The following is a 144,179-nucleotide window of genomic DNA, read 5'->3' on the forward strand; positions in this document are numbered from 1 at the left end:
GAGAGAGACCAGGAGGGAAGAGAGAATCTGAAGAAGACTCTGAGCTGAGTGAGGAGCCTGACATGGGGCTTGATCCTGAGACCATGAGATCATGACCTGAACCAAAACCAAGAGTCAGAAGCTTAACCAACTGAGCCACCCAGGCGCCCCAATGAGTGATATTTTTAAAGATAGCTAGACACTGGTTTTTTAAAATCAGTTAAGGTTCACTTATTTCATTTCTTAAAACTCTGATTTCCATGTTATTCGCAATGTTTTATGTATAACAGGGCGCTCATCTATTCATGCTGATAGTAGAATCATGGCTGCTCTCCACCTGTGTTAACCCAGGGTCTAGTGGGTAACCTGAGGGCCAGTTTTACTTGGCTCTGAAATGCTCTCATTCATTTGTCCATTTAATGATTCCATGATATGATGGAGCCCGCATAATATATCAGGCACCATGCTGGGATTTGAGATTATAAAAGTAAATAAGAGCACTTCTCCTCAAGGAGCTTATAGTCTGGTTAGGGAGAACCAAAAAACCAAGCAAACAAAGAAATCTAAACAAGTAAACAAACATGTCTAGAAAATAATAGGTAGTAATGATAAAGTAGATTATACTATATTCCATATCAAATCTTATAGCATAATTTCTGATATACAAGAAGTGCTTATAATAAGATGTGATGGAAGCAAATGAAAGGGTGTATCATACAGACCCAAGAAGTCAGGGAAAGCCTTCTGCAGAAAGGCTGTCTTAGCTAAGACCTGGAGAAAAACCAGATGTCAGCTATGGCTAGGCATGGTGGGAATGGGAGACTAGAGTGTACAGAAACCAAGAGGTGAGTGAAAACATGGCATGTTTTGTGGGTTCTCGTGCTAGTGTTTCCATGACAAGGAGGTTAAAAGATAAAGGGCTGGAGAAGTGAGTAGACATCAAAAGATGAAGCTGTCATGAACTGTGTTAAGGAGTTGAGGCTTTATCCACTAAACAGTAAGTGTAAAAAGCCTCTGTTTACTTTGTCAGATTTACATCTTAGGATGATCACTCTGCTTGTTGTATAGACTGAAGGGGAGGGGACGAGGTTGAAAGCACACAGAAGAGTTGTGAAACCATTCAGTAGAAAGATGGTGGAGAACTGAACACAGTAGTGGTGGTGACAAGAAGTGGGCAGTTTGAGAAATATCAGAAGGCAACATATGCACTTCCTAGTGATGGATGACTAGTGTGGACTGAGAAGACAAAGACTCTAGATGACTCATGTGGTTGAGGCAACTACTCATGTGGTTGAGGCTGCTTTATTTATTTGCATTTGGTTTAGGGTTTTTTTCTAACCATCTGACAGCAAAGGATAAAAAACGACTTTCCTGAGATCTGAACTGATACAGAGTCATAGGGATGCAGAAAAATATTTGTTTTTTTTTCCTCCCTAAAAGCTAAATATAAAAGTAAAGAATTTTTCTCATTATAAAAATAGAAATATTTGTATCTTACTAACTTTTTAACTATTAAGGAAGCACTTTAATTTAGGAAGTGTACATAATCTACAAAAGTAGAAGAAAATAATCTGTTATCTCTCACTCAAATTGTTACTATTTAACAACCAGTTATTTCTAACTGTCTGAATGCTTACTATCTGAATTCAGGAACTGAGTTTTGATAGCATGAAATATTTGTATTTCCTTCTAATCTCTTTACATATACATTTCACAAAATTGACTCTGTATTGTATTTGTAGTTGTGTCCTGATTTTCTTTTCTTTTTTTTTTGATTTAACATTCCATTGCATACGTTTGCCCTATGTTATATGATCTTTAAAATAGGCTTACACTGACAGGACAATAATCCACTATAGTATAATTTATGGAACCATTTCCCTATTGAAAAACATTAAGGTTATTTTTGTTTTTTTCACCAGAAGACTACGGTAATGAACATTTTTAAATATAAGATTAGCCTTTGATTGTTTCCTCAGGATAAATTTCTAGAAGTGGAAGTACTAAATCAGGAGTTATTCACATCTTGAAATCTCTTTAATAAATAATGCCAGATTGACCTGATACTTTATATCAATATTTTGAGTGTCCCTGTGTTCCTGGAAAACTGTGTTTGAATGTTTCCAGAAAGCAGAAACATTTAAAACATGTCTTTAAATCAGGAATATATAACAGATATTTGAGTTAAAGGAAAATATCACCATTTGCTTTGTTACTTAGTTGGAAGGGGATACCTTTCCAAAGGTAGATACATCTGCCATAATAAACAAGTGCTTAGTGTCTCTCACACCAAGAACATACAGCATTTATCATGGCCCACAAAGGTGGGGATGGCAAAAGCGATCTGGTATGAAATGAGCTTTTTTGTTATATGATCAGTGGAGAATAAATTGGACAATACATGATCAAATGTTGAACTTACAAACTTCCACCAAGAAAAAAAGAAAGTTCTCTGTCTTTCTTTCCCTTCCCAGAGATGTTTTATCCAGATCTACTCGTTAAATGATTCCTTTTCCAAAATCTTGTGCAGATGGCTCTTTTCTGTTCTTCCTTCAATAGCACCCTTCCACTGCTAAATTATAATTCTCAAAGTGTTAAAAATATGAGGTTCATGCTCTCCTACAAATGACTCTCAAACAAATATAAAGTGAACACATGGCAAAAATTTTATTCAGCTCAGGAGAGCCGGGTGGCTCTGTTAGTTTGCATTGCCTTCGGCTCAGGTCACAATCTCAGCGTCCAGGGATCCAGTCTTGCATTGGGCTCCCTGGTCAGTGGGGAGCCTGCTTCTCCTTCTTCCTGCTATTCCCTTTGCCTGTGCTCTCTTTCTCTCTGTCAAATAAGTAAATAAAATCTTTAAAAATTTTTTTTATTCAGCTCATTAATCAGGGAAGGACTGTCATTGAAATAATTATGATTGTATTGAAGTATTTGAAAAGCAGAGAATATATCTCTCAAGTAGTTAGGAATGCAGAAATGAATATACCAGTAGATGGAAATTGGTTAATATTCTTTAGGGGAAAAATAGGTAAGTTTGAAGTTATCTTTTCTACAGGGCATAGTCAACTATCTCGCTACTGGACAAAATTTATTTGTATTGCTATTAGCAAGAATAATTTGCATTACTATTCTTTTTTTTTAACAAGTTAACTTCCACCACTACAGAGTTTTGAAATAGTTTAGTTAATAGAAAGTCAATTGGAGGTACTATACATTGCTACAAAATCAGAAAAATCCTGGAAGGTCCTAGGAGGACATTCAGTAATTGCGTATGCCCATTTCCAAGGCTTGGATATTTTTCTCAACACAATCATGACCTCACTTTTGATTATATACATTTAAAATTTTTTTCTCTATTGTTAAGAAAACCCTATCCTTCTACTTGTCTCATTTTCAAGTTATCTCCATGTTTATTTCCCTTTATCAGTCAACTTCTTACAAAAGTTGCCTAGATTTCTGCCTTCATATCCCCTCCATCTCATTTACACAACAATCACTGTAATCTCCTTTGAAACTCAACATTTCACTAAAATTGCTATTATAAAGATCATCCAAAGTCTTATCTGCCCAGTCTCATGCCATAGTTTTCTAGAGCGTTTGGCACTGTTCACCATTCCATATTTTCTGAAATACTTTTCTCCCTTCTTTCTATGTCCCTGTTCTCTCCTGATTATTCTCTTACTTCTTTGACTTCTTATCTACTGATGCATAAATTCAGCACACATTTCCTGAGTGCCTGTCAGATGTCAGATACTTTGTCAGAAAACAGAGATACAGAGATGAGTAAGACACAGGAGAGGTCCGGTAAGTGAAAATAAATTTACAAACAAATAATATCTACTGTTAGTCTAGTGTTTCCTATGTGCTAGTCACTGTACCAAAAAGCTTTATACACATACCCTGTATTCTCAAAATAACCTTGTAAGGAAGGTATTTCCCCCCTCTTCGCCCCCTTTTTATTTTAATAGGAGAAAATCATGACTCAAAAGAAGTTAGATAATTTGCTGAAGGCCACACAACTAGTGGATCATAGAGTGGAAATTCAACTCAGGTCTTTCTAAATCTGTAGTCTGGGTTCTTGCCTTTAGTGCTACAGAATAAAGGTATTATAAGAATTATAGTAAGAATATTATTGTACAAAGTCCCAGGGGCTTGGCACAAAGGTTGAAGCATTCAGTTCTATTAGAGGATGAAGAATGGAAGATCCAACAAAACCTTGAAGCAATATTATGATTGTGTCATGTCATTACAGATGAATATACATTCATAAGGTAGACAAAGGGAAAAGAGCTCTCCAGAGGGAGGGAGCATGAACAAAGGCCCACTCTTTAAATGCTGATGTTTTCACATCTAGCAGGTTCACCTTCTGTCATCTTTTATTTTTCACTTTATGGGCTGTCTATGAACAATTTCATCCACTTCAGAGGCTGTAAACACTGGTATGGATATATTAGTCTCAAGCCTATATATCTATTGTGATCTTCTTATGGATCACCAGAACTATATTGTTAACTTACTGGATGACACTATTTGGATGTTCAATAAGCACTTTAAAATAAACATGATTTGTTCCCTTCCAGCCAGGTTTTCCTCCTACATATACTTAGATTAACCTGATTTCATAAACTTCTTAGATTTCTTATGTTTCTTCAACATTTAAAATTCTTTGAAAAAAGATCACTAAGAACTATTATTTCTCTTTCTTAAATGTCTCTTGGTTATGTCTTTTCCTCCTATCCTGGCTGCTATAGCCTTAGTTCAGACTTTTATTATTTCATTGAGAATATAGCTTTCTAATGGAACAGAAATAATGTAGCATAGATATAGTAAAGTGCAAAGGATACAGGCTTTGGAGTTGAACAAATCTTTAGAATATAATTTCCAACTGTTAATAAAGGTATGGAATTTACTTAACTTATTTGAGTCATGATTTTCTCCCTCTATAAAATGGGGAATCATAATGTCTACTTTTCAGGGTTATTGTGAAGATTTCATATGATAATGCCTGTAAAGTACCCAGTACTGTGCCTGGTATGTAATAGGTGTTTAATAAATGGCAGGTATCTTTTGTATTCTGCTGTTGAATGAAATAAATGCAATTAAAAGACAAGGGAAGAATAGTATTGACACATGTAAATAGGATTTTCAAGACACTGTCATTCCAGGGCTGATGCAAGATCAGTACAGTTCTCTTTTGTCTTTTACCTGTATTTTTCTGGGGGATCCCTGGGTGGCGCAGTGGTTTGGCGCCTGCCTTTGGCCCAGGGCGCGATCCTGGAGACCCGGGATCGAATCCCAAATCAGGCTCCCGGTGCATGGAGCCTGCTTCTCCCTCTGCCTATGTCTCTGCCTCTCTCTCTCTCTCTCTCTCTCTCTCTCTCTCTCTGTGACTATCATAAATAAATAAATAAATTAATTAAAAAAAATACCTGTATTTTCCCAATGTATTGATATCTAGTTTACACAGACTCATTGTAATGGCTAGATGGCTGCTGAGAACTTTAAGCCTATATTCTTAGACTATATTGACTGAAAGGATCCATGGGTAAACCTCAATAAAGAACCCAGATTGGGGCAGCCCCAGTGGCCCAGCAGTTTAGCACCCCTTTCTGCCTGGGGTGTGGTCCTGGAGACCGGGATCGAGTCTCACGTTGGGCTCCCTGCATGGAGCCTGCTTCTCCCTCTGTCTGTGTCTCTGCCTCTCTCTCTCTCTGTGTCTATCATAAATAAATAAAAAATCTTAAAGAAAAAAATCTCAAGAACCCAGATTGGCTCTAAGTAACATGCTTACCCACAAACCAATAATATATCTCAAATATAGCACTGACATTGACCCAATCTTATGGCTCTGTGAGACATGGTGATTGACAGTCCCACAAAGGCAAGTGGAGAGGAAGTTGTCACCAGGAAATGAATGCTTTCAGGCAAAACGTGTCCACCATACCTCTCCTACCCAATCTCCTTGTCTCCAGCATTTCTCTCCAGTATATCCTCCATGATATAAGCAAATTATTTTTCATTTTTCTAAAATGTAGAATGTATTATGTGACTCTCAAAACCTTAAAAACTTGTACCTTCTTAGTTGAACATAGCAACAACTTCTTTATAGGGCTTCAAATATGCACACCATCTGACTCCAACCAACCTTCCATTCTTTCCTACTGTGCACCAACAGTACCATCCATTTCCTTAGCACACACTGAATTTTCCCTCTTCTCTGCCTCTTTGCGTTTTGGGCTTTTGCTCAAACTGTTCTGCTTAAAATGACCCTTTTCTTCATGTTAGCTTGGATGTGGCCAGTCTATGTTAAAAGATTGCAATGGAATTCATTCTTTTGGTATACCCAGAACTTCTCTTCCTAAAAGAATCTCCTTCTCTGCCATTGCAATGATGTTTCTGAAAGCCATGCCAAACAGAGTAGCACCCCAATTTTGGCTACATGACCCGGGCCACACAAATCATGCTCATGATTGATCCAATGATGAGTAAGTAACTGAAGTTGGGCCATTTGGATTCCTTCTTAGAATGAAGGTTGGCAAGACAGATACACTTTTCTTGTGAGTCATTAATTTGGAATAATGTTCAGCCCAACGCTGCCAGTGACTATGTCCCCTAATACAAAAAGAAACCACACATGCAGGAGGTGACTGTGAGGCCAATGTGTAAAGAAAAGCAGGTAAGAGGTGGACTAAAAGTCCCAGTGTTCCAGTCCTTGCTTTAGTAGTGCCAACCCATAATTGCTATTTTTCCCCCTTTAAACTACTTTGAATTGAGTGTTCATTATTCATTACTTGAAAGAAGTAGTTTTCTAGGTCCAGTTTAAAAATTTCTTCCTCTAGTAAGTCTGTCTAGGCCATACCATGTTCTATTATACAATTACTGTCTGATTTTTAGGAGGTATAGTTAAGTATTTACCTATTCCATTATGGTCACTCAGTAACATTGGCCAAGTGCTACCATGTTTCTGACTGTGCTAGATTGAGAGCCTAACTCCTACCCCACTTAGCACAGGGCCTGGTACATGGCAGAATTAAAAAATGTTTATTAAATTGAATTGCCAAAGGTCATTGAGAAAGGGTTTTCTTCCCATTGTTCCTGATAACATGTAGTTCTGTCTCCATTCCAAACTCTGCACGGGTAATAGAATCACAATCTAAAATATTTCACTAAAAATGTAATTTTTGAAAAAATATGTGAACTGGAGAACATGAGCTACATTAGAAGCAGAAAAAGGTTAAGTCTTCAAATAATGAACTCAAGCCATTTCAATGTCTTACCTCCAAATAGCAGGTACAAATTGGTTTATTTGCATTTTCTTGGTTAATTACACATTTTGGAATGATCTTTCCATGTGGAAGTCATTGATAACAGGATCTAATTCCAGAGACCAAAGTGCCATTAGTTTCATTGAATTGAAACATTTTCAGAGGTTGGAGTCAAAGCCTGGGAATTAGAAATCGTGGGTTTTAATTACATCTTGGTCACAGATTGGTTGTTTTCTTGGAAGCACAGAACCTCAAAGAATTCGAGTGCATGTAAAATGAAGATGAGAATCTTTGGCTCCTTCAACATCAGACTTTTATGTGGTATAATGAAATATTACCTAAAAACACCTTTGAATTCCTAGGATGGTGTGCATTACTTGAATAGAATGCCTGATTAACATCATGAAGAATAGGAAAATTAAGGCCTTTAGTCAATGGAAAGAAAGCAAAGTCTAGTTGTTGGTAAAGGAGGCACAGATATAGAGAAGGGAAAAATGTCAGCCTGGATTCAGTGCCTACTATACAGGATTATATACTAACTGGTATGGGGAGGGCTTTTTACTTATCTTTAACCTTTAGAAAATTTTTAGGAGGTAAGGAGAGAATACATTTTACCCATAATGAAATGGAACCTCAAATACCTTAAGTAATTTTCTTTAGGGTCACACAAACAATAAAACTATAAATAAACTATGAATAAAACAATAAAAACTATCCACTTTGGGTGTTTTTTCAAAAGTAGTATTATACATTTTTTTCTAATTGTCATCAATAAAAAGAACTTTTAAAAAAAGATTTTATTTGTTTATTCATGAGAGACACAGAGAGAGAGAGAGAGAGAGAGGCAGAGACATAGGCCGAGGGAGAAGCAGGCTCCACGCAGGGAACCTGATGCGGGACTCCAATGGCAGGTGCTAAACCGCTGAGCCACCCAGGGATCCCCAGTAAAGAGAACTTTGAACTTTATAGTGTTTTTCTTCTATCAGAGTCACTCATAAATTTAAAAAGTTAGCCCTTGAGTTTATTTCTAGATGGAGCTATGGCAATGCTGTGGGCAGTTGTTCTCAAACTCTAGATTAGATATTAGATTCACATGTGGAACATGTTGAAAAAACTAACACTGGATCCTTTTCCTGTGGACTCTGAAGAGAGAGAGAGAGAGAGAGAGAGAGAGAGAGAGAGAGAGAGAGAGTATGTGCGCACATGTTTATACTCTCCTCTCTGAAATAGGAATACAGTGATCCAAGAACGACAGGTGTCCTTTGAGAAGACTAAAGCCAGTCCTGGGGAGATGCACGAGAGTGGGAAACACTATGAAATCTAGGTTCTCTTTAATATAACCTGGAGTCCCTAAATTCATTCTACAGTTTTCAGACATTTCTAACTTGCCTTCAGAATTGACCTGCACTTCATATACCCATTTGGTAGAGACATTACTTTGTTCTGACAGGTTCTCTTCTCTCATCCCAGAGCAGTTTGAGTCAAAACAGCTAATGGAGGTGAAGAGATAGCATTCTGGGTGAATATGTGAAGCAGCTAAAGTGAGAATCCTTTGGCAACAAGCCAAAAACCATACCATTAAGGAGGCTGCACCCCTTTCAACCACCAGATAAGACAGGATAATACCTTCATGTTTCACTTGGCCAGTTCATAATGTGGCACTCGAAAAGAAGCAAGTCTGTCAGGCTTGTGTCTGCATTATCTGATTTTCCCCACACTGCCCCTGCCATCCCCCATTGTGTCAGAAGTGCATTACTTGTTGGAGCAGTGAGGCTCAACCAACGTGGAGAGTGGGGCTGGGAGGATTATGGTGAAGAGCAGTGAGGCTCAACTAATGTGGGGAGTGGAGAGAGGCAGGGAGACAGACAACACAAGCTCTGCTTTGACTCACGCGACCAAATCCGGTTGAAAAGCCAGTTCAGATTTTGGTGTAACAACTCTATTGGCAAAAGACAGCAAGAATTTTCCCAAAGCTGTTTCTTTTGAATGCAGATAAAACAATGTTAGAAGAATGGAAATGCCACCCCCTTATTTTGTTTTATTGAAAAGAGGTTTAAGTGTGTGTGTATGTGTGTGTGTCTGTGCTATGTATATGCACATGTGTGTGCACTCATTCATTACTCTTTATTTGGATACGTGGAAGAAGTCTTTTTCGGAAATGGCCCCAGTGTGCTATGGGATAAAGGTATTTCACTGATATTTTTCTTTTCCATAAGACACAGAATTTAACCTAATATTCCTTTTCCATGGAAACCGGCAGTAGTCAAACAATATAGAATTGGTGTCAGATGAGGATTAGGGCACATGAGGGTCCACATTTTGATTCAAGCCTGTATCTATATGCAAAAGCAAACAGTCTGTGGCATAGTCCAAACAATCAGTATAGGCTGACTGTGGATTCTAAATAGTTAATAAAAATGGTTTGTTACTAACCAATATAGGTATAGTAATCACATTGATTATTAAAACTGGTCTTAGAAAACCACACAGGGTCATTTAAAATATGACAGTTTAATAAGTTTAAATATGTTTGATCATACATGTTTTTCTGCTGTTTTTCGTCTCCCTCTAAAGAAAAATTTAAATTCTTCAGGTGGGAATAACACTTAGTATATGATAAATTTTAGTAGAGAACCTTAAATGTACTTTTAAAATGAACATTAAATAATACTAAACAATAATGATAAAAACTGTTATAATTTATTGTATAACTAATATGTACCTGATAGAGTGGTGTTTGACACATATTATCTCAATTAATTTTCCCAAAAGCCCTGTATTCTCAATACTATAGTATACCCATTTTGCTGCTGAGGAAAATAAAGCCTGGAGAGTGCAAAGTCACATAGTTAAAATAAGGGGTGGATTTAGGGGTGGAACCTGTAGAGGCCTGTTCCCTGGAACCTCTTAACCATTAATCAGTCCTAGAATCACAAACGCCTTCAGCATAATTGGGAAATGAAGCAAGAGGAGTTAAATGGCTGTCATGTTGAACAGGCTTTTCCAAATTAATAAATTAGGAGTTGTTCACTAAAACACATAAAAGCTTCATTAAAGCAAATCAAGTAATCCTCCTTGCTTACTAGCCTGATACCAATAAAGAATGGACTAGGGAGACTGGATTTGCAGTTAAAATTTGCTCCAAGGATGGTTGTTCACGTAAACTTATATAATGTAAGCACCATCCTGCTGTCAACAAGATTCCAGAAATATTCTTTTAGATTATTGTTAGGTTGCATTCATTCGTTTGTTTGTTTGTTTGTTTATTGAGAGAGTGAGAGACAGCAAGCATGCAAATGCAAGCAGGGTTGGGGGTGGAAGAAGGACAGAGGGAGAAGGAGAGGGAATCTTAAGCAGGCCCCATGTCCAGCGGGGCTTGGAGCTTAGTGCAAGGCTTGATCGCATGACCCTGAGATCATGACCTGAAATCAAGGTCCGGTTGATTTAACTACCCAGGTGCCCCCAGGCTGCTTTTAAATTAAGAATTGCTATTTAGAAAAGAAATGTACTTTCATTGTAAAAAAAGAAAAAAAGAAAGAAAAATACAAATATTCAAGAGAAGAAAATCACCCATTCATAACAGAGACCACTGCTTTCATTTTTTGTTATTATATTCTTCTATTTTTGGTGATGTATAAATTTTTATTTTTTTAAATAAAAATAGATCTACCATAATATGATCTTATTTACTGTCTTCTCTTATCAATATATTAATATATGATTCTGCAGCCACAGTCCAGCTTTATATCTTATAAATTGTGAAACTGTGGGAAAATTGCTTATTTTCTAAGTGCTCCAATTTGCTTTTCTGTAAAATAGATATTAGTATTTTATAGTGTTGGAATAGAGGTTCATTTTCAATATATGAAAGATGCTTAGAGTAGTGCCTGGCACAGAGTAGGTACCACATAAATGTTTGATAAATGAAAAAATAAATACTGGAGCAAAGGATACGCATTTTTCTTCAAGGATTCTGATACATATTACCAAATCACCTCCTAGAAATAGTCTACCAATGTATAGTCCTTACATCAGGATATAAGTGGTGTTCCCCTTTTCCTGCCACCATGGCAAAGTGGTTAAAAGTATGGTAAGTCAGGCCACCTTATTTCAATTTCTGGTTTATCACCCAGTAGCCATGATATCTTGGGATATCTTGACTGTGCTAAGCTTCATTTTCCTTTTCTGTAAAATAGGAATGACTATAAATATCTACGTCACCGCAGTGTTGTGAGGCTACATGAGATGATATAAATGAAGTGCTTAGTGTAGTGTCTAGCATAGAGAAAGGCATCCATAACTGTGAACTAGTAATCCATGTTTGCAGTTTCTCCATTTTTAAAGATGAGAAAAATTAGGACCAGAAAGTATATCATCCATTCCTGAGGCACTAATAGGTCAAAATGACTCAGGAAATCCAGTGAGAAAGGAAATACCTGGTTCTAGGTGATACATTTTTTTTTTGTGTAAGGCTGACCAATATAGATATCTTCTAAGACATATTTTCAAGATGCCTTCCTGTGGCTAGTGCTCAGCATATATTAATGACATGGACAGTGAGAGCAGAAATAATGCTCATAAAGCCTACCAGTGTCAGGGAGGGAGTGAACTTTATCCTGTAAAAGTAAGAACCAAGGAAAACCAAGAAGACATGATTCTATAAGGAAAAGTGGTAGATGGCTGTTTGAAAAGCAAAATCAGTTGCCCAAGTACCAAACGAGGAATGAGTGATTATGCTCAAACCAGGCTGCAGAAGTTGTATTAGCCAGTCTGTGCAAAAACACTTATGATGAATATAATTCTACACCCTAAATTAACCTGGGAGACTTGAGTAGATAAACTGAGAACGGACTGGTAGCCTGCTCTTTTTGGGCACCACTGGTCAGCTTTCTATAAGTAACAAGGTGGACTGGGTTCCCTAAATACAGATCGACTTAGTATAGAGTGTTATCAGAGGAGACCTATAGTACAAATGGCTGGAAAAATAAAAGTACCTAACATTATTCACCCTGAGGAATTTAAATCAGACAATTTTGTTATTCTTTCAAGCACAGGCAAGACTCTCTTAGCGAGGAAAGTGTAGTTAGTTGTTTATTGCCACTGAGAATAGAACTATAGGAAGTAGATTTCAAACTGCAGCATGAACGATTTAAGTTAGAATGATTGAAAAAAATTTATTAGAAGTGTGAATTATAAAACATTGCAAGTCATTACCAACGAAAGCTGTGTAATCTCTTCAGAATTATTCAAAAGAGGACTTTTTTTGTATTGGTTTTAAATTATTTTAGTGGGTATTAACTAAAGGCAGGAGAATAGGCTGGGTAGACAGACTCTCAAGGTTCCTTTCTATGATTTGATGATAAAAAAGACTTGATCCTATAAAGATTGCTCTGGCTTCTTTTCTATTGCAGCTACCCAAGGAACAGCTGTTGCCTTGACAACAAGGGACATTCTTAGGTTCCTCATATGCTAATAGGAAAACGGCCAATTTTCTTGTTCATAAAAGAAAACTGTTGGTTAATGTGTGCATCTCTCTCTCTCTCTCTTACTCCTACCATTACTAGCCACCCTTATTTGAACCTCAGTGAGAGGTAGAGTTAAAAGAAAAAGGGTAAAATAGTTTGTGTTTTCAGAAATACTCACTGAAACTTGAGAAACTCACTCAAGGAGTTTGGAGTAAGACAATGACATGGGAATAACAAGAAATCAGCATCCAATATGCAGAGAAGAAAAACAACGGATAGCATAAAATTCTGAATCCACAGTAGAGTACAGGTGGACACTCGGAACTTCCAAGAGGAAAGACTCACTGTATCTTCACAGATGTCTCAACACTGATGACATCTGTCAGACAGTTTCAAACAACCACATCCAACATTCTAAGTACATGTATACACAGACATCATCAACTTTGGACTAAACTGAGTAGGTTGCATGTGAATAATAATATAGAACATAGTAGAAGAATAGCAATTACTTTCATGCACAATTCACTAAAGTAATAGGCAACAATTAGTTCTCCCAGGGCAAAAACCATGGAATAATCCCTGCTTTCTCCTTTGCTGCCTGGAACATAGCCAAATGCAGGCTGAGAAACAAATTGACAGCTGATAAAAAGTGCTTTGAGTAAACTTATATATTATGTGGAGAGCTATAGCTCATTGAATAAAAGAAGGCCACCTCTCAGCAGTGTCTCTTAAAGCCTTAACTATAATAAAGCCAAGTTTCTTAGCCTAGTAGGGTAGTACTTTTTCCAAGTAGCAGCATGGAAGGTGCAAGCTGCAGCCCCATACCAGCCTTATTTTTACGCTGTGCTCACACAGATGGTGTGTATGACATCATGACAAACACACATTTCTTTGTATCTTACTCTACATTTTTTTATATAGTAGCTATATAGTGGGTATATTTTTTTGTTTACTGTTTCTACTACTCCCCTGTACCTCCAAGGATCTTGGGGGGGGTACCATTGTTCAAAATTATTTTTCCCGCTCATTGTAAAGATATTAAAAAGTTTAGTAAAGAACGAAGAAGTAAAAGAATCTTTGTATTATTTTGAAGAGTAATATAGAATGCAAAGAAACACATTACCAGTATTTCTTTTACTAACTGCTAGGACAGCATAAGACATGGGGTATATATGTCCTCTCTCTGTCTTTCTGTGTCCATCATGGATCTTGGAGAATAAGAACACCCCCAATGATGTACACAAACATGCAAGTACCTGTAGCTGTTACTGTACTCTCTAATGACTTAAAAGAGTGGGGTTGTCAAACACTTGGGAGAATATATAAGGCTTGGAAAGCTAGGCTAAAACACATTTACACTTTGACAGGATAATTTTAAGGAGGTTTTGAAAACTTTGCTATTTGTGGCACAGTACTGCTGGCAGATGTTGGAGCTAGTTTTTCTCATCCCCAGTCCGCTGGTCCCTGATACTTCCCATTGGATGAGAAGAACATTTTCATGCTTAGTCTACCTCCAAATAGTCACAAAGCCTTACTGTCTGCTTCTTTTCTCTTCTCCTATTTCAGATCCTCATTACTGATCTCTTTTCCATTTATCTCTCCCAATCAAAATTATTTGATACATCCCTATTCACAAGAAAATATTTTTGTGGCCTTGCTCCTTTCAACTTTCCCTCCCTCATCTCATGTTACTGTCCTAGTCAAATGCTATGCTACAAAAAGTCACTCCATTCCCCATTCAGCAGTGTTGAACTACTTGTAACTCTTCACTTCCTTTCACTTCCCAGGTTCAAGATTTTCCACTTTTTTTCTCAACTTTTCACCAGGAACCTTTGTATCCCTATGTTTGAAGTTACAGGTAAGACTCTATTCCAATGGGGTGACTCATCTGTCCCAATCCCCTCCTGCATGGAGATGGATATGCTTTCCCTGAAGAGTCCTGATAGCTTTGCCAAACTGTGTATACTTGGTCTGCTTTAGTTAATTTAATAAATCTTCTGGAAGGCAGCATCCTACTCTGTTCTGTTCACTGATACATGTTCCTATCACTTACTAAAGGGAGCATGTCACACATTAGGTGCTCAAAGACTATACAATGAGTTAATGAATGAATGAGTGAGTGAGTGAATGGGTGTCTACTGTGTACCTAATGCTTGGAAGCCAGGGTTAAATAAGCTAGACACTCTCTGACTTATTTTGCTTACGGTATAATAGGGGACATGGAGAAACGTTTAAGTGTCATGATAGTGAAAACATGATGCCAGGGAAGCACAGATAGGTCAGGGAAGGTTGACATTAGCTGGATAAATTTGGGAAGAGTGCCTGGGCAGAAGTAATGAATGTGCCAAGGCTTAAAGTGGGAGAGACCTTAAGGAAAAGTAAACAGATTCATTTGAGCTGGAATTCCTTGTGTAAGGTAAGGGAGAGGGAGAGATGAGACTGGACAGGAAGCAGGACCAGTTCACGAGGACCTTAGAAACCATGCTAGGGAGACCACTGAGAGTCAAGGAGAGGTTTTTATTGGGAGAGATGATGTACTGAGATTTGATGTTTAGAAAAATCATTTTGGCTGAGGTGTGAAGATGATTTTAGATCAATTATGAAGGCAGTCACCAGTTAGAAGGCAGCTTCTCTACTTAATGGTTGGTTTCTCTACTTTATGGTAAACTCTTTGAGGGGAAGATAACTACTTTTTCAGTTGGTTATTGTGATGTGTCTTTTATGAGTGAAGAACTCTATGTTCGTTATCATATCTCAGAAAGACAAAAGCAAGCCACTTCCTTTAAGAAGTTGTATCCCCTGTGGCTCATATAGTAATTGGTTCAATGTTACTGCCTCCAGGTAAACTAGTTATGAAGGAGATTTAGTGGCACCCCATTGACCTTATTCTCAGTAGGTATATAAGTTGATTTATATTACCTTACCTTATCTCTATTATAACTGACCATTTGAATTGTTTTTCCCCCCATCTTTTTCATTAAGATGTCATTTATGGATAAAGACCATGGCTTTTTCATGTTGTGTAGCCTACCTAGGAATAACCAAATCAATTTTCCCTCCATGAATTTTTTTCAAGAATTGGTCAAAGAGTTAATGAAAACATGAAGAAAAGCATAAATGACAAAATAGTTATCTAAAAGGTTACTTCTGATTTCCCTGCATTTGTGTTAAAATCTAGTCCTTAAAGTGATATAATTCACTGAATAAAACCATTTTATTAAGTCTTTGGTCAGCAGATTATTAATACTTATATTATGTATAGAACTCCTCTAAAATTAGTGACTACAGCTCTCATTTTTCTTTTGATACAATGAAAAGAGTAAAAAAATTTAAAGAATGTAAAAGGACATTATGAAATCACATCACAGTTAACTAAATCACAATTTAATACAATAAACTAATACAGTACTGAAAATGTTCTAATTTTTATATTAGGAGCTGATGTCCCTTATCCTTGATTTATAATACAATGATTTCAAAGCATTTTGAATTTGTGAGCTAATGGCATTACAATCTGCGTGATTAAAGGAGACAAAAAATACATACCTTCTGATTCAGATTATATGTCAAGTTTAGTTCTTGTGTTTATAATACATAGGTAACATAAGTTAACTGTTCGTAGGTTGCTGGGTAATATGGATTATTTGTACTGACACCTAAATAGTCTCTATTTTTAAAAAGGGTTTTATTATTTGAGAGAGAGAGTGAGCTAGTGAGTGAGAGAGAGCTGCACAAGCTGGGGGGAGAAGCAGAGGGAGAGGGAGGAGCAGACTCCCCGCTGGGCAGGGACAATCCCTCCATCCCTCCCCCACCCCTTGCTCCCAGGCTGGTCTCCATCTCAGGACCCGGGGATCATGACCTGAGCTGAAGTCAGACACTTAACGGACTGAGCCACCCAGGTGTTCCTACAGTCTACTTTTATAAAGCTTTCAGTTTTTGATGATGCACAAAGAAACAATTTGTATCATTAAGCTTAATTGCTGATTTAACAACAAACTTCATCTTTACAAAAATTTAGATACCTAAGTTTTTTGCCATATGTTATCTTCTTAAATGGTAGATTTACATGTTGATCTACCCATTACAGTCCTAAATTGAAACTTTCATTATTAATTATTATCACTGTTATGGTTGCTTCATAATAATAACAACTAGCAATATTTAGAAGAATAAGAGGGGTTCTGATTTTACATCTGGATGTTTTTAATGGACTGACATAGAGTTCTGTGTGATACTGAAGATTTTTGTCATTTTAGAGAACGAGCTGAGGGAAAAAAAATCTGTTAATAGATTGTTAGGTTGGTATTTGGTCCACAATTATTTCGGGGGTGGGGGTTCTCCTTTAGTACATCTTTAATGCTACACCCAGAGATTTGGCTCAGATGTCAGGAATAATGAGCTTCATTATAAGAGTAAATCTTGATGAGAGTTCTGGCTGAAAAAGAAAGAAAAGATTAAAAAAGAAAAGAAAAGAAAAGAAAAAAGGCATTTGTGGTACTTTACATATACAGACATGTAGCACCATCTACTGGATTAGAGTAAATGAATAAAATCTGTAAAATAATGTATTTCCACTAGCAAAGTATGAACCCATGAATATCAGAGCTTCTTATAATATTGGTTTAGTCAGTTCTTTGGTTTTGAGGTTTATTTTTCTGATGGATGAGAATACTTTGATATAAAGGACCTTCTTTTTCACCTTGTCCTTGCAGTTAAGAAACGGTCACAATCAGTCACAGCTAATTGTTAGCTGTTATTTAAAGTTACCCATCTATAGCAATTGATTTTACACCTGTACACACACAGACACAGACACACAGACACACAAACACACAGACACCTTCTGTGCCCAACTCAATTATGTAATTTTTTTTTGCAAGGCAGTGGTTTCCATGGGCAAAATAAATTTTGTGAACATGTATTTCCTAGAAAAAGATATTAGAAAATCTGTAATTAGAGAGGTTTTTCCTCTACTGTTTCTCTGTAGTAGAAAACGTTTTATTTTGTAGTTATCGCCCCCTGTTACCAGGAGAAATAAGTCCTTAGGAATCATGTATTTGTTAATTTAGTAAGTATTAAGTGATTACTATGTTTCAGAAACAATGATAAAAGTATTGGAAAGAGGAACAGTAATTTCAAAAATTTTGCATAATATTGGGCTATGATGTAAATGTTCCTTCGTGAAGACTTACATCCATCTTTTTCACTAACAGGGTCCAAAAGAGCAGCCAAATATCTGATACAACTTTGGGAAATGCACAAGTTTGCCAGATGCTATAGACACTGGTCAGTATATTCACCATCAAAGACAAATTTTGTATAGGTAAGAAAATTGAGGAAAAGGACACATATGAGACTCCTCTGACAATTTCCCAGTAAGACTGTTATGTCATTATACAAGTCATTATCTGTTTCATAATAAATGCATTTCCTAGGAGGGTGTGAGTACCTAAGCAGTAGTAGCATAAAAGCATCGCATGTTGCTGAAGTGCGTATAGTAGCCATGGGCAATCATGGAAGTTTGTTCTGGGTTTATATAAGTGCTCTGAATCTGAATCACATGCAATGATTTAAAGATGAATTGCATAGAAGAAAATCTGAGAAAATGGAGACATTTACCATTTTTCTGGGTAGGAAGACAAGGAAGTAAAAGTTGTACCTTTCCTGAAATTATTACATATATTCAAAGAAATTTCAATGAAATTCCTGGGCTTCTGAGTCCTTCTCTTTTTTTTGGAGGGAGACAGGGAAGTGTTTGAGTTTGTGATGGTGGTGATAGATGGTCTGTTTGGCCTAACCACATTAAGAAGCTGTGCTACCAAAAATATGGTACTTTTATAGAAGTAGATAAATACATCAGTGAAATACTACATATCCAGAAACATATCTTTGTATATATGAAAATTTAGTATGTAAGAAGGACATATTTCAAACCCAAAAGCAAGATGGACTATTTAATAAACAGTGCTGGGAAAATTACTGCTTGTTCTGAAAAAGAACTATGACTTCAATTCCTCTCATACACAATCATAAATTTTAATATATAATTCTTTTTAAAAATATTTTATTTATTTATTTGTTCATTCATTTGGTTAGTTAAAGAGTGTGAGCATTGGGGAAGGGCAGAGGGAGAGAGAGAGAGAAAGAATCCCAGACAAACTCCAAGCTGAGTGTGGAGCCAGATGCAGGGCTCAATCCCAGGACCGTGAGATCATGACCTGAGCTGAAATCAAGAGTCTGACACTCACCTGACTACGCTACCCACATGCCCCTTAATGTATAATCCTGAAAGTACTAGAAAAACTTTTGGAGGTTCATTTTTATAGTCTTCTGGAAAAGGATTTCCTTAGGGTGATGTAAAAAAAGTTATCGAGGAAGACTGACAGATTTAATTACATAAAAATTTAAAACTCCTCTTTTAATTCATGTATTTATTCTTTCAGCAGATTTTTATTGAGCACTACCATGTACAGATATAATTTCTGAATATAGGGTGAACAAAATGCATATGGTTCCTATTGTCATGCATATTATAGTCTAATGGCAAAGATAAAAATATATAAGTAAACAAGCAAATAAAAACTTGTGGTGAGTTTTCTGAATGAAGTTACTAAATGAGAAAAATTTGCTTTAAGAAAGAATAACAAAGGCAGGTCTTTCTGCCCACAGATCCTGTCCCTGAGCTTTAATAAAATCACCCTTAAAAAAAAAGAAAGAAAGATTAACAGGAAAAAGCTACATTGGATTAAATGGGCAAGAAAGATCTCTATAAAGAGGTTATATATAAACTGAAGACTATGGAGCCCTGAAGAATACTATAGAACCTAGTCATGGGAGGAAAATGTTCAAAATGTTCAGAAGGATCAACATAAATGAAGACCCCAAGTCTGGAAGACACTTTAGTTTTTTGAGCTCTAATAAAACAATTTTTTTTTGTATAATAAAACAATTTTAAAAGCCAGAGTAAAAAAAAAAGCCAGGGTAGCTGAAACATAGTGAATGAGAGGAAAGATGGTAAGAGATGAGGTTGGAAAAAATAGGGGATCAGATCACATAGAACTTTGTAGACAGGTAAGGAGTTTGGATTTAATTCTAATTAAAATGAGAAGGTTGGGCATGTTTTTATAAAACTAAACATATACACCTTATTCCATAGTCAGCAATTATATCCCTTGGCATTTTTCTAGGAGAAATAAAACATATCTCCTTAAAAAGCCTTGCAATGGGAGCATATGTTAATAATTATGGAACTAGTTTAAATGTTAAACTAGTGGGAGCAAGGTTTCTCCCTGTCAGAAGGGAAGTTTCAAATAAAAAGGGCAGGTTAGAATGAACTCTGTGGCACTAGATCGGAGTCAGAGACATCAGTAGGTACTAATGTTTAGCTTATACAGGTAGATAGATACAAAGACAATTATAGATATGTATGAATTCTTGGGCTAATATACCTATGTATATTATCTAATTCTGTCTACTCAGAGGACCAGATGCAATGACAATCTTGTAGCTGTAAACCTACCCAGAGCCTAGCTCTTGTTTCTAAATACCAGTTTCCACTAAAAGGAACCAGGGCTTCTTCATGAACAGACATTTCTCCAAAGAAGACATAAAAATGGCCAACGGACGTATGAAAAAATGTTCAACATCATTTGGCATCAGGGAAATTCAAATCAAAACCACAATGAGATACACCAGTCAAATGGCTAAAATTAACAAGTCAGGAAATGACAGATGTTAGGATGCAGAAGAAGGGGAACCCTTTTACACTGTTGGTGGGAATGCAAGTGGGTGCAGCCACTCTGGAAAACAGTATAGAGGTTTCTCAAAAAGTTCAAAATAGAGCTACCCTATGACCCAGCAATTGCACTACTGGGTATTTACCCCAAAGATTCAAATGTAGTGATTTGAAGGGGAATCTTCACCCCAATATTTATAGCAGCAATGTCTACAATATATATTTTATATATATACACACATATATAATGGAATATTACTCAGCCATCAAAAGGAATGAAATCTTGCCCTTTGCAATGATGTGGATAGAACTAGGGGGTATTATGCTAAGTGAAATAAGTCAATAAGAGAAAGACAATTATCATATGATTTCACTCATATGTGGAATTTAAGAAACAAACAGAGGAGCATAGGGGAAGGGGGAGAATAAAATAAGACAAAATCAGAGAGGGATTCACAAACCATAAGAGGCTCTTAGTCATAGGAAACAAACTGAGGGTTGCTGGAGGGAAGAGGGTTGGGGGGGACAGGGTAACTGGGTGATGGACATTAAAGAGGGCACATTACATCATGAGCACTGAGTATAAATCAATGACTGATTAGTAGACTGATAAACAATGACCTCTCCCTCTGAAACTGATAATACAACTATATGTTAATTACTTGAATTTAAATAAAAAATAAAAATGAATGAGGGATCCCTGGAGAAATGGCTAATTCTTAGGCTGTGTAATGAAAAATACAGGATGATCCTGGGGCATTTTGCAGTGCCAGAAAGTAAGGAGGTGCTCAAAAGGATGAAGGCATGTCAAAGAGATACAGGTGCCAATGGCTAAAGCTTGAACAAAGTGAGCAACAGAATGGTGTAGTTTGGAATCCAAAATCCATAGTGCTATGAATTAATAATTGAATAAATAAGTGGAGAAGAGATAATCTTACCTATGGAAAAATTTCAAGTAATTTATGCAGGTTCTCTCCTTTTAGGAGGTAAGGTGTAATCTTCCTCCTTGAGGGCAGGCTGAATATTGAATCAAAGTTTGGAAAGGAAAATTGTAGCTTTAAAATGGGGGTGAAATAGATAAAGGGGATCAAGAGTACACTTACCTTGATGAGCACTGAGTAGTATATAGAATTGTTGAATCATTATATACCTGAAACTAATATAACACTGTATGCTAATTATACTTCAATTAAAAAGAAAAGAATGGAGAAACCTGGCAAATGCTCCTTTAACAAAATGATCAAGATTAAAATCACCAGTGGTGTTGTGAGAAATCCATGTGCTCCCTGATATGAAGTGATGAGGAGTGCACTGCACCTCTGTGAGTTTCTTTCCTAAAACACATAACTCTGGCCTAATCATGAGAAAACCATCAAATAAATCAAATCAATACCATTCTGCAAAACACTTGACCAGTACTTCTAGTTCTGTCCAGGTCATGAAAAACAAGAAAAAACTGAGATCTTGTCATGGACGGGGGGAGCCTAAGGAAACATGATAACAAAATGCAGTGTGGTCTGCTGGACTGGATACTGGAACGGCGAAAGAACGTTAAAGAAAGGACTGGATATGTTAACTACCTAAAATTTAAATAAAAATTATAAACTATAAAAAAAGAACTGGAAAACCTGGACTTTAGTTCACTGTAATATATCAATATTGGCTTCTTTGTTTTGTGAAATGTACTATAGTAATGTGTAGTAACATTGGAGAAAACAAACTGGATGAGGAATATACAGGAACTTGGCAACTTTTCTGTAAATCAAAAATTATTCCAAAATAAAAAGAGTATTCATAAAAGGTTTGTGCAAGTATATTTATAATAGCCTTACTCATAATTACCCCCAACTGAAAAAAATCTAGGCGTTCATCATTAGGAGAATGGCTGAACAAAGTGTGTTACTTCTTAGCAGTGTAAAGAAATACGCCATTGATACTACAACATGGATCAAAAATATTATGCTGAGTGAATGTTCTACATCTTGAGAGTTTAAGTTAACCAGATGTGTGTGTATATAAAAACACAAGTTTTATTTATTTCCTTGTATATAAATTTTAGCTATGTAGAAAATAATGTAAAGAAAAGTAAACATATGTGTGGTGAAGTATTTAGGGGGAGAGTGTATTGATTCTTTCAATTTATTTTGAAATGCATCGACATAGATTGATGAATGAATAGACAAGTGATAACATAAGAACAGTAGAAACTTAATGGTACGGTCTAGGAAACATGTAGATGAAGGGGATATTGGTGCTCACTGTAAAATTACTTTAGTTTTTCTGCATGTGGGAAACATTTCAAGATGAGTTGTTGGAAATAAAAGATTACCTTAACCATTGAGAGACAATGGATTTTGGGAGAACAAGAGTGGAAGTGGGGAGATTGTTGAGGAAACAGCTGTGTTAGTGCAGTGAGAAATGATGACAGTCTGAATTGGAGTGGTGGCAGTGGGGATGGAGAGAAGTAGAATCAATATAGACTTGGGGATAGAAGTGAGAGACCGTAGTGATATACTGGAGGTGGAAAGTAAGGAAGAGGAAGGAATCAATAGAAGTGGAATTTGATTTCGTACAGCTGGATATATGGTGTGGTTCTACTGTGCTAGGGAAGACTGAGAAAGAGGTTTGGAATATGGGTGGGATGAAATTGAGAACTCTGCCCTGTACCTTGTATTAGATTTGAGGCATCTCATTTAAGAGACATCTCAGTGGGACTGCCAGGTAGGCAGTAGGGTATATGTTTGGAGTGTAGAAGAGAGATCTGGGATAGAGAAATACCAATGGGGATCCTTAAAGAGATCCTTGGTATTTAAAGCCATGAAAATGGATATGATCACCTGGGAAGCAAGTGTAAGAAGAGAAGAGAGGCAAGCTTTGGGTCTTGAGGAATACTAGCATTAAGCCAAACAGGACAAGATAAAGCAACAAATGAGATTGAGAAGGTTAATGGGAAAGTGACAGTCATAAAAGCCATGAGAAGAAATAGGGAAGGAAGAGCTTACCTGAATGCAGCCTATAGATCTGGTGAGTTGATGCTAAATGTACCTGTTGGACTATGAAGCATACTAATGACAACAAGAGCAGTTTCTCAGGTATGTATGGCAAAACATACCAAAAACAAAGTTTTAAAACCCTCAAAAAACAGATTGGGAGAAAAATACTGTTCATACATATATGTCACACACAAACATACACAAAAAACACTGTCCATAAAATAGAAAGCATTGCTATAATTAAAAAAGAAGAGACAACCTAATAGGATGGATGGGCAAAGGATATGATACATTTTATTTATTTATTATTTTAAAAATTCTGGTATAATTAACGTGCAGTGTTATATCAGTTTCAGGTGTACAATATAGTAATTCACCAATTCTGAACATTACTCCGTGTTCGTCATGGTAAGCACATTCTTCATTCTCTTGACCTGATTCATCCATTCTCCCACCCACTTCTCCTCTGGTTACCATCTGTTAGTTCTCTATAGTTAAGAGTCTTTTTTTATTTGTCTCTTTTTTCTTTGTTCATTTGTTTCTTAAATTCCACATATGAATGAAATCATATGGTATTTGTCTTAGGATATGATAAATTGTTAGCAGAAGAAATGTGATGCTCAGTCTCATAATTATAAAATTGTCAATAAAGCAAGATACCATATATTTCTCTTCAGGTTGTAAAATATTACTTTATAATATACAGGGTATGCAAGGATACTTCCATATTCTGTTAGTTTTGAAAGAATTTAGTAGCATCTATCAAAATAAAATTGCTTAAATATGTTTTCCACTAATTTTACTTCTAAGAATAGGTCATGCAGAAACATATGTGGACAGGGTTACATTTTATTCACCAAAATGAAAATACCACTGATTGAAGAAGTACATATCCCAAGCTTAGAGATATTCAGATGTGAAAATAAGTATATCCCAGACTTGATGAAATATTGCATTATAAAGATGTTCATTGTAGAATTGTTTAAAAAGTTAAAATTGATGTATAATGCTGAATTCTCAGCAGCCATTAAAAGACTAAAGATCTAATGTACTGATACGGAAACATGGCCACTGTTGTTAAGTGATAAAAATAAATCTGCAAAAGAATAGTTATAATGTGATTCTATTTCTCTAAGAAAAATTAATCTATCTCTCTAGCTAGCTTTAGTTAAAAAAATGCTGGTAGGGCACATGCCAAGCAGTGATAACCTCTTGGGAATGAGGCTGGTATGGAGGCAAAGGATATCTTTTTCTTTTCCTTTATACATATATGTATTTTTTCTTTTTTTATTTAAATAAAGGTCACATTATTTTTGCAAAACCATAAATCTCTGCATATTTTAGCCTGAACAACCTGATTTGGATGAAGTTATCTACTTGGGAATGAGGTAGTAAAAGGGTAGCATCTACCTTAGCATTTTATGATTAAATTTAGTGTTTCATGGTCAGCAACAAAGCTTGTAGAACTTTGGGTTCTGCTTCCAAGTATAGATCTGAATAAATTCAAGTAGAGTTATAATCTAGAAGTGGAATTATAAAAATGGGAACTGGATGATACAGAAGGCTGTGGTGATGAGGTGGAGAAGCAGGAATATTGATTCAAGGCAGACATGTAGAATTAGGAGAATGCACAGACATTTTGTACAAAATTCAACATTGTATAATTGTCATCCTGAAATTCAGGATATAGAGTCCGTGAGATATGAGGAATGGGACTCTGCACGGATTTGGCTGCCAGACCTCTCATGTGCTTGGGGCCTAGAGGAGTGCAGAGCAAATACAGCTGCAGTCATACATTTGGTAGCGCCTGCTAACACTGACACAGCTGGATCAACAGGTTGGCACAGGCTGAGGCAGCTGCCTCAGTTTTCACATTAGTAATGGGGATGACAAATTAGAAAGGAATGTTTAAGACACATGGACAGAACAACACTCATAATTTTAGGAAGCAGCATTGCCATAACAGATCTCCAGTATAAATAACTACATGCCATCTTAATATATACTGGATACTATCATTTTCATTAGTAGGATGACTAAACTATTATAAAAGATAGTCTTTTATAAGGTTATTTAAGGTTATCTAAATTTCCATTATTCTATATTAGTTGAAATTCTCTCTACAAGCTTTCTTTCTCCTCCACCACCTTGGGAATTTAGGCTCACAGAAGTGAGGAGTAAAATGCTATGCTAATTCTACCAAGATAGAAGATAGTTCTAAGAATGCTGTATATGTGAATAAGTACAATGTTATTTACAGTGAATGAAAATAAGTATATCCCATTCACTGCACTGTGCTGCATTTAATGTATTCCATAAAGGCACACACATAAAAATCCTTTCTAAAAATGGTAGTTATATATAGAGAGAGAAATTCAGTATTTCAGTGAAGGAATGTGTTTATTATACTTTGATGCATGGAATACACTATATATAGTCAAACGTATAAAAGTTATTTCTGAGAATAAAATTTTATTGCATCTGAGTAATGTCATTCAGCACACTAATATATGCCACATGTTGTCTTTACACATCTGTAAAATATACCATGTATATGTTTCTATAGTGATAGAAGATAAAAGATAAAATGTTTTTAAGAATACAAAAAGCTGAGGTTCCCTGGGTGGCTCAGTGTTTGGGAGTCTGACTTCAGCCCAGGGCCTGATCCTAGAGTCCCAGGATCGAGTCCCATGTCGGACTCCCTGCATGGAGCCTGCTTTTCCCTCTGCCTGTGTCTCTGCCTCTCTCCCTGTGTCTCTCATGAATAAATAAATAAAATCTTTAAAGAAAAAAAAAAAGAATACAAAAAGCTAGTCTTTGAGACTAGAGAAATAGTCCGTAAGATTAACTATATGGAAAATCACATAAGCACAAAGAGACAAAGCTTGAAATTACAAGATTTCAAAAGTAACAAAACAATGATAAAAAGACATTTTCAGGACAATTGAAGAAATATAAATACAAAATGGTTATTAAACGATATTCAAGAATTTTGATAGATGTGATAATTATATTGTATTTATGTTATAGGATATTGAACGTTAAACATTAGTGATGCATGCTCAGGTAGTTGAGGTGAAATGTCATGATGTCTGCGATTTACTAATAAAATGCTTAAGCAAAAAATATAGATGAAGTGAAGGTGGCAAAATATAAATGTTAAATCAGGATAATGAGGACGTGGGTGCTCATCATATCCTGTTCTGTATTCTTTTTTCCCACCTCTTGCCCCCCTCTATTCTTATAAATTTTTTTATAATAAAAATGTAACAAAATAATGGTAAAGTAAAATTCGAATAATGGTAAAGTAAAATTCGAAAGCAAACAAGGCTACAGGCTTATTGGATAAGCAAAATTTATACTCATGTTGCTGTAATAGAGGGTATTTCAGCCAAGAACACCTCTCATTGCAGACAGCAGAGTTTGTAGTAGGAGATCTGTATCCTGGTATAGGTCCTGGTGTCTTTATTTTTTAATTTATTTTTAAAGATTATTTATTTATTTCAGAGAGACAGAGACAGAGAGAGAGAGAGCTCAGAGGCAGGGGGAGGGGCAAAGGGAGAGGGTGAAGCCCACTCCTCGCTCCGCAGGGAGCCCAGGAACGTGACCTGAGCTGAAGGCAGGTGCTTAACCCCCTGAACCACCCAGGCTCCCTAGGTCCTGTTGACTTTCATCGCTTCACCCCAGGAAGCCTCAAGTTTTTTTTTTTTTTAATCTGGAATATGAAAGTATTAGATTGTTTTATTTTTTTAACCTGGAATATGAAAGCACTAGATTGTTTTATTTTATTTTTTTTAATCTGGAATATGAAAGTATTAGATTGTTTTATTTTTTTTTTAAACCCGGAATATGAAAGTATTAGATTGTTTTTTTTTTAACCTGGAATATGAAAGCACTAGATTGTTTTATTTTATTTTTTTTAATCTGGAAAATGAAAGTATTAGATTGTTTTATTCTTTCCAGTTCTCAGATGCTACAGAACAGAGGCTGTGAACTCCGGTGCCTGTCACCTGCCAAGCAGGTGAATCGCATTACCGGCTCGGTGAGGTGCTTGCCGGGCTAAAGGGGGCGCCTCTGCAGCCCGGTTCTGCCTTGGTGATAATGTGGGCTCGGCTCTTCCTTCCTCCGAGATTAGGAAGAAATACAGATTTTAATGTGAAAAAGGATTTGTGAACGTCAACAGATGGAAAGGTAACGAGAGGTAAAGGTGCGGGCGCGGCGCGGGCCCGGCGGGCCTGAGCAGTGGGAGGAAGGCCAGGAGGGGAAAAGGAAGATCAAAACGCACAGGGACCCGAAGGGATGGACTCCGCTTCCAAATGCCGTCTCCGTCGGCCTCTGAGATTTCATCCACGGATGAAACTCAGCCAACACCACTTGACAACAAAGTCGGGTTCGCCGTGTTCGTTCGCGCCCGCGTCTGCGTGCAGGCGGCGCCTGCCTCGCCCCGCGGTCCCCTTGCCCCGCGGTCCCGGAGGCGGCAGGCGCCAGCGACTCTACACCCTCCGCAGCGCCCGCGGGTACCCGCCCGGGCCGGAAGTTAAGGGGGACTTCTGCGGGCGCCCGGCGACCCCAGCGCGCCTCTGGAGTCGAGCGCTCCTCCAAGTTCTCAACCGGAAGTTTTGCCTCTCGGCCGGAGCACTTCCTGTTTGGTAACTAAGGGCGCGGGGCGGTTGCTAGGGCTGCGGTGGTCGGTCCTGCGGAGCTCTGCGGGCGCCGGGGGTCCCCTCGCGTGCAGCTCCCGGGCTCCCCGGACGCGCGGATCTTTCCTCCGCAGCCTGTCAGAGGTCCCCGATCCGTTTGCCGACATGAGTAGCGAGTTCTTGGAGGAGCTGCACTGGGACGATGGGTTTGCTATCCCGGTGGCAAATGAGGAGAACAAGATGCTGGAAGATCAGGTAAGGGTCAGGTGAAGAAGGCGAGGCATAGGGGGGAGCTTTCTGCTTGGCGGGAATACCCTGACGCTTTTATCCCTCCCCTTTCCTTCCCCAGTTTCATCCCTTCGCCCTCACCCGCCTGCCCTTTTCGGTACCTGCTAAGCATCACAAAATATAAATTGAACCGATAATTAATATTCAGGACTAGAAAGCCCGAGGCGTTGCTCTCTCCGCCCCTCCGGCTCCGTGTTGCCTATTTCCAGCCTCCTGGGCGGGAGAGGAGGGGCTGCTTCCCGCGTCTGGTTTTTTTCCTTCTTCAGAATTCCGCGCGGCTTGCAAAGTACATCTGAAAATGTACTTTATTTAATCTCAGTTTATTCTTTTTCGTAGCAACAGTTGTTTGCGGTTTGTTCATAAACCAACACGTTCTGGTTGACATTTCTTTTTTGAGTTTCTGCCTGGGACATTTAAAGTTGAAAGGGACCCGAAGAAATATATATGTTCCAGAGGAACGTTCTAGTAAGGATGTAAAATGTGCAGCGTGCAGCTTCGCAAAGTGAGAATGTTGTCGCAGAGTGATAGAAAATATTTTTCGGAGTAAGGCATACTTCACATCAGCTTGCAACCAGTGCATAATGGTTGTTAAAAATAAAATTGCAACCGGCTCAGAAAACTCTTAAAAACCTTGAAGAGTCAGTGTAAAGTTCCATCACGTGGCAATGCGTTGTGTTAGAAGCAGGTGCAAGGGGGACCGATGTTTACATTACTTTACGGAATGGAAGAGAAGGTTTTCTTTCCTCTGAAAAATGAAAATGAAAATCCTTCACTGTTTTTTGAAGATTTTTTCCCCCAAAATACACGGATGCATTTACTCATGTCTAAATTAGAGGGCTGCAGTTTTTTGTTTGTTTTATGAAGGGCAACATTAGGGAATATAAGAGATTTAGCACTGAGTACTGAGGAATAATAATATTAAGAAGTATCCAGCCCTGGGTTCAGAGCCTAATTACCAGCAGTGATCATGTTTCTTCTTCTATAAACTGGAAGTAAATAAAATAACTATTTCACGGGATTGTTATATAGCTCTAAGGACATTAATGCAGGTTAAACTTCCATTAAGATGTTAGTTTTTGGTATTCTTGCCATAACATTTGTATACTTTTCTATGCATATAAATTATACTAGCTATTTAAAAAATTACGGAGCAATAAAAATAAGAGTGAGGGTCATAATCACTTCACTTGAAGAAAAAAAATGGCGTTAAAAAAGCAATTCTGGTACGTTTAAGCAATTCAAACAGAACAGAAGGATATAAAATAAAAAATAGAGTGTTCCCTCTTCAAAATACCTACTCTTGACTATAGGCGTGTGACTATCATGGCATTAAATAAATATTCCAGACATCATGGTCAACAGATACAGAGATAGAAAAGACAAACAAGTATTATAAGAATGGAATCCTACTATCCGTGCTGTTTTTAACATAAAAATTTTTAATTAATAAAAATAATTTTACTTAAAAAGAAAGGGATTGTTGAATTTCAGGTACATATTACTCAATTACAACAGATAGTGATTGTTGCTAAAATTATCTTAACATTAGGAAAAACTAAGAAAAAATGAAATGGTTAAATTATTGTTTAAAAAAATGCCTTGTTGGGATCCCTGGGGTGGCGCAGCGGTTTAGCGCCTGCCTTTGGCCCAGGGCGCGATCCTGGAGACCCGGGATCGAATCCCACGTCGGGCTCCCGGTGCATGAGTCTTACCAGCAGTGATCATGTTTCTTCTTCTATAAACTGGAAGTAAATAAAATAACTATTTCACGGGATTGTTATATAGCTCTAAGGACATTAATGCAGGTTAAACTTCCATTAAGATGTTAGTTTTTGGTATTCTTGCCATAACATTTGTATACTTTTCTATGCATATAAATTATACTAGCTATTTAAAAATTACGGAGCAATAAAAATAAGAGTGAGGGTCATAATCACTTCACTTGAAGAAAAAAATGGCGTTTAAAAAAGCAATTCTGGTACGTTTAAGCAATTTCAAACAGAACAGAAGGATATAAAATAAAAAAATAGAGTGTTCCCTCTTCAAAATACCTACTCTTGACTATAGGCGTGTGACTATCATGGCATTAATAAATATTCCAGACATCCTTTGGCCCAGGGGCGCGATCCTGGAGACCCGGGATCGAATCCCACGTCGGGCTCCCGGTGCATGGAGTCTGCTTCTCCCTCTGCCTGTGTGTCTGCCTCTCTCTCACTTTGTGACTATCATAAATAAATAAAAATTAAAAAAAAATGCCTTGTTTCATTTGTTGACGGTATGGATTGACTCCCTACTCTTTCGTTTTTCATTTTTAAGACAAACAAATTAGTTGTCACACTTCTTTCCACCATCTTTTACCCCATTAAAAATAGTGGTTTTATTATTTTTATATTATCAAGGTTTATTTTGTTTTCATTCTATTCAATGTCCTTAATTTACTACAAGTGTTTAGTCTTAGTTTTTTATTTAAATTGATTTAATGGGGATGCCTGGGTGGTGCAGCAGTTGAGCATCTGCCTTTGGCTCAGGGAGTGATCTCAGGGTTCAGGGATCAAGTCGCATGTCAGGCTCCCTGCATGGAGCCTGCTTCTCCCTCTGCCTGTATCTCTGCCTCTCTCTCTCTGCGTCTCTCTCTTAAATTCGGCCTCTCGAATTTTTAAAAAAAGTGATTTATTCTTAAAAAAAATAAATTGATTTAATGGTCCTTAATGCAGCCACTTTTACTCAGTATACCTTTTCTTGGAGTTTTCACTTTAATGGGTTCTATCCTTAAATATTGTTTCAGGAAAGATATATAGTGCTGTGATTTTAATTCCTTGCATCCTTGGTTGCCAATTGATTTCTTGTATTGCCTGCTTTAAGTTTATATTCTTCAAATCATAGTTTCAGATCTTCAAGATCCTTTCTTTCTTCCTCTACTCCTTCCTTTTAGGGTCCTGTGTTTTTTAATAGGGACTAGTTTTTCAACAGGCCCATTTTCCAACTGTTAACTTGAAAATTCCTTTTATTCCTTTACCGGATTGATGCTCTGTTTCCTAGATCACATATCTTCTTTCTTGGGTTATTTCCTTATTTTGATGGGATACTTTTTTGTGTGTCCCTAAGAGGAGTGTGATAGGAAGTAAACTCCAAATCTGAAAATGTACTTTATTTAATTTCACATTTGATGGTTTTGAATGGGTAGAATATTCTGGGTTAAAAATGTTTTTTTCCTACAGAATTTGGAAAGTACTATCTTCTAGTAGTGATGTTGGTGAGTAATCTGATATTAGAATGTTTTCCATTTCTTTGTAGGTTATAATTTTAATCTCTGGAAGCTTTTAGGATTTTGTGTCATTTTTATATTGTGGTTTTTATTTGGGCAACTCTACAATCATATTTTAAAATTTTCAGATTATTTGCTTGTTTTTTTTTTGTAGCACATGGTCTTGTTTTAGGAGTACAGTATTGTTCACAGTCTTGCTGAGTGTATATGCGTGTGTGTGTGTGTGTGTGTGTGTGTGTGTGTGTGTATTAGGTCTTCTTTGTGTCTTGAATTATGTTCCCTTTGGGATCTTTTTGTTTGTTTATCTTGATATCCTTCACATGATGTAAGTTTTCAATAAATATTCTAGTGGTCTTTGCATGACCTTTTTTATATTTAAAAGAGGCAAACAGTATTGTCTGGGAATTCTGTAGTGAAGGAATCATCAACTTGTGGAGGGTTAATCATTATGCTTTCATTGAAAAAAGCAGATGCTTTTGTTCTGGGTTCATTATGCAATCATAAAAGTTATAACTGACGAGGAAAATAAAAGTTATAAAACTGTATGCTCCAAACAACACAATAACTAAATACATAAAAGTAAAAACTACTATAAATACAAGTAGACTTTGACAAAAAAATACAGTTGTAATAGGATACTACCATATTGACCTCCTCAGAATTGGACAGTCCTAATAGACAAAAGTAAGGATATTGAACTATGAATAATGCAATAAAAATAAACACAGAGAGCATATATATCCCTTAAATAAACACTTTAAAGAATATGTCCATAAAACATTACAAAAGTGGATCATTTACTATACCAGAACAAAATCTGTAATACATTAAAAGTAAATGATAAACCTTAAAGTCATATGAAGTGAAATAAGGTAGACATAAAATACTGTATGGTTCCACTTATCTGATGTACCTGGAGTAGTCAGATTCATAGAGATACAAGTAGAATGGTGATTTCCAGGGGCTACGGGGAAGAGGAATGGGGAATTAGGGTTTAATGGGCACAGAGTTTCAGTTTGGAAAGATGAAAATTTTCAGGTGGATGGTGGCAATGGTTGCACAACACATGAATATACTATACTAAATGACACTCTTTAATATACACTGAATATACAACTTTAATATATACTGAAAAACGTTATTTGGTAAAAAGTAGGTTATGAATATTTTACTGCAATTAAAGAAATGAGTGGGAGGAATTTTATAGGCCACATTCTCTAATCATAAGCCAGTAGCATTTGTAATAAATAACTTAAAAGTTATCCTCCATTGTTATGGACTGATGTCCCCTCCCCATTCGTATATTGAATCCCTAATCTCCATTGTGATGGTATTTGGCAGTGGGCGTTTGGGGAGTACTTAGGTTTAGATGAGATCATGAGACTGTGGCTCCATGATGGGATTAGTATCTTTATATGAAGTGGAAGAGCGATCAGAACTGTCTCTCCACCATTTGAATATGCAGCTAGAAGGCACTATCTGTAAGTCAGGAGGAGAGATTTCACCAGAACCAAATTGGCTAGCACCTCAGTCCTGGACTTCCCAACTCCCAGAACTCTGAGAAATAAATTCCTGGTCTTTAAGTCCCCCAGTCTATGATATTTTGTTATGGCAAACTGAGCTAAGACATCCATTTTAAATACTTAGGCCAATTTCTCAGATATATATTCCTGATAGCTCTTCTATCATGGAGAAATTGAAAGGGAAAAAAGTCAGCTTCTAGAAAACAATAAAAGAAGAGTGCTTCACACCTACATTAATTGGAAATATAAAAAATCTTACTTAGACAAAACTTATAGCCTTAAATGCCTTCATTTTTAGATCAGTGTCTTAGTTGGCTTGGGTTGCTGTAACAAAAGCCATAGACTGAGTGAATTAAAAAACAGACATTTATTTTTCAAGGTTCTGAAGGCTAGAAGTTGAGATCAGGGTGACAGCATGGTTGGGTTCTAGTGAGAGCCTTCTTCCTGGCCTGCCCATGGCTGCCTTCTCACTTTGTTTTCATGTGGTAGAGAGAAAGGAAGCTCTGGTCTCTCTTCTTATAAGGACACTAATTCCATCATGAGGGTCCTACCTTCAGGTCCTAATTTAAACCTACTTAGCTCCCAAAGACTTACCTTCCAGATACCCTCACACTGTGAGTAAAGGCCTCAACATATGAATTTGAGGGTGACACAGACATTTAGCCCATAGCAATCAATGTGATAAAAGTAAAGAAATTAAGAACTGCTCTTTTTTTTTTTTAAATTTTTATTTATTTACGATAGTCACACAGAGAGAGAAGGAGAGGCAGAGACATAGGCAGAGTGAGAAGCTGGCTCCATGCACGGGGAGCCCGATGTGGGATTCCATCCCGGGTCTCCAGGATCGCGCCCTGGGCCAAAGGCAGGCGCTAAACCGCTGCGCCACCCAGGGATCCCCAAGAACTGCTCTTAATAAATTTTAAAAGAACAGCAAAATAAACAAAAGAGAATATTAAAAGTAAAACTGAAATTAATGAAATAAAAAGCAAAAATACATATTTAATATTACTTTGTTTAATAAAATATAGGACATAACTTATATTATTTATTTTCTTTCTTCCTTATTTAAAAATTCAAATGCTGGGATCCCTGGGTGGCGCAGCGGTTTGGCGCCGGCCTTTGGCCCAGGGCGCGATCCTGGAGACCCGGGATCGAATCCCACGTCGGGCTCCCGGCGCATGGAGCCTGCTTCTCCCTCTGCCTGTGTCTCTGCCTCTCTCTCTTTCTCTCTGTATGACTATCATAAATAAATAAAATTTAAAAAAAAAAAAATTCAAATGCTGTCTTTTGTACTTCATTGGATTTTGTTGTATACCTCCTGGGTTGTAGCCTCAACTTTCAGAACCACAGATCAAGAGCGTAAGAAAAGATATTTTTGTTTTTTTGAGCTTTCATATTACTTTGAGGGGTGACATATCTTAATTGTCCTGAGACTCCATCTTGTAATTTCCTAAACTTTTTTTTGTTAGTTTGTTTTTTAATTGCATTGTTTTGTTTCTACTCAGGGTTCTAATTCAGTAACACACGAAATACATTAAGAAATAGGGTCTAAGGGATCCCTGGGTGGCGCAGCGGTTTGGCGCCTGCCTTTGGCCCAGGGCGCGATCCTGGAGACCCGGGATCGAATCCCACGTTGGGCTCCCGGTGCATGGAGCCTGCTTCTCCCTCTGCCTGTGTCTCTGCCTCTCTCCATCTCTCTGTGACTATCATAAATAAATAAAAATTTAAAAAAAAAAATTAAAAAAAAGAAAAAAAAAGAAATAGGGTCTAAGCATGTGAGAGTTAGTTGTACTGTTCAGCTTGCCCTAAATCTGTTGGTTTTTTTTTTTTTTTTTTTTTTTTAATTTTTATTTATTTATGATAGTCACAGAGAGAGAGAGAGAGAGGCAGAGACACAGGCGGAGGGAGAAGCAGGCTCCATGCACCGGGAGCCTGATATGGGATTCGATCCGGGGTCTCCAGGATCGCGCCCTGGGCCAAAGGCAGGCGCCAAACCGCTGCGCCACCCAGGGATCCCAAATCTGTTGGTTTTGCATAGGAGTTCAGGGAGGAGCTATTATACCTGGTGTGCCACTACTTTTCAGATTTATGGTTTGTTTTCTGTGTTTTTGTTATATCTGTTACTATGGTTTTGTTTGCTCTAGAGATCTTGTGGTTTAATCATGCAATAAAATCTCATCTTTTCCCTTTAAGTACTACTGTATGAAAATTGCATTTTAGCAGTGGTCCCTGAGCGATTTCTGAGAAATCTGAGAGATTTCTATTGTCTTAATATAGTGCTAATTTTCCCACAGTAATCTCTAAATTATCATATATATTAATTACAGTTGTCAAAGCTGCAGGAGGAAAGAGCAAGTTTGCAAGATCAGCTTCGTGACTATGAAGATCGAATTAATGCTATGACTTCTCACTTTAAAAATGTTAAGCAAGAATTTTCATTTACACAGGTACAGTAATGTTGATATTCATGTTGATTATGCCATATGTAGTCATGGAACATTTCATACTGCATTTATATCTGTGATTTTATTTTATTTTATTTATTTATTTTTTGTGATTTTGTTTTAGAGATACAACAGGAAACTTCATAGCTAAACTATTATTAACATAACCTTGAACCTGAAAGTAGGTAAAAAAAAAAAAAAAAGGCTTTGAGGAACTCACTACTGCCACCAAGTTCAGGAAAAACTAATTCATTTGAAAGAAGAAATCATTCAAACAGTCTAGTAATATTAGGCATCAGATTATATGAGAAGGGTTTAATGATGGCAGTGAGAAATGATTTTAAGCCAAAATAGACCTAATATAACATATGATAGAATTTCTGCCTCTTTTTTACTTTTTCATTGCAACCCACTGGGCCTTTTTGAGTGGAGGCAAATAGTTTATACACTTCAGAAGCCCTACGGGCTCCATGTTATTTTAGGATCCTGAGATAATGAAAAAGTTAGAGTATACTTAGGATATTATTTAAGATAATCGGGGAAAGGGCAGCCCGGTGGCCCAGTGGTTTAGCGCTGCCTTCAGCCCAGGGTGTAATCCTGGAGACCTGGGATCGAGTCCCACGTTGGGCTCCCTGCGTGGAGCCTGCTTCTCCCTCTGCCTCTCTCTATATATATATCTCATGAATAAATAAATAAAATCTTTGAAAAAAAAGATAACTGGGGAAAGTATAATCCGTTTTAGACATAAGCTTCTGTTTTATGGACAGTCTATGTATGTGCAGAACATCATTCCCTAATGATGCCCAGCAAATCAGCTCAGCAAATCAGCACTGGAGAGATTACTAACTTCCATTTCGGACTATTTTTTAAAAAATGCGGGGATCCCTGGGTGGTGCAGCGGTTTGGCACCTGCCTTTGACCCAGGGCGCGATCCTGGAGACCCAGGATCGAATCCCACGTCGGGCTCCCGGAGCATGGGGCCTGCTTCTCTCTCTGCCTCTCTCTCTCTCTCTCACTGTGTGCCTATCATAAAAAAAATAAAATAATAAAATAAATAAAAAATAAAAAAAAATAAAAAATGCATCTACCTTTCTTTGAAAGGTATGTAATTCTTAAAAGTGAACCAAGCATGTTTTTAATACCGATTAATAATTAATACAGATAAGTAGCTATTTTATTGTGTACAAGTCTTATTAGGAAGCTACAAATTTAATGAACTTTTAAAAGTAATACTTGAGATTTTTGAATCCTGATATGATTGAAACATCCTTTTTTGAAGTTATTAAATCACTGAATTGGGGATTTGAAAGTCAGACAATCTCTATATGTATATTTCATTATAGTCAAACCTCAATTAAATCAGATAATAGAGGGATGCTTGGGTGGCTCAATAGTTGAGCCTCTGCCTTTGATTCAGGTTGTGATCCTGGGGTCCTGGGATTGAGTCCTGCATCAGGCTCCCTGTGGGGAGCCTGCTTCTCCCTCTGCTTCTCTATCTGTGTCTCTAATAATAAATAAATAAAGTCTTAAAAAAATAAATCAGATAATAGATACAAAAGACAATAAACTTCCTATAGCACTAAGAGCTCTAATAATTAGAAATAATACTGATGATGATAACTTTGAATCACTACAAACTCAACAGTCAACAAATACTATTTTATTAAGTAAAACTTAACACAAAGGCATGATGGTTTATTTTTTTATTTTTATTTTTAAAAATAATTTATTTTTTCGGGATCCCTGGGTGGCGCAGCGGTTTGGCGCCTGCCTTTGGCCCAGGGCGCGATCCTGGAGACCCGGGATCGAATCCCACGTCAGGCTCCCAGTGCATGGAGCCTGCTTTTCCCTCTACCTATGTCTCTGCCTCTCTCTCTCTCTGTATGACTCTCATAAAAAAAAAAAAAAAAAAAAATTATTTTTTCATGAGAAACACAGAGAGAGGAAGCAGAGACATAGGCAGAGGGAGAAGCAGGCTCCATGCAGGCCTAATGTGGGACTCAATCTCAGGACCCTGGGACCATGCCCCCAGCCAAAGGCAGATGCTCGACTGCTGAGCCACCCAGGCATGATGGTTTATTAATATATTCTGGGAAATATGTATAACTATCACTGTTTATATAATTTATAAATTATCTCTTAATTAGAATATGTAATCAGTTTATAGAAACATCTCATTTCCTCAAATATTTTTATTTTAATTAATTAATTAATTTATTTATTTATTAGATTTTTTAATTTATTCATGAGAGACACAGAGAAGCAGGCTCCATGCAGGGAGCCCAATGGGGGACTCGATCCCGGTCTCCAGGATCACACCCTGGGCCAAAGGCAGTGCTAAACCGCTGAGCCACCCAGGCTGCCCTTCCCCAAGTATTTTTATATAAATTTTATTTCTTATTTTTTATATAGGTAAGGGGTTATATCTTTTTAAGTCTTACCATTTTAAACTTTAGTTTTCTGCAGTTTCCCTGGACCAACATGATATCTGAAAACTGCTAACAACAATATTTTCTCCTAGGTCATTCCATAAACTGACTTTCTTAAAACTATTGAGCAAAACGAACTACACTGAATCACAAAGTCTAACATGGCTTAGGTTTCAGAGAAAAGGAATTAATCTAAGTATTTTGTGGGAATTTTTGGGGGCTAATGGATTATTATAAATCTTTTATAATATTAAAAATTAAAAAGTCTATCTTGTAAATTATTCTGTAGTCTCTTTGTAAAGCTAGGGAGCATGAGATTGAAAGTGAAGAGCATTTTAAGATCATTGCTGAGAGAGAACTGGGACGAATAAAGGATGAAATCCAACGACTGGAAAATGAAATGACTTCAATACGGGAAAAGAAAAGTGATAAGGAAGTATGTATTGAAATGTTACTTAAAATTTTGTGCTATTGTTCTTTTTTCCCTCACCCCCAAATACCCACTAATTTTTTTTTCTATATGAGAAAGGCATTCATTAGTTTCCTGACATATACTTACATTGTTTTTTGGACAATGAAGTGCACACAGAATTGTTGTTTGAATGAAGTAATAGAATATTACATTTTTTTCCCCATTATTCATTTACCAAATAGTAATTGAGCCATACCATGTGCAGAGTACCATACTGGCTGTCTATTATGTGATATTAAGCATAATTTATTCATTAGTATCATAAGATAGTAGGCATAATTTATTCATATCTTTTTAAAAGGCCACATTTAAAAAATTACTTTTAATATTGATTTTCATTTTTCATTCAAAATTTTTACCTTTCATATTAATATATCAGACTGTGACTCTAATATTAAGCTCCTGTAACCTCTTTTTCTCCTTTCCTTAGTTGCCTGATTTGGGAGCTCTTTCCAAATTTGATTCATCTCTTTACATATGCATATACATGTAGAAATGCATATATGTATATGTATACACACATACATATTTTATTGTATTTGTATTTGCATATTGATCTGTTTTCTTATAGGACTCTAGATTTGTTAAATGAATATATTTACAGAATTTTTTTTATTAGTTTCAGAAGTAGAATTTAATGATTCATCAGTGGCATGTAACACCCAGTGCTCATTACAGCACATGCCCTCCTTAATGCCCATCAACCAATTATCCCTCCCCACCACCCACCTCCCTTCCAGCAACTCTGTTTCCTAGAGCTTAGTGTCTCTTGTGGTTTGCCTCCATCTGAATTTTCATCTTATTTTGTTTTTCCTTCCCTTCCCCTTTGTTCATCTGTTTTATTTTCTTAAATTCCACATATGAGGGAAATCATATGGTATTTGTCTTTCTCTGAGTGGCTTATTCATTTACAGAAATATTTTTATCTCCTTAACAACTATATTTATTTCGATTAGAAGTACTTCCAAAATTTTCGTCTAAGAGGTCTGCTAGAGGCAAGAATCTGATTGGAAATGGAGCTGAAGGAGACATGGCTTGGGCTTGGGTTAGCATATCAAGCACATTATTTTCACTAAGGTTGTATATCCACTTGGGATGAATTTGGTGGAGTGTATTAGATATTGCTCTGAAGGACTTTCCCTAAAGCCTTTTTAAGCAACCTTTGACTCAACTACTATTCTCAACTTTATATAATTGTCTCCACTCTATTTTACAATTAAAGAATATAAGAATATTATAATTATAGTATAGATACAAGAATATAAGAATGTTAGTTAAATAATTAAATATGGTATATTATAGATATCTGGAAGTTGGGACAGGGACAGGATTTCTTCTTTCGTTTTTAATATGTCCTATAGTATGTTTATATTTTATTTTAGTTTGTGTAGTAAATAATATTTTGTAATCTCTCCCTGCTCCCTTTCTTTGGAAATTAGAATAACATATTTAAAACTACTCAAAAATTGGATGGTTTGAAATGTCAAATAAACTGGGACCAGCAAGCACTAGAAGCCTGGCTAGAAGAATCAGCTCATAAAGATAGTGATGCCCTCACTCTTCAGAAGTATGCACAGCAAGATGATAATAAAATTAGGGTGAGAAATTATAAATTGTAATCTTAGGTTCTCTTTGAATGTGTGGTATGTGAACCTTTTTACTTAAATTATTAGGTTTGTAATTTGAAAGCCATAGTTCTTACAGTCTTTTGGATCAAAGACTCCTTTGACAATCTAATAAAGCTAAGGATTCTCTCTTTAGAAAAATGACTATACTCAAATACAAAATTTTGCTGAAAGTTTTATAGATCCTCTGAAACCCTCTGACCATTTAGGGATTCGCAGACTCCAGGTTAAAAATCCTGAATGAAAAGAGTTTTCAGAAGCATTTCAGAGAGAAAGTTTTATACAGAATATAAGTATTTTAACTTCTTTTGTCTAAATGATAGTTTGAATGCAACATACAGTGTTTGTTGATTTGAGACTACGGTGCTGTTATTTTAACATATTGTTATAACCATTACTTAAAATCTACTTGAAATAAATGTGTTAATACTTTAGTATTATGAAACATGCTATTTTCTAATAGATTTAATACCAAATGAATTATTTTAAATAATTTTAAATGGTGAAGTATTGTATAATTTTTTTGAACTTACTTTAAAATGTAAATAAGTAAAAATTCTTTTTAGAAGCAATTGAGTTTTCATTGCAGCCCTTTGGGGTTAAAAGATAATGTACATATTATTTGGTAGTTCTTTTAGATAGCAAATAAGTATGTATCTATAATATAATACTTATTGTGAGATATGCTAATAGTTTTTAAGTTAAATGATAACGATGCATATTTTTACATGCAACTTCATCATAGGCACTGACCCTGCAATTAGAAAGACTGACTTTGGAATGTAATCAGAGAAGAAAGGTACTTGACAATGAACTTACAGAGACTCTAAGTGCACAGGTTAGTTTAGTGAAGATTTTTATTTCTTAATTGTCAAAGGGATGTATGCAAAAGCACTTAAATTCACAAAAACATTATTTGTTCTCTATCTGACAGTTAGAATTGGATAAGGCGGCACAGGATTTTCGTAAGATTCATAATGAAAGACAAGAACTCATTAAACAGTGGGAGAACACAATAGAGCAGATGCGGAAGAGAGATCGAGACATCGATAACGGTGCCTTGGTAAAGTAGTTGTTTGGTCCTTGCAGTGTTCAACTGTGTTATTCTCTTTTGTTTTTAATTCATTCATTTCAAGTGTAACTCACATTGTTATTTGAAAATCATTTTTGTATAGTTTTGGTAAATGTTTTTCAAAGCTGACTCTTTCCATTTAGATATGTGATTTTCTGAATATTATTTGCTTGTGGTATTATAATGCTGAAGACTAGATCCTGCCATCTCCAAATGGTAGAATAAGAGAAAGTCAGTAGATAATATCAGTGCGGTAAAACCAATGCTCTGACTTACACCTGGTTGTCCAAGGTGCTTTGGATTTAACAGATCTGCTATTCAATAGTAATTACTGGCGTAGGGAAATGAACCTCAAGGATAGCCAAAACACAAAAAGGGAGAATCAGGAAAGAAACCTAGACTATGATAAAGTTTCACTTTTGTAACCAAGGCACCCATAATAGGGTAGAAGCTTGGAAGGGAAGGATACCACACTGATTAAACATGGACCTTGTGTTATCTTTTGCTACTTTCAGAGGTAATTTAGGAGAAGTTTTTTTGAAAATCATTAAGGGGCAAAATGGTGGCGAGCAAAAATGGGAAGTTTAGGGAAAGTTGAGAAGGAAAAGGAATTGAGAAGGAAAGAAGGCAGGTGAGAAGATGTGTTAACTTCCATTCTGGGACTATTCCCTGGAAAGGCAAGCAGTGTAGGTCATTGGGAGTTTGGAATTCTCATATCTGTATGAGGTTTACTTGCTATATGTTACTTATATGTAAGTTTATTATTCTTTTATTTTAAATTTCTGTAAGCAACCAACATTTTATCAGCAAAACTGCCTGTGCCTTCCTTGGAGGGACAAGGGAGAACTAGTCTTAAGTATGAGTTCCTCTTAATTATTGATGCTGATCTCGGTTTCAGACATCAAGTCCTGGCTGCTTCCTCTGTCAATCAAATGTGACAGATCCAAGATTGTGGATCCACAAGTGTATTCTCATACAACTCCACAGCTAAATGGACTCAGCCTGCTGACTTAGAAGAAAGTACAACTTGTAGCTCTCTGATCATATTCGCGATGGTTCCTTATTGACATCTCCTGGTTTTTATTGCAAGAGAATAGGGAGGGTGCTAAGAACTGGCTCCAGAGGTAGTGGTATGCTTCTACCTGTTTAGCAACTAGCTCCCGATTTGTAGCATTCTGATTTCTGTGATGAAACTACTTCTATACCAACATGACTACCGTCAACACAGAGTTGAGAGACATTACAGGCAGTTCTGGTGAGCCAGTTAGATCCAGTTCACGCCACTAGAGGATTTAATCTTTTGTTCCTTTTCCTCTAAAACAGTTCCTGCCTTCTTAATGTCTTCTTGGCAGGAGTCTGAGCATATGAACCTGAAATTGTCTTCCTAAAAGACACTTTTACATTATATAAAAAAGGAAAAAATATTTTTCTATTATGCTTTTTTTCCAGTGTAGAAATTTTGGGATCTTACTGTACTTATCAGCATCACCTACAAAACCTAACTGTGAATAGATAACACTGTTAAAAAATATGAATCTTGAAGTAGGTATTCAGGTATTTGAGTAAGTGGTAGAAAAATTGATATAAGGCAGAAAATTCTAGAATGATCATTTGCATATATGTTTTGACTTGTCTTTGATTGAATTAACATAGTAGATATACAACATTATAAAATGTTAATGTTATAGAGAACATATGGGAATACTACATTAAGTAAATTTAAAATGCTTTTTTAAATGTAGTGCATTTCAGGGACACCTGGGTGGCCCAGTCAGTTAAGTGTCTGCCTTCAACCTGGATCATGATCCCAGGGTCCTAGGCTTGAGCCCCATGTCAGGCTCTCTGCTCAGTGGGTAGGCTGCTTGGCCTTCTCCCTCTGCCTCACTACCCTTGGCACCCCCATTCTGCTCATGCTTTCTCTCTCTCAAATAAATAAATAAAATCTTAAAAAAATAAATGTAGTACGTTTCAGATATATATCCATTTAATATGCTAGTATGTATAAAAGTACATGCAGCATTTCTAAAACTTACTCATTTCAGAACACATACCTTCCCCTAACCCTATTTTCTAGGATTAGTTGTTTGGCAGACCCCATTTTGGAAATACATTTTAAGAGTAAATTTTCCTTTTCCCTCCAATTCCTCTAACATGTTGCTATCAACATCACTTGTAAAAACCACATTGACCTTTTATTCCTCATCTCTAAAATCTTCTTTGTTCCCCATTGCTTAAAAATTGAACCTCTTTAACATGGCAGTTGAAAAATTGAATTTCTTTACAATTGGGCCCTAATTTCTACCTTTCCACCCTCATTCCTTTCATTCGTACCCACCCTTTCTTAATATGTCGTCATTCCATCCCTACCCTCCTACCCTATACTTTAACCACATTGGAATATTTATACATTTCCATTTATCCTTTTAGGCCTAATTTAAAAAGCCTCTTAAGTAATGCCTTTTAATAATTCCTCTTGGGTAGACTTCATCATCTCTTTGTTCCCATGGTGCTTTGTCCATATCTCAGTTACTACTTTATATATTCTATTTATTTTTTGTCCCCAAGACTGGAAAAAGGTGTGAGTGAAGGCATTCCTATTGAAACCAATAGCTAAAATATTATTCTACAAAGATGAAAAAACCTGGTACTGTGAAATATTTGGAAAAAAATCAGTCATTGATTTTCACCAGGCATAGTCTCTCTTTAGCATGCAGCTCCCCGTTAAAGTTAATAAGCAACTGTAAACTGAAAGGAATAGATCAAAGACAGACCAGTAATTAAATTGATCCCAAACTATTTGTGCTCCTGGCGAAGCAGGCATTTTCTGCCTCTTAGAGAGACACTAGATTTGTGGAGTAGTAAAGCCATCTTTATGGCAAGATCTTCTCTGGGTTGCAAAACATCTTTTTTTTTTTTTTTACTACTTAAAAAGGTACCAATTTTGCTTATATCTTTTAATTCATTCCTGCATGTCTGTGACCTACAAAAGATAATATGATCATTAGAACAGTATCTTCAAACCTTTTTAATCATGCAGTCCATTTATAAAAAATTTTGAGCACTTATCCACCGGTGTACACCTTTATCGGTTAATTACATACATGTTTTATTATAACTAATATAGTATGTTCAAAAGCATATATAGCACATTAAAAAACTTTAAGGCTAAAAAAAGTAAATAAAAAAATAAAAAACTTTAAGGCTGATACATAAATATCAAAAAAATCCAACTTTCTATGTAAAAATATTCAACAATTATATTTTTTAAGATATCACCTTTTGTATATAAAAGCTTGACATTTTCCTCATTTCTTTAGCAAAGTACATAAGAAAGAAAATGAGATCTTTAAAAATGTGAGCTTATAGATACTAATGTATAGCATATTAATATTTTGTTTTTATTCATATAAAAGTAGACTGTTTTTTTCTTAAAGTAGGCTCTATGCCCAGTGTAGAACAGAGTGCAGGGCTTTGAACTCATTACCCTGAGATCAAGATCTGAGCTGAGATCAAGAGTCAGAAGCTGAAATGACTGAGCCACCCATGTGCCCCCAAAGTAGACTCTCTTTAAAAAAATTGTGTTAATAAGTTTTGATAAAATACTGAATATAATAATAGAAAAATAAAAGCTAAATTTCTTTTAGTTTGTTTTGTTCATCGTATTAAACATGCTTAACATATTTTTTAATCTCAGGCATTAGCAAGGATAAAGCAGGAATTAAGAGAAAAAGAAAATTTGGTTAAAGAAAAGATCAAGTTTTTGGAGAGTGAGATTGGGAATAATACAGAATATGAGAAAAGAATTTCTGTTGCTGATCGTAAACTTTTAAAATGTAGAACGGAGTATCAGCGTCATGAAACAAATAGGAATCAGCTGAAGGATGAGGTATGTCAACTCAAAAGACTAGTTTGTGCATTTATGATAAATTACTATAAAAATAAGCATAACAGTTCTCCATTGATTAAGGAACTACTTCTAGTTCTTTTTCTTATGCCCCTCCAGTTGTGTAACTTTTAAGGTATTGCACTTGAGCCCTGCTTGGTGAGAGCAACAGGGGTGCCAGTCATATCACAGGTAGTGTAAAGGGCTCCCCCTGGAGTTGTGCAGCACACACCTTGCCTGTTGTGTACAATGTTTTGCAAGTGACTTGAGGCAAAAGCCTCCTGAAAGTGTCTAGACTGAAAATCATGATTATAACTGGCAAATGGGCAGATATGAAGGTGAATATTGACATTAGTGATAACCTGAAGTGTCTTTCCAGTGCACAGGTATATGGTGGTTTTGACTCAAATTCTAGCTGGAGCTGTTTACTTAGTTTAGTTTTGTACCTCAGGAACGGATAATCTTTCAGTCTAGTAGAGGGACAGTGTTGTAGTGGTAAAATACCTTGAAACAGACAGAGAATAAAAAGTCTCCTGCTTTGCTCTTTTCTTCTTTTGCAGGCACACATGCCCAACTAGATTGTTCAATAGGGAGTGTTAGTGATCCCTTTAGTTAGCAATAAAGGGATCTTTATGTAATTTGTGCCTTGAGGCCGCATCATCTGAAGTTAGCTGTTTATGCGGGAAATTGGAATACTGTAGAGCATTTCATTCTATTAGTTGTTACACTTTTTATTTCTGATAAAGAAGGAAAGTTTTTTTTCTGTCCAAAAAAATTACTTATGACCCTAAAAAAGTAAAAATAAGCAGATTTCCTGTCTAAATTAAATGTCATTGATAATAGTTCATTCTTAAAAATCTTAAAGTTTAGGGCAGCCCAGGAGGCTCAGCGGTTTAGCGCTGCCTTTGGCCCAGGGCCTGATCCTGGAGACCCGGGATCGAGTCCTACGTCAGGTTCCCTGTGTGCAGCCTGCTTCTCCCTTTGCCTGTATCTCTGCCTCTCTCCCTCTCCCTCTCTCTCTCCCTCCCTCTCTGTGTCTCTCATGAATAAATAAATAAAATCTTAAAAAAAAATCTTAAAGTTAAAATCAGTTGCAGAAAAGAAGATGGATTCATACATTCATTTATAATTTGTTTATTGAGATATAATTCACACAGTAACTCAGCCTTTTAAAGTATATATCAGTAGTTTTTAAATATATCACAGAATATGCAACCATCACTGCTATCTAATTTTAGATTATCCTTGTCTTTCAAAAAGAAACCCCTTAGTAGCAATCACTCTGCTTCCCTCCTCCTATCTAGTCCTGGCAACTGCTAATCTACTTTCTGTTTCTGTCGATTTGCTATTTGGTACATTTCATATCAATGAAATCATATAATATGGAGTACTTTATGTCTGGATTCTTTTACTTACATAATGTTTTCAAGGTTCATCCATGTTGTAGCATGCATCACTCCTTCATTCATTTTCTTCCTCCAAATTTTAAAATTGAGGCAAAGTACACATAACATGGTTTGCCATCTTACTCATTTTTAAGTATACAGTTCAGCGATATTAAACACATTCCTAATGTTATGCAACCATCACCACCATCCATCTCCATAACTCTTTTCTTCTTATAAAACTGAAACCACATGCTAACGAAACAATAACTCATTTGCCCCTCCTCCTAGCTTCTAGCAACTACCACTCTACTTCCTGTCTCTGTGAGACCACTGAAAGTACTTCATATGCATGAAAGTATTTAGCTTTTTGTGACTGACTTATTTCATCTATTTCACTAAGCATAATGTCCTCACGGTTCATCTATGTTGTAGCATATGTCAAAATTTCATTACTTTTTAAGGCTGAATACTATTCCATTGTCTGTACATATCACATTTTGCTTATCTATTTATCTGTCCATGGACACTTGGGTTGCTGTCATGGTTTAGCTGTTGTGAATAATGCTGCTGTGAGCATGGGTGTACAGTTACCTCAGAATTGCTGGGTGGTAATTATGTTTTTAATTTTTTGAGGGACCACCATACTGTTTTCTGTAATGGCTGGACAATTTTATATTCCCACTAATAGGTTCCAGCTTTAGTTTCTCCACATTCTCATCCACACTTGTTCTTTTCCTTTTTTCTCCTTTTTTCTTGTTTTAATAATAGCCATCCTCATGGAATGGTATGAGGTGGTATTTCATTGTTGCTCTGATTTGCATTCCCTAATGATTGATGCTGTGAACATTTTTTTTTTTTTAATGAGTTTACTGGCCATTAGTATATCTTCTTTGGAGGAATGTCAAGTCCTTTGCTCATTTTTGGATCAGACTGGCTTTTTTTTGGTGGTAGTGAATTTTGGAAGTTCTCTGTATTCTGGTTATTAATCCCTTATCAGGTACATGATTTGCAGATATTTTCTCCATCTTGTGGACTGCTCTTTAACTCTGTTGATACTGTCTTGATGCACAAGTTTTTAATTTTGATGAAGTCCAGTTTGTCTGTTTTTTCTTTTGTTGCCTGTCATATCCAAGAAACCATTGCCACATCCAATACTGTGAAGCTTTTGCTGTATATACCTTTAATGCATATATGTAGGACTCTATAATTTGCCAATATCATGCAATAGGTCATTTAAAATGTAATATCAGATCAAAAAGGAAAACTGGTTAATATGTATTACATGCGCAGAATAGAACTTTTCAAAAGTGAAATTAATTTATAAGATGTAGAGTAAATATATAATTTCTGTCTGTTAACTAATGAATAGCTGGATTCTTTAAAAGCCACTGTGAATAGAAGTTCCAGTGATTTAGAAGCTCTAAGGAAAAATATTTCCAAAATAAAGAAGGACATTCAGGAAGAAACAGCAAGGTAAGAAAAAAAGATGTTTAAAGATGTTTATTGTTTTTGGCCACTTCTATTTTTTAAAAATATTTTAATATTTATTTATTAGAGAGATTAGAGAGAAAACAAGATGTGGGGCTTGATCTCATGACCCTGAAATCATGCTCTGAGCTAAAATCAAGAGTTGGAACTTAACTGTCTGATGCACCCAGGCACCCCAGTAATTGACTACTTGTAGAAAAATTATTAGATATTTAAGTTTTTGCTAGATAACTGTAAATGTATAGCTACTAAATTATTACACTTGAAAAAAGTTTTTCCTCAGTTTTTCATTGTAAAGGCTTAAGAACAATATTTTTATGGCTTATTAAATATATATTTAATACGTATATAAGGTTTACAGAAAGGTAACAAAAAGGTAATAAAAAAGTTGATGGCAAAAGAAACCTTCAGGTTATATGAAGAAATCTTAGGATAAACTATTCCTTGTTTGTTTGTATTACTTTTTAGACATGTTTTCTATTTTTTCCTCATAAACTCTCTCTAGGTTACAGAAAATTAAAAATCATAATCAGAGTGTAAAAAAGAAATTAAAGCAGATAACTGAGAAAACGATGTCTGTAGAAGAGAAAGCTACTAATTTGGAAGATATGCTGAGGGAGGAGGAAAAAAGTGTAAAGGTAAAGTTTTGTTTTAGCTTGTAAACAGTCACAGCAAATTTACCAATAGTGAATTAGACTCTTGCAGTCAGGGAGACTGACTCAACAGACCTCCAAAAGGTCTGTTGAGAGGCTCTGCTTTCTGGTATGATCATATTTGTGATCAGAATTTTGAGTTGTTAGACTCCCTATTTGTGTGTGGTCTTCTCTCTTAAAACTTCTACTTCCCCCTTTGCTTCACTTTCAGCATTTGACTTTGATGTCTTCTTTCACAGGTAGCTCTCTACCTAGGATCTCGTGCCTTCCCAATGCCTGGCATGTCTCTGCTTGTCATTCATATATATGCTGTTTTATGATAGACACATCTGGAAAAATGCCCATGTTTTATGTTTTACAATTGATTTCCACCCTTATAATTGATTATTTTTTTGGGGGTGGTGATAGTTTGTGATCAAATCCCCACCCCCCCAGTGGTCTACATTCCTTCCTGTATTTCTTTATCATTTATTATCTCTGACAGCCTGGTACCATTTATAAGTAAATGGACTCTTAGGTGTTCTACTTTACAATTCTATTGGAATGTCTTTGGAATCTTGGTAGCATTTAGGCCAATTTTTGAGGAACTGAAAAAGGTTGATTCACCATCTCCTCTTTGAAAACTTCAAAGTGACTTCTGTGACCTGACACTATTTGCACTACTATTTGCTTTTACTCTTTTTCTGAGGGGCAGCTGAAGATCATGGCAAAATCCCCTATTTGCTAAATATCAAATATGGATGGTTTCACTTATTTTTGGATAGAATCCAGCTTCTTCAGTATGCTGTTGTTTGTTCAAAATTCCTGAATAATGAAGTCATGCAGCAATCTTGACTTGAGCGGTATTTAAGTCTAAATCACACATTATTAAAAAAAAAGTTGTGTTTTTTTTTCTCCTAAGAGCGTTATTTCCTCTAGCATGTAAAATGGGACAGTATTGGAACTTAATAGAGATCTATAAAGACTGAAATCCATATGAAGTAGAACTTTTGATGATGACATAAAAAACTGGTGACATTTTTGAAGAAATTAGCTTAATTAGAAAAAATAGGATTGGCAGCATGTGTGCTACTTGTGCTGTAGCAGTGTTTTATTCATAATCTTGGTTTTTGTAGCTGTTGGTTTTTGTTTGGAAAAATCCTAACCCTATATGTTTTGGAGCTGTACCGTTATTCACCACCAAGCACTGACTTTAAAACTGCCAGGTAATCTTTGAGAAGGTCTTAGAACTAATAAAAATTGGCTATTATATAACAAAGAATTTTTTTTAAGATTTATTCATTTATTTATGATAGACATAGAGAGAGAGAGGCAGAGACAAGCAGGCTCCTTGCTGGGAGCCTGATGTGGGACTCGGTCCCGGGACTCCAGGATCACGCCCTGGGCCAAAGGCAGGCGCTAAACCGCTGATCCACCCAGGGATCCCGAATTTTTAAGATTATATTAGATTATATTTCTTAATTTGTCAAAATTTAAATGTGCCAGTCATGGATTTTTTTTCCATATTGAGCTTCATTGGTTGGCAAAAGGAAATCTGGGTTTAAGAGCACAGAGGGAAATTATTTCAACATTTAAAATGATAACTTTCAACCGATCTTGTTTGGCATGGGAGATCTATTTGAAGCCTAGAACACTTGGTCATAAAGCATTCAGGTCAAGAGAGATCTGCCCCTTAAGAAATGAGCAGTGGGAATGGGGGCCTGGTTTCTCTTTACTAGAAGGCTGCACAGGTAGGGAAGCCATCTGGAGGCAAGGTGTGAATAAAGGGTAGTGCTAGTAGTGTGTTGGGGTCAGCCCTATCAGCCCATAAGAGTTGATAGTTAAATTTTCTGGAATTTTGCAAGTCAGCTGCTAAACATAGATACTATTAAAAATTATATTGACTTACAGTTAAATACATAATATTAAAAACAAAGTAAATAAGTACTCAGCATTCATCACTTCCAAATTATTTTACTATATTTTACTATTATCTATTTATGCTCTTAAGATTACTTCAGATTACTTACATTTATTATATCTATATAGTGGAAATGCTGTGTAATGGTCTGCTACTCCTTATCTCTTCCCAACTCTGCCTTTATTGGAAGCATGATAGTAGCTTGAAATTGGCCATAATGGGAATATTTATACAATTAAAATCAGCTTTTTCCTTCTAACGTCCCATCCACTGGAAAGCTGGTAGTTAAACATTTACCTGCTCACAACTGGATAGTGCCCACAAGAAGGTGGGAGATTGAGCAATGTGACTTCTTCCCTGTAACACCTTCAAGACTTCAGAAAATTCTGCAAACCTATAAGTTGTGTGTCTCTGGTATATTTTATTTCCTAGGGAAACCAGGGGAATGGCCAAATTCTAAGGTTAGGGTGACGTGGTGTAGAGTTAAGATGACAGATCAAGGTACTGGAATAGAGTAGACTATAAGAAATGTTGGAGATTTGTTGAAATTGTGGGAAGGGCATTCTTATATTCTCAAGGGTTAAAATGTTGGAGGTTTAATTTATAACCCCCAAAATTATAGTGTTCATGTAACAAAATACTACAAGGTATTAAAATGTCATTGATCACTATTATTCTTATCATCAGGAAGTGGAAGTTCAATTAAACATAGTGAAAGATGTGCTATTTAAGAAAGTTCAGGAATTACAGACTGAGACAATGAAAGAAAAAGCTGTTGTATCAGAAATTGAAGGAACCCGTTCCTCTCTAAAGCACCTCAACCATCAGTTACATAAACTGGATTTTGAAACCTTGAAGCAGCAAGAAATTATGTACAGTCAGGTAGATATTAATCTTATGAATGTCTTCCGTATTGATTTGTTATAGTTGTGATGGTCAAGATACCACAATCTCCTGAAAAAACAAAGATTTTTTTTTTAAGTCCTCTTGGAGGGATAGACAGATGCTGAAATGGGATATCATGTTTGGTCAGTAGTAGGGTAAGAAAAAATGTACCTTTAAAAGTCCATGTCCATGTAAATCCAGTGTGTTTACTGAGGTTCCATCCTAGTAGTATGGTAAATACCCTCCTAGCTGACTTCTTATATTTCCAGTAGATTACTTATTTTCATATCACTGTCATGTGCCTTGATTGTTAAAGAATGGTTTGCTGTTTCTCAGTTAAGAAGGATTTTATACTATAAATTACTGAAGAATTAAAGTGACTTTAGTAAATGATGACACTTAAGACTAAATTTATAAGAAAGTGTTTATTGTATTTTTATATTTATAGAAATGGTTTTAACTATTTGTTTCTCCTTACTATCTATTTAAAAAAATGTAACAGGATTTTTACATTCAGCAAGTGGAACGCCGAATGTCACGGTTAAAAGGAGAAATTAATTCAGAAGAAAAACAAGCCCTTGAAACAAAAATTGTTGAACTTAAAAAGATATTGGAGGAGAAAAAATCTACGTTTGACCTTTTGGAATCACAGATCAAGAAGCTTCATGTAACTTAGCCAAAAATACTTTTGATGCTTCAAATATCCTAGTCATTAGTCATTCTGTTTAAAGTCAACATGTTCCTAAGACTTTACTTTGGATAGGATGATTGCCAAGCTACCTGCATATATAACAAATGTATGAACTATAATGTTCACGTTTCTATACTGACTATGAGAATATAACATTACTATTGATTATGCACTTACTATATACTAAGTATATTAAATGTCTTTAGTATTTTATTTCATTTAATCTTTATCAGTGTCTTGTGAGGGAGATATTATGACTTGTGTCACAGATCAAGTAACTTGTCCTTGGTTACACAGCTAGTACAGAGAGCTAGGATTTGATCCCTGGTCCATAGGACTTCAAAATACTCTTAAATACTACATGATTTAAAACATTGATAAATTCCATTTTTCTATTATGTTTTTGCCAGAATAACTTGATTGCCCTTTATCTTTGAAATGACCTTTATGGGCCATCTATTACTGTTATTCATATATTTACTTGGTTACAGTATTTTGAATAGCTTAATTTTGTTAATATGGTAAAAATGTTCTCATCTTTCAGTGTTTTAATGCTTATAGTCATATAAAACCTATGTTAGGGGTACCTATGTAGTATAAAACCTGTGTTAAAGTTTAGCTGGAGAGTAAGAGTGAGGAACTGAGATCATGGACCTGAAAGGCATGAGAATCCCAAAGGATTTAAGTGTCATTTACAGTTTGAAAGGCTTGTGATGAGTGTCCTCTAGTGGTTATAAGGATAATTGCCCTGAATTCCTTTAGGACTATAAAGGTGAAAGGGAGCTCTTTTTAAAATTATTATTTTTTTAATTTAAAGATGATGAAATTTGGGTTTGGAGTAGTCTGTAGCCTGATGAAATTTTTAAAAACTGTTTCCTTAGCTTTGTGGAAAAGAACACATGTTTTGGAATCAGAAACAACTGGTTTTAAATATCAAGGTTGTATCAGTACTATTACTTTAACTTTTCTGAGCCCTAGTTAACTCCTCTGTTAAAGGAAAGAAAAGATTTGATATTATTTCAGGATGTTTGAAAGAATTAGAAGCAATGTATATTTTAATGCAGTGCTTTTAGGAGGTATTCAATAAATAGTATTATTTTAATTACATTGACTATGAGGAGAGTATTAATGCTACAGAATGATACAAGGATGACGTTTGTATCCAAGTGTGTTTCTTGACCCCGGCATGAATTGTGTGTCTGTTTTGCTTTGTGGGAATGGTTCTAGTGTTCTGCCTTCTAACTACTCTGGGGCTCTGTCCATTGTACAGTTGATTAGTACTAATGCCTATCCCAACTCTGGATTTAACAGAGAGATAAATGAATTAAAAGAAATGCATGTGAAGTTTTAAAGATGTAAAAGCTACTTAATCTTCTGATGAAGGTTTTCTTTTCTCAATAGTAGCATGAGATTGTGAAGTCATTCTGAATTACTTCTCTCATACCATTTCATCTTCTATTTTGCATAATAGAAGCTAATTCCTTCTGGTTGAAAATCACCTGAAATTAAAATTTTTTCATTCTAAAAGATAATTTTGTGAAATCACATCTTCATACAAAAAAAATTCCTCTTCTTACTGTCTTGCTACTATCTTAGGTCTTGATACCTTAGAGAAATACAGGCAATGAGAGAGACATAGGAGGGAGGGAGAGAGAAAAAGAGGGTAAAAGACAGCGAGAAAGGGACAGAACTAGGTCTTGGAACTAGAAAGTTTTTGCTTTTGGTACCCAGAGGGGACTATAAGCATAAACCTTGTCCTGGACTCTGGGTGAGCAGAAAGATAACACACCGTTATAAAGCTAGGAGACTGATATCTGGGTATGTGTAACACAAAAGCATTTGATGGAATTAGATCTTTTCTAGCATTTTTCTCTCTAGCAATATGTGATTATACATGTAATTAATAGTAAGAATACATGACACTTCTATGTGTCAAACACTGTTGTACGTACTCTTTGACAGTAACATCTTTAATCCTCACAGCAGTCCAGGGAGGTAGGTATGTTATCTCCATTTTAGAAAAGAGGAAACTGAGGAATGGTAGGCTGCCCAGCAGGGTCAGATGACTGATGTGTAATGAAGGCCATCTGATTCTAGAGTTTGTACTGTTAACCAAGTCCCTACACTTTTTTAGAATGTGAGGGTTTTTTCTTTCTGTGTCTTGGGTTGAATCAAATCATGAACTTCAGAAGGTGAACTGTGCCCTGAACCAATGCTTAGCTTCTTCCTCATATTTCTCCCCATAAATGGCAATCACCCAATAATTCAGATCAAGCCATACATAATATTTCCTGGAATTATTGAACTCAAACCAAATCCAAAAAATCAGTAGGTGATAAAAATGAAAATGTTTCTATGTGATTATCCACATGTATTATATTAGAAACATTAGAGCATGAAGAGTGAGATTTAAAAACCAATTATTATAAATATTCAATGGAGCATATAATTTAATGTAAGATGTATTTAATGTTCCTTTAAAATGTGTATTTATGTACCTCTCTTCCCCTTTTATAGAATGATCTTTATTTTATTAAGAAGTCAAATAGTAAAAATTGTGACGAAAAACAGTTCCTCATGACCAAAGTAAACGAACTAAACCTTTTCAATGACAGATCAGAGAAAGAACTTAATAAAACCAAAGCTTTGAAACAGGTACAGTAAAATCATATGTGCATATGATATTAAAAATCACATAATTTAATGCTAATTATAGAAAATTATAAAAACATACTAAATTATAAAGAAAATAAAGTTACTAGAATCACTGTATAGAAGATAATGTGTTAAAGTTATATTATTGCCTTCTAGTCTTTTGAAGAAAATTGGCTTTATATATATTATTTTTAAAAATTTAAAATCTATATCTATCTCCATGTATATCTCTAAACATTAAATATTCTTTATAAATTATTTTTAAAGGCTTCTTATAATTTATTACATGAAGTTACCATAATTTATTTAACCATCTCCTGTTTTTTGGATATGTATTTATTTTCAATGTTTGATTATTCTAAATAGTACTATCAGGGACACCTGGCTGGCTTAGTCGGTGGAGCTTGTGACTCTTTTTCTCAGGGTTATGAGTTTGAGCCCCACATTGGGTGTGGAGACCACTTAAAAAAAGTAATACCACCATATACCATGCATATATATCATTGTATAGTTATTTAATGAGTTAGGAAAAATTTCTAACTGTATAATTATGGCCCAAAAAGAATGAATATTTTCAGGTCTTGAAACTATTTTCCCTTTTTTTTTTTTTTAAATTTTACTTATTTGAGAGAGAGGGAGGAGCTGCTTGAGGGGAAAGCAGCTCTGTGCTAAGCAGGGAGTCCCATATCGGGCTTGATCTCATGACCCTGAAATCATGACCTGAGCCAAAATCAGGAGTCCAGGGCTAAGCTGACTGACCCACCCAGGTGACCCTATACTATTTTTAAGCCAAATTGTCTTCTGGAGGGCTCATTTGATACTCCCACCAGCAATGTGTGAGCATTCTATTTTACCACCTGGAAGGTTGGATATTGTAATTTATAAAATTGTTGTCAATTTGATGGAATAGTTTTTAAGTTGGTGACACGTGAAAACATTTTACATTTGAACATAAAATGTCAAATATTTATGTTTAAATAAAAATGTTTATGGGTGCCTGGGTGGCTCTGTGGGTTAAGCGTCCAGCGTTTGGTTTTGGCTTAGGGTTGTGGGATCAAGCCCCACATGAGATTCTCTAACTCCCTCTCCCTCTGCTCTCCCCTCCCTACTGCCACTCATGCGTGCTCTCTCCCTCAAACCAGTGTTTAAAACATTTTTTTCTATTATGTTATATTCTGTAATCTTTCTCTTTTGGATTTCTGGTTTATTATCTTAGCGCATATTTCCAACAGGAGGTTTATGTTTTTTAATTGCAAAAGACCTTCATACCTAAAAATAACAAGTGTCATAAATATTGTCAATATTTTTTCCATTTAAAATTTTTGTTCATTTTTTTGACATGAAAAAAAAATTTTAACATCAAATATTTTTTCCCTGCGTAATTTTTATGCTTAGAAACTCCTGTGTCATAGTAAAAATTAAACAAATGTTTACTATTTCGGTAACTGCATTGGTTTTATCTTACATTAAGTTTTTCATTCATCTGGAATTTATTTTTAGTACATTTGAGATGTAGGGATCTAATCTTTTCTCCAATTGAAAAGCTACATTTTGAAATAATAAAGTCTTATGTTCTGGAGTATTTGTTTCTGGGCTTTCTATTCTGAAAATTGATCTATTTGTGTACTCTTGTATCAATACACTATCCATGACTTAGAAAAAAAATTATTTATATGTTATTTTGTGAGATTTAGTTTAGAATATAAAAAATGTTCATCCATAGAACTTTATACATTTCCTGACTTTTAAGTTTCAATTTGGGGAATAAATTCTTCCTTTTTTTCCTTCTTTTTAGTAAAACTTAAATTTCAAATTGAATTATAATAAAACTTGGAATAAAATCTTTTCTTAAAAAGTAAAGGAACCGAAAGTCCTCATTCAGAGCAATCTAAATTTAATCCTACTTATCTTGGTCAGTGGTCAAATTAAGGATAGTTATATTTTCAAGTTTGACTTTTGTGGTAATAAAAATATTTTGGTTTGGGTGTAACAGTAATTATTTTAGCATCTGACAATTTTGTTACCTTGATAGGATTTGATGATAGAAGACAATCTTTTAAAACTTGAAGTTAAACGTACTCGAGAAATGCTTCACAGTAAGGCAGAAGAAGTACTTTCTCTGGAAAAAAGAAAACAGCAATTACACACAGCTATGGAAGAACGAATGGAAGAAATTAAGGTTCATAAAACAATGCTTGCATCACAAATAAGATATGTTGATCAAGAACGACAGAACTTAAGGTAATAATTTGAGTTTTAAAATACTGCTAAAATTTTTTGAAAATATAAGGGTGACGTCAGAAGAATTGACTGGAGGTTCATCTTTTTCTTAGTTGTTTGAAAAGGCTTCTAATATATAATATACATTTTAGTCATGAACCTATGCTTTTCCCTCCCTCTTTCCTTTGGCTAACTCTTAATCCTTTAGATTATCCCTTTAATAATGAGATCAGTAATTCCCTTGGAACTGATTTTTGTGTATGTTTTGTGGTAAGAGTTCAATAACATAGATACTTAATAGCTACATTTATTAACACAATTTTTCCCTAGAAGTTTTGCATATCTTTTATAAAAAAGATTTATTCCTAGGTACATGCTACTTTTTATTTAATTAAGTTAATTAATTACTTGAGAGAGAGAGAAAGTGTGATGGCGGGGAGGGGGAGAGAGGGCGAGGGAGAATCTCAAGCAGGCTCCAAGCTCAGTGCAGAGCCTGATGCCGAGCTTGATCCCAGGACCCTGAGATTGTGACTTGAGCTGAAATCAAGAGTCAGATGCTCAACTGACTAAGCCACGCAGGCGCTCCTACATGCTACTTTTAAAAATGTTTTTGTCAATGTTATCTCCTTTTATTTTTATTTATTTACTTTTTAAATTTATTTATTTATGATAGACGTACAGAGAGAGAGGCAGAGACACAGGAGGAGAGAGAACCAGGCTCCATGCCAAGAGCCGATGTGGGACTTGGTCCCGGGACTCCAGGATCACGCCCTGGGCCAAAGGCAGGCGCTAAACCGCTGAGCTACCCAGGGATCCCTGTTATCTCCTTTTAAATCATTCTATCTTGGGGATGCCCAGGTGGCTCAGTGGTTTAGTGCCTGCCTTTGGCCCTGGGCGTGATCCTGGAGACCTGGGATCGAGTCCTATGTCGGGCTCCCTGCATGGAGCCTGCTTCTCCCTCTCCTTTTGTCTCTGCCTCTCTCTCTCTCTCTCTCTCTCTCTCTCTGTGTCTCATGAATAAATAAATAAAATCTTTAAAAAAAACATAAATAATTCCATCTTTGGTTTGTTGCTGGCATTATAGAAATACAGTTGATTTCTATATATTAAGAATCCAACAACTTTGCTTCAACTCTTATTAATCCTGACAGTTATCTATAGATTCTAATTTCTAGGTATTTCATTCACATCATTTACAAATAACAGTTTTGTGCCTCCTTTTTTTTCAGCCTTTATAACTTTTCTTTCTATTGCTTCACTGTCCTTGTTATCTGACCTCCAGGTCAGTGCTGACTAGCAGTGATGATTGCAGGTCCCCTTGTCCTGTGCCTGATATTGAAGGAATCGTTTTATCGTTAAATATGAGTTGCAGATTTCTTTGAAATACCCTTTATAATATCAAAGGAGTGCCCATCTATTTTCATTCTTTCTAAGAGGTCATTTTAATTTGTCTCATCAGGAATGGACTTCTGTTGGATGCTTTTTCTGTGTTTGTTGATATGATGTAGATCCTTCTAGTCTGTTAATATAGCTAAATATATAGATTGATTTTTCAAAGTTAAAATAACATTACATTCCTAGAATAATCAAAACTTGTCTGTCACATATTACATTTTGTATATATCTACATTTTGTTTGATGATATTTGTATACAATTGTCCCATCTATAAATTTCCTTTCTGTGTTACCCTTGTCAAATTATAGTTTACTAAGGTTATGTCAGCTTTCATAGAATGATTTTGTGTATTTTTAAATTTTTCTATAGTCTGGATAAGTTTGCAAAAGAGTAGAACTGGATTTTTTTAAAAAGATTTTTATTTATTTAGTCATGAGAGACACACAGAGAGAGGCAGAGAGAGAGGTAGGAGACAGGAGAAGCAGGCTCCCTGCAGGAGCCCGATGTGGGACTCGGTCAGGGACTCCAGGATCACACCCTAGTCAAAGGCAGATGCTCAACTGCTGAGCCATCCAGACATCCCTAGAATTACATCTTTCTTGAATTTTCAAAGATTTCACTCATAAAGCCCTTGAAGGCCTGGACTTTTTTTTGAAGATTTTCAACTGTTGGTTCAATTTACTTATTAGTGATAGGACAATACAGAAATACAATTGTATTTCTTCTTTAATCAGTTTTAGTAAATTATATTTTTCCTAGGAAAAAATTTCCATTTCTGCTAAATTTTCAAAGTTATTGCCATAAAGTTGTTCACAGTATCATTTGGTTATTTGTTTAATAGCTGTAGTATTTGTAGCTTTTCATTCTTGATATTGGTTATTTGTGACTTCTCTTTTTTTAGGTGGGTTAAATCTCACCAGTAGTTAATGAATTTTATTACTCTTTGAAAAGAAGCAATGCTTGTTGATTTTTTTCCTATTGTGAATCCACTTTTCTATTTTATTATTTATTATTATTTTTAAAGATTTTATTTATTTATTTGGGAGAGAATGCATGAGCTAGGGGAGAAGCAGAGGGAGAAGGAGAGGAAGGGGGAAGAATCTCAAGCAGATTCCCTGCCAAGCCCAGAGCCTGATGTGGGGCTTCACTCACAACCCTGAGATCATGACCTGAGTTGAAACCAAGAGTCTGATGCCTAACTGACTGAGCCACTCAGGTGCCTCAATTTTCTATTTTATTATTCCTGCTCTCACATTTACTATTTTTTCCTTCTATTTTTGTGAGTTTATTTAGATGTTAGCTTCTTCTTTTTTTTTTTAAGATTTTATTTATTTATTCATGAGAGACACACACAGAGAGAGACACACACACACACACACACACACACACACACACACACACAGAGGTAGAGGGAGAAGCAGGCTCCTAATGGAGCCACCTGAGCCAGCCAGGTGCTCTGAATTTCATAGCATTTTCATTTTTCATGAAATGTAATGTTCCTCTTGACTTTTTAAAAATTGATTTTACATTTAAGAATGTAAATGGTGAAAAAAAATGTAAATGGTGGACATGTGGGTGGCTCAGTTAAGTGTCTGCCTTCAGCTCAGGTCATGATCCCAGGGTCCTAGGATTGAGTCCCACATCGGGCCCCCTGCTTGGCAGGGAGTCTGTCTCTCTACCTCTACCCCCTGCTTTTGCTCTCTCTCTTTCTCATGCTCTCTATCTCTCAAATAAATAAATAAAATCTTTAAAATAAGGTAAGCGGCGTTCTTTGCTCATGGGACGTACCAAAACAGGTAGCAGGCAGGATGGTTTGTTGACCCCAGGTTTTCATCACTGAGTAATAATATTCCATTGCATATATCTATCCCAATTTATGCATACATTTACCTGTTGATGAACATATTGTTTTTGGGTTTTGGCTATACAGATAAAGCTGTTATGAACATATGTGTTCTTGGTATGAACATATGCTTTCTTTTTTCTTGGATAAATACCTAGAAATGAATCATATTCTTTCTGTCTTTCCTGGCTTTCATTGGTTTTATTGAATTTGCTTTTCCCTTCTTTCCTCTTTTATTATTTGGAATATAAACATTCTAATTTTAATTATTTGTTGGTTATTCTTAAATTCAAAAGAAATTTTAATTTTCCTATTTTTCTGAGAATACTGATTAATTAGCTCCTATGATTTTTTCCTTATCTTATTAAAAGATAAGACTTTTAGCATCTTTTCCTGCTACATTTTCTCTCTCCATCTTTCAAGTATTATTGAAACCACTAATTATAGTTTCAGGTTGTTATTTACTGTTTTTAATATTAGGTCTCTATTTTTTTTTTAAGATTTTTTTTAAAATTTATTTATTCATAGAGGCAGAGACACAGGCAGAGGGAGAAGCAGGCCCCATGCAGCGAGCCCGAGGGACTCGGGACTCGATCCTGGGTCTCCCGGATCACGCCCTGGGCTGCAGGTGGTGCTAAACCGCTGTGCCACCAGGGCTGCCCTATTAGGTCTCTATTTTTAAAGAACTCCTTTCTCATAGCTTACATCAAACTATATAGTCAATTGCCAACAATAATTCAACCTAGCTGTATGTTTCCTTTGTTTTTGGTTTAATATTGTTTCATTTATACGGTGTCATCTTTTTTTCTTGGATTCCCATTTCATTTCTCTGGAGTAGGATCTGAATTTTTTTTCCCCAGAATTGATGGTTTCTGAAATTTTTGAGTCCTTGCATGTTTATTTTATTATTATTTTAAAAAATATTTTATTTATTTATTCATAGAGACAGAGAGAGAGAGAGGCAGAGACACAGGCAGAGGGAGAAGCAGGCTCCATGCAGAGAGCCCGACGTGGGACTCGATCCAGGGTCTCCAGGATCACGCCCTGGGCTGCAGGTGGCACCAAACCACTGCGCCACCGGGGCTGCCCTTATTTTATTATTTTTATTTTTTAAAAAAAGATTTTATTTATTTGAGAGAGTATGTGCATGAGTGGTGGGGAGGGGCAGTGAGAGAGGGAGAAGCAGGCTCTCTACTGAGCAGGGATCCTAACTCAGGCTCCATCCCAGGAGCTAGGATCACAACCTGAGCCAAAGGCTGATGCTCACTGACTGAGCTAACCAGGTACCCTGAGTTTTTACATGTTTAACACATACTTACTCTGTTCATATTTGAATTAGAGTTGAACTTTGAAAGCATTGTTTCGTTGTTGTTTTTTTTTTTTAAGATTTTATTTATGTATTCATGAGAGACACAGAGAGGCAGAAGGAGCCCCATGTGGGCCTCGATCCTGAGACCTCAGGATTACAACTGGAGCCAAAGGCAGACTCTCAACTGCTGAGCCACCCAGGCGTTGCTCCTTGTTTCATATTCTTATACATGACAGAGTTATTTATGAAAGGTCTGATTCAGACTAATTCATTTTATTTTGTAGGGAACCTGGTTTTTGTTTTCTGTTTGAAAAGCTTTGGGACATTCTTTATCCTTAGGTTTTCAGAATTTCTCTTTGTTCTGGGTGGTTTTTTTGGATTTTTGGTTTTTGGTTTTCATTTTTCTTGTTTGAAAGAAACAAGAGCTCTTGGTGAGCTCTGTTAATTATTTCAGTCAAGTTTTTCTTTAGGTTAGGGAAATTTTTTTCCTATTAGTTCTTTAATTTCTCACACCACCCTCTATTTTCTGCATTTTTTGCTCATTTTAGTGGATGTTGGTTTGTCTTCTGGATTTCTTCACTTCACTTTCATTTTAAAGTTTCTGTTCTATTTCACTTTTTAAGATATTCTCATTCTTTCTTTCCCTGTTCTCTTCCTTTCTGCTTCCTTTCCATTCTCTGCCCCCCTTTCTTTCTCTAGATCACTGATTCTTTCTTATTTACTACTATTAAATTAAAAAGGGGGAAACTGTTTGTAATGACTCTTGTTCCTTCATTGGCCTTTTCATAGCAGCCCATTCTTGTTTATGGATAGTTTGGGATCAATATCCTCTCATCTTTTAGAGATACTAAAATACTTTGGAAGTTCTCTTCTGTCCCTTGCATTATTTGTCTTAGTATGTCATGTGGTTGCTCACTTTGTTCTTTTCATTCATGCTGTTAACTTTCCAGTATGTTTGATAGTCCTTGGATTTCTGTTATTTAATAACAAATGTTTAAATAATAATAGTGGTGATTGATATAGCAGCTGGTATGGTTTCTTCTGCAATTAGGTAGATCGTTTTCTCCAGCTGGTCTCTCCTCTAATTGGGAGGGCTGCTTGTTGGCACCGGGCTAATTTGTCCCTTAATGAGCATAAGGAGTTTATTTTGGATGATAAAGACTTTACTTTCTTCATGGATGGAACTTTGTTTTTTATTAACCCCACTTTTGGGGGGGCCTGGAATCACCATGCTCTTTTTTACTTTTCTCTCTAGCTCCAACATAATACTAGGAACTCTGATAATGGGTGGGTGGGTGGGGGGTAATCACTGAAGCATAAATAATTCCTGCCAACATTTCCCTAAACTTTGAGGGATTGAGGAGAGTGGCCCAGATATTTAGACAGTCCATTAATTACTCACCTTAATAATGGTCTCAGATATCCCTTTTGGTTTTTTTATTTATTATTTCTGTATTTGAATTTTCTCTAGACTTTTTTTGTGAAACATGGCTCTTATTTCTGCATTAATAATCTTCTGTCTGTATCTCCCTCCACTCCCCCATCAATCATATCCCATTTGTTTCCCATTTTTTCATGAATTCATGACAAAATTGTGTCTTTCGTTTTCCCAGAGCTGTGTTTTTTTTTTTTTTTTTATTCTTTTCTATTTTAGGAAGGAGGAGAGATATACTTGTAGTCAATCCACATTAAGATGGAAGACCAACAGGCCTTGTCTTTTACAGTCATATAAAGGTTGACTAAATATTTTTTGATTATACAACATAATACTTAAAAATAAACAAAACCATAACTTCTGTTAATATATTTTACCACCAATTTTCTTTAGGAGTGGGAATGCTGGTAGGTTGAAGATTTCTTTTCACCATGGTTGGACAGTATGCTTTCATAAGGTGGTAGTAGGCAAATGAGTCACTCTTCATGTTGCCATACATATTTAGCATAATTAGCATTATTATAAAATAAATTTTAAAAGGTTCATAAAATATGAATTTACCAAAATAAAAGGAAAAAATAATCAGCAGATTCGAAATTGTGGGACACAGTTCTTCATGTGTTTCTCATATTTCTGTATGTCTTGCAAGGAAAGGCACTAACTTTCCCATCCTGGAGTCTTGTTAAAAATTTTTGGTAAAAAACACATAATATAAAATTTACCATATTAATCATTTTTAAGCGTACAGTTCAGTAATGTTAAGTGTATTCACATTGTTGTGCAATAGGTCTCCAAAACTTTTTCATTTTCTGAAATTGAAACTCTATACCCTCTAAACACTAACCTTCCATTTTTTCCTTCCTCCAGCCCTTGGTAACACCATTTTTTCTGTATGAATTTGACTGCTTTAGATACTTGATGTAGGTGGAATCATGTAGTATTTGTCTTTTGTGACTGGCTTATTCCACTTAGCACAGTGTCCTCAGGTTCACCTATGTAGTATGTGATTCAATTTCCTTTTAAAGCTGAATAATTTTCCATTGCATGTATATACCACATGTAGTGTATCCATTCATCTGTCCATGGATGTTGGGATTGCTTTATCTCTTGGCTATTATGAATAATGGTGCTATGAACATTGAGGTGCAGAGATTTCTTGAAGTACCTGCTTTCAGTTTTTTTTGGCTAACTGGGATTGCTTGATCATATGGTACTTTTATTTGTAATTTTTTGAGGAACTACCATACTGTTTTCCTTAGTGGTTGCATCATGTTACATTTCCACAAACAGTGCACAAGTGTTCTAGTTTCTCCACATTGTTGATAAGTTTTTTTTAAAGATTTTTTATTATTTTTATTTTTTCATTTTTAAAAAAGATTTTATTTATTCATGACAGACACAGAGAGAGAGAGAGAGAGAGAGAGAGAGAGAGAGGCAGAGACAAAAGCAGAGGGAGAAGCAGGATCCATGCAGGGAGCCCGACATGGGACTTGATCCTGGGTCTCCAGGATCACACCTTGGGCCAAAGGCAGCGCTAAACTGCTGGGCCACTGGGGCTGCCCAAGACTTATTTTAGAGAGAAAGAGTGAACTGGTGGGGGGAGGGACAGAGGGAAAAAGAATCTTGAGCAGACTCCCTTGCTGAACATGGAGCAGATCATGACTTGAATCAAGAACCAGCAGCCTTGCACCCCATTGTTTATAGCAGCAAGGTCCACAATAGCCAAACTGTGGAAGGAGCCTCGATGTCCATCAACAGATAAATGGATAAAGATGTGATCTATATATACAATGGAATATTACTCAGCCATTAGAAATGACAAATACCCACCATTTGCTTCAACGTGGATGGAACTCGAGGGTATTATGCTGAGTGAAGTAAGTCAATCGGAGAAGGACAATCATTATATGGTTTCAGTCATACTGGGAATATAAAAAAAAAGTGAAAGCGATTATAGGGCAAAGGAGAGAAAATGAGTGGGAAATATCAGAGAGGGAGCCAGAACATGAGAGACTCCTAACTCTGGGAAACGAGCAAGGGGTAGTGGAAGGGGAGGTGGGTGGGAGGTTGGGGTGACTGTGTGATGGGCACTGAGGGGGGCACTTGACAGGATGAGCACTGGGTATTATACTATATGGTGGCAAATCAAACTCCAATAAAAAAATATACCAAAAAAAATGTACAATGAAAAAAAGACCAGCAGCTTAACCGAGCCACCCAGGCACCCTGCCACTACTTTGTTTTTCTTTTTCAGTAGTTACCTTAAGGCTGTGAGGTAATATATTGTGGTTTTAATTTCCATTAAACTATCTTTTAAAAGATGTTCGGATAGTGTATAGCCTCAGAAGCTAGAGGTGGTATCCTCTAAGTATTGGATATATTTGCTTAGTTCCCAAATATTCTATAAATATTTGAATTACCTAAACTTGAGGCTCCTCAGCTGTGATGTAAACCTAGGGTGTGTGTAACATCCATTTGAGCCCTTCTTCACTTGCATGGGACTTTGAGAGTTCTGCAAGCAGGAGGCTTATGCTACTTGGTGTGCCATGAATGGCAAAGTCCTTTTTCTCTGACCTAGGAATCATGTCTTCTGCCAATATCCATGAAACTATGGCAGCCTAACTTCTTAGTTTTCAAATAGGGAGAAACCTGAGACCCTTCCCACTAATTGTGAAATTTAAAAGTGTACATATTTAACCTGTTTGAATGCAGTAGTCATAAAAATGTCTTATATAAGAAAAGTATAGTTTAAAAAAAGCATGTTGTTTTTCAGTATTTTTTTTCTCTGTATTAGTGCTGAGTTTCATGAGAGGCTAAGTAAAATTGATAAGCTGAAGAATAGATATGAAATTATTACTGTTGTTATGCTGCCTCCTGAAGGAGAAGAGGAGAAAACACAGGCCTATTATGTGATAAAGGTAATCTTAATTGATTCATAGTTGTGATAAAGTATCTTTTTGGTCTGCTCTTTAACAACCAAATGGCTTTTTTTCCCCCCATGCAATCTTAAATTTCATAGCACTCTTGTAGCTACCATACTAGATTAGGTCCATAAAATATTAGTTGTCAGGTGGAGGTACTGAAGCTATTATTACTATTTTTAGAAGATTTATTTATTAGAGAGAATGAATGGGCGCAACAGGACATGAGTGGGGCGAGGGGCAAAGAGTAAGGGAGAAAATCTCAGGGTGACTCCAGGCTGATCATGGAGCTGAATCTGGGCTCAATCTCACAACCCTGAGGTCATGACCTGAGCTGAAATTTAGGCACCTAACCGGTGGAATTACCCACCGGCTGAAGTACCCAGGTGCCCCCTGAAACTATTATTTTTATACATCTCAAGTCTGTGAGGTCAAAGAGAAGTCTGGATTGCTCTTTGATACTTTTTTTTTTTTTTGCTATCATTTGTATCATATCACTTTCCCTCTTTATTCAAGGTTCATAATAGATTTTACCCTAAGACCTGCTGTCACAATGTGTGCATTTAGTGTCATGTGACAGCCTGTTCAACATGTAAAGCTCAAGTCTTTACTTCACTATAGCCATCCACCCATATGGCTACACCCTAGACCATACTAACCTACAGGAGAAATGAGTCCCAGTTCTCAGACTGCTCTTGTAACTCATCAGTCTATACTACCTCAGGCTTCTGCCTATTATTGATGAGACTTTTCTCCTCTCAGGTTTTGAAGGTCCCTGAGAGGTGATAGGCTCTAGGCTGATCAGTGTTGGGAAGGTAGATGTTGCAATTCCAGTTTCTCTTTGTTCGTATCTTGGTTCTATCCCTGACCAAGTAGGTGACCTTGAATGTTATTTAATCCTTTGGAGGGCTTAGTTTTACTTGCAAAATGAAGATATTATTACTTTTGTTGTGAGAAGTGAAGAAATATATGTAAAATCCTTAAACACTGTCTAGAACAAAATAAGCCCTCAGTAAATATCTTGGTACTATCCCTGACCAAGTAGGTGACCATGAATGTTATTTAATCCTTTGGAGGGCTTAGTTTTACTTGCAAAATGAAGATATTATTACTTTTGTTGTGAGAAGTGAAGAAATATATGTAAAATCCTTAAACACTGTCTAGAACAAAATAAGCCCTCAAAAAAAGCCCTTGTTATTGTTAATGCTGTGATGAAGATGATGCATCCACTTCTCAGGAGTACAGGCAAATTTTATAAGAAAGAGTATGCCTTCTGTTAATAGTGAAGTTGCTGGATAAATGTCAGCATAAGGGGGATGTAAGATGAATAGAGGTGATCAGTTACCTTCCCAATTTCCTAATGCTACTCTTCATTTTCTATCCTCTTCAGGGTCCTCAGCTTGCCACGTTATTCCATTTTTCATTATATGGCATATTTAAATGTTTTACTCTCAATACTCCATTCACATGTGCCAGATGTGTAAAAATTAAACTTTGTAACTAGACTGTCTTATGTGGTCTTTATAAGGAAACAGTCCAGTTCTGACCACAATTTAATGAAAGTATTAGAAAATGAGATTACTAGATAATGCTTTAAAATGCTGACAGAAAGGTATAAATGAAAATTTGTTCCTTTCTAATCTAGGAGAGAAGGTATACATTCTATAATATCTGATTTGGAACCAAATAGGATCATAGCACTTTTAGAAGTTTACCATATACATAGAATTAGATCAGGAAATATATGGGATTCGATCCTGGGTCTCCAGGATCGCGCCCTGGGCCAAAGGCAGGCGCTAAACCGCTGTGCCACCCAGGGATCCCTCCACTACAATATTTTTCAAATGAAAATGTTGCCATTCTAACCTCAACTTACAGGAATTACGTTATAATTTAAGAACTTTTTTTTTTTTTTTGCTATTTTTTATTACATACAATTTATTACAAAAAATGTGTACCATATTTTGAAGCATAATAAATACCAGTGAAAATGCTGAGATTAACAGTTACCAATAAAACATTTCAAATGGCCACATTTCTGGTTTAAATACACATACCTAGGGATTGAATAAATTACCAAATGAAATTATTAGTTGATTTTGATAAAAAATGGGTTTTGACACTTTTAAATATATATCCATACTATCCCTGTCAACATTTAATTGGAGTTCTTTTGAACTTTTTGTACTCCCAGGGATGGAGTTAAACTGTAAAAAATCAAAATATACCCACTACTGAGAATTTTTGGGTTTCAGAAGTTTATAGATTGCATTTTTTTCCAGCCACATTTAACAATTCTAATTAAAAAATATTTTTAAATGTGGCACAATATACATAAAATTGGCCATTATAACAATTTTTTTTCATTATAATAATTTTTAATTGTGCAGTTCTGTGATATTAAGTACATTCCCACTGTTGTGCAACCAACACCAACATCCATCTCCACAACTTTTTCATCTTCCAAAACTGAAACTGTCTACACATAAAACACTGAATCTTCATTTTTCCCTCTCCTCAACCCTGGGCAACCATCATGCTACTTTCCGTCTGAGAATTTCATTGTTATAGGCATCTCCAGTAAGTGAAATCATGCAGTGTTTCTCCTTTTAAAAATATGGAGTGTTTCACAAATTGGCATGTTATTCTTGTGCAGGTACCACACTAATTTTTTCTATTTGTTCCAATTTTAGTATGTGCTATTGAAGTGAGTACCCTAGTTTTAATATTACTTAACTGTTCAAAGATATTGAAATCCTCGTTCTAATAATATAAGTGGGTCGGAAATAATATGCATTTACTTTCCTAGGTGTACCTTGCTCACCTCTTTCATTCCTTAAAGACTTAAAATGGGAAAGTGTTCCTAAGCTTCTTTCAGGCCAGAAACCTGCATTCTCCTTATTGAACAGATCTAATTTGAAACCACCTCCTCGTTAATCCTAACTTTTCCCATCAAGGTTTAGACCTGGTTAGCTTTCTGGTAAATTTTTGTTGGAAAGTTAAAATAAGCTTTGGTTAGTTATTATACTTCCATCAGTTTGTATCCTACATACTAGATTTTGAAGGTCTCGGGGAGTAAGTCTTCTACTCTAAATCAAGTGCGAGAAATAAATGCCTAATGCTGCATGTGGGCCCCAAGGTAAATTGTGAATAAACTATTACTGTACTATATATATATATTCAAACTATAAATAGTGTGAATAAACTATTTCCTGCCCTAGAAACAGACATTTTATTTTCTCCCATGATATTTCTGTGCAATCAGTTATATTCTGTTTCATAGGCTGCTCAAGAAAAAGAAGAACTTCAAAGGGAAGGTGACAGTTTGGATGCTAAGATCAACAAAGCTGAAAAAGAAATCTATGCTCTAGAAAATACATTGCAAGTGTTGAGAAGCTGCAACAACAATTACAAACAATCTTTTCAAAAAATCACTCCATCTAGTATGTAGGAGTTAAAATTTTTTAATGAATATATGCAATTAAAGTTGTACTTATTTTTAAGGAGGAACATTGTGAGACATGAAAACAAAAATATACCATGTTTAAGTCAGAAAATCACCTCCCTCCCCTTTTTTTTTATCGTTTTTATTTTTTAAGTATCTCTGTGCCCCACGTGGGGCTCAAACTCACAACCCCAAGATCAAGAGACCAGGGCTCTACTGACTGAGCCAGCCAGGGGCCCCCTAACCTCCCTCCCTTTAAAATAAGGGCTAAGTTGTTTCCATTATTAGTTCTAGCAATATTGCATATCACTTCTCTGGGAATTAATTTCAAATGTAAAGAAAATTGCAGCACATTGGCTGCTCTATGTTGACAAAACAAGAATGGCTACTACATGCTCATACTGTTTTTCAACAAATAGATATAAGGAATTTAACTTTCTTCTATAACACAATATGTTAGAAGTTTCGTATTTGTAAGGCTTTAAACCTGCTTTCTACATAACATGTTAAAAATTTAAACTAAGAATTCTCTAATTCTAGGTGATGAGTATGAACTAAAAATCCAACTAGAAGAACAAAAAAGAGCTATTGATGAAAAATACAGATACAAACAAAGACAAATCAGGGAACTACAGGAAGATATCCAGGTATATTCTATAGGCTTTAGTAATAAGCCCTTAGTAAAAGTTAACTGTTGTCATTATCATGTCTACTGTCTTGTTACCTTGTTGAGAGAAGATAATTTTTTAAAGTAGTAAAAGTCTCATTTAATTAAAATAAGGGAAAAAATGACCAAAATATTAAATAAATTAGTTAAAATCACAGTACTAAGCACAGAATGGACTACTGATAATGACTTATTAATTAGTTGATGAATCATAGCTAATTGTGGTCTACCCAGTAACTTTTAATGAACTTTTATTTAATTCCTTAAAGATTGCTCCTTAAATAAAATTTGAAAGATAAAAATAACTTAGTAGAAAGTAGTTACTAAACCACATCATTGAAAGAGAAAACCATGTACTTGGTTAGGAAGCTCTATGTAAACATTTAGATCTTTTTTTTTTTTGGCTGTTTGAAGGAACCAATGGTATAAAATTTGAATCTTTGAAAATTACATGCTTTTAACAGCTATTGTTTGATTTATATCCCCCTGCCCCATAAAAATATTTTCCAGTGGAATTATATACAAAACTTAACCACTTGGATGGCTCAGTGGTTGAATGCCTGCCTTTGGCCCAGGGCGTGATCCTGGGGTCCCAGGATTGAGTCCCTCCCACATGCTCCCTGCAGGGAGCTGCTTCTCCCTCTGCCTATGTCTCTACCTCTCTGTCTCTCATGAATGAATACAATCTTTAAAAAAGATTAAAACCATTGTACTTATTATCTACCAACATATACAAAAATAAATGAATTAAAATTAAATGAACACTTAAAAAAATGGCAAGCTGTAAGTTACTGATTCTAACCAATAAGTATTTTAACACTTTTTCTGCAGAGCATGGAAAATACTTTAGAAGTTATAGAACATTTAACAAATAACGTCAAAGAAAAATTATCAGAGAAGCAGGCTTATTCATCTCAACTAAATAGAGAAACTGAAGAGCAAAGGCCAAAGTTAGAGAGAGTAACTAAACAGGTATTGCTGTCTATTTAAAAACTGACCTGTCATATTTATGTATTTTGGAGTTCTAGATGGTAACTCCAAATCCTCCTTCATTCATTAAAAAATACTAAGTTCTGGTAAATAGGTATAAATAATGATTAACTACTGTTGACCAACAACAGTGTGCAAAACTCACCAAGGAGATCCGACTTTTGAAAGACACAAAAGATGAAACACTAGAAGAACAAGACATCAAACTTCGTGAAGTGAAACATTTCCACAAGATCATTGATGAGATGCTAGCTGAGGTCACAGAAGAAAATGCTGAGATCCGTATTATCCTTCAAACATACTTTCAACAGGTACCTTCTAGCTAAAATATTTTAAAAACTTAATAAAGTTTATGGCATTTATCATAGAGTGAAGTCTAACTAAAAATATTCTAAAATGCAGTGGTACTAATAATTGCTATTGAATATTCCTCCAGAATGGCTTAGAACTACCTACAGCTGGTACTAAAGGCAGTCGCCAGAGTTCTAGGTCTCCTTCACAGACTTCACTGTTATCAGCAAGGTTAGTGGAAGGTTAAAAATCATCTCGTTAACTCTCTATCCTATGCAAATACCTCCACAGTGCTCTCCTTACCTTTACCCACCTTTCTATGTTAGTGTCATGTATACAGCAAACAGCCAGCAGAGCAAGACTCTTTCTGATTTGTCTGAGGTCAGTTTCTATTAGTGCATGGAGTATTTTGTGACTTCCAGCTATTTCAGTAGGATAAAGTAGGGTGAAGTTTTGGAGGTTACATCCTGCATGATTAACCCTCAGTACGGGGTAAATTTAAACCATAAAAAGGCAACTTAAGTGTACAGACATATGGAGTATGGTTTTTATGATTAAAACCACATTATGAAGTTTTAAGTAGTCACAATTTTATTTCATTTTTGCTGCTTTATTTTGCTAACAAGAAAATCATTTACTCCTGCAGTTTAGTTTTATATGCAGAATTCTATCAGGTAGATGTTTAATCACTCTTGTGCTTTGCTGACAAAAATTATTGATGATGATCCTAATTTTAAAATTCCCAATCTCCTACATCCAGTAGCCATCCATTCCATTCACTCATTCAGAAATAAAGGGACATCCTAAAATGTTTAAGTAAAACAAAACTGTTTCTACATAAACATGGTAAACAGTCAGTCACCTGAACGCTTGCTGTACTTTCATATTTTTAAACCTTAGTATTTCAGAATTGTATAGCTAGTTACATGCTTTTCAAATAACCTCATCACTTTATCCTGTCAATAGGCCTCATTTTCTTTTCCTGAGCTTACATTACATAACCTGTTATTGTAGCCATTCTTGCCAGCACCCAGATTCCCATGGTCCCCTTTTAAAAAATCTTTTATGCTTAACTTTTTGCAAAACCTTTTAAGTGCTTAAGGATTCCACTTCTAAATTATAGTTGAAAATATTTTTCTCATAAATATATTTGCTGAACTAGTTTGAAACTCTGTATTACCTTTTTTCTCTGAACTAATTTTTTGACTTAATGGTTATGCTTTACAAATTTAGTACTATTAATATACTTTTTGATTTCTTTAATTGCCTGTGGGTTTTGTTTGTTTTTGTTTTTTTTCGTTTGTTTGTTTTTGCCATTAGCGAGGGGGTCTCTACTAATATAAATTTTGAGTTAAATTTAAAATAGTGTTTTTCTTTTCCTGCAGGTCATCCAGAAGTACCACAAGTGTTGCCTCTCAGACTTCAATTAAAGTATTAGAGCTGAACTTTCCAGCCTCCTCTTCAGTGACTGGTAACATTTCCAGGCCAGCAAGTGCTACCACTATCCCCAGTAATGGTAAAAACAAAAAGGGCAGCAAATAAACATTTTAATCCCTTTTGTAGAAGTTGTAAATACAATAACAAAAATCTTACTTTTAAAATAGTGAATTCCACCCTATACTTGTGGGTGCTGTGTAGTGACATTAAAGAGAGGCCCCCTGAAATTGTGTCAGAAATATGCAATAACTAGACAAAAGTTTTAACCTAGTGGAAAATGTGAAAACGGAGTTTAAAAAAGTCAAGCAATTTAGGTCCAAATAAGCCAAAGAAATGTTTAATTTTCTTAGCTTTTGCCATACTGTTTTCTTCAGAGAAGAAAAGCAATAATAGATTCTTCAGATTCTATGTTCTACAAGCATAGAGAAAATGATGTTTTTCACTGTTATTTTGATGTTTGTTAGATTAGAAAATAGTTTGCTACAGCATCTCATGCTAGCCATGAAACCACACTCAATTCTAAGGTAACACAATCTTTCAGGAAATTTTGTCCTGTGAATAGTTTACAACACTAAAATTCTCATTTACCCTAGAAAATCCTAAAATTAGGTTTGCTTTAGTCAAAGAAACATGTCTCTTGGACTTCTTGGGGAGAAGTCTATTATTCTTTTGGTATGATTCTAAAACTAACCCAAAAAATATTTAACCAAAAAATAGCATTTATTCTCCCCCACCCAAGAAAATAGGAAAGAGCACTGCAATCAATAAAATTACAGCTTAAATTTCTAGGAATTACTCAATTCTAATCTTGAAAGAAGTCAAACACACTAAATATTTTGTTTTCAAGATACAACCAAGCATAAAGAATGTATTTTTAAGACTTCCCCCGCCCAAGATTTTCTGATTTAGTAAACAGCTAGGTGTGATTTGATTTGCAATAGGAATTCCATAAATTTATAGTGGAGGAAGACCACCAGATTTAAAATGTTACTATCTTAAATACTATTATTATAGAACATATGCCCAACATTTTCAACTCTTGGAATACAGTGTGGAATATGATTATGTTATAAAACTTTTAAATAAATGTATCACAATCTATGTACTTAACTGTATATCTCCTTCAAACCTTGAAAGTAATTGTATCAACAGTTGTCATTGTGTAGAAGTGTCATTTACAGTTCCTTCTGAAATGTAGTAGTGGAGTAAACTGGTTTTTCCTGATCATAAATATTTATTGTTTTTTTAATATAGCCAAGTTCAGTAAGATACTTTTTTTGTAAAGTATAGCGTTAAATGCATGATAGAAGATCTAAAAAATGATTAATTTTATGGTCACTTTGTATGTTCACTAAGGTTCTTATTCTCTGCCCTTTATTTGTAAATTACTTGGAACTTGCAATTCAATATTACAACTGTTGTATGGAGACAGGGATTGTCTGACTAGCTCTATGACCTTGGGAAAGTTGCTTCTCTGCTTTTCTCCTAATTTTATACTGAGACAGTACCTATACCAATAACCAAATATATACAAGGTATACAGAGCCTGACATAGGAACTGCACAATAACGTCTACCTATTATTGAGTCACTACTCAAAGGCTAGCACAATATTTGTGGAATGGTTAGGTTCTAGGCCAGCATACAAGTCTGTATTTAACTCTATTAAATAAATAAACTGTTCCAATCTCAGATGTATAATAATGCTAAATGGAGACATAGGGCTCAACCCCATTATCTCCAAATGTGGAGAGTTATCTTAACATCCACATATTATCTTAGAAAGTTACTTACAAAAGTCAAGACACAGTCTGGGTGTGTAAAAACTATAGACATAATAAGGAAAAAAGCCTGCTAAAGATAATTACAAACAATTCTTAGTAAGTAAATCCCCAATATTTTTTGACTGTGATGGGTTTCCTGAATACCTCCTTAGAAACTGGTTTGTATACTCTGCTTAATATGTCCCAGGCAAGAAACTTAGGGAAGACGGAATTCCTAAATTCAGGCCGAGCTGTATAAAGTACTATCCTAACTTTTTGGTACCTGAATGTAACATTAAGCCACAAAGAGGGAAAAAAAAAAACAAAAACAAAAACAAAAAACCACAAAGACACCTTGGAAAATGATAGTGCTGGTTGATAATGATACTCAGAGATTTTTTTTTTTTTTTGTGCTCAGAGATTTTAGTACATAAATTGGTATATGTAAAATACTGAAGATACACCGGCAATTCCTAAAGGTCAAAGACTATGTCAAGGGCACTTTTCACTGTTTACAAAAACCATGCTCTAGGACTATGTACGGATGATATAGGAACTACTAATACACAAAAAGAACCAAGGACTCTTTTTAAGAGGAGTTTCTTGGTACAAAGATGAACGACTAAGTGACCTTTCTACTGCTATTACCCATGGTTTTTGACCAGTTTCTTTCTGTTCCATTGCAAAACAATCTTTAGTTTTTTCACTAGGCTCCCAACACTGAAGCCTGAAGGCCTTAAGCACAAACAGGACATACCCAGATAGAAGGATTTAGAGAGGCAGCATTAAAAGCCTGTTGTCATTTACAGTAAATGGAAAGATTCTAAAGACCATTATAAATCAACAACTTCTGTTTTTAAATTTGGGAGGATTTTTATGATCTAAGTCACTGCTTCAGCTCTAGTTGCAGGAATTTATTGAGTAAAACCAGGCTTTGTTGGCCTTGTCATTTATTCAGGACCTAAGAAAAGAGGCATCAAGGGAAGCATCAGGAGAGAATATTAAGAAAAGAAATGCAGGCCAGCTCTAGGTAGTTAAAAACATGCAAGCACCTCCCAACTAGACATAGGTAATACTAGGACAGTTACCCAATTTTTTTCCCTTTAGGGGAAAACCAGATTTACAGTGATCCTCCTGCCACTGATGTTTTTGCTAAGAGGATTCTTTTTTATTCTGATCTTTTCTTGTCTTGCCAATATTTAAAGTTAAGAAATTTCTTAGGGCTATACTGCTAACAATAGGTCTAAAAAGGGGGGCGGGGAGAGAGAAATAAGCAAAATGGGCCCCTATTCAACTTTCATGGCTTTATTCCTAAGGTACTTGTTAAGCTGGAGCACAAACCATTTTTAATTAAATCAGGTTTTAGAGGTCAATTAGGAAAGACCGGTAACTCTGTATAAATCTTAAAAGTAACAAAAAAATTTGGTATTTAAATGAATAATCAATATAAAACAGTATGCAAGGAACAATCAACTACTGTATATCCCTTTCAAAAGCTGAGGAGAAAGACAATTTAACAGAAAAGACAATGAAATAATTTTTAAAGAAAACAACCCAAGTGTTCAATGAACAAATTTAATTTTCTCTCAAGCAGCACGATAAACTGGACCCAAGGGATTCTCATACACTATAATACAGTGAGGAAGCAATACTTTGAGAATTATTTTTAGGTGAGGTTTAGATCATCACAGTAAGAAATACTATACAGAAACATACACATGAAAAGCTTAAAAAAAAAAAAAAATCAAGCTGTTAGGAGACCCATGATTGAAACAAATATACTTTGAGAATAGCTAAAAAACATCTGCTTTCTGCAATCTCTACAGATAATATAGCTTTAGGAGCAGAGATTCTGCACTGGACTAGAAGACCCAACTTTCAGTTAATGGCCTTTTTTGTAATGGTGCGGATTCTCCAACGTATTAATTTTTTGGCTTATTTCCTTTTTCTTTCTCAAATGCAGCTATCTGATTAAATATATTGAGTAAATTTTGAGGTAAATTTTTTTTAACTCCACTTGCTGACTGCTCTTTGCTATTTAGTCCATCTGTTTCTGGAACCTCTGTTTTAATGTCCTCTTCATAATTAACCTCTGTTTCATATTCTCCTTGATTTTTATTTAACTGATATCTTTGCTCATGTCTACTGAAATCACGTGATCCAGAATAAGTGTATTTTTTAGATTTTTCAACTGACTTACAAGAGTAGTCTGAGCTTGCTGGTGAAGTGGAACGCCTCGCAGAACCTGGCTCCCACCTCCTATGATGCTCTTTTTTTCCCTCTGTATTTTTTTCAAATCTTCTATAACCATAAATTTTTACTTTGTCCTCTGAATTCCTATAAAAGGAATCCGAGGAATCTCTTCTACTGGAGAAATGTTTTTCTGATTTATATGGTTTTTCTGTTTTGCTACTACTTGCCTGAGCGTAAAAATCTCTTGGATCTTCAGACCTACCTCCAAAATCATCCGGAATTTCAACTGAAGATGAAGAGAGAGAGCATCTATCTTTCTCTTTTACCTGTTTTTTTTGATATGGGAACCTGTCCTGCTTTTCCAATAGTTTTTCCACTTCTTGTTTTTGGTTAAGAAAAGACGCTAAAGTATTGGATGGAACTAGGAAGGACTCATCTTTCCTACTCTGATCTATCTGACTTGAGGAGGCCTTAGTTAAATGCCTTTTGGAACTTCGAGAAGACTCTGAACGGTTCTTCTTATGTTTCTTATGCTTTTTGTGACCAGAAGAGGAAGAAGTTGATGAAGAAGAATCAGATTCATCAGCAGAAGAAACACTTGAAGAGGAAGAAGTTGATTTTCTTCTTTTCTTCTTTAGCCTAAAAAAATAGTTATTCCATCAAATATGTTAAGTACAAAAGCATTTCTTTTTTTTTTTTTTTAAGCATTTCTTGATTATAAAGTTCTTAGTTCTATTTTGTTCTCTTGAAAGGTTTCATAAGAGCTGTTTTTAGTTAAGCAATTACTATAATAATCTTAGTTAGCTACAATATTCAATTCTACCACCAGGCATGACTTTTGGGAAAAAATACTGTGTAGACAGTTGTCATTGAAAGCAAGTCCATCATTTCTGGAGACACAGTCACATTTCCAACACTAAAAAACTTAAGCCCATCTAAACACATAAAGGAGAAAAATGAAGTTTTATATCTGGCTACTTCTAATATATAGTTTCTCCTCATCAGCACTACTGACATTTTCACCTGAATAATTCTTTACAATAGGGGAGTATGACAATAGGGGAGTATCCTACAATATCACTGTAGGATATTTTGCAGCATCTCTGACCTCTACCCACTAGATGTTAGTACTACTCCATCAGTTATGATGACCAAAAATGTCCTTGGGGGAACAAAGCCACCCCCCAGTTGAGAACCACTGCTCCAATTCTAAAACATTTCTAAAATATAGATAATTAAAACAATTATATATTTTAATTCTAAGATCTTTGTTTTTGAATTCTATCTTTAGATTCCACTTAATTTCTTTAAATTTGTAGTACACATACTTACAAAGTACCACTGATTGTGATTCTATATATATATATATATATATTTTTTTTTTTTTTTCTACTTACTTTACCTCCACATGGCACTTTGGTTCAACTCAGTAGTTGCTTAAGTTAAAATATACTGAATATTATAGTTTACCTTTTCTCCTCTTTTAAGAGCTTACGCAACTTTTCTGCACTTGTTTCTATTTTCTTTGTTTTCTGCTTTTCTTCCTTTTCAGCTTGTTTTTCTCTTAATTCCAAAGATTTCTTTTAGAACCCAGATATCGGAAAAAACCACACGTTAAAAATAGCAGAATATATAAAACCCAGTTTTCAAAAGACCACCCCCCGCCAACCAGAAACCAAACGGGGTATACCCAAATCACCACATATCCAGCATTAAGTATTTTTAACATGTAAAAATTAATCATACAAGTGTTTGGCATTAATCATTGGAATAGCCAGAAGAGCATTGAGGACCATATTGCAGTTGGTATTCCATGAAAAAAGGGGAAGCCATTGCATTGGCACCCATGACCCAGAGTGCAGGAGAGGGGAAAAAATAAAATACATAACAAAATACATGAAAAATTATTTTTTAAAAAATTGAAAAATTTAGACAGGACACAAATTTTATAAATAAAATTCAAATAAATTCCATTAAGGTGAGTTGAGGAAGGAATCACCATGTTCAAATACAAACCATTTAAAAAATAGCACAGCCCAGTTGGATGCATGATTACGTAAGAAATCATTTTCCAGTTTGAGGATGGGGATGAGCAGCACCAGATGTCACAGACACAGCAGCAATGGTCCAATTCAGAAGAAAATGCATGAGAAAACATCATCATCAGTATTACAGGAAAAGGCAGTTTAAAATATTTCTCAAAGAGGTTTTTATAATTAGCTCAATTATACCAACACTGAATTTGTAACCACCAGGAAAGCTCACTATAAGGACATTTCTCAAAATCACATACCACATGTAGGCAGTAGGAATTTTCTCATAGAACTATTTTTACTTCTGAGTACCAACAAAAAAGAAAAGGCACTATGACGTGATGTCAAACCCAATTAGGAAAAGCTGTATCTAAAAACTGTCTAAAGATAGTTTTCATAATGCCTTGACTAAGTAATCTAGAATAGTATTCCCTATAAGAAAGTAAGTTTTAGCCTCAGTTTCAAACATCACTAAATTTCTAAGAGGAAATAAAGAATCACCTGCATATATTTATGAAGCTTCTGCAAAGCATCCTCTGCCTCTTTAAAAGTCTCATCCAAAGCCAAAGCTTTCTTGTAGTAACTTTCAGCATTTAAAAACTTTTCTTCTTCTTCCAACCTAAATTTGAAACATTTTTTGTTTTCATAAAAACAAAAAAAAAAATCCTCAAATATGCATATGGTTCAGATGCTTATGAGAACTTAGAGAAAAACCATGTTTGGCAACATTTTCCAAATTGAGCAGTACCTAAATCATGTGCTTATTAATGCTATTTCTCTGGTAAAAAGACAACACAAAACAAAAACTATAAAGTCACGTGTACAGAGAACAGATTGGTAGTTGTGTGGGGTTGGGAGGGTGCTGGCAAAATGGGAGAAGGTGGTCAAAATGTACAATCTTCCAGTTAAAAGGTCTAAGTCCTAGACATGTATCGTACAGCATGGTGATTATAGTAATACTGTACTGCATATTTGAATATGGCTAAGAGAAAAGATCTTAAAATTTTGCACAAGGGATCCCTGGGTGGCGCAGCGGTTTGGCGCCTGCCTTTGGCCCAGGGCGCGATCCTGGAGACCCGGGATCGAATCCCACGTCAGGCTCCCGGTGCATGGAGCCTGCTTCTCCCTCTGCCTGTGTCTCTGCCTCTCTCTCTCTCTCTCTCTCTCTATCATGAATAAATAAATAAATAAAAAAATCTTTAAAATTTTGCACAAGAAAAACTGTAACTGATGATGGACATTAGCCAAATGTTGTGGAAATCATTTTGCAATATAAACATACACCAAATCATTATGTTGTACATCTCCATCTGTTTTATGTCAATTATGTCTCAATTAAATACAAAAACAACAAAAAAGTATGAATTCATTTTTGGCAACTATAGCCATATTGTATGTCCAGTATTGAGATTTTAGTATGATACATGAAAACATGGCTAGCCAATATCTTCTCTAAATTTAGTATAATCTTGAGCTTTAGCACAGAATTACAGATTGGCTTCTCCTATATATATGTTTTTTTTTTTTTTTAAGATTTTATTTATTTATTCATGAGAGACACACAGAGAGAGGCAGAGACACAGGCAGAGGGAGAAGCAGGTTCCTTGCAAGGAGCCCGATGCAGGACTTGATCCTAGATCCCGGGATCACGCCCTGAGCAGAAAAGGCAGATGCTCAACTGCTGCGCCATCCAGGCATCCCAAGTTTCTCCTACAGTTTATGAATAATTATCCTTTCTACAGAAAATTTTCCCAGAAAATTTATGGACAAGGTTGGAAATACCAACAGATACAGGTATATCACAACTGGCTGGAATTATTAGATGAAACTCATTAATGTCTATGCTATGAAAAATCAGAATGAGAGAGTCTGGATACAGAGCAGGAAAGGATTTGTAAAATATTTTGTTTTTTGAAAGTAGAAAAAAAAAAAGGTCAAACATGAAAAAAAGTCACAACCCCACAAAAACCCAATGGCTTCAATGGGATCACTTTCTGTCAGACTGGATATAGGAAGTAAGGGATACACTGAAGGCTATCAACATTTCTAGCTTGGGGGGCCTGGGTGGCAGGTTGGTTGCCAGTCTGCGTTCTGCTCAGGTTGTGATCCCAGAGTCCTGGGACAGAACCCCACATCCGGCTCCCTGCTCAGTGGGGAGCCTGCTTCTCCCTCTTCCACTTCCCCTGCTTGTGCACACGTGCACTGTCAAATAAATAAATCTTAAAAACAAACAAAAAAAACAAAAAACATTTCTAGCTTGGATAACATATAGATGATGTTGCCATCCACTCAGCCAGAAGACACCAGTATGTGGGTAGTAAGAGTCATATCTTAGTATCTATCTACTTAGTGAGAAAGTAAAAAGTTGCACCAGTTACTTGGGTCTAAACAGAAATTCTTGAGTTAAAAACAAATTTTGCAAAACTCCTTAATTTGGAATTCCGGAATGATCATACAAACTGGAATAATTAAGCAGATTTATGAAAAAAATGATAATTCTATTTAAAAAATTAGTTGCATAAAGATGCTATTGTTATAAATTGGTTTTAATTATTAGAGCACACTATTACTAAAAATCATTTATAGAGGAATACTGTTTTTTCACAATACTTTATAAATTAGACTAGCCTGTTAATCATTAAGTATTTATGATACAACTAGTATGACAGGTATTATGCCAGCATCTCAGGATAGTAACATAAGTTGCAGGGTTTGTTCTTAATGATTTACTCTTCCATTTAATCTGCATTTGTGGATTTTACTGCACAGAGCAGAGCAATAAGCTTAATATGTAACAGCAAAATACTCACAACTATAGAACTCCCAATTCATACTTCTGGCATTAGGCTACTAGAATGAAGAATTAGACATCAAATTCCTCTTTATCAAAACAAATACTTCTTGTGTACATCCAGGAAAAAAATACTTAATTTCTTGGACCCTTACATTTATATTTCTATGTAACGAGAATAGATGTTCAGAACAATGAACTCAAGACACTAAAATATCTTCAACTTCCAATCATAAAGAACCTCAGTACTAAGGGAAAAAAAAAAAGAAAAACAAACCTAAAAGCTTAAAGAGGACTATATTTAAAAAACAATTTCAACCAAAATTGAAACTAAGAGTGTTTTGAATTGAGTTAAAGATGCTATTTCCTTAAGTTCAAGATTTTATTTATAGTAGGTGGTTGAATATTAGATCTCTAATTTTAAACAAAATCTGATACTTACTGCCCTCCTCTTTCTACAAGTGTCTGGCAGAGGTATTTTCTTGCATTCCTATGAGTTGGACAGTTTTCCAATGCAAGCTCAAAATCTTCTATTGCTTTGTTCAGACTTCCTTTTGTTGCGTATCTAGAGATATGAAATAAATTAGAAGAATTTATCTTGTGAACAATTCATAAATCTTGTACACATTTACCTTATCAATATTCTTTAAAAGCAAGATTCACTTACAATGCTCCACGAGCTACCAAAGCTTCCACATTTTGTTTGTCTATTTCCAGAGCCTTATTGTATTCATTCATAGCATCTACATGACGTCCAACCTTAAAATAATCAACTCCAATCTTCACACTAAAAAGACATTTGGAAAGCATCATGCACTTCTCAGAATATCCAGATAGAATGTTAGCATGGACAAATTTTTTGTTATTGTTACAGATTTTATTTATTCATTCATGAGAGACAGAGAGAGAGGCAGGGACATAGGCAGAGACACAGGCAGTAGAAGCAGGCTCCCTGTGGGGAGTCTGATGCGGAACTTGATCCTAGGAACCCAGGATCATGACCTGAGCCAAAGGCAAATGCTCAACCACTGAACCACCCAGGCTCCCCTAGCATGGATAAATTTTTAAAACATATCTAATGTGACTAATATTTAGTCTTCAATAATCTCAATATACCTAGGAAGTAATACTGCCTTTGGATAATTCTGTAACAAATATTTATGAATCCATATATCAATATACCAATTCCTTTTGAAAAACATGGAAAATGTTGGTTAAAACAAGTCTGTTAAGTTTACAACATAACATCATTTACACCTATAAAAACGCTACAAAATGCATCATTTTAATTTATTTACAAACAAATTTGGTCTTAAGAATGACGAAAGACCAAAGAATGACTTAAGAATGCTTGCCTTATCCTAATCTTTAGACTAGATAATGCAATTGTTGAAAGACAAATTTTCATACCATTTTAAAGCCCAAGATGCAGACTGTTTCTTTCTTAACGCAGAAGCAAAATCATCTTCAGAGAAGTTTTTGCTATTCAAAGAAAATAAAAGTCAAACTATATACTTTTTTTGGGGGGGGGTAATCATACTTCACTCTGACAGATAAAAATTCAACACTGAAAAAGTAAATCCCAGGTAAGAAATTTATATTCCATCTACAAAAGAATATTTTTTTTCAAGTTTTTATTTAAGATATAGTTAGGTAACATATAGTGGAATATCAGTTTCAGGAGTAGAATTTAGTGATTCATTCAATTTCAGGAGTATAATAGGCAGTACTCAACACAAGTGTCCTAACACAAGTGCCCTCTTTAATACCTATCACCCATTTAGCCCATCCTCCACCAACCTTCCCTCCATCAACCCACAGTTCTTTTCTGTTAATGTTTATATCCCTCTCTTACAAAAAAAAAAAAAAAAAAAATCTTAAAATGCCAAGAATTATTATAGTTAAACAGTATTTTTAACATAAAATTCTTAAAAGCTTTCTGTGTCTTTCTCTACACATATAATCACAACAGACTCCATTACAGAAGGAAATGGGATCACCTAGTTCATTCACTTTGGCATACTGCTACCACCAGGCTTAGAACAGTCAAATATGTCCCTCGGTTACGTAGCTTTTAAGCTCAGCACCATTTACCTCACCACTTAATAACAGTAAATTTACTATACCTTTGTAGGCCTCTCATTAAAGATGGTGGATTAGATTCATCTATTCCTAGTTTTCCTAGAAGGAGTTCAACTACTCCGGGATTAACAAATCCCAAGGAACTCTGCATGATATTTTCATAGGATTCCAAAGAATTGCTATTTAGTTCAACACTTCTCCTTAGAAAAACAAACAAAAAAAACAAAAAACCAACAAAAATATAAAAATGACTTAATGTGATTAGCATATCCCATTTCTATTACAGAAATACTCATCATTTTTATACATGAAGGTGTGGTAATATTATTTTGGTTTTTTACTTAAGGGCTATAAAAATAAAACGAGCATATTTTGAAATAAGAGAAATTAACTTTCTACCTCATCATAATTTGGACACAATTCGCTATTTTTTAAATCAAGAAACTGTTTACAATTAACTTCTTTAAATAATGTAGATAGATTACCTGTAGTATAAAGGAAGCTCTTCAGAACTAATTACACCCAATTTAATACCAGATAGATGTGGTGGAAGAGATGAGCTATATAGAGACACTGCAAGCTTTTCATGGTATCTGTCAATATCTTTGATTCCAGCTTAAAAAAATAAGGAAACTAAGCTGATTAACAAGAAAACACAAACTAACATGAAAATACATAAATCCAAACACTATTCTCATTAGCTAATTTCCAAAATTAATATAAACAAAAATCTGACAACTGTTACTTTTTTTTTATCAGTATGATGAAACTGATCACCTCGAATAATGTCACCAGTTTGGTAATATGATAAAGGATCCCCGTGGTTACTGTGAGAAGGTACATCTCTTAACGGACAAAGAGCCTGCAATGAGAAGTATTTTAAGACACCACACATTCCATTCTTTCGTGAGAAGTAACATTTTTTTACCTTACTTGTTCAGTATAATCAGCTAATAGTTGACATGAATGTTAAAAACGAGCCCTTTAAAATCTAAATTTAAACAAGGATTTTAATTATAAGCAACTCAAATACCAAACCTTTTAAATTAACACACTATTTCAAATTCAAGACAATTCATCTTGGGCAAAGTATCTTTTTATATAATGTACATGAAGAAATCATTTACATTTAACTGTTGTAAATATAAAAATAAGGAATTTGTTTCTAAATTATCCACATGCAGGTATCTAACTCCAAACACTAAATAAGAACACGTGCAGCTAGAAGAAATAAGTCTGCATTACCAAACTCACCATATCCACTGGTATCTCTGAGCATTTAAAATAGGACTCTATCCCCACCAACCAAAGGGACCAAGCAAACCCCACAAAACCAGAAATGAAGGAGGAAACTATGTAAGTTTATCACCACTAATAATTTTTTAAAAAGTCCTTTATTTTTCTGCAGTTAGTATTTATTTCTCAAAACTATGTCAGCAGGGTACACCTAGGCCCAAGTGGATGCAAAGACCTAATTCTTGCATTGAGAGGACTCCTACCAAAAACAGAAGCAAACAAACAACCGAAAAGTAACTTACTGTGATTTCTAAGTGGGATATATCTCTTATGATGCCACTGCCTAAACAGATCAACACCATGAAAAACCCAAACTCCCGGATGGAACTAATCCTTCCAATCACTATATCACCACGCTCAATATCTCGGAAAAACAGCTCTCTCCGGTCCATACTAGGTATTTCCATGAACTGCTCTAACGGCGGCATGACCGCATAACCATCTGAAACAAAAACAAAATTGCGCCTTGCTTCATCTCAGGTGCACTGAAATAACGCAAAGCGCAATCAAAATATTTTAATAAAACTCACCTTCGTTGTCTTCATTGACTTCAGAAGTTACAGGCGCATCCGATTTCCAGGAAAGTGCAAAAAGCAAATCTGCTTTTTTGGAAATGAATTTCTGTATTTCAATGTTGTCAACTCTCTTCTCTTTTCTTAAAAGGAAACAAAATTTATGAAAACTGGTTTATGGGCAAAACCTTTCCAGGTAGGTCCAAGCTTAAGCTCACGGCTCTCGGGGCCCAATCGCGTCCATCCCTAAGCTCCGGGCCGTACATCCTCTGAGAAAAAGTTTTAATCAGGGAATCCGTCATTCGCCATCATGGAGGTGGAGGGCAAGGAAAGTTAAAAATGACAGTCCCGCAGCTCCCGATGACGAAGCCCAAGGGATGTTGGCTAAAGACTCAGCGCCTCAGGCAGTACCACAGAAAAGGTTCGGCCCTCATCCTCCCTTGCCCTCGCACCTGGGCGAAGACCCTCCGCGGCTCGCGGCCGCGGCCCTGCGCCTTCTCCACTCGCCACCCGGCGGCGCCAGCGGGGCCCCCAACCTGCGTCCCCTCCCCCGTCTCGCAGCGGCGCCGCCGTCCCCTTACCTGCCCTGTAACTGCTGCTGAGGCGGCGGACCCCGGCCCGGCTCGGCCGCCGACCCCAGGAGGCTCCGGAAGTGTGGGTTGTCCTGCTGCTCGCTCCGCAGCAGGGAGAGCAGTGACGGCCCGTGGTAGTTCAGGGACTGCCGCAGAAGGTCCCGGTCCATGGCTAGAGATTGCCGGACCCCGCGACGCGTGGGCTGCTGGGCCCACCGCCCCGCCTCCCCGCGCACCCACTACTTCAGCTCGGCGGTCCCGGGGGCTGAGAAAGCCGCCCGGAAGCCACCGGAAGCACACATCGCAGACCCTTAACACAACCGGCTCCCGGAAGTGCTCCAGGATCGCCCTAGGCGGCAGAGCGCGGGAGCGGCGCGGAGGAGCGGCGCCTCGATCTCGCGAGATGGGGCGAGACTACGGAAACCGGAAGCACTGGGCTAAAGCATTTCCTGAGCTAGAGGGCTGCCTACCGGCTCCGAGGTAGTGATGTACGAGAAGTGTTTTTTAAAAATTTCTCTGGCGTTATTATTACGTTGAAATGATGTAATAATAATGTAGGCTAAATAATAATTTATCCGTCTATTTAATGAGGAGCTTCTAAGCACCAGAGCCAGGGTGAGAACCAGAAAGAAAGGGGACTGACACTTATTAAACACTGGAGTTGTGTTCTCCATCCATACTCCATTCACTGTAGTGATTTTTAGGGTTCGCTTAAAATCAGGATGGCTTTAATGTCTGGACATATGCCTGTATGCATTGTTTTTTTTTTTTTTAATTTCTTTATTTAAAGTGGCTTCTAAACACTTAGTGCCCATAAGATTGACTGTGTAGTGTTGTGTACATTAAAGTCTGTATAATGTAGTTCTGGATAATTCACTTGAATTGCAAAGGTAATTGTGATTTGGGCTTCTCTCCCCCCTTAGTTTTTTTTTTTTTTTTAAAGATTTAATTTATTTATTCATGACAGATACAGAGAGAGAGAGAGAGGCAGAGACACAGGCAGAGGGAGAAGCATGCCCCCTGCAGGGAGCGCGACCTGGGACTCTATCCCAGGTCCCCAAGGTCACAACCCCAGGCCGAAGGTGGCGCTAAACCGCTGGGCCACCCAGGCTGCCCTTAGTTATTGATTTGAGAACCTAACTGTTTTAACTCGTAAAACTCTCACTTTAGAGATTGAGGAAACAGGCCCAAGGGTCTCAATAAATTGCTCAATGTCACCCACCAGGTAAAAGGTTAAAGTTAAGATTGCAACCTCAGTCTTAATAGATCTTTGCAGACACAATTGCTGGAAAAGTATATTTAACAAAGAGCGCTAACTTCCTCTGATTTTGAGATAATATGGCTTGGTTTTATTTCACTATGCTTAAATATGTATAGTTTAGTATAGCCCTCTAGAGCAAAAATAAGTGGTAGCAATTATTCCTCCTCTCCAGCTATGTGTTTTCACTGTCTGGCCACCTGCATAGAAGGCCCAGTCCAGGATATAGTGTATCCCTCAGCTCTATTTTGTGAAAAAAGTCCTGGCAAATAGTTTACTGAGACCTGAGAAGATGCAACAAAGAAGAATGCAAGTTTAAAAGATAATACATTTCCAGCTTCTGTGAGCACATCAGGAAAGTGTACTCAGTTTTACAGACTGATTTGTGTTAAGCTAATAACAGCTCTAGAGAATGGCTGTTATTAGGAAAGAGGGTGCTGTCACTGAAAGCCAACTCCCAAAAACGAACTATATAGACATTCTGGTAAATTACGTGATTTTTAGGTAGAGTTGATCTGTTATTAAGGGTCTAATTATCTCTGGAGGGACTTAGAAGCCTTGTGTCTGAGACCCAGATGCCAGACAGTGGTCTTTAGTCTAAGAAGGCCAACTTGTGAAGCCATTCTTGAGTAGCACAGCCTTCGTCACTATGGGATGTGTCTATGGTTTTTCCTAATTTTAACACCAGAGTAAACTCCAACCACCCTGTGTCTTCAGTATCCAAAATTGCTATAGTATGGCCATGAAAACAGGAGAAAGTAGCTGCTTTTAGAGGATAAGCAGTGTTCATCAAGAGGGAAATTTATCGAATGCTTGCTATATACATGGTAGTGGTGGGGAGGACAAAACTCCACAAAACTTTAAGCAGGTGTAATCAAAACTCAGGCTGGGTCCTATCTTTGATTGGTGCTGGGCAGTCATAGTAGTTAAATGCCAAAGGCAACCTTATTCTTCAATTTCCAAGTACTCCCACAGCATGGGATTAGCCTTTTATAGTCACAGACGGTTTTGACTTCGTTTTCTGCTGGGATAGATAACCTTTGACTTTGGAGGGGACTGAGCACAGGATGGTTGACATGGGACTGGAGGGAGTGAGGAGAGGAAGTGAGGGGATTAGTTTTGCATTTCATTTTGGAGAAACTAGTCTCACATACAGGATTTCTCGAGGTGGATGTAGACAGAAAACACTTTTCTTTCACTTTTTGTTTTAATTATTTTGTTGACTGGTTTGACCTTTAAAAGAATCTTTTAAAAATCTTTTTTGATAAGTTTTCCCAATTAAGCAGTATGAATAATCAAGTGACTATATGGGAAGGAAGAGAGGATAAAGAATTCAAGACAGATCTTTGGTGTCTGGATTCTGGGCCTATTTTTATTGTGATATCCAATTCCATGATTAAGTAAACACGTATGTATGTCTTTTAATAAATACTCTCTAGGCGCTGGAGATACAAAGATGAAAAAAACTTCTGATTCTTCAGCAGTGCATAGTCCAATAGAGGATTAGACATAAGATGAAATGTGGCACATAGTAAGTACTATTGTTATGGACACCTATTAAGTGTCTGCTTAGATCCCTTATTTTTCTTGGGGGATGAGGTAGTGGGAGTTGATGGGGATAAGAGAGGAGAGGGGGAGGCAAGTATGTGCCTTCCAGGAGGAGGAAGCAATATAATTAAAGAAGTAGAGATGTGCAAAAGCAAAACGTGTTCTGGAGACAGCAAGTGTGAAATTGAAGTAGGTAGAGATATTTTAGTTATGGACACTTTTTTATTTTATTTTTTTATTTATGATAGTCATACAGAGAGAGAGAGAGAGGCAGAGACACAGGCAGAGGGAGAAGCAGGCTCCATGCACCGGGAGCCCGACGTGGGATTCGATCCCGGGTCTCCAGGATCGCGCCCTGGGCCAAAGGCAGGCGCCAAACCGCTGTGCCACCCAGGGATCCCATGGACACTTTAATTATGTGTATCATTTCAGGTAGGATATATATTGGTGAGTAGTGACCCCTGTATCCTCTATGTGAAAATACACACACACACGCACATGCACACAGATAAATTCTGATTTATTTAGCAAAGAACATAAACACTTAGCTAGAGCAAAGTAGACACAAAAAGCAAGGGCAAAGCAGTTTCAAGGTCACTTTTCTTGGATCCCCCCATTTTCTCAAAATAACATGCAGAGCTGCTAGTGGCACAATATGTAAGAGATGAAGTCTATCTGGATCTCAGAATCCTATATTGCCGTGTGGGAAGGACTTACACAAAATATGTGTGACTATATACAAAACCTGTAGACAGGTTTTTTTCTAGTTCTTGATTCTGATGTAAATGATTTCAGAAAACTTTATCCTCATCTGGAGTTAAGGATCAGGAAAGAGTGGGTAGAACCAGATAAGATCATAAGAGTATATAAATACTCCTCCCATTAATTTTTCAGCAATTTTTTCCTAATTTTTTTTTCTTAAAAGATCCTTTTTTGTTGTTGCTAAAGCCAACTTGAGTAAATTTATGATTTGGTACAAAAGGAATCTTGACTACTGGGAAGCTACCTACCCACAAGTATCTTCTGCTGTTTCTACTCTGCCATTTAAAAAATTAAACAAATATATGGAAAGATTAAGATTTGTTCAAAAACTAACTTTAGAATCCACATTATCTTACTATATATCTAGTACTCTTTCTACCATGCCACGCATCTAGAAGGTCAGCTGAAACCATGCTCTTTAAGGATATAGTTTGTAAATATACATGTATGGACTTATTTTATTTTTAAAATATCTGTGGTTATGTTAACTTTTAAAGATAGCCCTGAACTTTCTTTCCTATAATGGGGACACTTGGTTTCATTCATAGGCATATGGTACAAGAGGCAGCTTTGCTTCCATAGAAGGTAATAGCTTTGTTCTATCAGAGTTATATTTGGAGTCACCCTGGGTTAACTCAGGGAAGAAGGAGGAATACTAAATGGCAAGTATGGCTAGACAGCCAAAAATTCATTCTTATTATTAGAGAAATAATTCAGACCTATTCTGATAAGGGTTCACTCATCCAGTAGTCTTTGTTTGAAAGGATTATAGCACCTTCTCTTTTTATTTTTCATATCACAGATTAACACATCTCTTTAAGAAAAACATTGTCAAATATTTATCCACATGAGGGTGCTGTAAGATCATTGTGGGTATTGCTTTCAATCCTTTACCAGAAAACCTACTGCCAATTAAACAAGGATTCAGAGGTGGGAAATTGTGACCTACTGCGTAGAGTCATTTTAAGATAGTTGTGTTTCTAACACCCTCTCCATATTTTAGTATTGGTAAATATTTTGATGAGGATATTATTTTAATGTACATTAGTTTATATTTCAATTGTCTAGGATTGATTTCATTCTCTAGGATCAGTTAGCTCAGTAATTTTGCATTTTTCTGAGAGGAAAGATCACTAATTTTAGTTACAATTTAGTTCTGAACAGACCCAGTGGTGTGGTGAACATTGCACAACTCCAGGTCGGGTTGGGGGTTCTGGGGTTGTTGCATTTACATCATAATCCATGTATGATGTATGTAGTACTCCTGGAGATGTGTAATGCTGGACCATACACAGTGGCCATCTGCAGTGCTATTCTCAGCCAGCCATTTTTTCCCATGTTTGTCTTTGTTTACAAAAAAGACTTGAAATAGGATGAGGATATTTCAGAACAAATCCATCATGATTGTTGGGGGAAAAACAGTTAAAAAGAGGAGTGCGGGGCAGCCCTGGTGGCACAGCGGTTTGGCGCCACCTGCAGCCCAGGGCATGATCCTGGAGACCCTGGATCGAGTCCCGCGTCGGGCTCTCTGCATGGAGCATGCTTCTCCCTCTGTCTGTGTCTCTAACTCTCTCTCTGTGTCTCTATGAATAAATAAATAAAATATTTTTAAAAAATAAAATAAAAAAAATAAAAAAAGATGAGTGCGATACACAGAATAGATCAGTGTGTTTATCCTCAGGTACCTTGTCAGGACTGCTTATAAAGATACAAACACACACATTTCTTAGATTCTCATTTTATGGCAGTTTCTCAGAATACTATGCCATCAGAGAACATGTCAGGATTATAACCAAGAAAAATTGATAGTTGATGCTAAATAAACAGTATTCTTTGTCAATACATTTTTTTTTTGTCAATACATTTTGAGTTGGTTTGATACTCATTTTTAATCCAATTTGGACATTTCTTTGAAAAAGAGTAATTAAAAAAAAGTAATTGATTGCCTTTTAATTATTAAATAGTAACTTCTTTTATTTTATTGATAGCAGCACCAAGGAGAATTTCAGAGACTGGAAATATATTATTGGTTTAGTATATTGCCCCCTCCTTAATGGAATCCATTGAGAGATCCAGCATGTCTGGGTAAAGATTAAACATTGATCCTACCCACTTTAGATATGATATTTGATTATTGGTAGATATAAAAGGTCTGATTTCCAAAGGCAAGTAATTGAATGAATGAATGAACAAGTGAATGAATTCATAGCATGAATGGTTATTGCTGATAATCCTAATTCTGCATCTGTGGACTTAGAAGTGGAAGAAAAGCAGATTATTTTTATAGCTTTTATCAGTTTCACAGTATAAAAGAACTAATATCTTTGTTATAATGTGAAGATTTAGAGGAGAATAAAATTTACCATAGTATAGTATAATTTCATAGTAACAAACACCATTGCATTGATTATCTCTGTATAATTAAAATATTTCCAAGGCTTTGCCATTGTCTGTTACTTCTGGCCAAATTAAGGATAACTCATTTCCTGAACTATATAACAAAAGAGTCTCTGTAAGACCCTTAGAATTAATGGCATAAGAACTGAGTTAGTGAAAATTTTTTTTACCACTTACTGCAAATTTATTTTATGGAATATTCTGAATTAACATAATTCCCTTTCCCAGTATTCATGGAGAGAGAGTAGAATTGTGCACAAGAATTCTTATGATAGATTGCATTAAAAATGATTTTAAAAATATACTTTATACAAGAAATACTGAATGGATTGATACCATTTTGCTGCTAAAATTCTCTGGGCAGTCTCAGTATTTTTAAACCTATTTACCTATTTGTCTTTTTCAATCACTGACACCTTAATTCTTCTCAGACCTCATATGTGAGACTTTTTGGCATGCTTCTGTATTTAGGTTGAATACCCTCTCTCAGTTTTCCTAAAGCTAGAATAAGTATTTATTTCAGTTTCTCCTAAGATTCATGCTAGATGCATGTTCACCTAGGGCATGTGACATGCTTCTTCTCTAGGGCTAACCTTACCACATTATGTCTCAAGTCTTAGAAGGAACCATGAAAATCCTCTTAGATCTTCCTCACTTGAGCCTCTATTTGCTGTCTTCAAGTGCATTATATTTTATTTTCCCCAAGTCATGCAGTAAGGAAATGCCAGATCCCTAATCTGTCATTGACTGCAGGCTCTTATGTTATTAAGATCTGAGACTCTTTAGTTCTATTAAAAAGTGGAGAACCTAATCCCTCCTTTGTTCTTCAGGAAGTTGCTTTTTCTTTATTCTCTAGGAAGTCAGTTTTAGTTCTCACCTTCTTTCTCTCTTTCAGTAAGTTGTCTTTTGTTTTGTGAATGAGTCTTCTGGTCCTATTTTCTGCATCACAAATCTGTATTATAGTCATTACAATAGTAATAATATTAACTGTACAATATAGTTTATAAATTTATGGAAATTGGATATAAAGTATGACAGTATGATTTATGAATTATTAGTTGATTTTTTTGTAGTCCAAATGATTAAATGGTGATCCTGTCCTCTGCTGAGCACCTACATAGGATAACCATTATTTAGGGATTGTCAATAATATTACAAATGGAGAACATCAAAAGCCTTAATTTTTTACTTTCAGTTATGACTGGTTGGTGCCAGACTAGCCTATTTATTATAAACAACTGAAAAAAAACCCTGGACATAATATATGAAATAACTATTTTTAGACTATACAAATGACAATGCAAGACTGCAGTGTCTGAGAGAGGGTGTCAAGCTGGGTAAGTCCTACAATTGCCCAGTTTTCTGGCTGGAGGCATTTACTGGACAGTAGTACAGAGAGTGGTACTGGACAGTGGAGGAGACAGATATCAGAGTTCATAGAGTCTTAAGCAGTTGGAATTTATGGGGTAGAGGCCCAAAGAGGAGGGAGCTAAGCAAAGAAAGAACTCTGGAGATTTGCTTCGATGTCCCTTTGAGTATTTGAATGCTAAACTGTATGTATATTGGGTGAAACCCCACAGGGCCAGAGAAACAACTACAGGGAAGCTGTAAGTGGGGCAACTATCAGAATTTCTCAGGGTTGAGAGATGTTTGAATTATGATCAACTAGAGTGGACAGGCTTGTTGGCACTCAGAATTAAATAGAGATCCTAAAAAGGCTCTACTTTTAGTTCTAGTCCTAAAGGCCTAAAATTAGTAATAAAAGTCTGTTTTAAACTCACCTTAACAAAGTTGAAAAAGATGGTTCAACATGATCATATTAATTTCCAAGTAAATTAATTGCCTGCCAGAGTAAAACTCAACTCCCTCTAATGAAACACATAGAAATCACTCAACAATAAAATTCACCGTGTCCAACATCCATCAAAAATTACTAGACATGCAAAGAAGCATGAAAATGTGACCCATAGCAAGATTAAAAAATCTATCAATAGAAACAGAAATGACAGCAATGATATAATTAACAGACAAGGACTTTTAAAGCCGCTATTCTAAATATGTACAAAGATTTAGAGTGGGAATTGGAGGGAGAGGCAAGGAACAAGCTTCAGCATCTTTTATGTACATTTCTGCCTTGGAATGAATTTTGGAGCAGACATTGGAAGAAGAGAGAGTGGTGGTAAATCTCTTCTTCCTGTCTTTGTTGGGTTTATTCTCTGTGAATCACCCTTTCTCTCTGGGACTCTGGTAGACTTGCTGAGGTTCAGTATACCATAGCAACTGGAAAGCAATAGTATAAAGAATGCCTGCTGACAATCCTAGGTCTAAGAGGTATATGAAAAACAGTGAGCAGTTCTCTGTGTCGACAAAAGAGAAAGGTGAGAAAGGACTCAGGAGACTTTCAAAGGTTTACCAATCTCTCAGCCAGAGTGAAAAGACCCGTGGGGAAGAATAGAGAGAGAACAAAAGAGGATACTGGGACATCTCAGTAGATTAACAATATATTGGGGAAACATGATATCCAAATTTACCAGCTTCAAAAATGAGACCCGTTAAAATCCAAAGTGGACAGCCCTTCTACCTGGATAGTGGCATTATTTAAGTCCCCTGCTCAATACTAACCAGGGAGGAGAAGGGACAAAAAGAAAGTGATCTTAAATAGTAAGTACATTAGTTCCCTCCCTTATCCATGGTTTCACTTTCTTTAGTTTCAGTTACTCATGGTCAACTGCAGTCAGGAATCAGATGATCCTTCTCCTGATGTATGACCAGAAGGTTAATAGTAGCTTAATGCTAAGTTACAATATCTATATCATTCATCTTATCATGTAGGCATTTTAAATCTCGTAACATCTCAAGAAGGACAAGTATAGTATGATAAGATATTTTGAGAGGGACAGATCATATTGACATAGCTTTTATAACAATATATTATTATAATTGTTCTATTTTTATTATTAGTTATTGTTGTTAACCTCTTACTGTGCTAATTTATACATTAAACTTAATCATAGTTATGTATGTATAGGAAGAAACATAGTACATATAGTGTTCAGTATTCTCTACAGTTTTAGGCATCCATTATGGGTCTTGAACATGTCCCTGCAGATAAGAGGGGACTACTGTATTGAGGTTTTCATTTTGGTCTCAGTTTGTTTCTTGTTAAACAGACTAAAAAAATGATTTCCTGCTCCCCAGTTGCTTTCCTAAGCATCTAGCTTTAGATTCATTTGGGGATAATTTTAGAGATGTGCGCATTCTGTAGAGGAATAAACATGAAGCCAGCCTACAAGCCTATGAGAAGCTAATGAACCTTGTGTAGATAAGCAAGTTAAAAACTAATACGTAGGTACATTATTGAGAGGAAAGGTAAAAAACACAGTAGACATCTAAAAATAGTCTTCTATATCATTTTAGAGATGTGGTGATTAAGTACTTGCTTTCTTCACTTTGTCTTATCAGCAAATACACAGCTGTAATAAAAAACTCTACTTACTCTGTCAGAGTGATTTGAGAGCACTGACTCCTGTATATACCTGGCTCATACTTTTCTTCCCTAAACAGGATGATGTAAAGCAGATACACATCTAGGCACAGCCTTTTTTTTTTTTTTTTAAGATTTTATTTATTTATTCATGAGAGAGACAGAGAGAGGTAGAGACACAGGCAGAGGGAGAAGCAGGCTCAATGTAGGGAGCCTGATGTGGGACTCGATCGCGGGACTCCAGGATCACACCCTGGGCTGAAGGCAGGCGCTAAACCGCTGAGCCACCCAGGGAATCCCCTAGGCTCAGCCTTGATATAATAAAATTCACTATGTTCTGCAAGTTTGTTTAGTGTCTCTGGTTAAAATATAACAGCTCTACTCATTACCTTATTTCTCTGGGACATAGATTTTAAAATGTTGTCTAGTTGGTATGCCTGGGTGGCTTAGCGGTTGTGCGTCTGCCTTTGGCTCAGGGCGTCATCCTGGGTCCAGGGATCGAGTCCCGCATCCTCCCTGAGCGGACCCTGCTTCTCTCTCTGCCTATGTCTCTGCCTCTCTCTCTGTCTCATGAATAAATAAATAAATCTTTAAGAAAGAAAAAAAAACTGCTGTCTAGATTTAGATCCCTTGAACTTTGTTGATTCTCAGTTCCTAAATAATCTAGGTCTTTCCAGCTTAAAATTTCTGTGACAGTGTGATAATTTGGGTTTTAAAACCATTTAAGGGGCAGCCCTGGTGGCTCAGTGGTTTAGTGCCACCTTCAGCCCAGGGTGTGATCCTGGAGACCCGGGATTGAATCCCACGGCAGGCTCCCTGTATGGAGCCTGCTTCTCCCTCTGGCTGTGTCTCTGCCCCTCTCTCTCTCTCTCTGTGTCTCTCATGAATAAACAAATAAAATCTTAAAAAAAGAAAAATTTAAGTTGGAAAAAAAACTTGATACTTCTTCAGAGAAAAATACCCCAAAGTGTAATGTTATCATTATTAACATCAAATTGACTTATTAATTCATCCTTCTATGTCAGTTGTTTGGGAAGAAAATTGAATTAACAACTGAAACAGGGATCCCTGGGTGGCACAGCGGTTTAGCGCCTGCCTTTGGCCCAGGGCGCGATCCTGGAGACCCGGGATCGAATCCCACGCCGGGCTCCCGGTGCATGGAGCCTGCTTCTCCCTCTGCCTATGTCTCTGCCTCTCTCTCTCTCTCTCTCTCTCTCTCTCTGTGTGTGTGACTATCATAAATAAATAAAAAAAATTAAAAAAACAAAACAACAGAAACAGAAATGGCTCCTCCTTTTCAGGAATTAGCAACCTAAGGAGAATATACTTATAGAAAGTTAATATAACTGTTCAGTTGTACAACAAATTAAATTATTGCATGATGGGGAGTTTTATATGCATACTTATATAGGTATTAAAATATATAAAGCATATGCATATAAATAAATGTGTCATGGCATCATTGGCATAATAATGTGGAAATTAGAAAAAAGGTGGAAGTTGTTACCACATTTTTCTGATGCTACTTTATCAGCCCAAACTGTTCATATATTCCTGAACATCATGATAATTGAGAGCTGAAAAGAAAATTGGGTTACTACATAAGCCTTTGTGGTCATTTGTTATCTTTTAGCTGCCTAGCATCCATTTTTCCTAATTTTGATAACAGTACCCACCTTTCTCCCACTTTCTGTCCTTGAGTTTTGGCTGTTTTATTCTCTTGTGTCTAAGGATAATCATATGACTTAGTATAGGCCAGTCATCATGTTTCATTCTGTAAATGTGATTGGCTTAGGAATGGGCAGTGACTTGGCCCATGAGAGTCAAGCCAAGGAACTCTGATTAAATTGTTAAAAGAACCTCGTAGTTTTTACTTTATTATTATTCTTTCACTATTTTTTTCTTGACTTGAATCTTAAAATACTATCAGATATATCTTCCCACCCGATGGAAACTTTGAATAGGATCTACATGGAAGAGAGCAGAGCTGAGAGATGGGAAGATACTGAGCCCCAGTGGCATCTTTTGAGATGTTGGGTGAAGCTGCCTAAAGATAGGGCTACACCTATAGTTTTCAGATACATAAATAAATCAACAAATTACCTTGTTTGCTGACACCGGCTTGAATTAGATTTTCTGTTTCCTGAAGCAAAAGAGTACTACTTAGGGTATTGTCCATTTGCCCTTCAGATTCACTATGTACTCTGCTCTCTGTGCCCCTAGGTACTGACCTAGCTGAACTACATCAAAGAGTTCTTTTGCCCTCTGGCTTCTGGTTATGTTCAGCCAATGGAAATATCCCTGCAGAATAAATCCAGGGCATTTCTTCCCTGGGGGCTCTGTTAGATCATAATTAGTTGGCTAGTCTGGTCCCTCTTACAATGGCTGTAGATCCTTTCTAGTGCTCTTCTCTTTCCAGATTTGAGTAGCCATTCTCTCCCTTCACACCATCAGATGTAGGATAGTAATACTTCCTCATAATTGCTAGCCTTGTGGTAATGCATTGTTCCTAATTGATTTTCCTACAACACTTCCCATCCTTTTGTAGTCTATTAAAATTTTCTCAATTATCCAGTTTGAGTGAGCCATCTCTTCCTAGTAGGACCTGAGTGATACTATGTACCCTATTTATCTTGGTACTTAAAATAATGGAAAATGTAGTATTTTTAAAAGACATAATTATCTTTGCCATTTTAATATTTATTTCTTCATAGTGGCTGCCCAATTGAATATCAAGATAAGAGTTCAAATTTTTTCAGTACATGGAATTCTAGTAAGTCTTTGGTGAAGAGAAGTTATGGTTGTTGGTATTTGTATTAGTTGGGACTTAGTTTTAGATTTTGGATTCTTTTCCAGCCTGTTACTTCCAGAAACAACCTTTTAATGCAACCATGGTGGAATCCTTCTTCCTTATTATCCATGGTAGCTGTATGGAAGCATCACAGTGCTCTCACAAATGTACATGTTCATCTCTCTAGGTCCTAGATGGAGGACCAGTTGCATTTCTGTGAGTAAATGAATAAAGAAATAACCTAGAAATGCACACCAAATTAAATGGCAGCAATTTATATGCAAGTAAAGCATTCATTTACACTCAGTGAGTTTACATCCTGTGATTACTTGGTCAGAAATTTCTCTTGTACCATCTACATAAAAAATTGACAGTTTTAACAAAATTGCAAATATGTTAAAAACTTCCCGTGGGTCTTTATATAATTGGAAGGACACAACTACAATAAGCTAATTTCAAATTTATTCATTGAAGCAGTTTCTGAAGAACTCAACCAGGTATTATGTAAATAGTTTGTATATTTAGTAAGATTACTTTAACGTTACTTATCATTCAAATTTTTTACTGTGGTTACCCTTTCTCTAATTAATCTGAATGATGAACAATGATGAACTTTTTTAGTGATACAATATTTAAATTAACTATATTGAACATATGAGATTAACAATACGTGGTTATTCAATATTAGCCTAAAGGCATAGACTATATTGAGTAGTCAAGATGAAGCACAATGGTTTCAAGTTGAGAATACTTTACTAAATTAATCAAGGTACTTTCTCACCTCCTCTGATTTTCTTGGCTCTTCACTAAAGCATGACTTTCACATTTGGACAATGATTCAAACTAATAATAAGAATATATTTGCCATTTTTCAAACCATATCGTCTATTGATGGTTATCATGCAACAAAATATTTGAAATTGTCCTTGACCTAAGGAAAAAAAAAATCTAAGCTATAAGATTGTATGTGTATCATGTTACGTGTTGTAGCACACTTCCTCTCAATCTCTTTCAACAGCAAAATAGCATAAAAAATAATGTGCCAGTCTTCAGAGAAATCTAATAGATTTAAGAAAATATATATTATTATAATAATACTGTTAATGTAAGTGTTCTGTAATAGAAATTATTATACTAGGTAACTTTGTTGATTAAAAAGTATAGTAAAGTATGGTTCCTGCTCTTAAGGAGAACACAATGTAATCTAAGAGGAATGGGCTATCAACATGAGGCAGCATTAGAAGCCATGGCATTTCAGAGGACAGGAGTACTGAGGACTGTTAGATGAAGAAAGAGGCAGTGTGTGTAGAATGTCAGAATGTTATCTATCATCTGGGCTTTAGTCCTGCCTATATGACATGTTAGGTGTGTGACGTTGGCTAAGAGTTCTGAGAGAAGGGTCTCAAAATAAAGATAGGTACTTATATGACTGCCCCACAAAATCGTTAGGAAGATCTGTCTCGTATCCTCAACTTTTCCCTATTTAAGTCTCTTTTTTCCCTTCAGTTTCCTCTGATATTTTTTTCTAGGATTCCATCCTTAGCCATCTTTTCAATTCTATAATGTCTCCCAAAGAAGCTTCCTGGATGTACCAAAGGTCCCCTAAAGCCCCACACGTCCAAAGTCTGAATTGATAATCATACTTATTAGACCGAGTATGTTTAAGATGATACAGAGTTTTCCCAATTGTAATTTTCACACCTATAACTTACTTAGCAGTACATTTGTATTTTCATTTTTAAAAGATTTTATTTATTTATCTATGAGAGACACAGAGAGAGAGAGGCAGAGACAGGGAGAAGCAATCTTCCTGTGGGGAGCCCAATATGGGACTTGACCCTAGGACTCAGGGACCACACCCTGAACCAAAGGCCGATGCTCAACCACTGAGTCACCCAGGCATCCCTACTTGGCAGTACATTTAGATTGGGAAAGTTAAAAGATAGATGGTCATATTTTCTTTTTCAAAAAAGCAGCATCCCAGCATCAGCTTGTAGAAAAAATTAGAAGAGAGGTCAAGTAAGAGATTATGAGAATCTGAGTTTAGGCTGTGGTAGTGGTAATAGAGCATAGGACCAGGTAAAAAAGAGGCATTTAGGAGAATAAGCGGATCCCCCGCCCCCAACACTCCGTGTTTTGAAACATAGGAACTTTGGAATAATCTGATCTTTGGAAGTTTGCTAGGATTCCCTTGTGGCACTCTTTTGGCCTTGTACTTTTTGTGGGTTAGTGTATTGATAAACTATCTCTATTTGTTCAATGAAATTAGTTTGACATTTTATATCTACTAGGGCCAATTGTTGGTGTGTATATTTCATCTAGGTGTTACAGTTTATATGCAGAGTTGTGCCATACAATGTCTTTTGATTTATAAAGATTTTTTTAAGATTTTCTTTTTTTAGTTATTTACTTGTTTTTTTTTTTTTTTACTTTGTATGTTTGTGCTTACATTTTGCTTGATTAATTAGCTAGTGGATGCTGTATTTTGTTCTTTTCAAAAAGCCAGCATTTTTATGTATTTATTTTACTTTCTTTGTTTATAACCGATTTTTTTTGCCATTATTGTATATATTTCCTTCTTTCTGTGTCCTGTTTCTTATTAGCTGCTCTAGAGTTAAATTTTATATTACTTTTGAGGAATTGACATTGTTGTGATATTAAATAAATACTATTCAAGAACAAAGAATGTTTATTAATTCAAATAGATATTTATTTTAATTCTTTCATTTTTTGGTGCGTATAACCATATAAGGCTATGGTTCTTTTTTTTTTTTTTTTTTTTTTTTTTTTTAAGGCTATGGTTCTTTTCTCTGGTCTTTGCTTTAACTTTGATTCTAATGTGTAATGTCTTCATTACCATATTTCTGAAATTTCAGTTTTCCTTCGGTTCAAATTGTTTAATAGTTAACTTGAAGTAGAAAGACCTATTTATGTTTTGTTTTTGTTATTACTATTTATACTTTTAATATGAGAGAATTATCTTTCTATCATCTCTACTTTATCCAGCTATTTGAGATTTTCTTTGGACAATAATATATGGTCTATCTTCATGAAAGCTTATCTACTCTTGAAAAGAAGATATATTTTTTATTTGAGGGGTGCAAAATTTGATATATATTCATATATTTATTTTATTGGGTATATTGTTCAGGGCCTCTGTTTTTTTGTCCACTTGACCTGTCTTGGACTGAGAGTGGTATATTAACTTTGTGTATTATTGTGTTTCTGGTTATTTCTCCTTGCAGCCCTTATAGTATTTGCTTTATAAAGTAATTGCTATGGAATGTGGTATATGAATATTCAAAGCTGTTATATATCCATGACTTTTTGCATAATGACTTATCATTTTTTGTCTTCTTTAATGCTTTAGGTACTGAGCTTTAGCTTGTGAGATATTACAATCACAACTCCTTCCTTTTTTGTTTGTTTGCTTGCATTTTTTTGGCATACCTTTGCCCATTTGTTTATATTTAAAGTTTTGGATTATTTCATTTGAAGATTTTCTCTTACATACAGCATAGAGTTGGATTTTGCTCTATAAGCTGAAGTAACTTTTTCACTTCTTTTATTAGTTAAGTAACCATTTGAATTTGTGAATATCATTGGTAATTTTGGATTCTCTCATCCACATTTATCATGTTTCCTTCATCTTTTTTTAATATTGCTCTTGGTATTTAAGAAGGCTTATGTTCTTTGTTCATGTGGTTACCTTTATTAATTATAATTTTTTTAATATAATGCCCTATTACCACTATTCCTTACTTAGGCTTCTGTTTAGCTCATGAGTTTCAGATGATATTCTTTAACTCTCCTCTTTTGCCTGTGTTGATACATAGACATTTTATAATTTTGTCTTAATTTTTGATGTAATTTAGTCTTTCTTTTCTTTTTTTAAAGATTTATTCATATGAGAGAGTGAGCACAAGTGGGAGGAGTAAGGAGAGGAAGAGAGAATCTCAAGCAGATTCCACACTGAGCATAGAGCCTGACATGGAGCTCTTGATCTCACAATGTCATGAAGTCATGACCTGAGCTGAAATCAAGAGTCAGACGCTTAACTGATGGCACCATCCAGGTGCTCCTTTGTCTTTCTTTTAAAAAAATTTCTCGGGATCCCTGGGTGGCGCAGTGGTTTGGCGCCTGCCTTTGGCCCAGGGTGCAATCCTGGAGACCCGGGATCGAATCCCTCGTCGGGCTCTCGGTGCATGGAGCCTGCTTCTCCCTCTGCCTGTGTCTCTGCCTCTCTCTCTCTCTGTGACTATCATAAATAAATAAAAATTTAAAAAAAAATTAAAAAAAATTTCTCCCATTCTTTAGTTAACTACTTTGTATCTTTCTGTTGCTCGTTCACTTTTAGACTGAGTTAAAATTTTTTTTATAGCTATAATTTCTTGTTTAATTACATTTAATTTATGGTAAAGTATTATTAATTTTCTCTCTCTTGTGTTTGACATCCTTTTTCTATCTGTCTCTGCCTTTTGTAATTTCTAAAACTTTGATTTCTTTTAATTTTTGGATGAGTATATTTGAGGTACAGGTAAGTTTTATGATGAGTTTGGGAACATTACTAATTAATGAAAGAATAGAGATTATTATCCAGGTCTTTTGACTTCCAACATACGACCTTCCTGAGCTATACTAAATTCAAAAGGACAGTGTTCTAATGAATAATAGAAGCAAAGCTATTGAGAAAACTGAATATACAAATGGACAATGGCCAAACCACATATATGAATAGAATTCTGATCCATACTCTGCTGCAACCTGGTCAGGAAACTAACCCATTATCTACAATAAGCACCCCAGGAAGCCAGCTTGCTATAAATCAGACTATAGAAAGTCAGGTTGCTGTCTCTGGTAACAATCAAGGAAACTAGAAATAACCCCTCTCACAATCTGCCCCAAATGGCCAGGATTTGATTAATGACTAATAACAAATTTCCTAATTTTTTCCCTATTTCCAATTTAGGACTAACCAGAGAAAGCTAAATATATACTCCTAACCAAACACATAGAATGTCCCACTTGTAATTAGGTAGCATATGGCTTCCCCCTGCCAACAATCTCCATTCAAGGCATATGTGAAACCTTTCCTTGTTTCCACTATAAAACTTTCCCATTCCTCTGCCTGTCTTTGAGTGTCTGCCAAAATGCAATAGTCGCTAACTTCTTTGCTATAGCAAGCTCTAAATAAATAGCCTTTGCTGGTTACATTTAGTTGGTCTTCATTTATTTTCACACTGCTGTTACTCATAATGAAATATTTCCTTCAATATAACTCAGATATGACTCTCTCTGATAGGACTGGCCTTCCCCTTAACCCATTTACAGTGGCCTTATCCTCATTTCTCATTCTTTTCCTAGTGTATTGAACTGCCAACAGAGGTCTGCTCATTGATCCCTAATGTCATTCCTAAGGCCTGTATCTGCCACTGTCCTCTCATTTCTCATCCAAAGTTCAGAAATCCATTTAGGCTACTTTATCCCCACCTCTTAACATTGGTTACTGGCTTCCATGGCCCATTCTTGTCTTTACTATGTTGCATGGGACATGTTTACTTTCTCTTCTCTGAGTTGTGTAATGACAAAGCCACTATTTGTGTGTGGCTCTTAAACACTTGAAATGTAACAGCCAAATTGATATGTGCTGCAAATGTAAAATATGCATTAAATATTATAGATGACAAAAGATTTTTAAAAATGTAAAATTCTGGGATCCCTGGGTGGCTCAGCGGTTTAGTGCCTATCTTTGGCCCAGGGCGCAATCCTGGAGTCCTGGGATCGAGTCCCACGTCAGGCTCCCGGCATGGAGCCTACTTCTCCCTCTGCCTGTGTCTCTGCCTCTCTCTCTCTCTATGTTTATCATAAATAAATAAATAAATCTTTAGAAAAAGATAAAAATGTAAAATTCTCAATGTTCTCATTCATTTGCAGAATATAAATAATAGTGAAAGGGAATAGAAGGGAAGGGAGAAGAAATGGGTAGGAAATATCAGAAAGGGAGACAGAACATAAAGACTCCTAACTCTGCGAAACGAACTAGGGGTGGTGGAAGGGGAGGAGGGCAGGGGGTGGGGGTGAATGGGTGACAGGCACTGAGGAGGGCACTTGACAGGATGAGCATTGGGTGTTATTCTGTATGTTGGCAAATTGAACACCAATAAAAAAATAAATTTATTATTAAAAAAATAAATAAAATTGACATTAAAAAAATTTTGTTTTCTATTAATTGCAAGTTGAAAGTTTGGGTTAAACAAAATATTGTTAAAATTAGGTTCATTATTTTTAGTTTTTTAATGTAGCTACTAAAAATTTTTAAATTATATATGTGGTGCACATAATATTTCTATCAGCTAATGCTGGTATCCCTATTCTTTCTGAGTTCCTCATTATCTTGAAATCTGGCTCTCCTGAAGAATATTAATAGATTCCAAATTTATAAACCTAATATTTTTATTCATTTCCATTTTCATTGGTCTTTTTTCTTGTGCTTCATGCAACTGAGATTCTATTTCTTTTTTATTCTCTTCATCCCGTGACCTCTACTTAGAGCTACTACTGTTCTTATCCAGTTTCTCCCATTACTGTTCACCTGTTCCTTTCTTTGGCTTCTTTTTCTTTATACCTTAAAGGTCCAGAGCCATATGTTCTAATTGTCTTTCTTCACTCTTTCTCTTCAGTTGTTTCATCCAATATATTACCATAAACATTGCATAAATGAAAATAATCAAATCACTGTCTCTAGGGCTGTGGCCTCTTTTTAGCTGCAATATTATATCTGTGGTTGTCTGCTAGACATTTCTGTTTGGGCATCTCATCCTGTCATCAAATTGAAAATTTCATTATCCTTTGAAACACATCATTTTGCTTTCAAAATCAGTTCTCTTTTCTATTTCTGTTGATGGTGTCATGATTCTCTTTATTACCCAGTTTGAAACCTCTGATTTAAGTAGGACTCTTAAAACTCTCCTAAACCTCTCCTAATCCTTGCAATCAGGAAGAACTGAAGGTTCTTCCTTGAAAATCAATTCTTCCTTTGTAATGTCCCTCATATCCGTTTTTTCTCTCTGGTGCCTCACAGATGGATGTTGCTCACACAGCTGTGCTTCCTGAACCCAGAGTACCTGGGTATAGGGCATGACTGTGACACAAAAGGGCATGGGGTGGGGAGTGGTAATGGCCATTTCCTAACAGATAACTGTTCCCAACAGATAACTGTTCCAAAGTGATTTTATTCACAGTATTTCTTTTTAGTTACTAACAGATATCATTTTATCTCACAAAGGAAACTAAGATTTAAAAAGGCACTGTTCTTATATAGTCACAGTCAGAGGCAGCATTAAAGACTGACCCCTGATTATTTTCTATTTAAGGTGTTAAAAAATGCTTTCTAGAAGAAATACATATTTTAACATCATGTAAAAACTTTAGGGATCCCTGGGTGGCACAGCGGTTTAGCTCCTGCCTTTGGCTCAGGGCGCGATCCTGGAGACTCGGGATCGAATCCCACGTCAGGCTCCCGGTGCATGGAGCCTCCTTCTCCCTCTGCCTGTGTCTCTGCCTCTCTCTCTCTCTCTCTCTCTCTCTGTGTGACTATCATAAATAAATAAAAATTAAAAAAAAAACCTTTAAAATTATAGATTAAATCACTATAACCTTCATATACCAGGTAATTTTTTACTTTACTCCTAAATATTTCCCACACCTTTGATATCTAAAATTCCATGTATAGGGACATCAAAACTCTATTCCACAATAGAAAATAGGAATTAATATGCACACAAAATTTAGGAAAAAGAACATATTTTCTTAAATTCACTGAGCCAGTTTTGCTCACAGTATGATCTTACAAACCTTCTTCATCACAATAACTAGAGATCCTACTAAAATTCTTATGCCAGACTTTTACTGAATCAACATCTTTGGGATTGACTTGTAACCTGCATTTCAAATTAGCTTCTCCAAATTGTATTTATGGACACTGAAGTTTGAGAACCAGTCAATAAAAACAGATATAAATGATTCCAATATGAGGAGTATCTCTCAGAAAGATTAGAAAAGATGATCAGATGGGAATATGATCACAGGAAAGAAACAGGAGACTAGATGTATGGAAATCTAAATTATAACATGTCTTTACCAAGCCTAGCCCTGTAGTTACTGATCCTTTAAGGCAGACAACATCAGAATTATGTTTAAATAACAAAACTAAACAACTTAAATAACAAAACTAAACAATTTAAATAACAAAACTAAATAGCAAAAACATTCAGGGGGTGGGGTGGGGGGGACATCAAAGGGAACAGCCTGTCTTTATAAGGTGTTTTGTAGGAATTGAAGGAAAAGCATAGTGTGTCATGTGTCAGTGGCAGGAACAGGAACAAGGCATTTTATCTTTGACCAGCCTTCCCAAACTCAGATATGACTTTGTATTACATTCTCCCTCCCCTTCTCTGCCTCTGTGTCTGTATATATTCAAATTCTATTTGAATTGCCTAAGTAACGTGTATCTAGAGCCACTCAGAGACCTTTATGCTTTACTTTCCTGCAGTTTTCCATCTTACATCTTTGAGAATTGTGTAATTATCTTTTTGTGGGCAAAAAATATCTTACAGTGTGGAGGCTGAGAAAATTAAGGCCATTCCACTTTAAGTTCAGCATTAGCACAAGTACAGCCATCCCAGGCCCCTGTGAATAAGAGCTGAAATTTACATTACTTCAGTTACAGGAAAAAAAATAGCTTACAGCTTACCGTCCTAGAAAGCCCCATATTAGAATGAGAACAGAGCCCAAGCCAGTGGCAGAAAGCCCATATCAGAATGAGAACAGAGCTCAATGCCCTTGAAGGCCCCATATCAAAATGTAAACAGAACTTGAGAAATTCCTCCCCCGCTTCTGGAGGTCCCCTAGACCAGCCCTTAAAACTAAGCTGAAACCCACCTCGGGGTCCAAGTCCCTGCTCCGCTGTGTCGGATATACTTGGACCCACGCTCGAGCTTGTAAATAAACCCTCGTGTGTTTGCATTGGTGTTGGCTCCTTGGTGGTTTCTCGGATTCGCAATCTTGGGCACAACAATAGGAGGTTCCAAACAATTAAAAGAATGCATAAAGTAGTTTTTGTCTCTCTAGGAACTACTTTTCTATACAAAAGAAAAAAAGAGAGGAGAAGGACTTAAAATCCAAAGTAACAGATAGTAAAAACACTTTTTAAAAAGATTTATTTATTTATTTATTTATTTATTTATTTATTTATTTATTTATGAGATAGAGTATGCGCACAAGCAGTGGGGCAAAGGGAAGTGGGAGAGGGAGAAGCAAACTCCCTGATCAGCAGAGAGAAACTGGATCTTGATCCTAGAACTCCGATACCATGGCCTGAGCTGAAGGTAGACACATAACCAACTGAGCCAGGCAGGCGCCCCCAAAATAACAAAATATTAAATAGTTAAAAATACTTTCACTGATGCAAAAGCCTTAGTGTTCACACAGCCTTTTTCACAGCCCCAGTATGTATCCTATAAAGAGGATTTCAGAACATTCTGACAGCAATATACTTCATAGTCAATGTGGTTTGAGTGATAAGGCTCATGTCTCTTCAACTCTTCGTGTCTATACTGTGCTTTCATTCTGTCTTTTCTGCCTGTATGTCTATGTTTAATACTTTACCACCAAATAAAGAATGCTGTGCCTCTGACTGACTATATAAGAATAGCGCCTTTTTAAAATCCGAGTTTCCCTTGGAAGATAAAATTTGTTCATTTCTGAAAGTTCATTTCTGTTCTTTTTCTGATATGTAAAGTCTCTCCATCCTCAGACACCTACTCATAAAGTGGGTATACTATTACACTTGGTTACAAAACACAAAAATCCCTGGGTAGAACTTCTGCTGTATTATTATTTATTTATCATCTGTTCTGACACAAATAACATACTTGCTCAACAGACAGTAAAATACCACTCCAGAACTGGAGTACAGGTTTGCCAACCAGTGACCTGGAACCCAACCACAGCATACATAATACAGAGGTGTAAGAGAAAAATAAAAATACATCAGAGTACCCTTTAAACCTGTAGTAGACTTGTTTCTAGCTTAACTTTCTGCCCCTACAAAAAGAAAGTCTTATCAGTGAAGAAGAACCAAAAGGATTGAGTGTAAAGTGGATATACTTCAAAAAAAAAGGTGTAAGGATAGGCGGAAAGAAAATGAAGAGGGCTGGGGCCTTTGCTGGATCACTGGGTTAAGCAGTAGCCTAGGAATGAGAGAATGTTGCTTTGGGGTACCTTCTCTGGGTGGCCTTCCCCCCATTTGTTTTGGTGTTCTCACAGTACCCTATGAGTAGCTCTTCATAGCACCTTTCTCCTGGTTTGAAAGGAAATAAAGCACTCTTCTAGCCCTCTTGATTATGGAGAAGAGAACGGTTCAATAAAAGCGAAGGAACCAAGAAATAAGAGATATAATGAGCATCAGAGACACTGCTGCTTTAGAGGAAAAGGGAATATGTAAGAGCTGATGCATTTGGAAGCTGACTTAGGCAGAAGTGGGCTGGGGGAGGGCTTCAGCTTGAATCAAAGAACAGGTAGGATCTGGATAGATGGTGACTTGATGTTAACTTGTATCAATTAGGTCAAAGATGGAATGCAAAACAGACTTTTGCCTTTGTCAGTACTATAATATTCTTTCTCAAAAGAACAAGCGACAGTTTAAATCCAAGCAGCTCTCTTCCTTTACAGACACTTCCACACTTATAAAAACAGCTTCCTTTCCTGAAGTTTTTTTGAGATAACTAGACATCACAGCTTGACAAGATTATCTCTTTTCAAGGACTTGTTGTAGTGTCAGGAACAATTTAGCCACCTCTTTCCGTTTTGCAAACTGGGTCAATCTGTGTAAAACTTGCAGGTTAAATTCTGAATACATATCAGAGTATCAGGGTGGGGTTTGACAGAACTATGTCTTTAGGTTCTTTGAAAACTTTGTGCAGGGGTTGCCAAAGCAGCTAAGGACATAAAGGATTACAAGATTCTCTATATTTGGTGAACTTATTCGTAGTTTTGCAGTTTTCCTCTTATCATCAAATTAGCAATTCTAATGAGCAGCTTGTGAATGTGCACAATAAATACTCACTAAAGAGCAATTAGAACAAATAACCATTGAGCATTCAATGAAGAGGGAGTTTACACATTTCCCTAAAGTAATTAACATTCCTTTTCCTTGCTTTGTTTAAATTTTGTTTTTACCTAAATTACCTTAATGTTGCCCTTAGTGAAGTAGTTTAAAATAAGAGTCATTGGAATTGGATCTTTCTTGATTAAGGGCTAGAAATACTGAGGTTAATTAGACCAAAACTATATCTGAAGCTGTTGAGTACAGATCAGTGGTCCTGACATTTTTAAAGGAAGTCTTGCTTATGTCTCACATTAGCCTGCATTTAAGACATGGAGGTTTGCACAATCATCCCTGGAGCTCAGTTTGTCCCTGCATGTCTGTAAAACCAAAATACGCAGAGAACTAATGGCTTGGAATCATTATTTTGAGTTGGGAGGATTCTTTCTCATATCTTGTCTTAGAAATAGCTAGTACAAGTTAATCACCCCAAGTGGAGCTGAGGTGAGGCTTAGCAGAAATGTTCTTAAAGGCTCATCTTAAAGTAGAGAAGAAGCATTAATTAAATGTCCATGACCCCCAGACCAAAGGGTATCCATTAAAAGATACATGTCTGTAGGCTTCACAAAGCATATCTCTTGCAAATACAATGGCTCTCAAACCTCTTGATCACTTTCCAGTGAAATAAGAATTTGGAGGTAAAAATAAAGCATTAACCTTCTCCCTCTATCCTCCAACTTTCCCCCCAGGAGTGAATTTCATATAATTTTTAATAATAGAATAGAATGACTCATAGTGGAACTACATTTTATGCTAATCTTAAAGGCCTGTCAGTGCAAAATTATTGTCTAAAATATATGAAATCATTATAAATAGTAAACAACCAACCATCAACAAACTGATTGATAATATTTTTTAAAGTTTTATTTATTTGAGAGAGAGAGAGAGAGAATGCCCACAAATGGTGGTGAGAAGTAGAGGCAGAGGGAGAAGGAAAGGGAGAAGCAGATTCCCCTCTGAGCAAGGAGTGCAGACATCAGGACTTGATCCCAGAACTCTAGGATCATGACCTGAGCCTGTTGTGCCCAAGATCGCGAATCCGAGAAACCACCAAGGAGCCAACACCAATGCAAACACACGAGGGTTTATTTACAAGCTCGAGCTTGGGTCCAAGTATATCTGACACAGCGGAGCAGGGACTTGGACCCCGAGGTGGGTTTCAGCTTAGTTTTAAGGGCTGGTCTAGGGGACCTCCAGAAGAGGGGGAAGAATTTCTCAAGTTCTGTTTACATTCTGATATGGGGCTTTCAAGGGCATTGAGCTCTGTTCTCATTCTAATCTGGGGCTTTCTAGGACGGTAAGCTGTAAGCTGTTTTTTTTTCCTGTAACTGAAGTAATGTAAATTTCAGCTCTTATTCACAGGGGCCTGGGATGGCTGTACTTGTGCTAATGCTGAACTTAAAGTGGAATGGCCTTAATTTTCTTGGCCTCCACAAGCCAAAGGCAGAGGCTTAATGTACTGAGCCACCCAGGTGTCCCTGATTCAGTTTTGGTTTTTTAATAACTGAATTTAAATAATGCTTAATAAATCCTGTAGTAGGTTACTAGTAAGTAGCCTTACATGTATATAGCAAAATGTTTAGGACATTTCATGTTGTTTTATCCAGTCCGTAACAACTAAGGAAGGAACTCACAATTTTGACTCATTAGATACCATTAGGAGGAAGGAATCTCCCAAGATACCAAAGACCACATTTTAAGAACTACCAGCCTAGACCAAGAGTTAGAAAATTGTAACCTGTTTAGTATTTTTAAAAGGTTGAAAAATAAATATACAGAAAAATAATCTTTTGTGATATGTCACAGTTATATAATATTCAATTTTCAGAGTCCATAATAAAAGTTAGTGGGACACAACCACACTCTTTCATTTATATGTATTATCCATGGCTGCTTTTGTGCTACAAAGGCAAGAGTTTAGTAGCTGAGACCTTATGATGTGCAAAGCCTAAAATGTTACCAATCTGGCCCTTTACAGAAGAAGTTTGCCAGCCCCTGGCCCAGACTGTAACAATTTGAATAACCCCCTATTTGCAGCATCACTAGTCCTCAATTTTACAACTTTTCTCAAAAGGTCTTAGAAATAAGATCCCCAGAATAATGACCCAAACTCTTCATGATAGTTCATTTTATGTGCCAGCTTAATTGGATCATGAAGTGTCTGGGCATTTGACTAAGCATTATTTCTGGATGTGTCTGTGGGGATGTTTCTGGATGAGATTAGCATTTGAATTGCTCACTGAGTGAATCAGTTTGCCCTCCCCAATGTAGATGGCATCATCCATCTATTATTATTTTTTTAGACAGAGAGAGAGGAAGTGAGCACATGAGCTGGTGGAGGGAGAGAGGCAGAGGGAGATGGAGAGAGAAAATCTTAAGCAGGTTCTGCACCCAGCATGGAGTCTGACAAGGGGCTTGATCACATGACCCTGAGATTAGGACCTGAGCCAAAATCAAGAGTCAGATGCTTAACCGACTGAGCCACCCATGTGCCTCAATCTGTTGAGGGTCTGAATCAACAAAAAGGCAGAGAAAGGGAGAATTTGTCCTTTCTGCTGACTACTTGAGTTGAGACATTGATCTTTCATGCCCTTGGACTGAGACTTATCCCATTGGCTCCCTTGCTTCTTAGGCCTTTGGTTTTGGACTGAACTACATCTCTAGCTGTCCCAGACCTCCAGCTTGCAGATGGTAGATAATGGGACTTCTCAGCTTCCATAATCACATGAGCATGTCCCTCCTTTCCTTCCTCCCACCACCTCTCTGTCTGCATGCAGACGCAGACACACACACACACACACACACACACACACACACACACACACACAGTTGATTCTGTTTCTCTGGAAACCTTGACTATATATTCTTGTTTACAAATTGGTGTATGCAGTAAGGCCAATACTAATCAATTAGTGTTGGGCCAAAGTAAGAGTGACTTAAAAAATTTTAATATGCTGATTTGTTAATGGAACAAATTTGACTGTGTTCATCAGTCAATTGCAGCAAAATGTATGGTTCTGAACTAAGCAAAGATTTTGGCAGAGGCATCATCTCAGTGATCTGAATTTTATTAGATTTTCTCTGGGACTTTACTCAAGACATCGGGAAGCCTCCTCTCAGATTTTGTTTATTTAGGAGACTTGGGACCTGTTGCTTTCTCATAAACATACTCAGGCCTATAATCCCTGGCTAGGTGAGCCTGCATGGTGGGTTGTCTCTGAGTTTCTAGACTTTCTCTGAGAGTTTACCTATAAGGAAACCTCCAAATTTTCTTAATTAGAGAACCCTGCCCTAGATTTACCTTTTGGTTTTACCATTCAATGAGGCCATTGTTTCAGGCATCCTCTTTCTTTTCTGAGCCTTAATTAAATGCAAATTGATATATGGAACTCTTATACTACAAAAGGAATAATCATCAGATTTATCCTATAACCTGTTTCTGAAATTTACTTTTCAGCTTCTCTGTTGGCAGCCCCAATCCCCACACTTTTATCCACTTTCTCTGTGTCTTTTCCTGAGTGATTGCCCCAAATGGAGATTGTCTTTAGGCCGATGGATATTTTAGGCCTAACTTGGTCTTTCTCCTTTAGTTTTAAGACCTGCTTTAAAAAAAAGAAAAAAGAAAAGAAAAGAAAAAGAAAAAAAAGAAAAAAAGACCTGCTTTATCCATGGGCCCAATCCTATTTTCCATCTCTCCAGATCTAAAATTTATTTAGATTTAAAATTAATTGTTCTGTTTTATCAGATGATTGAAGAACATTTAGTCAGGATTCTCCAGAGAAATAGAACCAATATGATATGTGTGTATGTTTATATTTTATATACACATATATGTATAAGTGGGAGGGATAGGATGTATATGTAATAGGATATGTGTATACATACATAAATGTGTATGTATATGTGTGTATACATATACAGAGAGAGAGAAAAAGAACAAGGAATTGACTTTTGCAGTTTGGGCTAGCAGGCTGGAAACCCAGGAGAGCCTGTGGTGCAGATGAAATCTGAAGGCAGTCTGCTAGAGAATTCTCTGTTGCTCAGGGTGATTGCTCTTTTTATTCGGTTCAGCCCTTCAACTGATTTGTATGAGAGCCACCCTCATGAGTAATCTGTTTACTCAAAACTGACCCATTTAAATGTTAATCTCATCCAAAACCACCTTCTAATTTGACACATTAAATTAACCATCATATCAACTATGCCAAACTTTGGTTTGGTTGGGATATTTAGCCAGCATTTATTAAGTAACTACTGTTTGTAAGGCACTTTATTTCTATTTGAATCTTATAACAACCAGCAGGTTAGGCAATACTGCATCATTTTACTGAAAAAGAAAGTTAAGCTCTGTGAGGTTAAAAACATTGTTCAAGATTACACAGAATGTAAATGGCAGTCTCAAGATTATAAACTCAGGCTTTTTTTAATTAAAAAAATTTTAATTGAAATATAGTTGACACATGATGTTACATTAATTTTAGGTGTATAATAGAGTGATTGGACAACTCTCTAAATTATGCTATGCTCAAAACAAGCATAGCTGCTATCTGTCATCCTACAACACTATCCCAGTATCGTTGACCATAGTCCTTATGCTGTACCTTTTATTCCCATACCTTATTTGTAACTGGAAGCCTGGGCCCTTACTTCCCTTTACTAGTTTTGCCCATTCCTCCATCCCCTCCCCTCTGGCAACCACCAGTTTGTTCTTTGTGTTCATGGATCTGTTTCTGCTTTTGTTTGTTCATTTGTTTTGTTTTGTAGATTCCACATATAATTATATGGTATCTGTCTTTCTCTGACTTATTTCACTTAGCATAATATCTTCTAGATCCATCCATCTTGCTGCAAATGGCAAGATCTCATTCTTTTTTATGGTTGAGTTATATTCCATTGTATATCTTACTTATCTTACTATCTCTTCTTTATCCATTTATCTGTCAATGGATATTTAGGTTGCTTCCATATCTTGACTATTGTAATTAATGCTCTAATAAGCATACGGGTGCATATATCCTTTCAAATTGGTGTTGTAATTTTCTTTGGGTAAATACCCAATAGTGGGGTTGCTAGATCATACAATATTTCTATTTTTAATTTTTTGAGGAACCTCCATACTGTTTTCCACAGTGGCTGCACCAATGTACATTTCCACCAACAGGCAAGAAGTTACTTTTTCTCCACATCCTCACCGACACTTGTTATTTCTTGTCTTTTTGATTCTAGCCATTCTGACAGGCATATAGTGACATCTTGTTGTGGATTTGATTTGTATTTCCCTGATGATTAGTGATGTTGAGTATCTTTTCATGTATCTGTTGGCCATCTGTATGTCTCCTTTGGAAAAATATCTATTCAGGTCTTCTGCCCATTTTTAATTGGATTATTTGGGTTTTTTTTTTTTTTGGTTGTTTTGTTTGTGTGTTTGTTTATTTGTTTTGATGTTGAGTTAAAATCAGGCTTGTTTGATTCTAAAGTCTATTTTTTTTCTATTGTGTCATGGCATCTGAGAGATAATTTCAGTTTCTGACTTCTTGGTTGGATGGTACCTTTGGGACCGATAAATACAATATGCAAATCTATCATCTATGCAACTTTGTCAGCTGTATGTTTTTTGGTACTTAGAGTGCAATATGGCAGATGTCAGGAAGCAACAGGCATCTGCTGTAACCAGAAATCTACACCCACATAAACATCAGTTGCCTAACTGTTTTCTTTCATATATCCTGATATTTCTCAGAAGTACACCATCTGCTCAGAGAATAGATACCAGAATATGTCTGCAGCAGTTTTTTCTTGTTATCTTTCCTCTTATAATGTATTGCTTTGGTTCTTATGCATACTTAATCCACTCCTGTATAGAAGCACAAAATATCTGCCAGCTCATCCACCCTAAAGGAAGGGGGCATATGTGAAATGGATTAAACACGAAGAAGCAGAATGTGTAGATATTGAATTCAGCTTCTGGTGTTCAACAGGCCTAGCTTCAGACTTTTGTTCTACCACTTACTATCTCTGGAATTTTAGCAACTTATTCCTCTAAGCCTTGGATTCCTCATCTATAAAATAGGGATAGTGAAGAGTGCTTACCTCATAGGGTTTTGGAAAAATTAAATAAGGTAGTATTTGAAACACTTAGCACACTGAATATATTGTATTAAGAACTCAGTAAATGTTAGATATTGTTATCATTATCTTTTTCTCTTATAAGTATGATTTACTCCATTACTATGAGGAGACAATAATTGCTGTTTCATTTTGCCTTATTTGGTATGTAGCATTTTTAATATTGCCATTAGGCTGTTTCTTTCAAAAAATATTTAATGTGCATCAAGTATTTTTTTTCTGGTTGTTAGAAAGAAAATGGTGAGCCAAAATACAAGGTCTAAAACTTTTTGGGACCTAGAGTCTAAAGAAGGAAGAGAGGGATCCCTGGGTGGCGCAGCGGTTTGGCGCCTGCCTTTGGCCCAGGGCGCGATCCTGGAGACCCGGGATCGAGTCCCACGTCGGGCTCCTGGTGTATGGAGCCTGCTTCTCCCTCTGCCTGTGTCTCTGCCTCTCTCTCTCTCTCTCTCTCTCTCTCTCTCTGTGACTATCATAAAAAAAAAAAAATAAATAAATAAAAAAAAAATAAATAAATAAAGAAGGAAGAGACATTGAACAAATTCCCATTGAAAAAATCATATGCATAAAATTACACATCAAATTACCAGTGAGGGGAGAATAAGAACAAGAAGGAGTGGGGAACTTGTATTGGGAGTGAGGAATTTGACTTTATAAGTGACATTTGAATTCTGATAGATGAATAGGATCTCATTAAGGGAGGTAAAATAGCAAAGTAAAAAATATTATAGAGTGACAGATATATTCCTTGCTCTTCCCTCCCCTCCCTTTCTCCTTTTCTCAGTCACTTAAAACTCATGACAGTGTGAAGGGTAATGTTCATTTGGAATGCATTGTATGGCTCTTCCAGGTGTTAAAAGTACTGAAATACTTTTTTATTGATTGGTAAAGAGCTTCTACTTCAAACATTTTGAGTGGCCTTACCCTCATCTCCACTGCTTTGGCCCTAGACCCTCCCCCAGAACCCATGAGACTTCCCCTAAATCAGCCACTAAGTGGTTGATGCCTGCCACAAAAGGGTTCTCAAAGATCAAAAGAGTCCTACTTCTTTGGCAAGTTCCAGTCTATTTTACTAGGGCCAGTACTGGTATCATATTGGTTGTAAAATATTTTAAATGTTATATCTGGTTAGGATAGCAACATTTGGGATCCCTGGGTGGCGCAGCGGTTTGGCGCCTGCCTTTGGCCCAGGGCGCGATCCTGGAGACCTGGGATCGAATCCCACGTCGGGCTCCCGGTGCATGGAGCCTGCTTCTCCCTCTGCCTGTGTCTCTGCCTCTCTCTCTCTCTCTCTCTCTCTCTGTGACTATCATAAATAAATAAAAATTAAAAAAAAAAAAAAGGATAGCCACATTTTAGTCTCTATTTTATCATTTAAGAGTTATGTCTTTAAGTCTTAAGAGTTAGTTATGTTCTCTTCCTGTGTCTCAATTTGCTTATAGTTTTTAGTTTATTACCTATAACCTTTGAGGTTGACAGCAGGGAGTCTAACTTGTCCTTTATATGAATTTACTAACTTAATATCTTACCTTAATTCCTTGGTTCATTGTGATTACATTTTACTTTGGGTTTGCTGATTTTAATGACAGAGTCACAGAAACAGTATTCTATTGTCCAAATAGAATTTAAAATGTATAGATCTAGTCTCAGTAGAAGGTTTGCAGAGGGCACAACTTCAGATCTTTTTCTAGAGAATTAAATGCACAGTTCTAGTTAGCTCATAGAAAAAAACTGTTGCTCTTAATACTATTTTGGGTATTGAGAACTAACTTGTTTCAACTTCTATGGTTGAGCTAAGAAATGAGCCAGTTTAGAAATTTTTAGTTTTATGGTTTCCTGAACATATGGAAGTGAAATCGTAGAATTTTCAGTAGAGTATTTAATGAAAAGAAAATGGGCTATATCTATTTTATGATCTTTTAAATCACTGGATACTTCTATAGATGTTTAAGTGAGGAATTAAAGCTTTTGGAACATGTGAATGGGATCTTCTAGGGCACTTTCTTGAACTGTCCCTGGAAATAAGGGCTTCTTTTTCAGCTTTTGTGTATTAGCTATCTTTGACCTATTTGATCTCATATGATAAGGAAATCAATTCCAGGAAGCAGCAGCTTTTCCTTTTAATACATTGTGTATGCATGCCACCTAACACAGGTTTTAAAAATAAGTGATAGTATTAATCCAATGTTTCCATCTGAACTGACAAACATAAGTCTTAGCAACATATCATTTGCAATGATGAATAGATGATATTTGAAGAATAAAAGACTGTTGAGCAAGTAGCCTTTGTCACATAAAGAAAAAAAAAAAGAATTCTCAGGACAGTCTAGGAAATTTCCAGAGATTGTCAAGAGCAGAAAAAGCAGGAAGCAGTTTTTATTTCTACATCTTCACATGGCATGGAATTTTAATGCAGTAAATATTTTAGCATTTGATGCTAATTAATTAGCTCTCATCCAGCAAATATATAGCAGTTATATTTTGGTAGGAAAAAAATACAGAACATCATAGGAGAAGTTCAAAGACTTGAGGAAGTTTTATTGAGATTGCAAAATGTTTAAGTCCTCAAAGGAAAAAGAAAGCAGTGAAAACCTTCTCTGACCATCACTGGGAAAAAGAGGATATAGGACAAGGGCAGCACAATGGAGGACATATAGGAGCATCTACCTGCATATGAAAAGAAGAATGCCATATGGGCAGCCAGTCCAAGCAATCTGCCCTAGGGTAGATGGGTTGTGAAGTTATCAGTCTATTTAGAATCTGACAGTCAGCATGTCAGTCCACTCTACTGATCCTCTGAGTATCGTAGTGTTATAAAATGGTAGAGCTTGAAGGATAATTCATTTGGTTTAATATTTATTGAGAATTTACTATTTTAGCTGGTGCTGTCTAAGCACTGAAGATAAATCAGTTAATAAGACACCCTAGGTCTCTGCCCTTAAAAAGCTTATCATCAGCTAAATTACAAGTGTGATTTTGGATAATGGCAAATGCTATGAGGAGAAATGAAGAGCAGGATAAAGGGATAGTGAATGAAGGGCTGAGTTGTTTTAGATTGGATGGTCAGGAATTGCTCTTTGTGGAAGATAGAGTTAGGGATTTGAATGATGTGAAAGTGCCAACCATATAAATGTCTTTGGGAAGAGCATTCCAGACAAAGGGAAATACCATTGAAGAGTCTGTGGTGGGAATGAGTTGGCATATTTGAGAAACCAGCCAGAAAGTTAATGAATTTAGTTAGGGAGGGTGGGCAAAGATGAGATGGGAGAGGTAGCTGGGGCCAGATAGTAGGCCTTAGTAAGGAGTTTAGAAATAACTCATTCTAAATATGTTGGGAAGCCATAGGAAGGTTTTGAGTAGGGACTTGATGTGATCTGTTTCATGTTTTAAAAATGATTACTCATACGTTATGTGGAGTTTAGACTGAAGAAGGGCAAATGTAAAAGCAAGGGAGGCCAATGAGGAGATAATTACAGTATTTCAGGTGAGGTTGTAGATGAAGATGCACCAAGTGATAAGCAGTAGAGTGGTGAAAACTTGCTAGGAGGTTTTGGAGTGAAAGGGAAAAAATCAAGAATTACTTGATTTTTAAATTTAAAGAATTTTTAATTCTTTTAACAAGACTTACTTGAAGGTGAGTTCACTGAGATCACAGAATTAATTGGTTAACAGAACTGGGATGCTTATTTTGATAATTTTCACTGCATTTTTAGGTCTCTGCCTTTATCTTCATTTGAATTTCGTAGTTTCTCCTATCCTATAAGCTTTAATATCCCATCAATAAAGCCACTTGAAGAGTTCTATAATGTCATTGATTATTATTACATCACGCTAGTAATGATCTTGTAACCATTTTTAATTGTCTTCATTAAGTCTTAGTCAAAGGCGTCATCCATAGAAACATTTGAAAAATATTGGCTACAGATAGCTCAGGAGTTGAGGGAAAATTTACAAATAAGAGTCAAATAAATAGATTTTTCCCACATAAAGCAATTGTCAGTTTCACAGACTCTGAATACTGATCTAATGAGAGTGAGTAGCAGGGTGATCTTAAGAGCTCTCCCTGGGAAATTTTGTGATTGTCAGACAACATTAGTCCAACCTTGCTGTGTCGTGCCCTGACCTTGTGTGCCATTTGTGGTTACTGCCTCTACAGTCTGGCATTCTTCTCTCAAACCCCACCTACACACTTTACTTGTTTGCAGACTTACATGAGGTACACTGGTGTCAGACTCTCTAAGCATGCTTTGTCTGTAAGGGGGGGCCCTGACTGATCACTTCTTCTGGAAGATGCCACCAGGCTCACCTATTTGGCTTTCCAGGATACCTGGTACAGCTTGATGATTTTATTTCCTTTTACTGCCCAGAGTCAGTTTTGTCTCCTAGTGTTGACCCATTAGGAGGGCCATCTAGTCCTTGAACTATGCCATTTTTGCTAGAACACCTGACCCCATTCTGACAGCAGGGTCCAAAGTTTGTCATCTTGCCCATGGTTTCTAGGTCTTCAGGGTTTGGACCACTCAAAAGTATTTACCAGTGTCACCTCCAAAAGGCTGCTTACTCATCATGTGCTCTCTGATGGAAGGCCTCATCTACATGGCTCATTCTTTCAGAAAGAGCTAAAAGCCATTAGTGCTATACTAAGGAGCATCTGGTATCATTCCTTAACACTCTATCCACCCATTTAGTTCCACTGACTCTCATGGAAGCAGTCTGTTACTGTGGCTTGTTTAAAAAGTCAAATACGCTGAACGCGTATTGTCAGGACTAAATCCAGAGCCTCTGACCCACAGGCTACTATTACTTTTTTTTTTAAAAGGAATGCTGCCAAAGAATTTGAAAGGATATAGAGCTCATTTATTTAACAAACTTACTATTTTAACATAAAATAGCCATGCAAGGCATATATATCCATGGGGCTTAGGATAAAAATGGTGAAAAAGGCACATATTCTTCCTGATAAGATCTGAGGTATTTAGAGGACTGGGAAGTAGTTACAGATTCTTTTCAGCATGTCTCTCTTAGAGTATTATGCAAATTTAGTAATAGAAATGGTCCTACATGTGCTGTATTTGCTCAAAGTACATATGCAAATTATTATTTTGTTACATTTTCCTTGGTTACATGGGACTATTCTAAAAGAAATGAATACAAATCTCTGTCATATAGATTGCATTAATAGATACTCAGTAAGTTTATTATATACTTAAAATAATAATCACATGTTTTTGTGAAATAATCGTGGTCTAGTCCTACCATGTAACTCAAAATAGAAGAACTAAACAGCTGCCACTCCTGGTTATTGTTTGGCAAATATATAGGGAAGAACCCAGTTTTGAGCATTCCACAGCCTCCAGGCTTTTTAGACTTAAAGGGCAACTACACTGCCACAGGGGAACCAGCAGAAAATTTCCACACTGGCCAATACAATGATAATTTTCAGTTATACCTGTAAAATTCATCTCGATGTTGGCTGTTGGCAAGTGCTACAGATGAGATTGGGAAACGTTACTGTCAACAGAAAAAGGACTTCAATATTTATGCTTCTGGCCTCAAATGAAATTTAGATGGCTAACTTCAAAATGATTCCTATTTACTTAAACATAGTATTGATTTGTGCACTGTTAGACACTGAATATTTATATTCCTTCAATCTTCAAGTGCTTTCAAGTGTTTCTTTTTTTTTTTTTTTTTAAGATTTTATTTATTTATTCATGAGAGTCACAGAGAGAGAAGCAGAGACATAGGAAGAGGCAGAAGCAGGCTCCCTGTGAGGAGCCCGATGCCGAACTTGATTCCAGGACCCTGGGATTATGACCTGAGCCAAAGGCAGACATTCAACCACTGAGCCACCCAGGTGCCCCCTTTTCAAGTAGTTCTAATGATAAAAAGAAAACAGGTATAAATTTAAATCCCAACACTGCTGCTTATGAACTTGAGCAAGTTATTTAACCTTTCTAACTTTTAATTTTTCTTCTGTAAAATTAGGATAATACCTAATTCATAATAATTTTGGAACAATATGCATAAAATATCTAGTGTAGTGTCTGGAACAATTAAATAATAAATGTTAATTATTTGTATTAATACAGTACCTTACATATAATAGATTCTTCTAAACATTTGTTGAATGAATGAACAAGTGACTAATAACTTTACTATCACAGAACTTCAGGAATATTTTATCATTTATTATAATTTTACTCAGTTCTTTTTATAGATCCAACAAATCACATTTTTTTCTTCTGTGAATATATCACAGAACCTTAACCTCAGCTCTTTGGTGTCATGCCAGGGAAATCATAAAATATCATGCATGTTTCTGAAGCCAGGGTTTATTGGCCATTTGTCAAGGGGGTACTCCTTTCTTTATCTGGGAACCAAGAGGATATGGAGCTACTATATACAAGATATGGATTTTTTCCTTCCTAAGGGGTAAGTTATGAACATTAAACATGAAAAGTAACAAGAACTTGAGGTGTTCTTCAGATTTCTTCATCTCTTGCCCTGTATCATGAGGGTTTTGCCATGCTTGGCTATTTTGAAATATTTGTTGGAAGAAAGTGGAATATGCATTTCAGGGCCCCAAATGAGATCAGAAAAGTTGTGCTTGGATATTGACACTAACAATCATGTTTGGTGTGAAACCAGGAAGCAGATCACCTCAGTTCCAATGAAGCAATAACTGGACAAACCTTTATTTGTCCTCTCTCCTATGGTTAGATGTGGGTAGGAATTCATCACTGTTAGGAGATTTGAAACAATAAAAGGAAAGATGCCTCACAAAAAAGGCTGAGCAAACACTGTGGGTAATATTTAATGGGTTTTTAATTTTATTTTGATTGGGAAATAAAAAGAATTTTATTGAAAAACCATTCTGACTCATATCTGTTTCTGGGAGTTTTGAAATTTTTCTGCACTGCTTCATACAAAAAATGATTGACTAATTTCTGACCTAAAGAGGAGGGCTCCCTAATCAGTAGTCAAGAAGTTCCTCAAGACAGTGTCCCACTTTTATTTATTTATTACTTTAAAAATTATTCAAGTATAATTAGCATATAATGGTATATTTTTTCAGATGTATAACATATTGATTAGATAATTCTGTGCACTACTCAGTGCTCACCACAATAGGGGCTGTCACAATCTGTCACCATACACAAAATATTATTGACTGTATTCTTTATGTTGTACTTTTCATCTCCGTGACTTATTTATTTTATAACTGGAACATTGTACTTCTTAATTGCCTTATCTATTTCACATACCTGACCAGGTACCCTCCCCTCTGGCAACTACCAGTTTGTTCCCTGTATTTAAGAGTTTGTTTAGGGATGCCTGAGTGGCTCAGTTGATTGAATGTCTGACTCTTGGTTTCAGCTCGGGTCATAATCTGGGGGTCACGATTTTGAGGTCATGAGATCAAGCCCTGTACTGGGCTCTGCATTCAGCGGGAAGTCTACTTAAGATTCTTTCTCTCCTTCTCCCTCTGTCCCTCCCCCGGCTTGTGTGTGCTCTCTCTCTTTCAATATAAATAAATCTTTGGAAAAAAAAGAGTTTGTTTTGTTTTTTAGAATTTACATGTAAATGAAGTCATATGGTGTTTATCTTTTTCATTTGACTTATTTCACTTGGCATAATACTAGGTCAAACCATGTTGTCACAAGTGGCAAGATCGCATTCTTTTTTATGGCTGAATAATATTCTGTTGTGTGTGTATATGTATGCATGTATGTGTGTGTGCGTATGTGTTATATATATAAATATATAAATATATGCATATACCATATCATTTATTGATGGACACTTGTGTTGCTTCCATATCTTGGCTATTGAGAATAATGCTGTAGTAAACATAGGGGTACATATGTCTTTTAAAATTAGTATTTTTGTTTTCTTTGGGTATATACCTAGTAGTGGAGTAGTAGAATTACTTGATCATATGGTATTTCTATTTTTAGTTTTTTGAAGAACCTCCATAATGTTTTGAAAGTTTGCTGGTTTTGCCAATTTACATTCCTGCCAAAAGTGTACAAGTGTTCCCTTTTCTCCACATCTTTGCCAACCCTTGTTATTTCTTATCTTTTTGATACTAGCCATTCTGACTGGAATGAGGTAGTATCTCATTGTAGTTTTGGCTTTCACTTCCCTAATGATTAGTAATGCTGAGCATCTTTTCATGCGTCTGTTTTCCATCTGTATATATTTTTTAAAAAAATGTCTATTCAGGTCCTCTACCCATTTTTTTTAAAGATTTTATTTATTTATTCTTGATAGACATAGAGAGAAAGAGGCAGAGACACAGGCAGAAGGAGAAGCAGGCTCCATGCCGGGAGCCCGATGTGGGACTCGATTCCGGGACTCCAGGATCACGCCCTGGGCCAAAGGCAGGTGCTAAACCACTGAGCCACCCAGGGATCCCCCTTCTACCCATTTTTTAATCAGGTTATTATTGTGTGTGCTGAGTTGTATAAGTTTTTTTTTTTTTATACACATTTTGGATATTAACCCCTTAATTTGTACATTTCATTTACAAATATCTTCTCCCATTCAGTAGGTTGCTTCTTTGTTTTGCTGATGGTTTCCCTCACTGTACAACTTTTTATTTTGGTGTTTTCTCAACAGTTTATTTTTGCTTTTGTTTCTCTTGCTAGAGGAGACATATCTATAATATGTTGCTAAGGCCAGGGTCAAAGAGATTATTGTCTACATTCTTTCAGGAGTTTTATGGTTTTAGGTCTCCCATTTAGGTCTTTAATCCATTTTCAGTTTATTTTTGCATATGATGTAGAAAAGTGGTCCAGTTTCATTCTTTTGCATGTTGCTGTCCAGTTTTCCCAGCACCATTTATTGAAGATACTTTTCCCCCATTATATATTCTTGCCTCCTTTGTGATAGATTAGTTGACATGTAAGTGTGGGTTTATTTCTGGGCTCTCTCTTCTGTCCTGTTGATCTATATGTCTGTTTTCTGTGCCAGTACCATACTGTTTTGATTAGTATAGCTTTGTAGTTCATCTTAAAATCTAGGATTGTGATACCTCCAGCTTTGTTGTTCCTTCTCAGGATTGCTTTGGCTCTTCAGGGTCTTTTATTCCAAACAAATTTTAGGATTGCTTGTTCTAGTTCTGTGAAAAATGCTGTTGGTATTTTGATATGTATTTCATTGAATCTTGCTTTAGGTAGTATGGACATTTTAATGATATTTGTTCTTCCAATCCATGAGCATGGTAGTCTTTTCATTTGTTTTTATTGTCTTCAGTTTCTTTCATCAATGTCTTGTAGTTTTCAGAGAGAGTATAGGTCTTTCACTTCCTTGATAAAATTTATTCCTAGATATTTTATTCTTTTTGGTGCAATGGTAAGTAGGTTTGTTTTCTTAATTTTTCTTTCTACTACTTAATTATTAGTGTATAGAAATGCTACAGATTTCTGCATATTAATTTTGTATCCTGCAACTTTATGGAATTCATTTAACAGTTTTAAAGTTTTTTGGTTGTTTCTTTTGGGTTTTCTGTATATAGTATCATGTCATCTGCAAATAGAATTTTATTTCTTAACAGTTTGGATGCTTTTTATTTTTTTCTCTTCTATGATCATTGCAGCTAGGACTTCCAGTACTATTTTGAATAAGAGTGGTGAGAGTGGACATCCTTTTCTTTTTCCTGATCTTTGATGAAAAAACTCAATTTTTCACCATTGGGTGGCACTGGTTCTGGTGGGGCTGCCTGCTTGGTGTGGCAGTGCAGGAGCCACTTTGGAAAGATGCCTGCCAAAGCAGGTAAGTTTGACAGGGTGGGTTTTCAGAGGAATGCCAGGATGGGGCATGAAGTGCTAGCAAGGAAGATGAAGAGTGTTAGCACTATTCCCACAAGTTTCCAGCCATTTAGATTGGGAAGTGAGGTGAGTATGTATTATGTTGCATGATAAGAAAATGCTAATAATTTAACTCTTTTTAAGACTTATAAGAGGCACCCATATGCAGTTTCACATAGTTCAACCTAATCACCTGAATTGGATTCCTGCCCCGAACTATTTCAACCAGGTTCATAGAGATTGATTGATATATAGGGTAAAGTACTACTTTCACAACTTGTAATGGCCACCGTAACTGCCACAGAAAACAGCTACTGGCACACTCTGGCCAGAGTGACAGTTCTACCCTATAGGTGGATTTGTGCGGGGAGTCAAATGATAAGTCAGTTCTTAGCCAAGTTATACCTTATATTCCACCAAAGAATGTGTATATCTCTTTTGAAGGAAAAAAAGATTGTTAAAAAATAACCTTAAAATATGTACAAACATGAAACTAAGGCTTATATAACAATGAAAAAAACATTGCAAATCAAATACCAAGTACAAAACCAATTTAAATGAACCACACTGATATAATGACCATGTTTTTCACCCCCTAAATCATGATTTGCGTTATTGCGATGGTGCAGATTTCAACAGTGAAGAGTCTTATGCAACTGCATGAGTAACTATCCATACGCATGTGATCACTCAGTTTTCTCAGTATTTATTTCTACTGCAAAACCTCCATTTGTACAACAAAGTGTGATTCATTTGGTTTTCTTGCTGTGGATATGACCAACTCTGCTCTTTTGGGTAGAAGTTTGGCATTTCACAATTAAAAGTACATTTCACAATTAAAAGGTACTCTTTGGTGCCAGAGCTCTTTGTTTCTATTCACCCTTATTGAGGCTCTTTGGTGATATGTGGAGCTCTTCTTTTTTTTAAAGATTTACTTACTTAATTAAGTAATTTATTTATTTATTATGGAGAGAGAGTTGGGGAGGAGCAGAGGGAGAAAATCCCACGCAGATGCCATGCTGAACATGGAGCCAGTGTAGGGTTTGATCTCACAATCCTGAGATCATGACCTGAGTTGAAATCAAGAGTCAGATACTTATCTGACTGAGCCACCCAGGCACCCATATGTAGGGATCTTCTGTTAGATTTCACACCTGTGGGGCTATCTTATCTATAACATTTTGCTAGTCTTAATATAGAGTAGTTAGTATGTAAAATGATAAGAAAAGAGTTTTCAGTTGCTATTATTTTAATAATAAATATCTCGTTGAATTTAAGTTCCTGTCTATGAATTAAATCTTGTCCTGGGTGAGATTATATCCCTCTGCTTTTCCTTTCAGTAGACTTTTTTTCTGTCATCTATCATTAGATTAGAAAAACATTACCAAGTTTCCATCCAAGCCTTCCATCTCCTAATTGCTGACAAAAGAAGATAGACTTAAGTCTTTATAGATGTGAAAATAAATAATGACTCAGGAATTAAGTATTAGTGTTCAGGGATTTTAATATCAACATTGCAATCAACATTGCCAAGATATCACTTTGTTATTTTAGGAAGAATAAACAACAGCAAACAAATCTTTTTAAAAAGGAGCCTAAATTGTATCAGAGATCCCCTTGTAGTAGGTCTATTTTTTAAAAAAAATAAAAGTGCCCAAACTCAATTGCATTCTTTTTTTTGATTTATAGTTGGTAGGTAGACAAAGGGCTCTTGGTCTAAATGTCAGCTGTTCCTTAAGATATAAGGTAAAGAGTTAAAACCCTTAAGTAATTTCTCAGGGGGTCTTCCTCTTACATTAACTATTCAATAAATTACTCATCAACTGCTGATGAAATAAAGAAATTGCAAGATGATTTTAAGGAGCAACATTCTAAGATATAACTGATATAAAATTAATTTAGATATTTGTAATATATCCTTATGTTATAATTGTAAGCTTTTAGTGACTGAAACAGGAGACAAGGAAGAGTCAGAGAGAATGAAATTATGTTTCTTTACAACTCATTCATTAGTGTATTCAACAAACATTGAGTATTTGGCCCTTAACCTAGATACCAGGGATACACAACTCGCTGGCTTTGCATACATTATTTCTTCCTCCAAGAATGCCTTTCTACTCGTTCTCCATCTGGAAAACAACTCATTCTTCCAGATTCAGTTCAAAGGATATTCCTTGTACACAGATAATAATTAGTTGGTCAAACCTCTGCTTTGATATACTATTTGTATATTGCTAAATAGGTATAAGGAACACATCTATCAATGTAACAACCAACTCAAGTGTAAACTCTTCAGGGACATATTCCACTGTTAAACTTTTAGTATTTTTCCTTTTTGCATTTTAAGGTACATTGTTTTCCTGTATAAAATTTTGGTAATCTTTATGTCTCATTCTTTAAAATGTTATATGAGTAGTACTTATGAAGAACCCCCCACCCCCACCCTGTGAGTAGGACCAGCCCTAATCCAGAGGCAGCCCATCCCTGCACCTCCCTGGAATTTAAGCAACAAAAAAATATTCTGGTTGTCTGAGATAAGAAAACCATTCCCCCCCACGCCCTGACTGAAATGTCCCTGAACAGGTTCATGTTGAGAAATCAATAACCTGGATGCTATGCTACTCCCCCGGTTTCTTTGCCTTTAAGCGGTCTTTTTGCCTTTAAAAGATGCCTGTAATTGATAATCGGGGCTCTCTTCCTCCTCGGAGGTGGAGAGCCGGTTTGCGCAAACGTCCAATAAACCCTCTTGCTAATTGCATCTGCCTGTCTGGGGTCTGAGTCTCTGGGGCGTCCGCCGGGACACGTTGGCACCCGTGAGCCAGGGTCCAACACTTATTTATGTGACAAATATTCTTTGATTTTTATTGGCAGCATAATATCATATGTATAAGCCATAATTGATTTAGCTATTCCTTTACTTTTGGATAATTAGGTTATTTCCAATTTTCTAGCTTTATAAATAATGCTGAAATCCTTGAAGTAAAATACTTGTTGGTATCTTTGACTATTTATTTAGAGTTAATACATTTCTTGGAGTGATATTATTGAGTCAAATGATATGAGCAGTGTTAATTAAGGCTCTCACCATAAACAGCCAAATTGCTTTCTTTTTTTAAAAAAAGATTTTATTTATTTATGCAAGAGAGAGAGAGAGAGAGAGACACACACACAGGCAGACGGAGAAGCAGGCTTCAGGCAGGGAGCCCGACGTGGGACTCAATCCCAGGTCTCCAGGATCACGCCCTGGACTGAAGGTGGCGCTAAACCGCTGAGCTACCGAGGCTGCCTGCCAAATTGCTTTCTAAAAAGTCTGTTCCATGAGTAACATATGAGAATGTGTATTTTACCTTACCCACCCTTGTCAACCCTAGAGATATCATTTCAAAAACCTTTACCAATTTGGTATGTGATAAATAGCTCTTTGATTTCTTGAGTGACTTTATGTTCTTGTAATTTGGGCACTTGTGTTTTCAATAATTTGATTATTTTCTGTATTCTTTCTAGGAAAAGAAGTTAAAAAGGCTAGAATAAACTAAACTTAAAAATATACTTAAAAAATATACTTAAAGATAATATACATTATACTTAGATAATATACATTTTAAGGCATTTTTAAATTATTGATAAGTACAGATATTAAGATATTTGCCATTGTGGAAAAAATAACTTAAGAAAAAAATATACCCTATCCTTTTGTTACATATCACATAATTATATGTGTCATTTTTTCCTCCTCAATTGGTAGAATAGCATAAGCTATGTCAAGGAAATCCAAGGAATGAAAATAATATAATAAAAACTGGTATTGCATATCCTTAGAGCAGTTACAATTAAACAAAAACAATAACAAAAAAAATATCTCTGACCATATCAAATGTTGGCAAATTTATGGAGCAATTGAAACTCTGGTGCTGATGTGGGCTAGCGAGATCAGTACTATGTGGAGGTATGAGAAACACTTTCCTCTCAGCCCTACCCTTATTTCTAACTTCATCTCTTGATTTGCCTGAGATCCAGGCATTTATGACATTTTTGAAGGATAGACAGTGGGTCCGTAAGAGTCCTTGAGGTCAGAATGAAATAAGTGATTAAAGGGCTCCTGAGAGAAAGAATCATCACAACAAATGAAGGTGTCTATCACAATGGGAAGGGAGAATTAATAGGATACAGATGTAAGGCTAAAATTTCTTCCTGCTTAGAATCTTGTGGGTGCTTATGACTCTGGAAAAGAGATGGTCGGGTGGTAAAGTTGAAAGCACTTTATCACTACGAGCCCAAGCATTTCTGCTGTTGATTCCTTCTACTTTTTTGTATGTGGAGTTGAAAACGTGAAAACCTTTTGTTCCAGGTGAGGACTGAATGTCAGGACTGGGTTACCATCAGTGTATTGGTGACCAAAATTGGGCTGTAGATGGTGTTTATGCCAGGAACGTGGAGGCAGGCAGGACGGTGTTCCAGGCCCCAGAAGTTGAAAGAATAGGCACCGTGGAGGATGTCAAAGGTTATAACCACCATGCAGCTTCTTGCCAAGCATAACAGGAGAAATTGTATTAGCCAAGAGGAATGTTAGGAGCCAGAGTATATGGGCAGTAGATAGGAAGCTGTGTAAATTCAATGTGAGATATTCCCTAGCTTTGGGATATCCAAGAGACACCAGGGACGATGGAAAGGCTGCTGTTTGGCAAGTGGGGACTATTATTCTAGTAGCACTGGGAAAAACATTAAAGTGCTCATGTGTAAGCTCCATAAGCAAATGGTAACTAGAGAGTTATATGACTTAAAATGGATTTTATAAAATAAAATTTTAAAATCTAAGTTAAGATAATAATTTATATAGAAAATCCATTATTAACCAAAATTGGAAGAGCAATTTCTTTTGTATTACAAATATGGTAGAGTATCTTATAGTTTATAGGTTTGGCCCATAGTTCAAAAGCTGGGGTCCCAAGTTAGTCAAAGGATTCTTATCAGGTGCTGCCTGGGATTGTTCATCCCCCACATCCTATATGTTATCCATGTAACTTAGAGGTATCTGTTATGGTGTCTTTGTTATATTTAGTCCCGTTGTCTGTTTTGATTTTCCTCATTTAGTTTAGCAAACCTTTGTTATTGTTATCTTGCTGCCTTCTCTCTGAACAGACCAAGGCTTTTATTTATTTATTTATTTATTTATTTATTTATTTAATTTTAAAAAATTTTTTATTTATTTGTGATAGTCACAGAGAGAGAGAGGGGCAGAGACATAGGTAGATGGAGAAGCAGGCTCCATGCACCGGGAGCCCGACGTGAGATTCGATCCTGGGTCTTCAGGATCACGCCCTGGGCCAAAGGCAGGCGCTAAACTGCTGCGCCACCCAGGGATCCCCGGACCAAGGCTTTTAAACAAACATTGCATCTGTGCTGTGGATAAGTTTGCTTTGTGTTGCTATCTTATCTTTTACCTATTTAACAGCATGATTCTTTGGGGCTGGATATGGGGCTTTGAAGGAGTTTAATTTAGATTTATTTGGGCGTCCTGAAAAATCATTGCAGTGCTCAATCAGTTTTTTCTCTTTAGGCATCTCCCTTCATTTGTATTTGGAGGAAGGATGAGTTGGGAGAGAAGCAAGAGAGAAGAGGAAGGAAACCAGTTCTCTTTTGATCTCCATTTAAAGCTTTAAGAAAAAACATCAAAGAAAATAATTCTATATTTTAATCAAAATGAACAGATTCAGCTCATGGTAAAAAATTTGATTTGTAAAAATACATTTTAGTTTTAGCTTCAAAATAGAGTCAGAATTTTTATAGGGGTTACAATATGATTCTAACTTTTTTTTGGTAGCTAGATTTGGCAAGTGTTTAGACATATTCTGTGTCATGGTCATCAGATGTAATAGGTAGATATAATCAGGGAGCATCGATTGAGGTAGTTGATACAGTAGTCTTATTTTACAGATGAAGAAACTGCGGTGAAATTAAGTGTGGCTAATAAGAGGCAGTATCAGGATTAGAACTCAGCCTATCCATTCTAACAAGAGTACTCTTCCTTTGTGTCCAGACCAGTACTTTCCAAACTAATCTGCACATCAGTCATCTGAGGATCTGGCTAACCTGTGGGTTCTAATGCAGCAGGTCTGGGGCGGAGCCTGAGATTGTGCTTCTCTTATAGGCTCCCAGGGCATACTGATGCTGCTTATTTACCAACTACACTTTGAGTGGTAAGGTCTTAAACTCTTCTCACTTGGTGACATAAAAATAACCTTTTGTAATGACAAGTTATCAGTCTATTAGTTTGCTTATTATTTTATTTCCTAGAAAATCTGACATTGATTTTTTGATGATCCCAGAAGATAATGGTTTTGTATACACTTGGTGTAGTCTGATCCAGCAAATGCACTTTTGAGAATGTGATCTAAAGTGGCAAGAAAATTACTCAGTGCTTTTTAAGTGACTTAATTTTTTGAAATAATAGATTGAAAACAAATCCAAATTAGATAATGTAATTATGGCAAAGAAATTTTGGGTAAATCCTGGGTAAAATCACTTTCGAAATCAGTTGTGTAGACGATTTAATTTAAGAGAATGACTATATCCCTTTCTCTTTTGTTTGTTAGGCTTTAATTAGACAATGAACAATACCAGCTGTAATCTAATTGAAGTCAGCAGTCCCAGGTGTTCAGAGAGGCTGCTCATTCAGTCACAGTTTTCCAAAGCAAGCCCTTCTTGGGATAAGCCCTTTGAAGGGCTTTACTATTGAAGTGTATTTCTTTTCAGTGCTCTTAACAGTGAACTGTTTTCTTGTGATTAAATGCATTAATAAAACAGACTATGTTAAATTAGTTTAATGATAGTCAAGACAATATTTCACTGATAGAAGTTATAGCAGGAAGCCCATTTCTATCAAGAGTATTCTAAATTTTAGAATATGTTAGAGTTATAATTACTCTTAGAGATGAAGATGTCATGTGCCCTGAGCTCCCCTTCCCAGGGTTAAGTGCACACACTGAATCCCAAAAAGACTCAATAACTTGCTGAAGGTCAATCAGCTTCTTGGCAGCATAATTTTTATTAGCAGTTTGGTTGGCGATCACAAAGTCAACTGCTGCCAGGGCCAGGTAAGAAACAATTTAAGGTTATAAATTATAACATAAGAGGGGGTGTTAGGAAATGTGGCAAATAGCTTATGTGAAGAGTCACTGACACACAGATCTAGTGGATTATTCACATATAGAAACAGGGACTCAGTATAGCCAGATCATTTTTTGTTTTTTTAAAAGAGCACTTTCAAGCAGGAGTGGGGATGGGTAGGGGCAGAGAGAGAGGGAGAGAGAATCCTAAGCAGGCTCCATGCTCTGTGTAGAGGCAAACTTGGGATTCAGTCTCATGAGCTGAAATCAAGCTTATGCTTAACTGACTAAGCCACTCACATGCCCCCAGATCATCTGATTTTTAAATAAAAGCTGGGAATCCAGAAAGTTTATATAAAAGATTTCAATTTTAAAATACTGACAATAAAGAAAAATGAAAACAAAAACAATGTGAATCAGACAAAACACATTTACAAGGCAGATTTGTCCCGTGGGGTTGCACTTTTATAATCCCTGATCCAGGCTTTTGTTCTCCCAATTTAGTGTATCTCCATCAGTGATTTCTAATAGCTCCCTGAAGTTTCCTTAGAGGGGAGGCCAGGTGATTGGGTTCTGGTCCTTCTAATTCCATATCAATAAGGTCTCAACATGCAGATTGTTTGGAAAGAAGGGTTCCAAATAATGATGCATAAAAATTTAAGATCCTTCCTGCTGTCCTTGAGGTAAAAGCATTTTAATTTATGAGGTCAGTGAAGAAAAATGAAATCGTAAAATAAAAGAGGAATTCCTGCCTCAAGAGGGAGCTTTCCTGGACAGACATTGGTTAAGTTTCCCCAATAATAGAGCGTATTAATCAGCTGACTTTGACACTGGTTATCTGAAATATATGTGTAAATATACATATATATATATGTGTATAACAGAGAGAGGACATTCTTTTTTTTTATTTATTATTTTAATTTATTTATGATAGTCACACAGAGAGAGAGAGAGGCAGAGACACAGGCAGAGGGAGAAGCAGGGTCCATGCACCGGGAGCCCGACGTGGGATTCGATCCCGGGTCTCCAAGATCGCGCCCTGGGCCAAAGGCAGGCGCCAAACAGCTGCGACACCCAGGGATCCCGAGAGAGGACATTCTAATTAGAGGTAGAATTGTCACTCTTTTCTTTCCTTTCCTCATGGCATTGAGGGAGAACTAAGGCCAGTCATGAAGAAATGATGAGCTATTGGATTCTGGTGTCATTTGAGACAGAAGTGGGGGTATAAGATGAGAGGGGTTATCAGTACAATCAACTTTGGTATTCACTCATGGTCTCAATTATTTGTGAACCTCCTGAAAGGTCATTGTCATAATGTATAGTTGTTTTTCCAAAACACAAATTTTAATTGCGTAGTTCAATGGTTGCTATGGAGAAGAGGGACACTGATCCAGTATGTGAGCTTAGACTACCATTCAGTATTTGAAAGGATTAAATCAGTTAATACAGATAAAGTATATCTAGCATAGAGAAAATGTTTAATCAATGGTAGCTGGTATTATTATTTCTTTATGTGGCTTTTACATTTTCTACTTATTGCTGTTTTATAATAGGTCTTATAAAGTTATACGTTAGGGAAAGTTATAGGGAGAATTATTTTCTGGCATGATATTCCAAATTGGGTATATATGAATGCCAGACCTGATTTTTTTCCTTTAAGGATACAATTTAAAAATTGGAAAAATTATTAGAGAAAATTTGTTGAGAATTTATCCTTTTCTATCTAGCTATTTACCTTTTGCATTTTTCAGGAATAGAATTTACTTAATGAAGTATTTTTTTCTTTAATAAAACTGTAATATCCTATGCTGATTACAAAATGGTGTAGTAGCAAGGGATTTGGAGCCAAACTTTGGGGGATTTGAATCTGTTTTGAAAAATCACCTTTACTGAGTTATAATTAACATAATATACAATTCACCAATTTAAAGTGTATAACGCAGTGGGTTTTTTTAAAAGTTACTTACAGGGTAATTCCATCATAACAATAATCTACTTTTAGAATATTTTGTGACCCCTGCTAAAAGAAACCCTGTACCAGGGATACCTGGGTGGCACAGTGGGTTGAGCTTCTGACTCTTGGTTTTAGCTCAGGTCATGATCTCAGGATGGTGGGATCCAGCCCAGTGTTGGGGTCTACACTCAGTGTGGAGTCTGCTGGAGTTTCTCTCTCCTTCTTCCTCTGCCCCTTCTGCCTTCCTCCCCACCCTCAACCCCACTCCCCATGCACTCATTTGGGAGCACATGTGTGCTCTCTCCCTAAAATAAATAACTAAATCATAAAAAAAAAAAAAAAGAAAATAAACCTTGTACCCAGCAGCAGTCATTTCCATTTTTCCCAACCCCTCAACACTAGACAACCATTAATATGTTTTTCCATAGATTTGCCTATTCTGGTCATTTCATATAAATGGCTTCTTGCACTTAGCATAATATTTCAAGATTCATTCTTGTAGCATATATCAGAGTTTCCTTTTATTTACCTGTTGAATAATGTTCCATTGTATGGATATGTCACATTTTATTTATTTACCACTCAATGGGCATTTGGGTTGTTTTACTTTTTCAGTTATTATGATTAATGTTGCTATGAACATATGTGTACAAGTTTTGGTGTGAACATAGGTTTTCAGTGCTCTTAGGTCTAGGAGTGGAGTTGTTGGCTCAAATGGTAATATTTAAGTTTTAAAGGAAATACCAAATGTTTTCTATAGTGGCAGCACAAACAATGTATGAGAGTCCTAATTTTACCTTCACATCAGCAATGTATGAGAGTTCTAATTTCCCTAGTACTTGTCAAAACTTGTTATTTTCCATTTAATTTTTTTACTGGCATAGCTACTGAGTATAAAATTGTATCTCATTGTGGCCTTAATTTGTATTTCTCTAATAACTAATGACGTTCAGGATATTTTCATATGTTTATTGGCTATTTGTATATTTGCTATGAAGAAAAGTCTATTTAAATCCTTTATTCATTAAAAAAATTGAGCTGTCTTATTGTTGAGTTATAGGGGTTCTTTATGTCTTATGAACATTTGCTAAAAAATAATGCCTGAAAATTACTTAGTACATAGAAGTGATTGGATAGTAGATCTCTTTTCTCATTGCTCTTTTGGTCTTTATATGCCTTCTTCCAAAGTTCATTGATGATTATATATTTAATATTTTGTTAACTTCAGTTTATTTTATCAAGAGCCTTTAGCCTAAGTTTATGCTATATACCTGTATCTATATCCATGGAGAGTTCAGAGTACTTAGAAATTTCTCAAATAAGGTGCTTAATCAATTAATTAAATATTGCATGTTTATTTCATCTTAATTCAACAACTAATTATTGAATACCTATTTTTTCATCATTGTGCTACAGATAATCTTGCTAACAGACTGTCTCCCTTGCTGGCTGTGATGAAACAAGTTGCCATAATGGGAGCTGCCTTGTGGAGAGGCCCATATGGCAAGGAACTGAGTGCAACCTCTGCCTTACAGCCAGCCAGAAACTAAGGAGTTCAGTCTGAGAATCTGCAAGAAACTGAATTCTTCAATAATCATGTGAGCTCAGAATCGAATCCTTTCCAGTCAAGATTTCAGATGAGACCTCAACCCTGGCCAACACTTTGATTGCAGCCTCCTGAGAGACCTGAAGCAAAGGACTCAAATAATCTGTCCCCACAGAAATCCACAGAGATAATAAATAAGTATTGTTTTAAGCTGCTAAATTTGTAGATAATAGGTAATTATAGATAATTTATGCACTATTTTTTAAACACATTAATTCCTTGTATTTTTACTCATTTCCCTAGCTCAAGGTTTGCCAACTTTGACACTATTGACATTTTGGCCCAGGTAATTCCATGTGGGACATCTTGTGCATTATAGAATGTTTAGCTGTCCACTGTCCTCTACCCATTATGTGCCAGTAGCACCCTCCAATTTGAGAAGCAAAAATCTTTCCAGATATTGTCTAATGTCCTCTCAGGGAATATCCCCTCTCCATATTGAGAACCATTGTGTTCCCTCTATTATATTTTACTTTATTTTAGATTTTATTTATTTATTCGTGAGAGGTGCAGAATGAGAGAGAGAAGCAGAGACATAGGCAGAGGGAGAAGCAGGCTCCCTGCAGGAGGCCTGCTGTGGGACTTGATCCCAGGACCCCAGAATCACGACCTGAGCCAAAGGCAGATGCTTAACCACTGAGGCACTTAGGTGCCCTTCCCTCTGTTTAGAATACATTTTTCTACCATTGTTGTTGGATGGTATGTTATAACACAATTCAAATGCTATTTCCTGACACCTTGACTAAGGAAGATTATATAGACACATTATTTTTACTAGAGACTCATTTCCAAAAATCCTTCTGCATCTACTGTAATGAGGTTGTATAGTACATGGTGTAATATTTGAGGAGGACCTCATTATTTATTATTATTTTTATTATGTGTAAGATTGTGTAGGAGTATAAAGACTATGATACCCAAGTTTTACAGAATATTGATTTGAAATTATGATATGTGATCTCAATCAAATTTATATAGTCATTGATTTAAGTTGTCAAAGTATAATAGGAAAGGGGAAACAAGTATTTGCCATTGGATTAAACTTTTCATAAAAGTTATGATAAATTTTAAAATATAATCATTGTCAAAAATAATCAAACTTGTCTTACTGTATTTACTAACAACTCCCTACATATATGGACTCTGAGACATTTTGGCTTTGATATCGAAGCAGTAACATTACTCAATTTCACACATAATTCATTTTGTTTTTGAGCTGTGCCTTCATAAGCACATTTTAATGCATAATTAAGCTAAATTTTATTAGTTTATTTTATTCTGCTTTTGGAGATCATCTACCCTGTCTCTGACTTGAATTTATGAATGCTTTAGTAACTCAATAATGAGACATTGGAATAATTTTCTTAAATTAATAAAAGGGGGGAATCTCGCATGGGGAAGGGAGCTGAAATATTCTTGACTTTCTATTGAAACTAAAGTCTAGTAATCACTATATGAATTAAGATAAAACAATTACTTCCATTTCCTCTAACTTGGCAAATAATATAGATAAAATTTTCTTTACTTTTTCCACCTTGTAATTTTTTTTTAAAAAAGGTCATAATTTGAGAAGAGTGTTCTTTTCAGTTGGCTATTGATATATTTTTATGGACTTGAAGATCAGAGTCTTATATTGGTATTGTGGTTTTGGTGTTTCAGTTAATTTTAAAAAATATTTTATTTATTTATTCATGAGAGACACAGAGGGAGAGAGAGACAGAGATATAGGCAGAGGGAGAAGCCTGCTCCCCGCAAGGAGCCCAATACGGGACTTGATCCAGAGCCCTGGGATCATGCTCCAAGTGGAAGGCAGACTCCCCATTGCTGAGCCACTCAGGCGTACCTCAGTTAATTTTTTATAAGACCAGAAACTCATTGTGTATACAGCTTCAAGTTCATGGGTAGCTTAGAGATAGGGTGTATCCTCTACTCATAATATAATAGTGCATAGTATAAGGACTCTAGGTTGCAAGTTCCAAAGAGTGAAACTCAAAGTGACATACAAAATACAAAATTTAATGCTTAACATGACTAAAAGGTCTAGGAAGTATGGCTGACTTTCAAATACAATTTGACCCTATGCCTCGAATGATGTTATCAGGACTGTTTTTCTATATTGATTGGCTCAGTTTTCCATTCTTTTCTACTGTAACTAAGGGATATGTTTTTAAGAGAAGGGCAGGTACTGTGTTATATGGCTGGAAAAAGAGAAGGAGCAGTTCCCTGATAAAGAGGAGGGGTTTCAAAAATGTGGAGTGTTCTGTTCAGAAGAAGAGATGGGTATGGGACAAACTAAAAATAGATATTTACTTCAGAAGCCAAATTTTAAGCATGTGACCTGGTAAAGCATCTGTAATCAAAGGAAAAGGAGTTTAAATTTGAATTGTTAATTGCATCAGACTTTAATAGCTTTATTCATGCATCTCAGCAGTAGGAATATATATGCCAGGAAGACCAGATGTTCATCCTTCTCCTTGAGAAATGCTTGTTTTGCTTCTACCTATGTTTATTTCTATGGCACTAACTTACTTCTGCTCGAAGTGGACACCTTGTTTATATTTCTTAATACAGTTAAAAATCTGTTTCTTTAAGATTCTGCATATTTCTGATATTTTCACTATGTGTTTTTGTTGTTGTTTAATTATCAGAGGGAAATTTCTGGGAAGCAAGCTAACAGTTGTCCTATTTATCACCTAATCCATTCAGAATTTTAAAGTGTTTTGTACATTTTTGTAAGAAGGCAAAAATAATTTTAGCAGAGTAATTTCTTTTGCAAGTAAATTCTTTTGTTCCAAATATACCCTAAAGTTTTACTTCAGAAACCTATTTTGTTCTACGCAAAGCAGAGTTGGTCCATATATAAGGAAAGTTAGAAGATTAGGGAGAAATGTATGAAATCATTTTCACCATCTGCTCTTGATGCAGAAGGATGTAGTAGTTGTTGCTTGGGCATTTTTCACTTTTTTTTTTTTTTTTTATACCTTATTCTACCTTTCTCATCATGCTGGGTCTCTTCTTAAATTTTTTAATTGGAGTTCAATTTGCCAACATATAGCATAACCCCCAGTGCTCATCCCGCCAAGTGCTCCCCTCAGTGCCCCTCACCCAGTCACCCCAACCCCCGCCCACCTCCCTTCCTACTACCCCTTGTTCATTTCCCAGAGTTAGGTGTCTCTCATGTTTTGTCACCCTCATTGAGATTTTCACTTATTTTCTCTCCTTCCCCCTTTATTCCCTTTCACTGATTTTTATATTCCCCAAATGAATGAGACCATATAATATTTGTCCTTCTCCGATTGACTTATTTCAGTCCATGCTGGGTCTCTTTAAGATTTGTGATACGGCACCCTCATGCTCATATTTATCTAACTCCAAAACCCAACTTTATCACATATCTCCCTCTCTCTCTCTCAGCCCTCATCAATTATCACTAAATCTTATCTATTCTATCCCTCAAATCTTTTAATCTTGCTTTTTTTCACTCACTGCTACAGGTTTTCACAGTTCCTCAGCTCTGTACTACCATTCTGCAAACTGGTCTCTGCTTTTCATTCCTGCCTCACTCTCCCCAGCCCCATCTTAGCCTCACAGCCCAGGTGATCGTTCTGATATGCTGATTTGATTGTAGAATTCCTTTTGGCTAAATTTTCATAGACTTTAGGATATGGTTCAGATGCCATGGCTTGGCACATAAATCCCTTCATATTGTGGCATCTGACCACTTACTCAGCTCAATTTTCTGTCTTAGTGGCATCTGTATCCTTTGCTCTAGACACATCCAATGCCCCTGCATCTTTTTTTTTTTTTATTTTTCCAGGCAGATTACTTTTGTATAGGACTTTGTCTCTCCTTTATTTTTTTAAAAGATTTTTTTTTTTTTTTAGTTTATTCATGAGAGAGACACACACACACACACAGAGGCAGAGACACAGGCAGAGGGAGAAGCAGGCAGGGAGCCCGACATGGGACCCGATCCCGGGTCTTCAGGATCACGCCCTGGGCTGAAAGTGGCACTAAACCGCTGAGACACCCGGGCTGCCCCTGTCTCTTCTTTTTCTCCTGCCTAGCTCAGTAACTCTTATTCTTCCTTCAGAGTTGGGTCCAATCATTACCTTTCTTCTAATGGTTCTCAAAATCACTGTGGCTGAATTTCATGCTCTTAATCTAGCCTCCTCAGCATAGTACTTCACGCCAACATGTAATTGTTGATTTGCTTGCTTGTCTCCCATATGATAATGCTATGGCCTTGAGGGTAAGATCTGTGTCTGGAGTAGTACTAGGCCCTTAGGAGATGATCAATAAATATTTAATGACTGAATGTATGATGGTTAATTTTATGTGTCAGTTTGGCTAGGCTGAAGTCCCCAGTGGCTTGGTTAAATACTAGTCTAGCTGTTGATCTGAAGGTATTTAGTTAGTAATGTGACTAACATAATCAGCTGAGTTTCAGTAAAGTGGATTCCTTTCCATAATGTCCATGGGCCTCATCTAATCAGCTAAAAGTCTTAAGAGCAAAATTAGAAGTTTTGTGGAGAAGGAGGTATTCTACCTAAAGATTATAACAGAAATGCTACTGGAATTTCTAGTCTGCTGGCCTGCCCTAAAAATTTCAGACTCAACACTGCAACTTTAACTCTTGTTAGTGACTCTAGCTGGCCAATGTGCCCTACGGATTTCAGCCTTGTTAGTTCTCACAATCCTATAAGTCTTACTCTACATATCTGTATTTATGTCTATATCTATATTATCTTGGATCTGTTTTTTAGAGAATCCTGACTGATACAGAATGTATAATTAATGAATTGAGAATGTTCTGTACCTATTTTATCCCAAGCATTTGGAGAAATACTATAAATAAGGAAATGAAAAAATATAATTTACCTACATCTAAGTTGATTTAGGCTCTTACAGGAAATCTTTTTTTAAAAGATTTTATTTATTTATTCATGAGAGACAGAGAGAGAGAGAGAGGTAGAGACACAGGCAGAGGGAGAAGCAGGCTCCACACAGGGAGCCTGATGTGGGGCTTGATCCCAGGTCCCCAAGGATCGGCCCTGGGCTGAAGGTGGTGCTAAACCGCTGAGCCACCCGGGCTGCCCCCAGGAAACCTCTTAAGTTTTGTTAAATATAAATGTAAAAATTTTAGTGGACTAAGTCTGTGACACTTAAGTATTGCATCTTTGTAGCAATTCATCAAGTGAAAACAGGGCCTTTCCACTGGAGATTTAGGAATGCCAACTTAATTTAAAAAAATTTTTTTTATTGAAGTATAGTTGGCACACAATGTTACATTAGTTCCAGGTGAACAACATAGTTATTTGACAACTCTATATGGTATGCTGTGCTTACCACAAGTATAGCTACAATTTGTCATCATATTATCCTATTACATTACTATTGACTATATTCTGTTATTCTGTACATTTTAACCCTGTGACTTATGTATTCCATAACTGGAATCCTGTACTTCCCAAGCCCATTCACCCTTTTTGCCCCTCCCTTCATTCCTAACCCTTTGGCAATCATCACTTTGTTCTCTGTATTTATGGGTCTGTTTTTACTTTTGTTTATTCATTTGTTTTGTTTATTAGATTCCACATATAAGTGAAGTCATAAGATATTTGTTTTTTGTGATATATTTAACTTTGCATAATACCATCTATATCCATCTATGTTGTCTGAAATGGCAAGATCTCATTCTTTTTTACAGCTGAATAATATTCCACTGTATAAATATACCATATTTTTAAATCCATTTATCAGTTGATTGATACTTAGGTTGCTTCAGTATCTTGGCTATTGTAAATAATGCTGCAATAAACATAGGGGTGCATATATCTTTTTGAATTAGTGTTCTCATTTGTTTAGGGTAAATACCCAATAGTGGAATTGCTCAATCATATGGTATTTCTATTTTTAATTTTTTGAGGAACCTCCATACTGTTTTCCTCAGTTGCTGCACCAATTTACATTCCCACCAACAGTGCAGGAGGGTTCCTTTTTCTCCACATCCTCACCAACACTTGCTATTGTATTTTTACAGTAGTCATTCTGACTGGTATGAGGTGATCTCTTATTGTGGTTTTGATTTGCATTTCCTTTACAATGAGTGATGTTGAGCATCTTTTCATGTGTCTGTTGACCATCTGTATATCTTTGGAAAAATGTCAAGGTCGTCTGCTCATTTTTTAGTCAGATTATTCATTTTTGTGTTGAGTTATTTAAATTCTTTATATATTTTGGATATTAACCCCTTATCAGCTATATTATTTCCAGATATCTTCTCCCATTCAGTACATTGCTTTTGAATTTTGTTGACTATGTCCTTTATTATGCAAATTTTTATTTTTGGTGTAGTCCAATAGTTGATTTTTGCTTTTGCTTCCCTTGCCTGTAGAAATATATCTAGAAAAGAGTTGCTAAGGCTGATGTCAAACAGATTACTGTAGGAAACCTAACTTTAAAAAAGTTGGATTGTGGGATGATTATTGGCATTCTTGGTTCTAAACTTGTTTTTTATTTATTGATACTTTTGGTGACAGAGTTCCAGTCAGTCTTGAAAAAATAACATGAAGTTCAAAATAAGGCTTGCTCTCCTTTTTATCTGTTTTTATTAAATGCCAAAAATATGATAAAGCATTGGAGCCCTTTGAGCTAATTTCCATTCATTTCCCTAAAATGCTCTATGAGGAAATGGAGTGCAACAGTGGAATTTTACAGCTATCCAGGCATTGACTTATCCTTTATCGAAGGCATTTATTCACCTCAGTGGACAGACTAATTTTCTTTCATCTAGATAACAGAAAAATAGATTTCCTATTTGAAGCAAAAATGAGCCAAAGAAAAGATAAATGTGTGTATGTGAACTAACATCTCCCAAACTAATAAGTAGGATCTTGAAATTTAAAAAATTGGCAAATACCTATGAGATAAGTAAATTTAAAAATAAGGAAATTTTATGGAAAGATAAGGGCTATAATGGTTATAAGCTAAGCAGTCTTCTTCTAGATCTTATTTTTAGTATTATCAGATATTTTTTACTTGATCTACCTTTGTCCATTTGAGGTAAAATTTAATCCAACATTTATTGTGCCTCTGCTATGAATAAAGTCCTATGCTAGATGTTTTGGGTGACTCAAATATGATATGTAACTTGAAATAGATTGAGATAGAAATAATAATATAAGTACAAAAGTTTTTTTGAGGGAAAATAGCTAAACAGCAAGACTAATTCCAAGCAATAAAAGTTGGGTATGATTCATGGGGTTGAAAACTTGAGCTGAACCATGAGAAATGATCTAATACTTTGAGTTACAGATATGGGAATAGAGAAGAGGCTTTCAAGCATTAGAACAATTTGAGCAGTGTAAGAAAGATACAGAAGGTAGGAAAGCTCAAATCCATTTGGAGAAGGGTTCCAAAACACAGGTAATGGTTTGGAGACAGAAATTTGGCATCCAGGAAATAAATTTTAAGATTACTTGAAGTAATCCACAGGAACGCTGATGAGAGTATGAAATCAGACAGTGGTGATGGGAGGAGGAATAAAGGGGTTTGTATGAAAGACAGTATAGAGATATATTTGATATTTTAAGGCCTTACATAAGATGCACTTTTTAAAAATAAAATTTTCACTTTTCACAGACTTTTGCTAATCTATACTGAATTTGAAGAGAAAGAATTCAACTGTCATAGAGTTTAAATAATCATGGTAAAAATACAAAAGTATTCACTGATTTTTTACCTCTTCCCATAAAAAGGTGACTCTTCTGAGTGGAAAGTATAGTGTAAACTCCAGACTATTTTTCTCTATTTTTGTTTATCATTCCATCTTTTTAAATAAAGGCAAATAAAAGTATATATACATATATAGAGAGTCTAAATAATCCTTGTGTTTTTAGTCTCACCTGTACCCCTGCCTTTAATGCTATCCCTAGTAATAGAGTCTTTCTGGGATTATATGGTATAAATCAGCCAGTGTTTTGGCTCCCTCAGCCACATAATTTCATTCTGCTATGTTGGTTAATTTTCAAATTCAAAATTTTATATTAATTATCTTTTGTTGGTATCTTCTTTTCCATATTTTTGCCCTTTTGATTTTATGACTGTAAAAATTACTGGCCAACGTTGTAGTGGAATTTTGTGAGGGAATGAAGATAAACTCATGTGTTCATTATGCTACTAGTCAATCTCTCAAAAATTTTCTTCCACTTGATATTCTATGAAAATCTCTAT

The 144,179-nt window shown here is 36.1% G+C and overlaps 2 protein-coding genes and 1 non-coding gene across 4 annotated transcripts; 1 reads left to right on the forward strand and 2 right to left on the reverse strand.

Moving 5' to 3' along the window:
* The first annotated feature begins 28,133 nt into the window (after window positions 1-28,133).
* Window positions 28,134-72,800, forward strand: CCDC39 (coiled-coil domain containing 39). Its single transcript, XM_041731819.1, has 20 exons — window positions 28,134-28,335; window positions 35,484-35,603; window positions 38,319-38,465; window positions 39,941-40,099; window positions 40,872-40,964; window positions 41,061-41,189; window positions 44,893-45,084; window positions 47,839-47,942; window positions 48,463-48,595; window positions 51,198-51,392; window positions 51,898-52,062; window positions 54,604-54,741; window positions 56,774-56,982; window positions 65,739-65,862; window positions 69,149-69,308; window positions 69,851-69,957; window positions 70,809-70,949; window positions 71,099-71,278; window positions 71,404-71,489; window positions 72,644-72,800. The coding sequence occupies exons 1-20, from the start codon at window positions 28,246-28,248 to the stop codon at window positions 72,798-72,800; spliced, it is 2,829 nt and encodes a 942-aa protein (XP_041587753.1). The 5' UTR covers window positions 28,134-28,245.
* Window positions 68,477-68,578, reverse strand: LOC121477643. Its single transcript, XR_005984313.1, has one exon. It is a non-coding gene; the product is annotated as a U6 spliceosomal RNA (small nuclear RNA).
* A 3,218-nt stretch (window positions 72,801-76,018) lies between the features above and the next one.
* TTC14 (tetratricopeptide repeat domain 14) lies at window positions 76,019-86,320 on the reverse strand. 2 transcript variants are annotated; one of them, XM_041731818.1, is made up of 12 exons: window positions 85,946-86,319; window positions 85,383-85,507; window positions 85,095-85,294; window positions 84,334-84,418; window positions 84,042-84,171; window positions 83,601-83,756; window positions 82,885-82,956; window positions 82,142-82,261; window positions 81,917-82,039; window positions 79,185-79,302; window positions 78,121-78,230; window positions 76,019-77,289 (listed from the first exon to the last, which is right to left on the reverse strand). In XM_041731818.1, exons 1-12 carry the CDS (start codon window positions 86,104-86,106, stop codon window positions 76,380-76,382), a joined length of 2,310 nt encoding a protein of 769 aa, XP_041587752.1. In that variant the 5' UTR covers window positions 86,107-86,319; the 3' UTR covers window positions 76,019-76,379. The 2 variants fall into 2 exon arrangements, 1 of the variants encoding a protein (XP_041587752.1); XR_005984234.1 differs by lacking the exon at window positions 76,019-77,289 and having other exon boundaries at window positions 78,172-78,230; window positions 78,667-79,302; window positions 85,946-86,320.
* Between the last annotated feature and the right edge of the window lie 57,859 nt (window positions 86,321-144,179).

Source organism: Vulpes lagopus, chromosome 17, assembly GCF_018345385.1.
Source record: "Vulpes lagopus strain Blue_001 chromosome 17, ASM1834538v1, whole genome shotgun sequence".
In the NCBI taxonomy this organism is placed as follows: domain Eukaryota; kingdom Metazoa; phylum Chordata; class Mammalia; order Carnivora; family Canidae; genus Vulpes; species Vulpes lagopus.

Coding starts and splice junctions, on each gene's coding strand:
- CCDC39 (XM_041731819.1), top strand. CDS start 28,246: ATGAGTAGCGAGTTCTTGGAGGAGCTGCACTGGGACGATGGGTTTGCT. Junction 35,604..38,318: donor AAGAATTTTCATTTACACAG/GTACAGTAATGT, acceptor ATTATTCTGTAG/TCTCTTTGTAAAGCTAGGGA. Junction 69,309..69,850: donor TCAAAAAATCACTCCATCTA/GTATGTAGGAGT, acceptor CTCTAATTCTAG/GTGATGAGTATGAACTAAAA.
- TTC14 (XM_041731818.1), bottom strand. CDS start 86,106: ATGGACCGGGACCTTCTGCGGCAGTCCCTGAACTACCACGGGCCGTCA. Junction 82,040..82,141: donor TTGGTAGCTCGTGGAGCATT/GTAAGTGAATCT, acceptor TCATATCTCTAG/ATACGCAACAAAAGGAAGTC. Junction 79,303..81,916: donor CTTGTAGAAAGAGGAGGGCA/GTAAGTATCAGA, acceptor TTTCAAATTTAG/GTTGGAAGAAGAAGAAAAGT.